We start from the raw sequence: 138993 nt of genomic DNA on the forward strand, positions 1-138993 counted from the left end.
TCTAGCTTTATAATGGTGTAGATGGGACTCTCATGGAATAATCTGAGTTTGCTGTAAAATTCTTCCGTGTGCACGTGAGTGTACCTTTTCATTATTAATTACATTATGATCCTGGTATATTTCTGCTGTGGTGAATGATTGTAACTAAAACTGGTTAGTCTCCGAGACCTCTATGAGTAATGGTGAGTAATGGCAACAACTACATAATATTTTATATTTGGCAGAAGGCAATTGTTACCACTGATGTTTAATACTGCCTTCATAACAGACTTGTTATTACTTTGTAAATAAATTAGAATGTGGTAAGAACTTCCTTATCTGAGATATATTAAAAGATATCTTAAGTGGCGAATAGTAGTTAGCACCTCTGCATGAAGCATTTAAAATCTCAGATATAACACACTGACAACACAGGCTAAACTGGCATTAAGAGTTGTGAGTTAAATATTATAAATTAAGAAAGACGTGGACAGCTTCATCTCTACACAAGTATGTTCAACATGCAACATGTACATCTCATATCCACAACCATTTTAAATATTGTGAATATTTGTGTTCTGTGTTTTCAAAAATATCTCTTTATTCCTTGCTTTTAATAAAGAGATGCATCTAATGTGTTTTGTAATATTAGAACCTTTTGCTATTGAGGCTGCAGTGCAATAAATGTGCAACATATACACTGCAAAAAATCCAAATCTCACCAAGCATATTTGTCTCTTTTCAAGTCAAAATATCTCTTTACACTTAATATAAGACACAGTCACCAAACAAGCAAAATTTCCTTGAGCTACAAGGACTTGTTTTTAGACGGTGCATCTTTAATATCTTGTTTGGTGAAACTGCCTTGAAAACATCTTACTTTTGAGTGGTATATCAAATTAAGCAAGCCTTTTTGACAAGTCAGAAGGTTTTTAAACTGCATGACACAAAAACACTTCCTAATACCAGTTAAAAATGGATCAAAATTAGTTTTTTTCCACCTAATTTTAAGATCCCTGTCAAGAAATCTTAACAAGTGTATTTCCACTAGTTCCATTGGCAGATTTTTTCACTTATTACTAGCAAAAAACACCTTGTATTAATTATTTTATTTCTTATTTTTGAAGGGCTATTTTTTGCAGTGTAGATTAATATGTATCAGTATACATGTAAGTTTTATGTAAGTTCACACATGAGCTGTGTGGTCAGGCTGAGTCCCTGAAGGGTGCACCCCAAACCATTGGACTCCTGTCTCTCCCTCTGACCTTGGTCCATCTTCCCACATGCAGTCAGGCTGCGCGCCGGAAGAAAATACAGAGGGGTGCACTTGCAATCCACGGGGGAGCACAAGATGTCACGTCTTAAAAAAAAACGTAATAAACACTATGTGGATATCGGGATATAAAGGAGACAACTGGGGGTGCAATGCACCCCCGTAGCACCAGCTCTCTATGCAGTCTTCCCGAACCTGCAGGGGAATATGAATGGGACAGACGTACCCTCCTTCCCACAGCTGCGACTTTATCTCTCATGGCCAATCAGTAACTCTTGTTAATTGTCAGGAGCCCTCCACCAATCTGATGTTTACCTCCATCCTCTTATCCCGTTCCTTGCATGTCCTGTGCTGCCAACAACAGGTGTTCCTTCGGATTCCTGGGTTCCCCACACCAGCACCCTAGAAAGGCCCCTTTGTGTCTTGGTCAGGGAGGGAGAAAGACCCATCTGTTACTAAATGATACATGCATGGGGTAGATGAAATAAATTATGGAAACATCCAAAAAATTATTAATAGTTACTATTGAGAAGTGGGGCCGCCCTTTGCCTTCAGAACAGCTCACTCACATATAAAAGCTGCTTTTACAAGCATCCTTTACCGCAGAAATATATTGGTAATTGGTATTGACATCAACGTGAAATGCGTGTCGACTGCTTTTTAGTTGTGATTTAGTTACTTCAAAACAGGAGTCATTTTTGTTTCCATTATTTTGTCCACCCCTGTACAGTGTACAGTATAACACAGATGGAATAAATTCCACTTAGATGGAATATGTATAAGAATGTGGATATGTGGGTAAATGAGTATATACCAGAATTTTAGCTCACCCCAGGTCTACATCCTGTTCCAGTGAGAGAGGAGGGGCACCTATCCAGACCACCTCATCTGCTTCCTCGTTAACCTAGGAAACGGCCTTACTCCATTATTGGTAAGAGACTGGGGCGATATCAGTTCTTCTGCAAGCGAGGTAGTGTTGGACTTTCTCACTTCACAGGGCCCACTCAATATTCCATGCAAAACGTTTGTGGTTCTCTGTAAGATACATGTGGATATCCACTTCAGCTACATTTATTTGCAAAAAATCCCAAGACCCTTCAGTATTTTTCAACAAAATATATTTATTGGGTATTTTCCCCCCTTCTTTTAACTTGTGTTAATGTTCACAAGTCCATAGTGAAGATAGATAACACTGATCCTACAAGGTGAGTGGGCTGTGCATCTCACAGACTCACAGTCCTCCTAATGTTAACAGTTTAACTTATCTCTTTAGCAGTGTACTATTACAAAGTTTGTAATTTTGAGGGAGCGGACTAAAACTCCACAAAAAATAATACATCATTGTAGTATTTATTCGGAATTGTGAATGAATATCGTTGAAAGTGACGGGTGGTACACTCCATGCCGCTAGAGGGAGCGTGTGGAATAAGACAGCGGATAATACATCACGCAACTAGTCCTTTCAGGATAGAATGAGGATAGACCGATGCAGAAAGAGTAAGGATGAAAAACGCCGTTTTTCAGTCATATACGTGTGGGACATCTAACAGTGTCGGTACATGCGTCTGTCTACCATTCGTATGCTAATTAATTAACATGCTCGCTCCACAGATTGCGAATCTGACATTGTTTGGTACCCAGCTATCTGTCTAGCTAGCCTGCGAGAAGATCTCTGCAGTGGGGATATCGTCGGTGGGTAGCACCGAAAGGAGGGAAAATACGTCATCTGCCGCTAGTCCGTTGACTCCGACGGATAATAGGTGCCTCATAGGCACAGATCCGAAACAACCCACAGCGTGATTTTTTGCCAAAGTAAGTAAATAGCTAGCAAGACAACTAGCATACCTGACAACCTTTTCGCTGGGTATTTGAATCTATTATCTGTGGCCCGACAGCGATTATCCGTTTACAGCCCAGCCTTTCCGCACTGCTTAATAAGAGGAATCGTTTCATAGCAGGCGCTGCCAGAATCCACAGATATATATTTCGTTTGGATGGGCTGAGAGTAGATTATTGGTAAAATCAATGCATCCATATAACGTAAAGATTAGATGTTCTGTGTAGCGTGTTTTAACCGTGAACAAAGCTTCTTGACTTAAGTTTCAAGAAACAAGATAACATTCCATTTATGCCATGCAGAATTTTTTGAAATTCAGTACAAGTATCAGTACTGAGAAAAGTGAGTTGTGTTATCAGCTCGTAAAGTTTGGGGTCTTAAGGTATAACTAGGATTTAATTGTCTTGTGTGTCTTCTGCAGATATTTCTGTTATCCTCTGGTCATATGGTGTATGTTATGTCCTGCCCTTAATGCAAGACTACATGCTAATATTTCACAAGGAGTTATTAAAAAGGGTTTCGTTTACGTAAAATGATAAAACTTTAATCAACTAAGAACAGTTACATTAGATTAGAATGTGTATGTTTGAGACCTGAAATAATAAATATCTATTACATAAATAAATATTAAGGAAGAGTGGACTAAGGTTTCTGCACCTTGTGCCTTCATTATGGTGTGATACTTGTGGAAGGGACTAGTATATCTGATGATGACAATTGTGAGAAATGGTTCAATATCAGAGCAAGTAATTGGTATTGCTAGGAGTATTTTATCTGTCAGGCATCAGTCATCTGACCGTCAGAACACTTGCTGAGTAAACATCAGTGTAAGGTAATTTAAATTAATCATCAAAGGTAAATCTATATTTACCCATTTCAATATGTTATCCCATGATTGTTTGAATCATGTAAAATATAAAAATATAAATTTTTTGATGGCTGTGAAGTGGAAAATACATAGACTTTTGCTTGCCCATAACCTAGTTATATCACGGAATTTGTACAAAGAAGCATAGTTAGGTGATTTAATACTTGCACAAAAATGTACAGCATTAATGTTGATTTTGCTAATTGAATTATAAAACGCTTGTCACTATTTCAGGACTTTAATATGTGACTGTTGAAGCCTTTGGGCTGGTTCAGGAGAACAAAGCATTATTCCCATACTCCGGAGGAGAGTCAAGACTTACACAAGCATAGTGTTTGCCAGCTCTGTCCTGTGCAGAAGACAGACAAAATATATAAAGCACTTGCTTACATTGAAACTGGTGTGCCCTGCTCAACTTTCTCTTATTAGTTCCTGCACAAAAGGCCAGAGACATGACCTAATCAAGTCTGGATTGCATATTTGTATGCCAGTTAAGCTGATGTCATCCCGCGCAAGGGAGGCAACTTGCAGTTTCAGCTTTTTGCACTTCTTCTCATGCTAATTATTATATACAACACATACACCGTGGCCCAGCATCTTCCACTGATGTTTGCAATTTATACAGTTCAGCCTAAGGTCACTCCCTTACACTTCTGCTATTCAAAATGTCAGTTTATTCTTAGGTCACTCTCTTCTAGTCAAAATACCAGTTCATTCTTAGGTCACCCTCTTAAAATGTCCTTTCATATATTTTTACTTCCTCAGTGACTTAATATATTAACCGATTACTTTTTTTTTGCTGTAGCACTCATGTTTTGCAGGCGGTTTTATATGAATCTGTTATGTTGCTAAAATCATGCACAAAATGACATTTTTCTGTGAGCAATCAGTACTGCTCAATTACTCGTTTTGGCTTTACTGATAAGCATGCTGAACAGTGCACTAACATAACATCTTTCTCTGCAGAAGCAGCAGAAGCTGAAGAAGAACTGCTCCAGACCTGAGACCTGCTTTGTGGCGTAAAGCACAGGAAATGGAGCAACGTGAATCACACTGTCCTGTATTTGGAGGAGTTGTTCATGAGGATGTGCTTTCAGTATGAATAACTAATACTCTCCTTGCTCGATCTCAGAAGATGCACGGTAGAGTAAGCATGCTTCAGTCAAAGCTTCAATGAAGGGTGAGACCCCTTCTGTCCAGAAAGAACCATAAATTCTCATGCATAGTGGACTTTATTGCTTTAGAGAGTGTCTTCATTGTAATCAGCACATAAATGTGGAATTGGTCTATTTCAGATACTCTGTTATGCGAAACCTAGATAAAAAACTGACCAGGCGAAGTTAACTTTGTCTTATATCAAGCACTTACTGAAAACAGAAGTAAATCATTATTTCAATGCATGTGTTTTGTCAGGAAAAAATAGGAAAATGGAGGTTAAATGAAAACATCAGAAAGGATTCAATTTTCCTGCAAGGACGCTATGCTAAACAAATTGCATGCCTGCTCTTATGGGCAGAAATTTCTCCTTCAAACAGAAGCTAGCTAACACATCAACTAAACATAAGAAGAAAAAAAGGGGTGGAAATGGATACTCAGAAATATGAAGGAGTTGTATACTTGCCTATATCCAGCTCAAAAACACACATATCCAATGGTGGGATCAACACCTATCCCAGGCCTGCTCCAGCTTGTCCAGTAACTCATAACTTTTTCATCTGTTGGGGCTGTAAAGGACAATTTAGAGACAGAATTTCACTTGAGGAGCATGCATGCACGTATGTCAGTTACATCTGTTCCTGTGGAATGGATTTTCCACAGTACCTTCAGATGACAGATCACCTTCAAGAGCACGGTGATGGAGACTTTAGCCCTTGGCGGAAAAGGCAGCCAGTGAAGCAGGCAGAACGCAGAAAAACATTAAAGAGCCTGGACTTAGCTGTTCAGACCAAGCCAATAAAACTGCCACAAGTTGCCGTTCCAGCTGCAGAACAGGTGTGTAGGATCATTGCAAGTCCCGCCCCCAGCACGGCTCCCCTCGAACCCGAGTGTCCCCGTGGAGTCACTGTCAATCTTCAACAGTGTTTTCTGCCTGTGGTGTGCATAGAGTCTCGTGAAAAGTTTGAGAAGGGTAAGCAGTTCAAGTGTGCAGTTTGCCACCTGACCTATCACAAATTGGATAAACTCATAGAGCATCACCGCATTCACACCCAGGAGGGTGTGTATGGATGCTCGCGTTGCGGGTTACTCCTGGTCAGCACTGCGTCCCTGCCCACCCTCCACCACTGTGGCACTTTCTTTGCAACCCGCAAGACCAGATACACCGTCGGAAAGGTGCTGTCTGAGAAGGCACCAGCTCAACAGAAGAGGGCATTCTTCCGCTGCCAGCATTGTCCTATAGCATGGCGGCTTGAGTCACAGCTGCGGAAGCATGAGATTTTCTGCAGGCTTGGGAAACATAAGCCAGTGAATGGACCGTGTACAAAGGAGAGGCTACGCTGCAATGTGTGCCAAGTACTGTACCACTCAGTTAAGAGCCTGCAGCAGCACCAGTGTCCAAGAAGGCCCTGCTGGGATGAGAGCCAGGCAAGTGGGAACGGGAAAGTCGGTAACAAGGCACAGACGTGTAAGGTAGCAAGAGAGTGGGCAAATCCATATTCAATGTCTCAGGGTCAACAGGTGGAAGAAGTGACATTTGGGTTCCACTCTTCCCGCCATGTGAAATTCTACAAGTACCAGCAGCTGGACAACAGCGGTGGCTGTGGGATTAGAGGGGAACTTTTTAAGCTGAGGGGTTTAGAGACATCACCGCTTTTAAATCCAGTAGCTGATGAGGACTGTTATGTGGTAGAGAGTGCTTCGACGAAAGCCAGTCAGCCTTCTCAACTACGGCCTGTTCACCGTCCTCCTGGCACCGAAGGCATGAATGCAAGGACACAAACAAGTCCATTTCAGTGTGTTTCCTGTGGTCAGTCATTCACCAACAAACATAGTCTGAAGAGGCACAATAAGAATTTTAAGGGAAATTGCCCACTTTTGAAAGCTGGAAAAATTGATCTACCCAGCCATGTATTGGGGTCCCAGCAACTGTTCAAGAATTAAATAATTGTGTTTGCTGTACATGAGGACAACTTTTTCTCACACGTGAACACAAAAATACATGTAAACATATTTACACAGTAGATGCACTGGAATACATGCACCACACATACATTAATTATTTAAAATGCTTGTTCTGATGCATTCCCAAATATGTGATCTTACACAAACTGAAATACTTTTTATAATTTGGGCCATTCTGGGTTTATATTTTGGAAATTTGCTCAGTTCTCCTTTTTAATGTATTTGATTGTGTTTTTCCATTGTTAGATCAATAAAGACTCTTACAAACTGCTCTACAGTTTTAGTGAGAATACTGTGTAAGTAGTATACAAAACTAAAGTATACATGTCAATGAAATCCCTTTCTTAACAGGTCACAGTCTTCCTGAATGTACCCAGGAGCTTGAAAATAGTGTTTTATAAGTCTTTACTGCTGTGATGTTTCATACAGTAAACAAAATGGACATAATATCTATATAGCCGTAAGAAAATCAAATTAGGGGCTTCTCTCATAATATCTAAGTAAGTGCATATAAACCAGGAGGCCACGTGGGTCAAAACATATCTTAATGTTACTTTGACATGTTGAGAAACATGGTCAAGGTGATACTGGTTTGTAATGGAACCCCCTTCAACACCATTGGAAATGACAGATTTTACAGGACTAAAGGTATGTAAGTTTCACATGCCTTCTCTGCTTGATCGAATTGGGTACAATTTAATTTGTCATGGTTGTGAATTCAGTATGAAACTATGTCATCTCCATCGGTAGTTTTCCAGACAGTAATTCATTCCAGTAAAATATTTACATTTTTCCAATTTTCTAAATATGCGGTGTACTGACAATATGCATGGCGCTAAATGATTACCTTTTCAAATTAATGCAATTATTACATTCTGAATATATAAAATATATTTTTCTGATCCATGATTGTTGTGACAAAACATAGGTGTCTCTCAACAGGTCATTTGTGACAATAAGGAGCAAATTTCACACAATATATACTGCCCTACATAGAGCAAACAGGAAAAATGGTCATGAAAAAGCTAGCTAGATTTTTATATGTGCATTTTTTCTCCAGTAGCACTCAGGCAATTTCGGTTACCAAAATCTCACTTCAGACATTTTGCACAGGTGGCCAACTTATAAGAGTAGAAGAATATGCTCACTGCTGTCGATGCGGAAGGATGGTTTGAATGAGGGCGAAAAAAAAATCGTACATATTCGGCTGTCTTCGCTAGTCACATGTTGTAGTCAGAATTGTCCCCTTGAAAGTTACGCCGTCTGTCCATTGTCGATGAAGTCAGATGCGAGTAGCCAAGCATAGTAGCGACTTCCGGTCGACCACGGATGTTGCATGAGAAACAATAGAAAACCGTAAAATATAATAGAAAGAAACTAGCAAATCAAGCACGTGCACATAGTGAAAGAATGTGTCATGTTTTGGAAAGAAAATAGACCATTACGGATTCATTCGTGTCTAGCCACATCTGGTTATAAATACAAACCATGATATCAGAGCCTGAGGCCGAGGACTCGGATTGCTGCAGCTAGCAAGCTAGCTGGCAAATTAAAAAAACTGGTGGCTACTGGTAAGTGGCTGTGATTTGGGGGGGATGGAGAGCAGCGCTGTCTAGCTGAATTGTTAGCATCCAGGGCGACAGATCAACGCAACAGACTTGCAGCGTTTGATTCCATAGCTTGCTAGTTGAACTACAGGCGAAAGAGGCATCGTAAACTAAGATACAGCTCGCCTTCAGCCAGTCGCACCTATTACAGTCTGATCAGTGGCTAGCTTGATAGTGTAGCTGAACGATTTCCCAGATTCTGTGAAAATAGCTGCCTAACATGAGCTAAATGTGAAAGCATGGCCTGACACGTCGTGGTATGAACAGCGTTTTGGGAACATGGTGCATTAGCCTAATAGCTAGCCAGGAATTTTACAGGACCAAATAGATCTGCATTGATTGGCCAGCTAGTGGTTTTTATTTCTCATTGCTATGTATCTACCTATCGATTGAAATAAAGTAAATCTGTGATGTTACAACTCTCTCTCTCCAGCTCACTTGGGGATTGTCCTTGAATTCCTTTTTCAAGCTTGTTTCACTACTAACCCTAGCAATGTCTGTGGTATCTTAGCAGCCTTTTCAAAATAATTGGCCGGTTAGCTAGCTGTTTAATTTCTCGAAGTAGCTAAGAGAGGCGATTGGGTCAGGACGAAGTTAAACTATGTATCTCACGTTAGATACCTACAGCTTTTGTGCTAATACAAACAGGTTAGCTAGCTGGAAAACAGGTTTCTTTAATGGAGTCTGTGGTTCAGCTAGATGGACTCTTAAGGTCCCCCCAGTAACCACACTAGCCAGATTACCTACGCAAGATATTACCATTGGAAACCGTAAAACGTCCCACCATAAAAAGCTAAATATTAACCTGTTTCTACTTCCTCTAAGTGGCTGTCATACCCGTCTTAAACTACCTGTGTAGCTACAGCAGCTAACGTAACGCTATCATGCGTTCGTTTTGATTAGTGCTTTTGTCGCACTTGTTGATTTATACAAATTAATGAAAGCTGGTTTATGCAGTGTAGTTGCGTCGCCTTATACTATTATGGTTTTGATTTGTCATGCCTTGAATACAGTATTACATTACAGTCGTCCTAGCTTCGTTGACCACGCCCCCTACACGTTAAGTAGTATAGATGCCACTGATATTTTCTTATAACCAGATATGGAGCTCCAGCGTTACTTATGTCTTCCACCTTTTGGGCTTCCTGTTGAGAACAGTAGGTTTCAGTGTTGTCTGCGGTCTTAAGTTGGGCATGTCTCAGACTGGAAGGATGCATCTTTCTGAGACAGAATTTTAGGCGTCCACCATTGTAAGCCACATCCCAACGGAAAGTTGCCTGGAGTGCGTCCTTTTGACATACCTTAATCACAGATGTTCTGTTATGACCAGCAAGAATGCTCATAATCAGCCAGCACATCAGGAGACTTGTGGCTTCAACAATGACAGTGAAAGTGACTGAATTTCCAAGGTGACGTGCAGAGAGTTGGCTGTCTGATCCATAAAGAACCTGTTATATAATGATGGTCAATTTGAAGCATACGATCCGTGTATATTCTCCATATAAGCAGAGCGTTTATTGTTGCCCTTGTTCTTTTTCAAGGAGTATGACTAGAAGTAAAAGCACAATTCGCATACCAGGGATGATTTATGTATTAATATGGTTGATTTAATTTAAACAGATGTATACCAGGTTGGTAGAATTTGCTGTTTTATCTATTTGTGTGTTATCTATTTTTATATGTTATGCCAATTTATGTAATCAAATTCCAAGCAAGGATAAAGGTGTTGCTATAGATTTAGATTGCTCAGTTAGTGATTAATTAGCACTATTAACAGCTAAAAAATCTGGCCAGTTAATTAGCTGTTTTAAATTTGCTGTTCACTGTTTTGCGTCAGCAGTCGTGCACCAGCCCTGACTGACTGATGCTGATCTGACTTGGGAGTGCATCCCAAATTGGGTTCATTTTAAACCTGTTGTCTATGTTGTGCTGCCATAATAGGATGCTGTCTATGAAGGCTGTAGGCAGCAGGGAGCATCTTTTGTTTGGAATAATGCTGGTGTCTATAGATGTTCTGTTTTAGACCATGCCACTTCAGGAAAGTTCATAAGCCATAAAATCAGAAAACTTGTAGCTTCAACAGTGGCAGATACAACATTTTCAATGTGATGAACACCAGGTTCACTAAAAATGTGTAGCAGTGGGTACTATGGAGAATGTAACCAAATGTCCATTGATTGGGAAAACAAAGTAAGATCCCTATCAGTGTTGAAGACAAAGCAATGTGGATGTGATTTGTGATTTTTATATTTGCGTTTTTTCGCTCGTCAAACACTACTTGTTAGTTTGCAGCTTGCTAGAATAGATAAATATTTGTTTGAACATTTGGATGTATAAATATTGTAAAATCTAAATGATGCACAAACATATCTTACTTTATTTTAATACATTATTTTGTGGGCAGTTTGCCATTCTATATTTCAAAAGACAGACTTGTTTGAATGTACTGGTAATTTGCATATGACAAGGATCTTAAACATCTTACCTAAGGAGATGTGTGTCAGTTGCCAGGTGAAAGATTAACATTGTTAGACAGTCAGCTACATTCTCAGTATAAGAACCAGATAGCTAGCTCCCTCTGACACACAGTAGATTGATAGCTAGTTAATGAACAATGAACACTTATTACTGTAATCAGGCACAGTTATTAGGTAGCTAGTAACTTTAGGACGTCAGGTTTGAAAAAATATTTTAGTGTTTTAGTGCTTGGGGGAACTTCCTTTGTTATACAGCTGATGGGTGGGGCCATGATGTTAAAACCCAAAGGTGTGCTCTTAACATTTATGAAGACATCTTTGTCTATACATCAGGTGTAGTTCCAGAATAATTTTAATTGTATTTTGTATTTTGTGTTCATGCCACACTGAGTCAGTGGCCACACATACATTGTTAAAAAGGCTTTATGTGAGAATTTAACAAATCATTTGATCGTCCTAGAATTGGCAGAAGATCCAGCTGCAACACTGCATCTCCAAAGCAGTGTTGGCTAGTGGTTTGTCCATCCCTTCAACTTCTTTTATGGAAAGTGGAGATGGCCTGGCAAACTGGCTTTGTAGTACTGGTTGAGTTGCACCTTCATTTAAGTACTTCTAACAAATTAGGCTACACGTAGTGAAGTGACATTTGTGCAGTCTTGTAAAATCTTGATTTAAATGAGTATTATTACTTTTGGCTTATTTGCACTGGAATAACTTCACACATTTTCAGGAAACAACAATTATTGTATCAGTTCTTTGAAGATGGTTTTGTTTCAAACAGATCCATATGGCATGAGTTATAGTTCATGTTTCCTGTATAATGTACCAAAATGTCAGCCAATATGAACACCCCTTATGTTATTTGTTAAAAGAATTTAATAGTGAACACTGTTTAGGCCTAACTTGTATTAAACTAACTGCAATACAATAAATTACAGTCATTTATATATTGGAGTAAGCTTCCCATAGCAGTCTGAATAGCAGAGTTGCTGACTGTCTTGCAGACTGAAGACCCACCTCTTTAGACTGCATTTTGGCTCCCCTCCCCAGCTCATCTTTCATATAGTTATGATGTAGTGTTACTGAAGGATATGTTGTGTTGCTGCATTGTACATTTGAATCTATGCGCCATTGTGTTGCAGTTTGGAATTTATTGTATCACATATGTAGTTACAGTAGTGAAAAGCAGTGAGTTTGGCGGTATTACAGTGTTTAGTAATCAGTCTGTTAATACACACCTGTAAGCAGTAATGAACAGTGGCTATTGGGGATATGAGGACTGGTTGGAAAATACAAATATCACTATTTGAATGATTAGCATACAGCAGTTTTGGGAGAAATCGGTAGCTGAGGGTAAAAACCCTGAGAATTTCAGAACATGGAAACCACCTTGTAAATCCTAATTTGTAATGCCATTTTAATTGGACAGAATCTGTGCACTGTGATTAGAATGCTTCTTCCCAAAGACAAGAAGCAAAAGGATGCACTCCTACAGTGGAAAAGGATTAAATAGACATGGCAGCTGAATTTGACCATCTAACTGAAAAAAAATTTAGGTGAGCATTCTCTTATCAGCAGTTTTAGGTTAAGCAAACCGTTGCATAATAGATCAATTCATAGTATATTCATAAACAAGATATTATTCAGAAAAAAATTCTGACAGTTACAACTACAGATTAGTGTATTCTCCTGTACTTTGAGTTTTTTGATCGATCTGACTGTGAATATATTATTATGACAAATATGAATACCACCCCCGTAACTGTGGCAAGGTCGACACAACCACCCTTGTGGTTAACAGTGTTACCACTGACTCCATGGATTAATTACAGGTGGAAGATATAAGTGTACACTGCTGAGTAGTCATGAATGTAGAAGCTTATGCTGGACATGCTGTGGCTTGTATTGCAATTATACTGTATGTGTATTTGCAGAAATTGTATTTAAGAACCCGTATATCGCTTCTGAACACACTCTTTCAAAGTCTTGCCAGAAAAAAACATGTAAAATTCCACTAGAATTTGACCTTAAAAAGTATAATGTATATATATATTATATAATGTATAATTTATTAACTGTAGTATTTTTTATTTAGCTTCATTGGTGTATTGTGCAGTGCTAAATTATACAATGCTTTTAAGCTTACATTGGGTTGGTATTATGCTAAAGAAATAATTAAACTAAGAGCATTTTTTTTCTTCTCTTTTGAAGGTTTGACTTGACACTGGTTCACGTGACAAAATCTTTGAAGGAGTATTTGAAAACTTACTGGAAGAGAACACTGCAGCAGACGGGTATTCATTTTCCCTATGATGCTTGAAGAAGACGACGAGAGTCACGGAACAAGTAATGAGACCCAAGGAGAAGATATGGATAATGGAGGGAGAAAAGGGAGAGAGATTGGAGGACTGTCTACTGCTGAGTTGACACCAGCAGAAGTTGTAGCAGCCCTGTCTGAGTACCTGCCTCACAATAAAGATAAATCTCCAAAGCATAGAAGGGGTCGCCCCAAAAAGCCTTTACAGCTGGAAAAGGTGGAGCAGAGGGCAAAGGATGTTCCAGAAGCAGGATCGTTACATCCTGAGTCAGGTATCCTTAAGACCTCTCCCAATTCAGCTCAGAGGAAGAGTACAGCCTCAGAAAGGGCTTTGGAGAATGGAAGTCTGAAGGGGGTTGCTGATGAAGAACAGGAGTTAACATCACCTGAGAGCGGTGGAACTGCACTCCTCATTCCAGATATTTGTCCCCCTTTTTCAGACACAAACTACCACACTAAGTCAAACACTGAAACTCACTCGCCAGAAAGAGCTGTAGCAGGGAACTGTAGAGGGAAAGATGGTTGCCCAAGAGAGGGGGAGGGAAATTGTTTAGTCCCACCTGTTCCTTGGGTGAGTAATCACACTGTAGAAGAGAACGTCAAGACTGAGAATGCTGCAGTGCTCAACCCAACTTCCAGGCAGTTACAGCAATCTTGGAAAAAGCCTTGGCAAAGGCAAAGCAAAGAGAGAGGCAAAGGAGAGAAGCAGCAAGAGGAGGTAATCAAAACTGCAGAGTCACAGACATTAACAGGGGGGACCTCTGTGTGGACCGTGCCTCCCAATGAAACGGGGATTGATATCAGCAACTCGGATATCCTACCAAAAGATAAGTCAAAGTTGCTAACCAGAGAAAGTGCAAAAGTTGGAGATTTGCTTGCTGTTAGCTCCCAGCCTTCTGAACCTAACTGCATTGATGCTGAGGTTGTCCTATCACAGTCAGAAGGTGAACCAGGTAAATTCAGAGACTCTCCGTCTTCATGTCTTATCCCAAAACATTCGCAAAATGAAATGTTGCCCGGTGGGAAAGAAATGAGAGACCATGTGGATGGAGCGATGTCACTTGTACCGAAGGTCAAACACGGACGGAAGGCTGGTCGTCCACCAAAAAAAAACAGAATCCTCAAAACACAGGAGAGAGTCAGTTGTCCTCAAGAGGTTGAAACTGTTCAGTCATTTCACCGCACACAGGAGAACTGTGCTACTGAGAAGAAGGTTTCAGTCACCTTTGAAAAGTCAAAAAAGAATTCAGAATCAGCCAACAAAAAAGGAAGACAATTTGATTCTAGTGCACGTCAGAGTCAACCATCTGCACACTTACCTTGTGCAGGATCTAAGCCTGTTATTCCATCTACTGTAAAGCCACAAAAGAAGGTGGGGCGTCCACGAAAGACTTTCACAAATATTGGAACCACAGAGACAGTGGGAGTTGGAGGACAAGACAGCAGTGCCTCTGTAAAAGAATCTGAAAAGAACCTGAAAGCATTAAGTGGCAAGAAGCTTTTAGAGACGACTGTTTGTGCTGAGAAACAGAAAAGAGGCAGGAGGCGACATGCTGGGAAATCTGTCTCTGTAATCCCACCTCAGGAACATGGTGTGGGAATGGTACTTGAAAAAAATGTTGTGCATGCAACAGAGATGGTTTCTTCACCCAAGAAACCAGGCCCAACACAGAAACTGCTTGGAGCCATGCAGATGACAGATGACAATGAAAGCAGTTCATTGTGGGATCTCAAAGCTACAGCACCAAGCCTGGTTATACCTCTTCCCCCCACACAAAAGAAACGTGGTCGTCAGAAGAAAATTAGTTTGACAGAAAATTCTTATGAACAAAAGAGCAGCAGCATTTCCCACCAAGTCCAGCAAGTTTTGCCATCTGCAATAAAAACAGAGCATGAAGGAACGTCTGGAACATCCAGCATATATGGTAATGTCAAAGAGGCACTTAAAGCAGTGGAGGAAATGGCAGTGTTTGGAGAACATAAGGATGCAGGGAAAGATCTTGTAGGACTCAAGACCAGTGCGGTTGGTTTAAAATTGAAACGAAAGATTGGTCGTCCGTTAAAGAAGAAGACACTAATTAAAATGGCCAAACAGTTAGCATTAGCACAAGTAGGTATAACAAATTCCACAGAAAATTATGTGGGGAAACACTCTGAAACATATACTTTCCGAGAAAATATTTCTCTTCACAAAAATTGCAAAGTAAAGAGAGAAAGAAAAAAGGAAGAACTATGGTCCCCTGTAACACAATTGAGAAGGTATAATCGAGCATGTAAAACAATTACAGATTACTCAGCGGAAAAGCTGGAACACCGTCCCACAGATAGCCATCATCGTCCTCTTTCACCCTCTCTCTCAGGTGTTGCTGATCCCCATCTGATTTCAGAAAACCAAGCTTCCATGTCCTCAGTAGTTCTCCCAGTTCCTAAAAAGGGAACAGAGACTACTGAACGAGATGATCATGATAGACAACTACCACAGAAAAAAAGGACGCCTCTGAAGAACAAAAGAAAACATCAAGAAGTGAATATCAAAGTTGAAGAAAAAACAGAATTCAGTGATTTCACAAAGATACAGAATCCCAGTGCCTTCGAGGAAATTCTACCTGTGCTTAAAAGAGAGACTGTGTCAGAGTCCTTCCACTCAAGTGGCAATAGCCAAATTTTGAAAAAGGAAAATAAAGCAAGGAAAGGAAATCGATTGAAGATTAAAGTGGAAACTGGGCAGTCATCGAGCGACCTAACGCTCCCTCAATTACATGGTGATGATGCAGCACCACAAGAAAAAATACCTTTACTAGTCCCTAAAGATGAGTTGGGGCGAACCGCCTCTGGCACAGTGAGGAGGAAGGTGTCCCACAAATGTGAGAGTTCAGATGTGTCTAGAATATCTAGGCATGCTGTCACATTGAAAAAGGTTCAAGAAAATGTTGAGACACCTCGGAAAAAGGCACGAGTCAGTGCACACATCAAATGTGAACCTACACAAGAGTTGTCATCAAAAAATGTCACTCCAAAAATTGGTGCTCTCAACAAATGCTTATCACCGTCTGCTGTTAAAGGACCTCGAAGGCGTGGGAGACCACGGAAGAATACTGTTGTGATTCAGCCTGTTAAGTCTGAGCATGATGAAGGAATTGTTCATTATGAGTCAGTGGCAGACCAGAATTACTCTGTATCCCACGAATGTCCCTTACAACCCCTAGAGAAAACTGTGTCCCATTTGAACGTCTCTGCAAACATTACAATAAAAAAGCCACGAAAAGTGGACAAACGACGGAAGAAGTTTCGGAATCTGAAGGCACAAGCACTTAAAGGGTTAACACAGGAAGTGGTTAAACACTCAGAATCAGTTGAACGATTTACCTCGCACATTGCAGACAGACAGGAGGTGAATAGATGCTCACAAAAACTGGAGACAAGTGTTCTGCAGAATTCCTCAGAAGAAAGTAAAGTACCTAAGGAAGCTCACATTTTCAACACATTGTTTCTCAAAGACACTGGAATGGCTCCATCGGTTCAGCAGATTGTAGAATGTAATGATGCTGACACATTGTCAGAGCAGCCTAAAAAAGTGATTAGCTCAAGGAAAAGACGCAGGAGAAAAAGGTCCTGGTGGGATGACAGAGGAAAAGCTAAGGGTATCCTCACAGGAACAGATGTGACTACACTGGAGACACCTCTGCTGTCCACTAAAGACAAAGCAGAAGTAAAAAAGAAAGCAAATGTGGGTAAGAAAATGACAGCTGAACAGCAGTCAGGTACTGCATATCAGTGTGCATTGCAGAACCCAGATGAAGTTCTTTCAGATACCAATGCACTGCCCCAAGGAACTGAGGAAGATAATAGTAAGATATTAGAAGCTGGGGAGTCTTCTGACAAAAGCAGCCTTTGCAGTGCCCTCTCAGGAGAGGAGACCAGCAGTGAAATTTTATGCGGACATCAAGGGAATGCAGAATTTCAGAAAGATCCTTGCCTTGATGAAATGGAAAGCAGGCAGTTCCCTGATCACATTTCAAAAAATCAAGGACAACTTGGCAATCCAGAAACTGGTAAAGAGAAACTTTTAGCAGTGAAGGTAGGCACACCGCTAGAATTGTGCAGAAAAATGAGTGACACAGAGTGTGCAGATGATCTTCAGGAAATTCAGATAAGCAAAGAAACAACCTCTGCACCTCTGTCTGCGCCAGATGTGGAGAAATTAGGGATGACACTGGATGCTGACAAACAGGAAGCAACCCAACAACTAATAGCAGATCCTCGCAGACGAAAGCCTGGGAGACCCAGAAAGGAGGGCCAGCACAAACAGACAGTTGCAAATGAGGGGAAAGTAATCGCAGAAAAAGACATAGTGATGCTGAAGCCCACAGACACAGAAATATCTGACACTAACGATGTAGACATTTTGGTGTCTACAGAATCTGAAACTCCAAATGCAACAAATATGAAGTCCACTGATGAGATTAGTGAGGAAGGTTGTTCTGAAGTATTGCCAAATTCCTCTGATGTGGAGATAACCCGAGAGGTTTCCTCACAGCACCAAGTTCCTAATGAAAAAGAATTTGGAAAGTATGGAGATGAATCAGAAGAAAGTGACCAGGAGGTCGAGGGAGCAGAAGGAAATCATATTGATGAGGATCTTGTGGAGGACATGAAAGAGGAACTGCCTGAGACCGTCTACTCCTCAAAACCCCGGGGTCCTGGACGCCCACCCAAATTTAAGGGGAAAAAGCCAGTGGAGTGCCATTTCTGTGGACGTTCCTTCCATCACATCTCTGCTTACATCATCCACCGTCGTATCCATACAGGAGAGAGGCCCTACAGTTGCCAGGAGTGTGGCAAGGCCTTTGCTCAACTCTCTAACCTGAACACTCATAGAAAAATCCACAAGATACCTGGAGATCTCCACTGCACATACTGCAGCAGTGTATTTTCCAACCAAGATGAACTCTTCGCCCATTGCCAGATGCACACCCAAGAAGCAAAACAACCTAGTTTGACAAAGCAAGCGGGAAGTAAAGAAGCAGGTACTGAGAACCAACCTCCTGTTGATCTTGCAAGCTCCTCCACCAATCTGAATGATGGGAAACCCCATAAATGCTTAGTGTGTGGGAAGGGATTCCGCTATGGCTCTATGCTGAAGATCCACATGCGTGTCCACAGTGGGGAGAAGCCTTACTCCTGTAAAGTTTGTGGCAAGGCCTTCAGCCAAGCTTGTAGTGTCCGTGTTCATGAAAAAATTCACTGGTCAGTAAAGCCTTATGTATGTGCTATGTGTGGAAAAGGGTTTTCTCAGCTTGGGACACTGAGAACTCATTTTCACACACACATGGGGGAATGTCAAGATGCAGTTAAGCAGGTAAATGCCACAGTTACATTCCAGTGCCGAATCTGCAACAAGAGTTTTGGTCATTGGCAGCAGTACAACCTTCACTTGCGAACACACATTGATATCCAGCATTATGTCTGTGATATTTGTGGCCAGAAATTTAGCCAAAGCTCTGATCTCAGCGTTCACCGTCAGTCCTGCAGGAAGCAGAGTTTAGAGGAGGTGGCAAGTAACACACCTGTGTCTCAAGCTTGGCAGAAACCTCACATACAGAAGGATGAACCTCAGCCACAACTTGTACAGCATTCACAGCTCCAGAGCCACCAGCAGTATCAGCCACAAGCCCGCCAAGAAACATTGCCTCTAAAATATCACCAATCTCAGCACCAAGTTTATGAGTTAACTCAACGTGACACCCGTCAGCTGTCTGTTAACCCTCACCAAGGAAATCCCTCAAACCAGGCTATACCAAAGAGGTACCAGTCCTCAACGAGTAATCCCAGACAGCTGGTTTCACCCACTGTCCAGCTCTCTGAAACAAATTTAAGGTCCCCTGTCCAGCATCACACTTCAAGGCGATGTTTCTCACAGTCTCTTCGTCTAAGCCGTAAATCTGACCCCAGGAAGTATTTGTGCCCACGCTGTGGTCGACTCTTTAGGCATCTGGGGAGGCTTCGAGCCCACATGATGACCCATGTTCGGGGTCGTAGCTACACATGTGGGCGCTGTGGCAAAACTTTGGAAAACTGGAACAAGTTTTGGCTGCATCAGCGTGTCCACAGACAGAAACGTGGACGCTTCTTTTGCCCTAAATGTGGTCAGGGCTTCCGATTTGCTGGAATGTACAAAGAGCACTTGCTGGAACATAAAGAGCAGAAATCATTTTCTTGTTCCTCCTGCCCCCTGACATATTGCAATTATGAATCTCTGAGGGCTCACCAGAGAGATGTGCACAAAGCTTGTAAACCCCATAAGTGTACTATTTGTGAGAAGAGTTTCTTCCAACAGGGAAATTTGGAGCAACACATTCTCAAACACCATCCTACCTGCCAAGAATATTGTCCTCACTGCAGTCTGTCCTTCCCCCACCTCAAAGCCCTACAGGAACACCTGAAGACTCATGCAAACCCAAAGAGCACTCTTCCAGAAGCTTCATCTCCGCCAGTATTGCCCTACCAATGTGGTGAATGTGACACCACTTTCAAAACCTTGGATATGCTCTTTCGTCATCAGCTTTGCCATTCCCCTCCCAGGGACAGGAAGCCCTGGCGCAATGGAGAGATTGTTGGCCAAGTTACAGATACAATTCAGCTAGAGCACCAGTTTCATCTAAAATCTAGATCTACACTTCCACCTATGGCTGTACTACCATTTCAGTCAGGATTTTCCCCTGCTCACAGCCCACAAAAGAAGAATCCATATGTCTTCTCCCCCACAACCCCAGTTCCCCAGGCCTCTCCTTCCCACACGAATCCAGCTGACCACCAAGACGGCCCTCGGGTCAACCATCCTGATGCTTCACAGCATGCAAATAACAAGCCAGGTCACCTTTGCAATCTCCAGTCCCTGGAAAACCATACACGTCTACCTCAGACACTGTCACCCTCTACAGCTGTGCCTTTTTCTGAACCTCAACCTGTCAATCTCCCATCACATCTTCAAACAAGCACATCCGTCCAGCTGCCTACCAGTACTTCGGTCCAGTCCTCTCCTGACCCTCAGATTGAAGAACAGCGACTCTCCCAAAAGCCACTCCGCACCTATGAGAAGTCCATGAGAGGTGTCCCTAAAGCCCCATCGTCCACCTATAACCCCCAGGATGAAGAGGACAGCAGAGACAGTTTAGAATGTGCAGAGTGCGGGGAACAATTTAGTTTTGTTCCAGAATTATATGAACATTACTTGCAGCATGCCAGAGGAGAGGTGTAAGGAACCAAAATAAGGAAATGTTTGCAAGAACATTAGTACATTGACTTTCATATGTACTTTGGGACATTTGTCCCTCTTTCATTTGAGGACTGCCTGTTTAAGGATGCTCGGTACATGTAAATATTCAGTCATTTTTTATTAATGGTTATCATACAAGGGAGGGGGTGATTACACAGTATACCTCAGTGGTTTCAAAAAAAGACTGGCAATGTGTGCTGGCCTTTTAGAGTACATTTCTGTCTATGGGAAGGAGGTAAAGTGCTAATGTTTGGCAGTTGCTCACATCCCAAAAATACTGCAGGTATCTTAGTATGCTTTTTAATGGTGCGGTTACATACTGATAAATCATCTGACGTCAAACATTCATTTTAGTGTCTCTGAGCACTAAAGCTTGTGTAATTTCCATGTTACCTTGAATGAAAAATCTCCTTTTGAGTTGCTTTTATCAGTACCAGTATCTTCACAAGCCCCTTTTATATTAACATCACTTCTCTTATTTGGATTAAAAAAAAAAAATTGTGAATTATTTCTACGTGTAAGTCTACTACAAAGACAGTGAAGTCAGTTACTGCTTTTAAATAAAAGCTTCCAGGGGTTGTGAAAGTTTTCTTTTGCAAATGGGAACTGTGATGTAATTTAAGTTAGTGAGCATTGTTTAAACTGTGAACGTAGTCAAAAAAAAAATGTGTGGAGTTTAGTAGTGCAGCATACAAATTGCCTCACTTGTGTCCTGGGACATTCTCATTGCATCAGATATAGACTGAAATATGTGTCCCAATGTCCTTGGAGAGAAGTGAAAGACAGAAGTGTCTTTGTAATATAGTCTATTACATAATGTTGTCATTTCTTTTACAGTGTTTACCAGTATCTTTTTTTAAAAGAAAAACTACACATTGTCTTGCAAAAAAATAAGTCACAAAAGTCAGCTCACATAGGTTTGCTGACTGAAGTGTTCACTCTTCTGTTTTTTTTTTTCTGCAAGATGTGTGGGGTAGATATCTGTACTTTTTTATTTACTTTTTGTTTTTAATTCACCTGCACCATATTAACCATGTGTGCAAATGCCTCCGTTAGATCTTTAAACAAAAAAGGTTTTTAGTTTTAAAGTGGGAACATTGCGAAGTAGAAGTTAAAGCAACAGATGTTTGTACAGTTTTCAAGAGGTTCCTTTTTTATCCCTTGTAAATGTCATTAAGAAAGTTGCAGACAAAGTAAAAAATAAAGTAAACATTTTTAATGTTTTTCTTCTGTGTTTACTTCAGTTAATATGTCGATGTTTTGCCTGGGAGTGGCTTAAAATGCCTATACAATTGTTAAGTTATGACACACTGAAAACGTGTGTATGTATCTTTTATAGCCAATGGGATACATGTAAAACGGAATAAGCGGACCGAGCTATTTTCCGGCTTTTAATTAAATATACGCTAGTGTTAAGATAAAGCCACATCATAGATACATGATCAGCTTTCGCATAGTGAAAAAGCATCATGTGATTAGACAGCCAAAGTTAAAACGCTTGAGGTGGTTATTATTGTAGGTGTACTACGGTGTGGGATTCTTAGAGGTAAGTAAGGGCGCGTGTATGTGGGTATTACGGTCACACTCGACGTAACGGGGCAGGAGAAACCAATCCATCTTTGAAGCGTATCATGAAGCGACAGTTGTATCCAGTCGGAGAGAATAAACACTGGAGCCTGTCTTGTAGTAGTGGGAGGGTGATGAACATGCGTTGACATTGTTTGTGATTTACTGTAAGCTGACGTTTGAGAATGGACGGGTATCTATTGAAGGGGGCACAACGACAGTTTGACAATGATTAGCTGACTTGTATATTCCTGAAGAATTTTGAACCACATAATACTGAACTGGACCAGGGACTCCTGTCCAGACTAGTGGAGTGAGTCAGGTAAGGTAATAACGAGTTTCTGCTTCTATGTTATATTATATGCATGTTTTTATTTCAGATTGTTTTAATCGACGAGGTTTAAAAAGCGTTCTCATTTAAAAGTACATCTTTGACTCCAACACAGACTATCTTGATGAAACGCATTTGTTGTCAGCTATATGGTAGAAAATACGCACACTGTGACAAAGAACTGAATGTATAGCCGTTAATGTATTATGAGTGATCAAAGTAGGTTTTCCTAATGAAATTTCCGACCTTACGTTATTTCCGTGCTGTTCACTGTAACAGAGCTGAGAGAAAGAAAACGCAACTGTACCTTTGCAAATAATATTGTCACCGTGTCTTCTAAGTCGTTACGATCGTGTTAATTGACTAACTGTTCGATATGAAAATTGAGGCGTTGTGGAGAAATGGTCAGAAACGAAACAATTGTGAGGGCGTGTGAATCTTGTCTAGTATGCAATGGCAAGAAACGAGCATAGCGCGCAACACCAGTTTCTTCAAGAGGCATCTTGTTGAGAACCTACACCCTGCACACCTTTTATGGATACAAACGAGTAACAGTTGCAAGGGATATCGTTCGTAAAACAACTCGTGCGCTAATAAGGATTATGAGAAAGATGTGCAATAACGTGGTTGTGAATAGTACAACCAGTTTTGCCTTAGTCAATCAAGCAAGAACACCATTAACATCGCAGATAAGCTAATATGCATAGAGCAAACACGGGACATTTTTATGTTTCGTATACTGTAGCGTGATTCGTATACTGCGGCAATGCATTTTACTATGAGCGGGCGCCTCAAAACGAATTTCCTCCTTGGAGCAATACCAGTACACCAATTTATTTTACTCTGTGTGCGTCAGCCCGAAAGTACGTATGGAAACCACGTATGGAAAGTGTTTACTTCATTCGTGAATGCACTTTTCATTCTGTTCGAAACATTTAAAAGTTTAGGGTTTTGTTGGGTATGCTATAGTATGAGCGATACACAGAAGAGTTCACGTTGTGTTGCTGCGGTACAGATAAAAGCTAACGGGTTGAATATTTGTTGTATGGTACAGTTTAAGAAGGAAAGCAACGGTGGTAAGCTTAGATAAAGTTTGCCTTTATGGCTTGGGTAATTAGGATATGTAATGCATCATAATGGTTAAAAAGCGGATATACTATGTCAATAATTAGTTGAGAAGGTTGGGTAAGGTAAAGTATGGTAACGATCTATGTTTTTTTTAATTAGCTTGACGCTTTTTATTATTGGAGCCGAACATTTCCGTTGCTAGAAAACTTGAAATTTGCTTGGAATTTGGGCTTACAGTGTTTGTTTCGGGGTAATTCATCAATGTTTTAACCTGAATGTTATCGGTTCATGCAACATGAATTTGGTAGAGATGATGAACGAATGTGACAGCGCGTTTTGCGCAAACGTCCGTTTCAAAAAAATCTTGTGCTGTTGCAGATGTTTAATGAAGAATATTTATGTTTTGTGAGCATGGATTGTGGTCTGAGCTTGTGGCTCTCTTTATTAAGTTGTTATGACGTGTTCAAGGCCACACACAATATGGAAACATTCTGCAGATTACGTATTCAATAAAATACGCGCAGTAATGTCGGAAAACCATATGTGCAACATCGAGAAATTTTCTTGCAAACATGCTATGGTTTTACGTTTTACCAAAACAAAAAACTAACTTTTAAGTTTGTAACGTCTCATTCTGACATATTTTGTATTTTGAGCTAACTCACTCGTTCCGTTCCAGACACTATCACTGAGGTTTTCTTGGATTGCCTTATTTAATGTTAATTCTTACTTTGATATTGATATACTTAACATTTATATTGCACATTTAAGGCCATTTGGGGAGACAATTGTGCTCAACTGGAAGTGCAGCTGCACAAATGTATGTTCATCAAACTACAGTTAAACTCAGACAACTTCACATGACTGTTGCTCTCCGTAATATAATAATAATAATAATAATAATAATGATAATGATAATGATAATGATAATGATGATGATGAAGATGATGGGAAATTCCAGTTGCTTTATTAAGAATCCAGACTACAGTTCTTACCCACTGCTCTGCATTGCGGCCCCTAATAATGATGTGCTAATACATGTAAAATATTGTATACAGGTTATTTCAGCAAAGCGCACATCTGGTCACATGAATCCTTTTCAGCCAGCACTCCTCTGCACACAGAACCTTCTGTGCATTACTGCATTACTATCACTATAACTATTATTACATCATTATTGGACTGTGCATTATCGCATCACTTTCTGTCCCTGCCAGTTTGCAATGGAGGCCGTTTGTGTAAAGGGAAGAACTCTGGACCTGGACACCCTGATGGTGATTGTAAAGCAGGAAGAGGAAGAGCGAGAGGAGCAGCTCTGTGGGCCTCAGGAGACATCACTGCTGCACATTAAACAGGAGCAGGATGAAGAGGGAGAAAGGGAGCCTTCAGGTTGGTATATCCCTGTTGGAGTGAAGAAGTTTCAGTTCTTATATCCAGTTACATCCACTATGTCAGTTTGATTGCTGTGCATCAGTTTTTGGTGTAAAAACTGTTGAATTCATGTTTGTGCATAGTGCAGCTGTTAATGCCAATACAGTATAATTCTTCTTGTTTTTGTAAGGCCATAGTGGCACTGTATGTGAGTTACTCCAAGTAACAGTAAACATTTGAAAGTTCATTCTGTTTCCCGGCTGTTTTGTTTGTGAGACAAACAAAAACAATAGTTCATATAAATCAGTTCAACCCGTTTCTTGTAAGTTCTGCACTATTGCAAATTGTATGTACACAGCTATGAAATTCATATCTAAATATGTCTCTCTCCCCAAGCACTCCACCCCCTAGGTCATTCCCCACCCTGTGCTGTTCCTGTCCAGGCCCCAAAGGAAGACCCCGATGATCTGGAAGAAGGAGAGAGAGAAGGAAAGAAAATGAAGAAGAGAAGGCGAGAGGAGAAGGAGTGGGCCCCGATGGCCGCGGCGGACGGCTCGGGTGCAGACTCTCTGTGGCGCTGCAGGCTGTGCCAGCGCTGCTTCAGCTCCTCCTGGGAGCTGACGGGACACTGCTGCACAGGCATCGCAGGGGCAGGGGGCACCGACGGGGACGGGGCCAAGCTGGAGTTCCGCTGCCCAGTGTGCGGCGACCGCTTCCTGCGGCCCACCGCCTTCATCATGCACAAGCGGAGCCACGTGGGCCAGTCACGCTACGTCTGCGGCGTCTGCGGCCGCACCCTGAAGACGCTCCGCAGGCTGGCCTCCCACCGGCGCTCGCACGCGCGCGGCCCCCTCCCGCGCCGCCCCTGCCGGGACTGCGGGCGCAGCTTCCGCAGCCCGGAGGCCCTGAGGAGCCACAGGGAGAGCCAGCATGGCGAGGAGAGGGAGGGGGAGGAGGACGGGAAGGAGGGGGAGGAGGAGGAAGGCTCCGCGGCGATGCTGTCCTGCGATTCCACAAGCCGCTTAGGTGTGAGGTGTTTCTCTCTGCTGGTGTTTTTATTGCATTTCCATTCACCAGCCCTTTCTACTCAACTGGAATGTAAATGAAAGGAAGCTGGAATGAACATAATGCATAATTTGAACATAATGCATCCGATAAAAGTATATCCCCATACAGTTCCACAAAAAGTTGCCAAATTTAGTGGACTTTTGTCTATTACAAAAATTAAATCATACATTTATATTTAAATACTTACAGTGCCAGTCAAAAGTTTGGACCCACCTGATTAATGTCATGGGAAACATACATTCAAAGGCATCTTGAGACTTAAGCCTGAATGCTTGAAGTGTGTTTCTTAGACAAATATAAATAGTGGAGTTATTGTATGAATTTCTTTCCAAAATAATTATTATAAAAAATAATAAAAAAAAAAATTTGAAAAATCTAAAATATAAGATAGTTGTGATTTACTTATAACATTTTTTTGGTCAATGCATAATTCCATTTGTGTTATTTCACAGTTTCTTTACTCTTATTCTAAAATGTGGAAAATAGTAAAAAACAAAGGAAAGTGTATCCAAACTTTTGACTGGTACTGCATTAAAAAATAGGGAAAAATCTCTGAAAAAGTCTGAAGTCTGAAGCCTTGTCCCTCTAAATGCTCACCGTGTTCCCTGCTGCCACACCCAGCCCAGCTGGCCCAGTCTCCTCAGTGCGTGCGCTGCTTCATGACGTTCCGGGACGCGGAGACGGCGGAGAGGCACCTACGCTTCAAGCACCCTGCCGAGTACGAGCGGCAGCTCCGGGGGCGGACCGTCTTCGCCTGCTGCGTGTGCGACCGCACCTTCCCCTCCTCCCGCCTGCTGTCCACGCACCAGCGCACGCACAGCAAGTGGAGCCTGATGCCTCCGGCCAATGAGGACTCGGCACAGGAGGAGAGGAGAGACGGCGGGGGAAGAGTGACGAGGCAGACGGGGGGCACAGCTGAGCAGTGCGCAGCTGACAGTAAGTCCGTCTCAGCTGTTGATAATCATTACATTACATTATCACCGTTACATTACATTATTGTCAATTAGCAGCTGCTCTTATCCAGAGCGACTTACATAGGTTATCATTTTTTACATGATACAATTTTTTACATGATATGATACATTTATACAGCTGGATATTTTACTGAGGCAATTGTGGGTTAAGTACCTTGCCCAAGGATGCAGTGGCAGTGCGCCGACGGGGAACTGAACCAGGAGCCTTTTGGTTATGAGCCCTGCTCCTTACCACTGTGCTACACTGCCGCCCCCAGTTGGTATTCGCCAACAGTTTATTCTTATTTCTGCTCAGTCTTTAATTCCAGGAGGAATCAAGCCATGTTAGTAATGTGGCCCGGCCTGTGCTGTCTCCATATTATAGGCCAGGAGAGTGACAGAGGCGGAGCCGGTTCGACACGCTGTCTCCACTGCCACATCATTTTCACAGACCCTCGCACATGGGGCCGTCACATGATCGCCAAGCACCCCCCCTCCCCGCTGCTGCCTCCGTCTAGCCAAGCTAACCCCGGGTGCTTTCCTCTGAGGCCACCCCGAGGCCAGCCGCGGCCCTACTGCTGCTCCACCTGTGGAGAGAGATTCATACAGGAGAGCACCCTGATGAAGCACTACACCGAGACGCACACAAGCTAAAAGAGAGGCTATGTGAGACTGAACGAGCAGAGATATAACGACCAAAGGGAGGTATATGAAGGTAACTGGGATAGGAGCAGCAGGCCAGCAAAATGAAATGCGATGGGCTGCATTTCCTGAAGACGTGTTGGTATGGAAAGGGTTTTTTTTTGATTGAGATTGTTATGGACTGGAATGTTTGTATTTCATTCGGTGTAAATAGAATGTATTATTAGCAATTTCAGTCATGCTGAATACAGATTATTCATGATAATCTGTGGTGCAGTTTCCTCCCACAATAATTCCAACAATTTCACACCCCCTTCTGTAAGAGGTTGGTTCATTATATCTTTTGTTCTTGGAGGCAACATGGAAAATCATTTGCAGCACACTTTCAAAATTGTTATTGATTACCTTAAAAGGAAACAAGAGCATGTGCAAATTTAGATTAGGTGTGTCTCCTAAAACTGAATAGCTCTGTCTTTTGGTGTATATATTATTTAATCTGTCTAGTTATTAAAAATGTTTGTCATCTTTAAGTGGATCGATCCTTTATTTGGTGCTGTAATGTACATATTGATAATTGTTTTTAATTGTTTTAACTTCTGTTAACTTTTCATAACGAATACCTTTTATATCAACTGTGTGGGGAAACCTCCATGGAATTTTCATTATTATTCACATGACACCCTGCAAATCCTGTAAGAGACTGTTATTGGTCTGTAAATTTTGTTAATGGTCTTCAATGTCTTAACACCCCGAAAAGTACACTCATAGATAACGCATTGATTGCATTAATGAGTAAATCACACCAATACAGCATTTCCAGTTATTTCAATACAGATGTTTATTTAGCTATTGACAGGTATTATCAAGAGCCTGCTGTCTGCCGGTGCATGTCAGGTCTTGTCTTAGTTGGAAGCAATGGTGCTCTGGATCCAGGAGTTGTAGTTGCAGACCTTGACGTAGACACCAGGCAGGTCCCTCAGGGCACAGCCATATCCCCAGGACACAACACCCTGCAGCTCACCGTCGCACACCACGGGGCCACCAGAGTCACCCTGAGAAAGAGGAGGAGGAGAGCCCTCTGTAAATTTACCTCAGTCTCAGAGCAGAAGAAACACGGGCACATCCAAAATTGCTACAGGTGTATAGAAAACATGAAACTGAGTAAAAAGATGTTAGCAGCATGGAAGAGCTGATCCCAAATGTTATTGAATATTTATTGTGCAAACCCCCCCCCCCAAAAAAATCAATTCACTTTACCTGGCAGGAGTCCTTGCCTCCCTGCAGGAAGCCGGCGCAGAACATGTTGGAGGTGATCTGTCCAGGGTAGGAGTTTCTGCAGCTACTGTCACTGAGGATGGGAACGTCCAGGCACCTCAGACGGTCGGGGTAGTAAGCTGGAGACAGGAGCAGAGAGACAGCTCATTCAGCTCTGTCCCCAGCAGTGTAAGCCTTTCTCCCAGGCAAGTATTGCCCTGACTGTCATTAGTATATTTGTCATTAGTTTGTAAATGATCCAAGATAGGGGTATTTTTATTATACGGCACTGTTTACTACATTGTAAATTTTAACCTTTTAGGCAGTCATACTTTGTACAGAAGGTATTTTCCAGGTCCAGAGATTCCAGGTACCAATTCATCACATGTTGCTCATCGCACAATACTTGGATATCGGCACTCAGTGACTCAAATTGCCCATTTGAGTCACCGAGCGCCTGGGTGCACCAGGTATCCTAGCCCGACAAGCAAAGCACGACTGGTGATTCGTAGACACCAGGTGCAAATTCACTCACTGCCGCTGCTGAGGGTGTTGCCCCAGCCGGAGACCAGGCAGCGGCTGCCGGAGGCGGCGCAGCTGCTGGGCAGGGACACGGTGCGCACGTAGCTGTTGAGGGTGGCGGGCCTGCTCAGCTTGATCAGCATGATGTCGTTGTCCATGTTGCGGCTGCTGTAGCGGGGGTGCTTGATGACCAGGGCAGAGTTGATGAACTGCTCGGTGCCCTCGTTGGTCTCGATGTTATGCTCACCGAGACGGACCTGGACGCGACTGTGAAGAGATGGAGGCCCAGGTGTGATTTTTCATCAGATAAGATTTCATTGTGTAGGAAATGGCTATAGTAATAGTAATAATAAAGTGATTTAGCTAGCTAATTACATTACATTACATTCATTTAGCAGATGCTCTTATCCAAAGCAATTTCCAGCACAGAAGAACAGAAGTGTATAGCTTTTGATGCTAATGATGAACTAATTACAGTAGCTAACAATATATCAGCATCTATACAGTATTATATTCCTAGTATAATTGATGAGCTTTTAAAATTATAGTTTTTATTCTCTCAAACAACAAGTGTAATCTAAGTAATTTTAGGTTTCAGGAAACCACTGCCTTGTGGAGAACAGAGAAAGACCCACCAATTTCTATTTAGCACAGTGGTTTCTATGACTTTGGTGTGTGGTGTTTTGATTTATATTATATTATATTATATTATGTTATATTATATTATATTATATGACCCTGATATCGCCCACTGGGGACAGGTATTAGTATATGGTATTAGCATGCAGGAAAAGTCGTATATATGCTAACAGAAAGTTTTGCACTTACTACTTGTAGCAGTGAGCTGCAGACACCACCCATTCGCTGGTGATGAGGGAGCCTCCACAGAAGTGATATCCAGAGTTCAGGGACACCTGGTAGGGCACAGAGTTCTTCCTGCACTCGTACCCTCCCACAATCTTGTCGTCGTCATCCTCCACAGGCGCGGCAACTGTGAGAAAGAGGAGTCCACTGTGTATTCCAGTGTAGTTTTGCTAGAAAGTTGTTGAGTTACATTATAAAGCTTCACGGCCACTCTACCCACCCTCAAGAGAAGTTGTTTTTGCAACATTGTCATTATAAATGAGAAATAAATTCCCACTTGAACTATCTGGCTAAATGAAGGTTAGAGAAAACAAATGGAAGTCAGTGTTAAAATCAATATTTTATCCTCTGTATTTGGCTATTAGATACTAATTTGAAATAAAAGTTTGAGAGTTTGTTTACACATTAAGTAAAGAAATGAGCGAATCAATGTTAAAAAAAGCCCACATCTATGTGGACATGTCTACAAAATAAGATTTTTGACATCAGAATCGGATGAGTTTCTCTTACATGCCACCCCAAACAAAGCCAGCAGGATGAGAAACTTCATGATTGCGTTGTTCGTCTGCTCCTTGGTACTGAGCAATCGTACAAGCCCTCTTTTATACTCATTCTGACCCTCTGCTATCTAATTTTCTCAAGGTTGTTCCACCTATACATTTTGTTTAAATAGTAACTTGTATGGGAATGTACAAATGGCGATTGAAATGGCCACATACTGTATATCACTCTTAATGGAGTTCATCTGTTTCATACGGTCTTTCAAAATCAAAAACTTCATCACTATAGACATAAGTATCATGACAAATATAGGGATATTTGTCCAGGAGTTTCCAAGACTTTAAGTAATTGTAGTTGCCCCAAGTACTGAAAGGCAGTTTCCCAAAAATGGATTAATTAGCAAAGTATCCTTAACTACAGAAGACACAGTGTTGCTTGAACTGAAATGCACATCTACTTAATAAGTTTACAGTGAACTAACATTAATTAAAATGCACAAGTACTCTTATTTCCCTCTGATTGTGTTACAATCACTGATGTAACACCAATTGTTGATTACTCAGTGGTAGGCATGCAGCACTGAAGTCTCTGCTGGATTTAAAATGACTTTCAGTGTTGACTGCGCTAACTCAGAGTCCATCAATTTTCATTGATTCTACCCTCCTTGTAATTTGCATTTTATTGCCCAAAGAATTCAAATAACGTTTTGTCCCAATTTACTGAATGAACCCTTTAGACTGCCATACTGGAGAAATGATTAAGAAAGAAGTGAGGTAATGTTTGTGCATTTGAAAAGCAAACTCGCAGATCTCTTCACTGGTTGACAGTGTAAGCACACAACATTTCGCTAGTTTTAAAAGGTAGATGCAAATGTGAATTTGGACAATTATAACCTTAGGGCCACTCTGAATGTTGGTTGTGGTATGGTAAATTTCACTTACAATACATTCATGTATTCCATTTAGTGTGCTGTTTTCTCCCTTCAGCTTAGTTCATCAAAGAAAGTCAGAACAATAGTGCAGAAGACATTGAACCAGATCTGTGTTTGTTATATGTTGGGGAGAAATTTGGCCTGCAAGTTTTTCCGGGAAATCAAATTTGACTGGAACTCATGTTCAACTATTATATAATGTGTGTATTTGTATGAAGTGCTACTTTCAGCGAGATGAAACTAGTGGACAACTATAAACAAAGAAAAGCAGTACACTGTTTGCAGGTAAACTGAGAATTGTTTATTCAAACATAACATTTGCTGTTGCCATTAGCTTCCAGTCAGTCTGAATACACCACTTCTTGTCTGTAAAACTCGTTAACTGGAAACACAAGCACAAAGCAGACACATACAGCATTTGCAAACCAATGCTAAACGTTATTTTCAAGATTCTGCCTGCCCGTATATGTCATGTCTTGTCTTAGTTGGAGGAAATGGTGCTCTGGATCCAGCGGTTGTAGTTGCAGACCTTTGCGTAGACACCAGGCTTGTTCCTCTGGGCACAGCCATATCCCCAGGACACAATACCCTGGAGCTGACCGTTGCACACCACGGGGCCACCAGAGTCACCCTGAGAGAGGGATGGAGAGAGAGAGAAAGATAGGGTTGGTGGGGGGGGGGGGGGGGGTGAATTAATATTCCACCATACAAAAAAAAAAAAACACAAGTTCAATCAAGTTCATCTTGAGTTGTAATGGAGTGGTAATGGAGTTATTGAAAATTCCAGTTGGCTGATCTGGGTTTTACCTGGCAGGAGTCCTTGCCTCCCTCCAGGAAGCCGGCGCAGAACATGTTGGAGGTGATCTGTCCAGGGTAGGAGTTTCTGCAGCTGCTGTCACTGAGGATGGGAGCGTTCAAGCACCTCAGACGGTCGGGGTAGCTGGCTGTGGAAGAGACCGGGTCGGGGGGGGGGGGGGGACTTTTCATTCTCCAGATGCTTTTGAATGAGTTTGGAATGAACTTCCACACTTCATCCATTCTGCTGAGTCCCTCATTATCTTCAAGAGCAATTTCTTATAAACTTTGTTTTCCATAAAAAAATTTAACTCTATGGTTTCATGCACTTTTAACTCTACTACCTAGCTTGTACCTTGTCTGACCCACTATTGAAATTTGGTCATGTTGCACTTCTAATATTCTTGACTCCTTATGTGGCTGTTTTGTTTGTGATGTACTCTGCCTCACTAGTAAATCTCATTGGATCTCATTGGATAAAAGCGTCGGCCAAATGAATAAATGCAAATGTAAATGAATGTCTGCACCCCACAAAAATGGGCAATGGGGTCGAGCATCACTCACTGCCGCTGCTGAGGGTGTTGCCCCAGCCGGAGATCAGGCAGCTTGTGCCGGCGCCGGCGCAGCTGCTGGGCAGGGACACGGTGCGAACGTAGCTGTTGAGGGCGGCGGCCCTGCTCAGCTTGATCAGCATGATGTCGTTGTCCAGGTTGCGGCTGTTGTAGCTGGGGTGCCTGATGACCAGGGCGGAGTCGATGAACTGCTCGGTGCCCTCGTTGGTGGCGATGTTGTGCTCACCGAGACGTACCTGGACGCGGCTGCAGACAGACGGTATCGCAGGTAGATTAGTTTTGCATCAGTGTGTTGGACAGGAAATGATGGGCTGATGGAAAAGGGCAGCACTGTGGCATAGTGGTAAGGAGCAGAGCCCATAACCCGGATGCTGGTGGTGTGATTCCCAGGTGGAGCACTACTACTGTGCCCTTGGGCGAGGCCCTTAATCTAAGCTGTAGGTGTAAATATTCAGCTGTATCAATGGATAACATGAAAAATGTAAGCTATGGAAGTTGCTGTTGGATTAGTCTGCTAAGGTAATGCAATTAAAAGGGTTATTTGTACACAGTGTTGATGCCAATGGTCTTTTCTATTCATCTGATGAACAGTTTTTAACAGAGGAAATGATTATCTTCTACTTGGGTGCAATACTCAAAAGAAAGTGTCTCGCCACACATTTAAGAGTCAAACTTAACTAACTCGGCATAAAAAACCTGAACGGTTTCCACTGTACAACGCTGCTGTTTGATACGATACATCTAAATACAGGCAAAACTGATAGTTAAAGTATTTTTTACTCATTAAGTTATGCAACACACATGCAATAATTTACTACGATTCTTAGTGGGAGCAGAGACCGACAGAGTGTTCAAGACCAGGTATGACACAGTGTTTAGTACACTCTACATTATAGCTGGAATGACTACACTAGTTTTGAACAGCCTGTTTTATCATTAAGCTTCTTAAGAACGTTGTAGATGCTCTGTGTTTTTAAAACCTATTTTGTTGACTAATAGACCCTTGCTAGGTTTATGACAAAGGCAGGCAAGTAAAGCAGTGAAAATGTATTAATAATAACATCATTTTTTATTTATGGGTGTACACTTACGACTTGTAGCAGTGAGCTGCAGACACCACCCACTGGCTGGTGATGAGAGAGCCTCCACAGAAGTGATATCCAGCGTTCAGGGACACCTGGTAGGGCACAGAGTTCTTCCCGCACTCGTACCCTCCCACAATCTTGTCATCGTCGTCCTCAACAGGGGCAGCGACTGGGAGAGAATAGATGAACGTGTCATCAACAATCTGTAGGTGTGTGGCTGCAATGTAGACTTACAAGGGAGAAACTGAAGAATGAGCGTCAAAGGCCTTTAAATATGTCCTCTAGCAAATCTAGTAACTGACCATGGCTTTGTTCCTCTGTTTCTCTGTGCTATTCCATAAACGTCTGTCAAGTACTCAGGAAATCAACAAGAACAACAAAAGATTAAATGTATCACTTATAATAAGTAACAATATAAAACCTCACACCACATCACACATTTCTCTTACATGCCACTCCAAACAAGGCCAGTAGAATAAGAAACTTCATCTTTGCTTCGTCGGTCTGCTCCTCAGTGCTCAAGCTTTGTGTGAGGTCTCTTTTATACTCACTGTATCACCATTATCTCTCTCCTCTGAAGGCTGTATATTCCCACTTATATCGTTTAATTAAAGAGTAACCCATCTGGGAACAGACATATGGCAATTGAAAAAAAAAAATTTGGCTTAAAGGTAGTCTTTACATATCTGTCAATTTTAATCAGTATGCAGGAACACTATGCCAAATTCTGGGTAAATGTATACATGGTACTTGAACATTGAAATTAGTCTAAAAGATGTCCATTTTGAATGATGGATGTTTGTTCATTTTACACATTAAGTATAAGGAGTTGTAACATTAGATTTCCCTTTTCATTGATTTACAGTATGTATTACATACATACTGTTGTAACACAGTACTGTACATGATTTTAATAAGAACTTGTCTTGTACACTACATATGGCATTCATCTTATGGTTTTTAATCTATTAAATTTTAATAAGATTTTTGCTGGATCAAGACAATCCATGACAATAATGCCAATTACCAACCATTTGAGCAACTAACAATAATCATAATTATGAAAAAAAAAGATCCAGCAAAGTTATTTGTATAAAAACCAACATAATACTTTACATTCCCAGACATTAGACCAAGACATTGCGCATTACAACTGTAATGTTAGATTATAGTGGAATATTTGCAGAAAGAGATGGTCTCAACTTATTGTTCATATTCTTAAAGTAATAAGGAAAGATATTCCCATTCCTTTGATTCTTCCTTGAGTAGGTTTTAACATTATTAACATTATTGGCTTTTAGCAGATGCTCTTATGCAGAGGGATTTACACAGGTTACAAATTTTACATGTTATCCATTTATACAGCTGGATATTCTGAGTTAAGTATCTGGCCCAAGGGTACTGCAGCAGGGCCCCAGCAGGGGATTGAACCAGCAACTTTTGGTTATGATCCCTGCTCCTTACCAATGCACTACACTTGATATTATCATTGTAGTAATGATAATATCCATTTTGAGAACTTGCTTGCAGTTGTTTTTTAAAACATCTCTCTCTCAGTAATGTCTGATTATGTGCTACCACAAAAGCACAATAAATTGATCAAAAGTGCAAAGGGATTTATTGCTGTTGTCCAGTAAGAAGTAGTCTTTCACCCTCTGTCAACACACAGAGGTGCCCATGATTGGCATAAGTGTTTAGTTTTAGTGAATCCCTGATTCACAAGTTAAAACATTTTCAGAGGAAACTTCTTTATGTTTACAAATGATATCTGGCTAGCACCAATGTATGAAAGTAATGTTTTTCTTGTGTCCTCCTCTACATTTCCTTTACATGGCAACATTGGAAATGTAGTGAGTGTGTACTTTTACAAGGCCAATATAGTTACCAGTGCTCTTATGTCTGGCATGACACATGTGTGGTAAATCACTACATTCCAGAAAACGTGGCTGCTCATTGCAGAGATGGACTGAAACTGAAATCCAGAGACTTTGTGTGAATCATGATGTTATTATACCCCCATGCTCAGCTGTGTTATGTTGTGGAGCATGGGTGAGATCATGACAAGAACAGACTGCTCTGTAATACATACATTTTTTTCTATTTTTTTTTATATCGACAGATATAAAAATCCCAAAACTGATTTCTTCCGTACAAAAATAGCATTCCAGTTTTCCAAAAAAATGTATCATGGCACATAGACCAAAGGGAACATACATTATCTTGTTAAACAATTGCTTCTTTATGATTCTTCCCTAATATCCATTTGATTGTTACTTTATCTTTGAAGATTTTTGCTTTCTTTCCTAACACTATTCAAAATTTTGGCATGAGTGACCCATTGCAAAAAGAACAAATGTATGGGCCCCACTGGGCTGAACCAAATACTTCATATATACTAATGAACATTATGGCCCACTTTTCAATATAAATATAGTACATAGATTACAGTAGATCGTAACTGTAGAGGGAAGGAGGGGTACATGACACAATAACAGAAAAGGAATATACTCATCATGTATTCTCATGCAAATGACTACTTGCACATTGGTCCTACCAAGTTTTGATTGCTATGTCCACACACATTCACCATGTCACTACAGCAGTGAAGTGCAATGATCAACCAGATTAAAACAGAGCCTTGTCAGCAAATTCAGCTGTGCATTTTGTACATTCAAGGACTGTCCTTTAAAGACTAACTTGGGAATGAACACCTGGCAATGGAAATCTGCAGTTGGTCTAAAATAGAAATGTGATAAGAAGCTGTTTTTTTTCTACCGATAGTAGGACTGTGGGATATGTTTCTTTAATAGAAAATCTCAATTCACAAGTAATTAATATAAACCACTGGTAATACACTGTACATACAACCACTGTGTCTAAACATGTTTATGCTTGCTGAATTCAACAAGATAAGTGTTTTACTGCCTTACAGAATATTACCTGGAAGCTTATTTATGAAAAAAAAAAACTTCTTTCATTTCTGATTATTTTCATCTTAGGTTTTTTGTTTTAAAATAATGGAAAAGGTGAAGTATTTCATTAATTAAACAAAGAAACCATTAAAATATTATTCATGCAGAAAACTGTCCTCTACTGGCAAAATTGAGGCGGGATTGTGCATTGACACATTTACATATTCCTTGTTAATAATGTACCGTTGAGAAAGTGAACAATCGATTTGTTTGAAGTTAAATATAATGCACTGAAAATGGGAGAAAATGTAGACAGAATTCCAGCTAAATTCCTTAAGCCACATACTGGCTGTGCTAGTGCTCCCTCCAGATGTAGCTAAATAAAACGAAAACTGCCAAAGATGTCTCTTGGCAAAAAAAAAAAAAAAAAAACTGCGAGGTAAAATAGCCTATGTTCTCAACTATAAAAAAGGGTTTTGATAGTTTTGATGTCCACCATCATAACGTTCTGCTTTGAGCTGTACATTGCAATACGGTGCATAAGAAAGGAAAATCAAAGGCAGTTTGCTTTTGTTTTGCAGAAGGAATTTGGGTTTACTGGTGGAATTTTGGACACTGTTGTTGTGTTTTATAGAAAGCTGCTCCATCTGCACAGTATCAGGTTATGAATAAATATATCTGTAAACATAAATCACGCTCGGAACGTTATCCTGTCACGTGACCTGAAAGACGTATGCCATTGTAGAAAGGTGTGTGTAGAGTGAAACACTCGTTACCACGTTTAGTACACGTTAATATATGTCTCAATTTCTAGACTTGGAGCTTTATTGGGTGCTCTGCCTTTGCATGCAATAGAATGTTAGAATTTGTATTTTACCACTAGTTGCTTTGGACGCAACCAACCTAGTGACAAAATTCAGTATTATTTATACTTCAGTTTATACCTGTTCTTACCTAAGTTTAAACAATTAATATACAATGACGTCACATTCAACGTCAATATATAAAAGTTTGAGTGTGTGAGAGTGTTCTTATATGGTTTTATTCTTATTATTAGCAGTAATAGTAGCAGTGGTTTGACACACACATGCTCTGAACAAAACTGCCTGGAAGACGATCATATGGACTATTATTTTTAATCAAATGCCTCATATACTCGAAGGGGCAATAATCACAAAATGGTAAAACTGATAAGTAAACATTACCAGAATAAATATTTTTGAAGTTGCTGGATTTACTGGACTTGCTAACTGGCTTCATCTGTATGTAACAAATGTAACATAATAAATGATCTCAAAAAAACCATTTCCCAAATCATGTTAAATCAAAGTTTTTAATTTACGCGACTACTTGTAAATCGTTCCACGTGTATCACAAAAATCTGTCTTGCTTAGCCCGCATAACAGTCCGCATCGTGTTCGGTGACGTATATATCCAGCGACGCGAGAGTGTGTACATTTTTGGGCTTTTAGAGGAGTCAGACGTAGCCTACGTAGCAAAGGGCCAGGGGGATTTTATTTTGTAATTTATTTTAATCATTATTTATTCGTTTGTCTGTTGACATTATAATAAGGTGAGTTGTGCTGTTTTACATCATTCAGTAACTTTCAACCTAATTATTTATTTCACTCTCAGATGTATTGACAAACGTTATAACATTTTAGCTTGCTAGCTAGCTAGCGAGCGTAATTTATGCGGAATGCGCAACCGTTGCGGATGTGGTGCAGAAAAATGCGCATTGATGCGACAGCCTATATTTTTTAATGACAACTCCACATTAGCTGAGGATTTGTTTCCTTCTTGAATATTTTTGTTTTTGTGCTTAAATGTTAAGAATTTTGGTGAGTTAATAATGTTTCTTCTATCGTTCCTTTTTCTGTAGGACTCCCCCCTTCGCTGTTTTGCTATCTGGTGTGACTGTGGCGTGCATGAACATGTCTGTACAGTTGCGGCGATCTCACTCATTCGGTGCCTTAGTGTTTTAATACTGTACATTTCTTTGCACATTTATGTCTTGTTTGTGCATATCTGTGTATATCAGTGCATTTGTGTGAGTTTCTAGAAATGCCTTAGCCCTCAGTACAGGTGTATGTATATGTGTGTCAACTACATGTAGTTGTTATCTTTCTTAGAAACTGTTATTTTTGTTTCAACTCATGAGTGACAATATATGCAAGTGGGTTGGCACATGGCAGTGTGAGAGTTGATACCAGTGCCTTTTGAGTGTTGTCTGTCAGCCTAGTCCACCGACCAGTGAAAGTGTGGTATGCATTCATGCATATGAATACTTCATCATTTTTGTCAGTCAGTCAGTGAGTGTCCAAAAAAATGGGACTGTGTGGGGAACAGTCAGCAGTTGAGTGAATGTGATCGCATGTCTGTTAGCCTGGTCCAGTCAGTGTGTCTGCAAACCGGGCCTGACCCATGACTGAGTACTATGAGGAGGGGGGGTTGCTGTATGAGCACTCGCCCCCTATGCACATTAAAGTGGAGTCTCCAGAAGGCCCCTTTGGGGGCGGCGTCTCCGAAGATGGCTTCGCAAGAGAGGACGAGGACTCGGAGGGGAGCTGCGACCACAATGGGGAGCTGCCTGGGACCCTCCCTTTCAACGTGGTGGTCGTGCACCCCAATATCGTGTCTCCGGGAATGTCTGCAGATGATCTCATGCCCCTTGAACAAAGTAAGCAGATCCACTCAAAAATGTGAAACATCAAAAAAAAAAAAAAAAACAGAACGAGAGCAAGAATTGCTCTCTATCAAAATAATATCTTCTAGGGAGACAGAAACCTAGCTGAGACATGACTTCACTTGTGTTTTATAGATAGCAGTGTGTCTGCTGTAATGGCAGCCGGGGGCGGGGGCAAACGAAAGAGCCGGTTCAGCGGGGCGGAGCTGGAGGTGCTGGTGTCGGAGGTGACTCGCTGCGAGGGTGAGCTCTTCGGCCCGGCAGGAAGGCTTCGGCGGCGGGAGAGGGAACGGATTTGGGGCGGGATCCTAGAGCGGGTCAACGCTGTGTCCCGTGTTCCCCGCACTCTCCGTGAAGTCAAGAAGCGCTGGGATGACCTGAAAAGACGTAATGGGGGCAGGCTGGCTGATGCTCGACACCGCAGCTGCTACCTGCCTCCTGGCAGAGGGGCTTCCATGCTGGGACGGTCTGTTCAGGCGAGCCCCAGGCCTCAGTCGGCCCGTCAAAGGCAAGGGAGCAGGGGGAAGACCAGTTACCCATGCTTCTCTGATGCTGATGTGGGTATGTCACATCTGGAGGTTAACTGTTACTGAAATGTTGAGTAGTGTGTCATAAAATATCGCTGACTTACTCTTGTTATTAACCATTGCCTACATCTTGAAAAGGCTCTTAGAATTGCCCTATGATTAAAAAAAAAAATACAGAGGAGGTGTTTGATTAGACTACCAAGCATGTTTGAATATGTTGTTAAAGGGCCAATTTATTACTAGGCCTAAACACTGTATCATATGTTTATATTGCTGTCTGTTTCTAGTAAACGTAAAGCCTCAGATAAATACAAATGTTGAAGTTAATCATAACTAGAACTGATCATTTGTAATAAAATGAACCTTTAAGACTAATTAAAAGTTGATGGGGCATAATTTACATGTTTACAGAAAATGAAAAAGGGGTTTTGTTGGGCTTGCAGTTGAGGTGAAAAGTAATGATTAACTGTGGTCTTATTCTACCTCATCTCATCCTCAAAATTTACATTTCGGATAAGAAAACCCCTCTGTTTCTGTTACCCTTTTTTTTTTAGTGGTAGCTGTGTCCGGTGATGGGATTGACAGAGATGGATTCGAGAAAGATGAAGATCACACGGGAAGAGGAGGGGAGGACAGAGATGGGGAAGGTGAGGTAGGTGAGAACAACATGGAAGACAAACTGGGATTAGGTTTAGGACTGGGATTGGGGCCGCCCCCGGCATCGGAACGCTGGCTTCCCCCGTCCCCCCTTTACAGTGCCCCGTTCTTAAACGGAACGCCGCAGCCAAGCCCCCAGCCCTCCCTCGGCGCCCAGCACGGCCCTCTGGAGGTTCCGTTACGCAGCTCCTGGTTGGAGGATGAACTCAGGGGCCTTGGGGAAGCAGCAGGGCATCTCGGGGACAGGGTGGAGCAGAGTTTGCGCGAATTCGGGGAAGGTTTTAGACGTGACATTCGGACACTGGTGGCCTCACAAGAGGCCCTCTCCATCAGCCTACAGCAGAACAACGTGCTTCTGCAAAGGCTGCTGGGAATTCTTGAAACACAGCAGCAACAACAACAGCAGCAGCAACAACAACAACAGCAGCAGCAGCAGCAGCAACAACAACAACCGCAAGCCCAACACCAAGGCATTCATCCACCTGTAGTTGTGCCACCCATACCGGCACCACCTGACATTCTGGATGGTACTGTCCAGCCAGATCCATCAGTACCAATGGCTGGTAGAACCCAGCGTCCACGACGGGGAAGGACTGGTGACCAGAGACGAAGGCGAAGGCGCTAAATACAAAAAGCTTAAAAGAAAAAAAAAAAGGCTTTAAATATTAGTAATATACTTCTTTAGAAATAAAGTTGAAATTAATTATTAGGTTACCCCAGAATTACCAAAGTTATGTCTTCTCAGCCCACGAATGCCTTGGAGCGGTGTAGATGGATCCACTTGAAAAGTAAATCCCATCTTTAAAGTACCAGTACTGACAAACAATGTCTATTCAAATCCATTAAGACCACAAGCTCGCAGTAATATTTTCCTTATTGTTGATAGACAATCAAAATTGTGTTGATTCACGATACAGAGATATTATGAAATTGGAAATATGTTTTCCCATTTTATATGCACTTGTGTAAAGGTCTGATTTAGAAACGCACTTTAGCCGCTGGTTTTCATAATCTTACTTTCATATCTTCAATTTCTGAAACAGAAATGTGCCAGTTACATTGTATGCGCTGTTATCTTGCATGCATGTTTCTGATTGGAGAAAATAAAATGCAAGGGATCTACAGATCAAGCTCAGCATTGTTGTACTATTTTGCACAATTTATATCTTGTAAATATTTAAAGGATGTGTTCTGTCAAAGTGTATTATATGATTATCTTAATGTAAATAAAGACAACCCGAGAGAGTATTCCTGTTGTTGTTTGGTGTGACCTGAATTTAATGTCCGTCCCCTGGATGCATGCTTGGAATATTTATTTCAATTAGTTCTAAATTTGAATATTCTGTGGCACCTAGGATTGAACATTGGAATAAACCATCCAAGCTCCTTTCTTCTGTGTTAATAACAACTATTGCAAAGAGAGCAGGATTCATTTATAAGCAAGAAAATTAATATTAATAAATTATTTATTTCATACTGGGTTCATAGACTTTTGTAACAATGAGAAAGAATAAAAATTGATGTTTTGTTCATATTTTCTTTTTGTTCAGAGGAATTCAAATAGTGTAATTATGTAGTGATCTGATGTGATAATATTGTAATAATTTGAATAATTATGTTGCGTCATACTTACTACTGGATGCTAGCCTATGTCTACTCCATGTCAATAGTTTGCACACCCAAAGAGATTACGTGAAAAATATACATTTTTGTGTTAAAGTACTAAAGCGTTATGCTGTTCCCGAAAGACGCATCATGGTTGAAACTGCGAAAGTTGCACGCCCAGGACTCCGTCACAGGTTACTGCTGAGGAGGTGAACCACGGTCCGAGTGATCGCCAGTGACGTCATCATAACCAGTCTCTTGCATTTTGAAGTGGGGATCGAGAGGGGGGGGTGTGCGGGATAAAAAAAAATGGCCGCTGTGCATTCACCAGAGCCCCAGAGACACCACGTCGAGCCGCTCAGCAGTTTGGAAGATGACCCAGGGGGTATGACAGAGAAACGCGACGATGGGTGCACATCTACTCCGCCTGGTTACATTGTGGCTAATGATGACAGCGGTAATGATAAGGAAAGCAACTGTGAAACTAAAGTCTCTGGTGATGGTGCGGCGGGGTTGTGCGCCAGTCCGACTGAAAGTGGCATTGTGCACCAGCCAAACAATGCTGCGATGGTACCCAGTCTGGTAATAGACTTAACGGCCCCCGAAGCGGAGGCCCTGATGCACCCCGGCGTTTCCTGCGACAGCCAGCGGGAATTTGAATGGTCCGAAGGGGAGGAAGTGTCGGAACTTCGTCGGGATGCAAAGCGGTCTGTCAGAAACAACGGTAAGTTAGATAGACGTTGAGCTTGTAAAACGAATTGTTATTAAACAACATTCTGTTAGTTACGGTAGCTAATTACCTGTATGTAGTTCCTTACAGTTGCGTGATTTTACGTAAATAAATAACAGTGCTGTCAGTTCTAACGCAACCTAGCTAGATAGCTGTTAGCTAGCGGGGTTAGATTTTTAAGAGTATAAGGGCCATCTCTGTGCTGTGAGGGCAAGCTATGCCTAGCTTGTTGCTTCTAATTAGGTGGGTAGTAGGGCATAATGTGTGCTGTTGTCAACAAAATAAGTATGGGAAAGTGTTAATATCCATATGTGTATTGAGCTAAGGAACTAAGATTAATATTTTGTCCAGATATACAGAACAAGATGACATCATCTAGTATGCAACAAACCAAGCCATTACAAGATGTAACTTGCAAATTTCCTGAATCCAATGAAATACAGGCTCAAAAGGTATCACACAGCCATAGAAAACCTTGAAGTCAACATAGTACAAATATCTACCTATGAAATAAAACCACTGAATGTAATATTACAGCCAGTGAAAAGTATGAAAAATGATCTATTTTCAAAAAATTATTAAATGATGGAGTAATAGAACATTGATATTTTTTATATATCTGCAATGAATATTAACACTCTCACATAAAAAAGTTTCAAGGAAATTAAAATAGTCCTTCTTGGGAAAATATACAGTCAAAATATCTTCAAAAAGTGGGTTTTTCAGCTCCGAAGCTATATTTAGCAAGATTTGTGGCACTCAATTTTTTATACAGGACCAAATAACTTCTAGATGTGATAGAACTATATTAATACTACACAGAATCAAAATTTGGTTGCAAGAAAGTGAAAACTAGTGGAGATATTAATTTTTGAAAATTAACGATTCTTTGGGTAAAAAATTATTTACTTTTATTCATTTTATTACTGTAAAACATTCCGCAACAACTATTTACATGAATACATGTTGCAAATTATCCTTAGGGTTTCTTGGATGTTCAGTACAAATTTCAACCCAATCCAGTGAAAAATATGCAATTGGTGAGGCTTATAATACAGGTACAAAGAATCACAAAAATTATGAAATTTAGTTCCAAGGGCCAAACTTCAAAAAATCATAACTAAAAATGTATTTGGAATTGGAGTAGAGCTATAGGATTATGCTGGGCCATCAGGCAGTGGAGGGCTTTGGAGGCGCGGGCAGGGAAAACGTGAATAACGCCGAGGGTCACGAACGGTCCCACAGCTGCCCTCTCTGTCCATTGACCTTGGCCGACCTGGCCAGCCTGAAGGCGCACATACTGATCCATGAGGTGGAGGAAGGTTTTGGAGGGATGGTCATGGAGAATGCGCACGAGAATGAAAATCACGACCACTCTCTCGCCTGCCCCCGCTGTTCCCTCACCTTACCCGACCTGACCAGCCTGCAGGCTCATATTTTACAGGACCAAATAACTTCTAGATGTGATAGAACTATATTAATACTACACAGAATCAAAATTTGGTTGCAAGAAAGTGAAAACTAGTGGAGATATTAATTTTTGAAAATTAACGATTCTTTGGGTAAAAAAATATTTACTTTTATTCATTTTATTACTGTAAAACATTCCGCAACAACTATTTACATGAATACATGTTGCAAATTATCCTTAGGGTTTCTTGGATGTTCAGTACAAATTTCAACCCAATCCAGTGAAAAATATGCAATTGATGAGGCTTATAATACAGATACAAAGAATCACAAAAATTATGAAATTTAGTTCCGAGGGCCAAACTTCAAAAAATCATAACTAAAAATGTATTTGGAAGTGGAGTAGAGCTACAGGATTTTGCAAGGTCCCATGAATTTAATAGAAGTTTTTACATGATTTTTTTTTTTTTTTTTTTGAGAAAATCCATGACAGGAACTGGGAAAAGTTCTGAATTCTGGGTGAGTTGGCATGGAATGACTTGTGTTCTTGTTGGTATTCTAGTTTGGCATTGCTTTGAAAATAACAGGTGTACTCTTTGCTGTCTCTGTGCAGTGACTGAGGTCCAGGTAGACCTTTCACCGAAAGTGATTGACAACGGAGTAGAATCAAGCCCTGGAGCGGAGGAGATGGAAGTGCTAAAGTCTTCACCATCCCAGGACATGGAGAAAATGGCAAGAGACACGAGGGAAGAACTGGGGGAGAAAGGGGTCGGAGAAAAAGCGGAGGTGCCGGTCAAACAGAGAAAGAGCCGTCTGATGTGCCAGGAGTGCGGCAAGCTCTTCACCCGCCGCGAGACCTTCAACCTGCACCGGCACTTCCACACGCACCAGGACGAGCTGGCCTCCCTGACCTGCAAGGAGTGCGGGCTCACATTCCAGCACCGCAGCAGCCTTATCAAGCACCGCAGCGAACACAAGGAGAAGACCGCGCCGGTGGGTGTGGACAGGAGGGCCCACAGCAGGGAGGGGAGGAGCCTGCAGTGCGAGCACTGCGGGGAAACCTTCCTCACCCTGGGCAAGCTGAGGTGCCACCCCTGCCAGCACGCCCCAGAGAAGCCCTACCGGTGCCCGCTGTGCCGCCGGGAGTTCCAGTACAGGGTGTCCGTCAATGCCCACATGCAGACCCACTCCCTGGACAGCCCCTACCGCTGCCTGGAGTGCAACAAGGGCTTCCAGTGCGGCCTGACCCTACGCATCCACCAGCGGTCCCACGCAGCCCTCAAGCCCTTCGAGTGCCCTGAGTGCGGCCTGGTTTTCCGCCACCGCTCCGTCATGGAGGACCACCGCCGCAGGCACTCCGAGGACCGGCCCCACCAGTGCGGCATCTGCAGCAAGCGCTTCAAGTACGGCAGCCTCCTGCACCAGCACCAGTTCCTGCACACGGGCCAGAAGCCGTTCCGCTGCCCGGACTGCGGCAAGAAGTTCGCCTTCGCCCAGAACATGCGGGCGCACTGGAGGCAGCACCGGAAGCTCTCCCACGCCTGTCCTCGCTGCCCTCTGACTTTCCTGGACCTGAACACTCTGCAGGCGCACATGCTGGGCCATCAGGCAGTGGAGGGCTTTGGAGGCGCGGGCAGGGAAAACGTGAATAACGCCGAGGATCACGAACGGTCCCACAACTGCCCTCTCTGTCCATTGACCTTGGCCGACCTGGCCAGCCTGAAGGCGCACATACTGATCCATGAGGCGGAGGAAGGTTTTGGAGGGATGGTCATGGAGAGTGCGCACGAGAATGAAAATCACGACCACTCTCTCGCCTGCCCCCGCTGTTCCCTCACCTTACCCGACCTGACCAGCCTGCAGGCTCATATTTTAACCCACGAGGCACCAGTGGAACAGGAGGTCGGTGGAGTAGAGAAGGCAAACGATAACAGCATGGAGGAATTACCCGGGGGCGGGTGGGGGGACCAGGTGAACCGGAAGCCCCTGAAGTGTAACGAGTGCGGCAAGACCTTCCGCCATCGCTCGGTCCTGGAACTGCACATGCGCATCCACTCCAGGGACAAGCCCTTTCAGTGCAAAGTGTGCGGCAAGGGCTTCAAGTTCAGCAGCTACTTGCAGCAGCACCTGATCATCCACACGGGCCAGAAGCCCTTCAAGTGCCCCGACTGCGGCAAGGACTTCGCCTTCCTCCAGAACATGAAGACCCACCAGAGGCTGCACCAGCAGAAGCCGTACCGCTGCACACAGTGCCGCAAGGGCTACAGCGAGGAGAGCGAGCTGCAGCGGCACATGGTCTCCCACACCGGCGACAAGCCCCACAAGTGTCAGCTGTGCGACAAGAGCTTTGGCCTGGCGTACCTGCTCCGCGACCACCTAAACACCCACACGGGGGAGAGGCCCCACCGCTGCCAGGAGTGCAACAAGTCCTTCCCCTGGCTGAGCAGCCTGCTGGTGCACCAGAAGATCCACGCCCGCAAGCGGCAGGGACTCAGCCAGCCCCTCTCCCTCCCCATCGCACCCCAGAGGGCGAGAGGGAGGGGCAGGGGCAGTAGGGGCAGGAGAGGGAGCAGGTGGGTGTCGGGCTGGCCCAGGTGGGCTGGAGGAGAGGGCGTGCCGGCACTGCCTCCACCGCCACCGTATCCTGTTCCTATTGCAAGAAGGCCAGAGTGGCACGAAAGGCTAGGTCAGCAGCAGCCTCCCCTCTATGCCCCCCAGTTTAACTTCCATGAGCAGTGGCAGCAGCAGCAGCAGCAGTGGCGTTCGGATGGACCAGTTCTCCAGCAGCAGCAGCAGCCTGTGGGCTGGGCCGACACAGCTGCATCAACGCAGGTGGGACCAGCCGCCGTTCAGTACGGGTCGCCCCATCCACCACGTACCGACGGGGCAACTGTGTGGGGCTTCCAGACACCTCCAGCTGCGCCCCACACCCTAAGCTCTCCAAAAAAACCTGGGGAGGGGCAAGAGCAGCAGCAGCAGCAACAGCAGCAGCTGGGCTGGTCTGATGCAGCAGCTTCAGCACAAATGGGGTCACCTTTAGCTCAGCAAGAGTCCCCCCGTCCTGCTAGCGGTAACGGATCCGCTGTGTGGGGTTTCCAAGCACCTGTGTCAATGCCTCAGACCCTGAGCTCACCCAAAAAAACTGGGGATGTGCAAGATCATCCGCAGTCTCTGGGCTGGAACAACGCACTTGCGTCAGCAAAGATTGGCCCAACCACAGTTCAGTATGAAGAGTCCCATTCTCGACGTGGAAACGGAGGTGCCGTGTTCAGCTTCCAGTCACCTCCAGCAGGGCCACAGACATTGCACAGCTCTCCAAGCAAACCTGCGGAGGGTCAAGAGCAACAGCAACATCAGCCACAAAAGCAACAGAAACCGCCGCAGCCGATGATGATGGACCCTCAAGTCCATCCAGATCGGACCAGCTCTGTCCTCTCTCTGCCTCCTGCTCCTCCCCCTCCACCTCCCCGTACTTCATCATTGCCTATACCTCCCCCTCCTCCACTTGGTTTACCCCCAATCTCTTTGCCCCACCCTCCGCTCGCCATACCCCCACCTACTTCACTTGCTTTGCCCCAAAATCAGCCCCACCATCCGGATGTAGCCGGGTCCATTCCGCCACCAGCCCAAAACAACTACCTCACGCAACAGCGCATCATGTCTGAGAGACTGCCCTGCACCCAGGCCTTACCCCTCCTGCAGCCAGCGCAGCTGGCCAAGACCCATCAGCTGGACTCTGGTCGCCCTCTGCCTTTCGCCCGGAACCCCCTTCTCCAGTGCATGATCTGCGGATGCTCTCTACCTCGGGAGCTGGACCTACACTTACACTACATGCGCCATGCACAGGGAGAGATCTGACGCTGAGCCACTGCGGAACAGAGGTCCTTCCCCAACTGTACTCAATGCCATACTTTGATATTTATTTCCTCCTCCTTCCTCATTACTGGCCTTTCAGCTGCCTGATTATTTTAGCTTCTTTTTTTTTTTTTCCTGCCAAATAAATAACAGCTACAGATAATTCAGTGTCATACAGATATGAGCTGCTAGTGAGTATGGAATTAAGTTCAAAATCCACTTCATGGTTTTATAAATGTATATAAATAAGATAGATATTGTTGAAACATCATTGTCAGGGAGTTGTACAATGCAAAGAATAGTCATCTGTGCTGGAATTTTTGTAACTAATCAATATAACAATGACTGAGCTGTACAGTATGTAGGCTGTGTACCTACGCCCTTAATTTAAAATACTCGTGCAGTATATACAATTATGTGACTTTGATTCCGTCAAGTTTGATTGGACTGGAAAGATTGGAAAGATGCTTGATTCTGTAATGTTTAACCAATTATTACATCCATAAGAATTATTGAAATTCTTTTGGCGATAAGTCTTTTAAATTAGGTTTGATACTACAGAATGTTGTGCCTGTGTTTTGTCTGTATAGCTACAGATCTGCATGGTCCATTTTCTTGTCCTCTTTCCGGATAATAATGCCTTCATTGTCGCTTTTTTAAAATGTCATATATTTTTAAATGAACTGTGTCATTTAAAGATGTTACATTCATTGCTTGAAAACATTTTGTCTTATTTCCAAGGTAAAATGTGTGTCATCAGAGAACATTAGCAAGAACTTGCATGCACAAGATCACATAGTAACAATAGCACTTGAAGAAAAAAGGTAGTTGTGTATGCTGTGTTAAATTACACAAACAATGCACAGTCATGCAAGGAGACTAATTTTAAGTTTTAATGCCAGTGACTGGAGGAATTGATTAGTGCTTAACATCTCGCACATATCGCCACAATATGATGGTATTTCAAGGGGTGTGTCCCTTTCTGCAGTGTCTACACTGATCTTTTCCCAGTTTTTATTCCAGGAACCCACTGCAGAAACAAAATTCTGTTATATATTTAAAGTGAACAGAAGTGTATACTGTCAATATCCCTAAATAGTTTAAAACCTAAAAATGTGTGTGTAGAAGTGTATATGTGTATATGCAGTATATTTTAAATGTATTATATGCACTCTTTCACTTTTCGACTGTCTGGATTAAGGATAGTGTCAGATGAAATAACATTCACACAATGGATAATTCCCCAGGAATCCAATTAAATAAAGCAAAATGATTCTGTACTTGGCTGTAAAATATGAAGAAACATATATTTAGCTTTTAATAGCATTTAAGTTTTAATCAGAAATGAGGGACCTCACACTATATATACACTATATATATAAAAATATATATTTCAGCTATTTCAGACTTTCTTTGATTTCACCCTAAACAAATGAAAGCTACTGAATGAGAGTTTATCAGTGTCACTCTTCTCATACCAGCTTGTGGTCATTTTAAGTCAGTGCCCCTTTGAACAGCCATAAAAGAATATAAGGTGCTTTCCAAAGGAATTGATGTTGTAACATTAAATCTTGATTTGCCCTGTCCTTGACCGTCTCAGTTACATTACCAGAAGAGAAGAATATAACCTTTTAGAAAGGGCATTTGATCAGCTTAAAGTTTTAGGGTGGGTAGGTTGGTAATGTTGTGCTTCATAAGGACATGCCACCTGTGTTGTTTTACTTAACAATGATAACTATTGTTATAACAATTTACTTAACTTTGATAACTATTCTGGATAAATTGTGTTTCTGGCCGCACAGTGTTACACAGGCTGTTTTCGTTCTGAGAAAGGTTCCCGTAGCAGTGTGCAGTGTGATTTCTTCCATTTCAATCAAGCTGATGGCTTTTAAATAGTAGGTAAGGGCCAGGTAAAGTAACGTATCTGTAGCAACCAAGATGATACACTATAATTTTCATTGAAAGCTCTGTCACAGCCTCACTGAATGCTCTGAAGGTTGTCTTAAAAACCAGAAGGGAACCACTTTGGCTACATTTATTTAAATATCATCCAGAAATAATTGGTCAGAACAAGAAAAAAACACAGCTTTTATTTTGTTGGAATGTAGCATCAGAAGTATTTTATATAAATGTTATTACCCTAATTTGTATGAGTTTAATATTCACAAATTGCATGAATTAGTAGATACTAGTGATCTGCAAGGCTGTTCGATCACTGAAACCTGGGTAAGAGTGTATCTGGTCGCACCTCTATGAAAGTTGTTTCTGGAGCATGCCTGACATTGCATGGCATCTTAAATTACAGATTCAGATTCAGAGATATTCATTTTATGTGTATTGTCTGATATTGGGGATATGATAAATAAAGGTGAGTCATACAGTTTAGAGAAAAGATCTACAGAATTGCCACTGCTGTCATAGGATTGTGAGGGCTCAGAGCGGTAGCTGCGTATGTTTATGGGGTGATATACAGCAAGCAGCCGTGAGACATCTGGCTGTCGAGCAAGCTCGGTGAGTTTTTAATTTCGTGTCCAGGCGCTACAAATACAAATGTGTAAGCACGTAAGCAAGAAATGAGGATGATGAGGGTGACGGGAGAAATAGAGGAGGAGCAGGAAAACTTTGGGGGGAAAAAAGGCCTTCTGGAATGGGCAGATGGATGAGGAGGATCACTCCTGTGGAGCAGCAGTGGAGGCACATACGGACGGAGAGACAGAGAGAGATGAAGGAGAGGAAAAGGAGAGGTGCAGGAAGAAGGCATGGCAGATTTGGGAGAAAATTGTACAAATTTGTACTTGTACAACTTGTACAAACTTGTACAAATCTAATAGTACTGAGTCCTCAAACAGACCTTGCTCTCAGCTGAGAACTGTCTCATTGTGGAACTGTACACATCCTGTCCCCGTACTGTCGCTATACTTGCTGTATGCACTTTTGTAAGTCGCTTTGGGTAAAAGCGTCTGCTAAATAAATAAATGTAAATGTAAATGTAAAATAGAAAAAGGCTGGAGAAAAAGATGAAGATGTTATGAATCAGTTTGAACCTCTGGCACAAAGCTTCATCTGCTCCATGTGTGGACTGACTGTCAGCTGGCTTACTTTGACAGCTAGAGACCCAACACCCAAAGCAGGTGGCCGGCGTGGAGCTGCAAAGACCAGATATGAATGCATATAGGAGACTGCCAGGGGTGACAGGGTTCAGTGTTCCGTGGCTGCAGTGTGGACGCAACATCTGCTGCCGGTCCAATCAGAAAAAGCACATGGTGATACAATCAGGGAGCCGCCCACACAACTGCCCTGACTGTGGACAGACCTTCAACCAGTCTGGTAATGTCTTGAGGCACCAGCACTCCCATCACCATGTTGGAGTCAGAGGAGGATCAGGAAAGGGTCACAGAATGTGTGGGTGAGAGGTAGGTTAGGGGCAGCCAGGCAGTTCTGTTTTTCTGTATGTTTTGTTACATAATAGTACATAATCTACATTTACAGTACAGTCAAATAGTGTTTTTCAAAGCTAAACATACTTTGGCTAAAACTAAATTTAAAAAGGCAAAATAATGATAATAAAAATATATTCTAATGTCCATACATGTGTGTTTTCTGCTTAATTAGCTATATAATAATGTAGCTTCTGTAAGAAATGTAAGGGCAAAAAGAGGTTTGGAGAGGTTTTCTTTTTTTCTAGTTAGAGTCAAATGTGTGTGTGGCTTGTTTGACTGAGTCTTTTTGATTGAGTTTTCTTTGTATCCTGTGCAGTCAGAAAATGGTTGCGTGTCAGGACAGTGAGGCAGCTCAGCCATGTGTGGACGTTAAGGAACAGGGAAATGTAAACGCAGAGCCTGACCACGCAGTCCCCCAACACTGAGAGTCAGCCTCACCAGCTGGAGCCTCTCAAACACAGGCCAAACAAGACTTGAAAATTCAGGTAGAGAAATCACATAGAGCTGAGTGCCTTCTCAGAAAGAAAAAAAAACTCTAGTGTCTGTATGTCCATATGACTATGTGATATTACAACCCTGCTAAATTTGTCTTGCACATATTGTCAATTTATTTTGCGGTTTTAAAGACAAAATATATTTTATGAGGGTTCTACTTGTAAAGCTGTAACTTTTAACAGTTTACTTTTGTATATGGCTATGAGAACTACAAAGCAGGTTATTTACTTCATGGCAGTAGTACCATGCAAGTGCCTCACTGTCCTGTACAAAGACTGTTCATTAAAGAGATACTCTGATGAAACATGAACAATTTATTAAACTTTTTCTTACCTTGACTATAAATAATATGGTAAGGATGTTAGCTCACTTTTTCTTTTTCTCAGTTTTGTGTTGGTTGCTGAATTATTATTGCAAATGACAAGTTGTCAGGACAACAGTTCCAGGCACATGTCCCCACTTGTATTCTTTCTGGTAAAGCCCTTAATCACCATATCAACCTAAATAATTAGTACTTTGCTTGTCTTGTGTATTTATTTTTCCATATCTTAATCAATCCTGAAGACAGTTTCCTATGTGTATGTGCACAAAAATAATTTAGAAGAAGACTAAAAAATGGGAGTGAAATATTGATGAAGTGTCAATACTCTTAAATTTTCAGAGGGTTTTTGTTATTGATTCACTGTTGTCTTGTTTCAGTTTACATTACATTCATTTAGCAGATGCTCTTATCCAGAGTGGCTTCCGGCACAACAGAATATAAATGTATCCATTCAAGTTGAATGAGCATTTTTGAGTTATAGATAGTAGAGCTGATGTTCACTTAAGCCACATTTACCCAAAGCTTAGAACAGCCATCACTGTTTCTCAAAGTGATGAGTGCACAGCAAGGACCCTGTTGCCCTATACAAGTTGGCTCCTGCCTGATGGTCAACTCCACAGGGCGTACACATGATGTGTTATCAAACTTGCCATTTTGTTGTTAGTTTGCTCACGGGTAAATAACATAACCCCAGGCCAGGGCATACAAATTTGTGTTTCTTCAAGACAACCAGCTGTTTCTTCCCACTGTGGTTACATTGGTTGTTGTCATGTGTCTCTGCAGAAGGATCAAATAAACACTCATGCCTTCATCACAGCTCAATCAGTTCCTTATTTTCCACTTCTGTTCAACCTCCATTTTTGTCAGCTGCTTCTGTCTTCACGCAATTTTGATTTTTTTTTCTCCTGTTCACAGCTCATTTGTGCTTCTGTTGGTGGGGTTCTGCTGGAAAAGCTGCTGGAGCATTATGTGGTAATTTTTTGCTGGCTGTTGGCTATTCTTGTCAAAATCAAGTTGTAAAACCTGGCAGTGAACATTCTGACTAAAATATTCTTACTTGCCATGGGTGCCCCCAAAACCAGTTATTGTAGCTTTAAAGAATCTAAACAGATCTATGCCTTTAAGAGAGTGTACAGTCTGAGCATCGTACACTAGCTTAATGAAAATTTTCATCTTGGCAGAAGCAGTAAGAAGTAGTTCCAGTAATCCAAAGGTTGCTGGTTCAGTTCCCTGGTGGAGCACTGCTGTTGTACCCTTGGGTGACCTGTGTAACCTGAACTGCCTCAGGAAATATCCAGTTGCATATAGATTGTAGCCATATAAATTATAGGCTCTGTAAATCATTCTACATATGTAACTAATTTAACTAGGAGACTTTTAGGGTCAATTGCAATGAATTATGCTTACCTAATATATAGCTGTGAATTTGATGCATAATTCCTTACTAGCGCAAGGTCACCCACAGCTATAATAATTGCCAACTTAATCCTCACGGCAGTGAGACCATCTGTATATCACAGACGGTTTACTTCATTTGTACTGCTTATGTGTTTATACAGGTGTTAGACCATAGTTACATTTAATATGTGCTATTGCCATGCCAGAGGACTACAGTTACAGTTGCTGTGCTCACATTAAGCTTTCAGTAATTTAATCATGTGTTACCAATCCTCTCCATTGTGTAAATACATTGGCTGTTATATGCTGTGTGGAACACATGATTTTACGTTTCATTTAATTGACAATATTACCATATGCTTGTTATAGGCTTGAAAATGTTTATGCTTTAAGGATAGGCCGACATTGTTTTTTTTTTCATTGTCATTACATTATTTGCTCCTGTATATTCTACTGTCTTCCACTGAGTGTCTAGGTTGCAAAAATTGCTCTATAATGTTTAAAATACTTTGTTGAACCATTTAGATGTTAATTATCATTCGTGTCAGTTTTTGTATATCGACAATTTTACATAAACACAACGTTAGTAAAGTAAAACCTACAGTGATATGTAGATTGCGTATTTTTATTCCTGTAGGGAAACCTCTTGATTTTCGTTCGTAACATTTTAGGTAACAATACATTTAAAGGCTGTGGTATAAAGTTAGGGCGCTATGCAATTTGTTCGTGACGACCATTTTGGTTAATTCCTTTTGGTTTGGATAGGCTTCTCTCAGGGACTATAGCTTTTGCAGTTTGTAAAATCATCTAAATAGCTACAGGATTTTATTTTCACATACAAATTATTTCTTCTTGTTTACTTGCATTTACTGGACAGGTAGTTTCAACACTTGAACAGAAAGGCTGGGCGCCATCTTGAATACAAACGTGGCTATATAAGCAGCTACGTCATCACATTTAATAAAATAGATGTTCTACAAAGATTTCCGTGTTTGTAGTTTGTACAATTTTTATTTTATTATCTCAGACACAAAATTAACTGCATTGATATGACGATATAGGCATGTGTGTAAATGGTCTTCAGTTCCCATGTGAGGGCTGCAGTGTGCAAGGTGATTGTGCTTTTGTGACAAAGAACAACACTTATAACATTTGTGAATTTAGATTCTCAAACAAACACTACATTCAAGTCATTTATTTCTCGGTCCGAATTTTTTTTTCTATGTTTGTGCATCATTTTGAACTTAAATATCTTAAATATCTTTATGCAAATGGAAGCGCGATCTCTTCGTAGTCCCTGTTGGCGAATTCCTCAAAGGTTATACAGTAATCTTGGGGAGGTAGTTATGTAATGCTCATGACAGCGGTGGCATTGTTTTTATTTTTATTATTATTATTTTTTGGTTCGAAAATGGATGGATTACCTGATAATGCATGCGTTAGGCGTTACCTACATTAATATGAATCGGGCTGAGTTCAGCCCTGGTGGAGTGTTTTTATAGAGGTTTTTCAGTGACAGAGATGTAACAATGTGCATTAATCGTTGGATAAAATATGTGATTATCTAAAAATGAAATCCGCCTAAAGCCAGACAATAAAGCCACGGCTAAATGTTACTGTATTGTATACAATGTAATTTTAGTTCGAGCAAAACAAATCCATCTCTGTGCCAAAGAATAAATTGGTAAAGACGGAGGGTGGGGCATTGTTCTTCCGAGACATTGTCGTACAAATAAAAATAATATTGCGAATGTACATGTTAATGTCATTTCAACCATTACATAATTGTATAATGTATCTCATTTATTTTATGTCTCAGGAAGTGCTTTTCTCCCGTGTACATGTAGGTTGCATGTCTACTTATTTATGGTTAAATTGTTAATGTAGATGACGATATGGATGACAATTTATTAACGCTTGAACTGTGACATTAATAATAGTCGCTCCAATCAAAATTATTAGGCTAATATAAAAGAAGTTTCAATTAAGTTACCTGTATCTTAAATATACGATGGATTGTCTGTGCAATAGCATAATAATGTTGGCAAATCAACATGGGATTAAGGTCGGGGGGAATAAATTCAACAGATTAAACCCAATGGTAGATTATTTCACAAAAACCATAACTCTATACAGTTCTATTGGTAGTTATCGCAAAATTTGTGTTGTTTACGGACTTGTGGGTGTAAACGGTCATTGTATCGTCAGAGAGAGAACTCTAGATCGCCATCTTGAACAAAAACGCTCATGCGACTGGAACATTTGTATTTCAGTATTATGAGGATACAGTTTAAATGAGGGCATACTTGTCAAGAGTATCTATTTTGTTAATTTTCGAAAATGTTTAATTTATTATGGAAATATAACATGACGCCTGCAGGTCAAAGGCAAGACATATATTGATCTTCATACAGTTGCTGGGTGTGTAATTTGACCGAAAAAATGACGTAGATAATATAATTGTGGTCATTTTTTGTGACTTGTTAAATAAAGTTGCGCTATTTGTTTTTACCTAATCATATTGAGTATTTCCACGAAATATTAGACAGAAAACCAGTTGGGGAAGAAGTGGAAGGAAATAGTACAGACAGTAGTCAAAATTTAACCCGCTTGCTGTGTGTGCTGTTTTGTGAAACAGCAATGCATCCAAGCGAGACCACGCAAACAAAAATAAGGCGAATGAACTTCGAGTTGATCCTGTACCTTTTCGATGTCCCCTATTGCATTATATTGCCGAATTTACTTGCATTCATGGGGAATAGGTCAATAAATCGTATATAGGCAGCGACCAAGTATATTCCACTGTATACAGTTGAATTCATTAGGCTATATGGTATTTATTCCACTGAATTTTGCTTTTAAGTACTTGCGGTCACCCCTATTGTTCTGTGGCTCAATGACTAATATCGCGCCACTAATAGGGCGTCATCGAACTGCGTATACAGACAGGCCACTAGCCAAAGGAATCTGAACTCCACAAATGAAGAAAAAGCGTAAATATAACAACCTTGCAAATACACAAGAGTAACAGATCATAATTGGGTTATTCTGCTTGGCTATAGCAGTGTAACCATGCAAGACAGCTGAATGAACATCGATGTTATTTTAAATCAGCTAATCTATTTGGTAGTGGTAGGGGGTTGCCGTTTGTGTGACACATTTCATTTTGTCCACCAAGGTGACATAATCAAAGTTGAATGCTGAAATGAAGTTTTCAAAATTTTATAATAGCCCAAGCGTATTATTTCTAGAAAATTTTCCTGAAACAAGGTTAGCTTTAATAGACCTATAGCTCATTCTTAACTAGTAGATCCGTATCTAGCGACGTTTTTTCTGCTATAATGTAACTTAAAAGAAAGAACCAACAAGTTTTTGCACTTTTTTCTTAAAAAATAACCCCTGCTGCTGAAACGTCTTTACTCGCACAGCTTCGCTTCAAAGGAAGTTGTCAGCGCTGCTGCGTAATTTCCTGGAGCTGCACAGCCGCGCTTTCACTGTTACCTCTGCAAGACACTCGTATGTGTGCATTGTAGAGAGACGTAGAGTTTTGCGTGCAAAAACAGGGTGAGCCATCATGGCTGCCGTTTACATAGCAAGAGGAGGCCGCGAGGAGAGCAATGATGAAGGATTATCCTCTGAAAATAATCAGGCGGGCACCAAGCGCGTTGTTGCACCGGCAGTGACTCACGCCAAAAAGATTAAAGTGGAAGAGTCCGGCTGGAACGAGGACCATAGCAACACTGAGCAAACACCACCGAGACATCACCCTGAAGCTTCAGCGATGGACGCAGCCCCAGCCATAACAATCAAAGAGGAGCGCATCGAGGACGACGAATACATCCAGATAAAGTTAGGCAGCGTCGGCGAGAGTTTGGAAGAAAGTACCGAAAACAACGAATCTGAAAGAGACAACGAAAGCGCCGACGGTAGGTTATTTTATCGTACGCTAGCTAACGTTGAAATGCATTGTATAGACGGCTAAGTAAAGCATATGCGTAGAGAATCGTGTAGCTCACTGATCAGCTAACCACGTAGTTAGCTGTCGAAGCGTTGAAGGGGTTTCAGCAATTGCTTTAACAAACATTTGTTAGCCAAGTATTTAAAATCACAATATGAAGTCGCCAAGACTAAACCCTTTCGTGGCAGATGTAGCCAGGTTGTTTACTTGGCTCGTTTGCTAGTTTGTTACTGAGCTAGCCAGCGAGCTAGCTCACTTTGTTAACGACAATAATAAGAGGCATACATCTCAAACTTAAAAGCAACTGCGTTCTTACATTATTTCTCAAACTGATATACAAATGCAATTGGGCTTGATGTTGGGCATTGCCTATTTTAATCAAAGGACACCGCAAGCAGCGAGAATGTGCAGATACCTAGCGTGCCATCGAGGTTTTATTGTTGGTCTCGCGAGAGTTGCGAAGGGCGCCCAGTCTGTAGGATTTGAGTGGACTGCTATGTTTTGATGTGATCGCTTCGTCTTAACAAACGCGACTGGACTCGCAAAATTCATTGAATATTGACGGAAGCTATATGCGGTTGTTACTCGTATAAAGAACAAAGTTAGCTTTTATGCAGATTGTTTTCATGCTGAAAGAATGGAGACTTTCTGCTCATTGACGGGGCATGCTTATAGATAATTCGGAACAAGACTGTTCTGAATAATAGACAGCTCAGAAACGCGTCGTAAATGTCTGTCATATCAAGCCGTAGTATGGATGCTTAGTAGAGGATGCGTGCGACTGCTTGCAAAACGAGATGAAAAATTTGTGATTTAGGCAGTGATACGCAAACCTTTTGGGACCCGGGACTCCAGTTAAAGGTCACTTGTCTCGCGACCCGTAGTCCACTGATAACGAGTAACACATATGTCAGAAATAAAGTTGTTTAAAGTTAAGGAATATCTGGAATCCGGAAATCCCAAAGAAAATGGATATCTACTCACATACCCTGCATGATCTGTTGAATGTTGGCTGATTACTTTTGATATATACAACATTCGGATCAGAAAAATCAACCCATAATTTAAGGACCTGCAGAGTATCGGCCGTATAAATTCCAGGTCTGTACATTGTACATATTTTGGGTGCATGTGAAATTTGATTTATGCATGTCAGTGGGCCTACCACCCATGCTCAAAAGTGTTTGTCTAAATTGGTTTTCAGGAATTTCTGCATAAGGCTGGTTAAAATATAAATGTCTGTGAATACTGCCAAATATCCACTGTAATAGTGGCAGCACTGTAGGGACTTGGTAGGAAGGGGGCTTAGTAACCAAAAGGTTGCTGTTCAGTTAAGTACCTTGCGCTCCTACACTTACCTCTGTAAATATCTAGCTGCACAAATGGATGAAATTGTAACCTATGTAAGTTGCTCTGGGCTAGAGCATCTGTTAAGTGACAATGTAACACCATGTTTTGTAACTGGATCCCATTGCTGTCAGTTGACTATCGATCATTGTGCTCTACACAGTTGCCATTCTCTTTTTTTTCCAAACTGACAAAGAAACTGACAACTGAAGGTGATACTTAAATGCATTCTGGGATACACTTCATTTAAAGCTATAAATCCATATATGCATGGCATATTGTGTGTTAGTGTTAGGTCAATGTGGTACTGTGAATTTGAAATATAGATGCAGAGTGAATCACCCTATACCACTAATTCCAAGTGCTCTAAATTTGGTGTACAGAAAATAACTGAAACTGAACTGAAAAAAATTTAGTCACTATAATACAATATTATGCATATACCTTAAGTCAGTCCTACAGGTTGTGCAGTCTGTGACCATCTTGAGTCCATAACCAAACCAATTCAGTGTCAAAGAGTCTGCCCTAGCAGCAGCCTCACACCTGTATTTAATGAGCCCCTGATTAGGCAGGTGTGGCCCATTAACCAGTGGCTGATTTTGTTCAATTAGACACCTGCCCCACCAAACACACACACAAATAGACGATAATAAATAACAACTGAACGATTAACCTGTTGAGATGCATTTGATGTGAAACGAGCCCAATTATTGACAAGGCTGAAACTTGACAGGCAATGTACCTTTAACAAACATTTAGGTTAACAATTTGACAAACAATTAACAGTTTGTGGGGAAGAGGTGAAGGCTCTCCTTCACAAAGCTGTTTGTATTTAGTTGACTTATTGCTTAGCATATTCCTAATGACATTTACAATGTTTTATTCATGTATGTTCATGCCGTCTCCTTTGTACATGGGAAGTGTGAGGTGTTTGACGTGCTAATGCACACATACAGAGAGAAGAACAAAGTCTTCAACCAAGAACACGATGAATTGTTAAAGGTCGCGATATTAATTTACCAGAGAACTTAAGGTTGTCAGCCATTCCTAAACTGCGGGTATACATTTTAAAATACATGCTTATCCCTACCTGAATTCCTTGTATCTGGAAACCACTTCAAACACTGCTGTTTTGACTGTCTACAGGTTACTGTAATGTTGGCTGACTTTATTGGTCTTGTCGTTATTACAAAATTGAATTGAATGTGCAATTCTTTCACTGTTTTTATTGAAATGAAATATGAGCCTACTGTGTACATATGAAAAATTATCCATTGTCATATTTTTTTCCTTTACTTGAAAACTTGCAGCACAGCAGTTTACATTAGGATGGCACACAGAATGAATCAAATATTAGCTGACAATATGTTTAATCAATTGTATGATGATGTATCTGATGTGTTTGTCAGGTCTAATACGTAGTCTACTGGATAACCATATGTTACCTGTCTACGGCAGTACTTCAGAATGGCCTTCCATTTCTTTTGCCAGCTTGGTTACTGTGTGCTCTGTTTTATTGGATATGCTATATATTCCTCACTGAGTGATATGTCACAACTACATGCTGAATTGGATTTTTGAAAATGGAAAAAATGAATGACTTAAGGTAAAAATGTAAAAAGGCATGTTATAACGAATGGGCTATGACTGAGTAAATTTTTCAACAGCAGCCGACTTGTAAACTCAGAGTAGCACGTGAGCACACACGTCAGTCATATTTGACTGACATTTATCTAATTGAATATGAGTGTTAAGTTTGTTTTTATTTAATTTTTTCATGTTTTTTTTTCCTTTCTTTTTTTTAAAATTCTGTACCATCAAAAAATAAGTTGTACTCCTTATTAAAGGTGAATGTTGCTTTGTTTTAGTGGGGCTTGAATGTGTCATTTTTTGATATTTATTTATGGCTTTCTGTTACTGTTTTTTTTTTCTTTTTTTGAGAACAGGAGTCGCCCTGACCTCCCATTTTCCCCTTTCTATTTTTAGGGGATTGGCTTTTCCGCTGTGTGGATTGCGGTGAAGCCTTTGGTCAGGAGGAGGCCTACCTGGAGCATCAACGTGAGCATGTCCATGACGGCCCTATAGTCTGCCTGGACTCAGACTCGCAATGGGATGACCTGCTGGTCTCTGAAGATGGGGGCCGTCGAACCTTATGCTGTGCACTTTGTGGGCGTAAATTCTCCAGTTCAAGGGGTTTTTTCACTCACCAACTCAAGCACCGTAATGAAGCTCTCAAACGGGAGCAAGGGGCTCCAGTGGGGGTACCCAAGCAACGCATTTTTGAATGTGAAGACTGTGGTAAAACCTTTTCCTCTGTGGGCCTCTGCCTCAACCATCAGCGCTCACACAAGCAGGCCTCCAAGTCCGTTTTTCATGAGCTCGCTCACCTCAAAAAGAAGTCGTTTCAGTGCCCCACCTGCGGCCGCTGTTACTCTCGCGCTTCGGCCCTAGATGCCCACCGACTCTGCCATGAGGTCAAACTGGTTAAATCCTGCAGCAGTGGCATGGAGAAGCCAGTCTCCACACAGGATCATCCAGCGGAAAATGGAGACTCTGCTGTCAGGGAGGACAAGACCCACAAACCGCTTTATGAGTGTTCTGAATGTGGGCGGGCATTCCGCACCTTGTCTGGCCTGAGCACGCACCAGAGATGCAGCTCTCAAACCAAGTGTTCAGGGAAGCCAAAGGAAGATGCAAAGAGGTCATTTAAATGTCCCGAGTGCGAGAAGAGCTTTCACAGCATCACTGCGCTCGCGGTCCATCAGCGCTGGCACACCAGACGGGCCCAGATGAGCAGCAGTGGACAGTCCTTATCATGTGAGGAATGTGGCAAGGTCCTCTTTTCACTCACGTTGTATCACAAGCACCAGCGGATAGTGCACAGTGGAGAGACTGCGGCAAAGTCCTTCCTACATCAGGTGTGCCAGCTCCAGAAGAAGGCCTTTGAGTGTCAAGACTGTGGACGGCGTTTCTCCAGAGCCACAGCACTCCAGTCTCATCAGCTTTGTCACGCTAATCCTTTTGGCGATGTTGTTGAGACAGTATCCCAGAAGCCAACCCCCACTCCAGCCTCTGCACTTCCATCACAGAAGCTGTACTTGTGTGACAAGGCAAAGCCTGAACGCTATGCTATTGGGACCTTGGTTTATTCCCAGGACACTCCCCAGGCTAATGAGAATCAGGAAGACCTGCACTGCAGCGAAACTAATGATACCGCAGTGGTGGACGAGAATGAAAATGTCGATTTCCTTGTGGAGGTTGTAAGTATGAGTGGATCAGAAGACTCCCTAACAGAAGAAAATGAGCCACTGCAGGAATCAAGCACTGGAACTACAGAAGTGAGTAACTCAGAAAGGGAAGAAAATAAGGAAAAGAGCGCCCCTCTGACCCCATCTGGGGAGTCACCCCATCGAGTAAAATCAAAAGCAGAGGTTGATATAGAAGTTAACTTTGGGCAAAAAGTTGTTGACAGGGAAAAAATTCCACAGCAAAAGAAGTGGAAGTGGAATAAGAGTTTTCAGTGTCCTGAGTGTGACCGAAAGTTCATCAGTGCTAATGCCGTACGGTGTCACAGGTTGTGGCATAGAGGACCTATGGGGCGAGCTGCAAGTAACAAAGTCCGGGACAGAAATGTTCCCACTGAGAACTGTTTGAAAAGGCGTGTTTTCACATGTTCAGAATGTGGTAAGGAGAGTAGCACACTCTCCGCACACCACCACCACCTGCGGAAGCATGAAGATCGAAAGCCCTACAAATCTCTGCTGTACCAACTGGCAGGGTTACAGAAGAACTCCTTCAAATGTGAAGAGTGTGGCATGCGGTTTTCCAGAGCGTCTGCTTTGCAGTCTCACCAGCAGCACCACAAAAAGAAAGAAAGACCTCATAACTGCCCACTGTGTGACAAATCTTATTCCAGTCATGGGGCTCTTTACAACCACCACAAAGCCTGCCATTCTCGTGGGTACAGTCAAGATGTAACAGCTAGCACAAAAAAGGAAACATTCAACCCAAGAAAGACTCTTCTTGGCCCAAAGGTTTACCACTGTGAGAAGTGTGGGAAAGGTTTTTGGTCATCAGGAGCATTTTCTCAGCATAAGCAGCAGCACTGCGGCGAGGTCAAGGAGAAGAGTGACCTTCCTGAAACCCATGGCACTGTCAATGGACGTACTCGTTCCCTTACTAAGAAGGGCATCTGCCCCATTTGTAGGAGAAGATTCCGGCACAGGGGGATTCTGGCATGTCACATGAAGCAGCATCGCTACGTGCCGAAAGACAACCACATATGCTTGGAGTGTGGCAAGTCATACCGCTTGCTTGCCTGTTTCCTTAAGCATCAGCAAGTACACAACTCTCAAGGCAGCCCACCCCCAGTCAAGTCTTTCCAGCATCAGGTGGAACAACTAGAGAAAAATACTTACGGTTGCCCAGATTGCGGAAAAAGATTCTCCCGTGCTATGGCCCTCCAGTTCCATATGAGGTGCCATGGCTTTGAGACAGGCTACCCATTTTCACCTTTGTCTGAATCCCCGTCTAAGGCAGATGTATTTCAGTGTTCACACTGTCCTGCACATTTCTCCAGTGAAACAGAATTACAGGGTCACCTGAGTGAAAAACATGTTTGCAACCAGAGTGAAGTGAACGAGGGCAACTTGGATGGCAAAGAGCAAAGAGGTTATGGGGACCTTTCGCAGTTCCCCAGCCAAGGGCAGGCTAGTGTGTTTGCAGAGAGTGAGGTCACATCCTCACTGATGTCTTTGCCTCATACTGCAGTCAAGTCTGTCAATTGTGGGAAATACCAGTGCAATGAGTGTGGGAGGAGCTTTTCAGTTGTTGGAGCTCTGAATTTCCATAAGAGAATTCATCTTAAGGAACAGACTGCTACAGCTGACTCCAAACCTCCAGTGCCTGAAGTTCAGGAGCCCAAGAGTAAAGAGGAAGGCAGTGAAAATAAAGGCCCATACATTTGTCCAGAGTGTGGAAGGACTTTTGGTACTAATTCGGCTCTTGGTACACACAGACGGTGGCACACAGACAAAAAGTTTGCAAGCAGTTTATCAACTGATAAGCCTACCTCCAGGAGGGACAGGACTGTGAATGAGGGGCCCTTCCGCTGCAACCAATGTGGAAAAGGATTCTTCTACTTTTGCGTCCTTCGACGACACCAAATGCATCACCCATCAGCTGAAGCTGAGACACAGTCAGAATTTACACCTGATTCCACTCAGGTGGTAGATGGCAAACCGTCAACAAGCAAGCTGTCTTGTCCAAAATGTGACAAGACTTTCTCTCGTGCCTCCTTCTTAGCTGCACATTATCAGAGTCACCATGCCAAAGCGTCTGACTGTGTGCAGTGCAGCCTGAGCTTCTCTTCAGAGCGGGATCTGTTGAAACATCGTCACAAGGTTCATTCCAGTGAAGAATCTGACCAACCTGGCCAGCCTGACTCTGAGAAGCCTACTGCCATAACTTCAAAGAAACATAAACTCAAGCCTCATGGTTGCCCTGACTGTGGTAAACGCTTCTTCAAGGTTAGAGGTCTGCGGGCACACAGATGGCAGGCACACCGCAAGACTCAAAAGACTGCGGGTTCCTTGAAGCCATTGCTGAAACCCTTTACATGCACTGGGTGTGAGAAGCGATATAGTTCTCAGGGGGCACTCTATAATCACAGGAAGATCTGTGTAGTGTCAAAGAGGAAATTTAAAGGTCCAAAGACAGTGGAGGAGGATGATCTACTACCGTATAGAACTTCAGAGCATACTAGAAAATTCCTCTTTAAGTGTCATAAGTGCGGCAAAGATTTTCCCAGCATTGACAGACTAGAGGCCCATAAGGACATAGCCAAAAGCAGGCCGTATTGCTGTGCGCTCTGCTGCCGTGGTTACTGGAGCGAGACACAGCTGCAGCAGCACCTTGTTTGGCATGATGAGGTACGGCGACGTTTGCCAGCGGATCTACGATACAGACTGAGCACATACTCCTCACCCGCTGGGGCTGTTTCTAACTCTGTGGGTCATGTTACCCAGAATCATCTAGACATAATTCCGGCTCCATTTAAGCCCCCCTCAGTACCCACTGCCGCTACTCATTCACCACCATGTCACAAGTGCCCACACTGTGGAGAGGCATTTCAGACATTCCTTGCCTTACAGGAGCATCAGACACTGCACGGTAGTAATGAACGCTTCCACTGCTCTCTGTGTCCACGGACCTTCAGTCAGATCCACGAGCTCATCGATCATCACCAGGAATGTATGAGTGATGACAGAGAGCAGAACGAGAGTGGAAAGGACCCAGCCTTGGTAGCTCCACCAAAAGGCATCGATGGCCTAACATGCATTGAATGTGGACTCCCTTTTAGCAATGAGATGGAACTGCACCAGCACTATATTGAGCATGCTCGTGGAGAATACTGAGTTGTGTGACTCAGCACTAGCACTTGGCAGAAAAAAAACCTGTTCTGGAGAAATACTGTGAGGGCATGGTCTTGGCATTTACCGTTGTAAATTTGAGATGCCTGAACATTAGACTTCCCACTTGTAATGTGTTTTCGCTTGAGCCTTAGTTCTTATTAAACCCTAAATACAGTGTGGGCCAAATGGTGTCCTCCCTGTCTTCACATATTCTCATATTTTATCTTGCAAAAGTGTATCAAGAGACATTTTGAAATACTGGGAATGGACCTGTTAAATGGACTCCAGTTAGTAATGGAGTAGTTTGCATACTTGTCATGATGGAATTCCAATTAAGATGTGAAATGGGACAGTTCTTCTTAAATACACTCTTCAGGTCATAGAAAAATATCTTCTATATTGCTCTTCTCTCAGGCTCCCTTTAGAACTGGATGTATGCGTAAACTCAACTACTAAAAGAAATGTAACAATTCTCGCTGTAGTTTAATGTTTGTTTGGTGTAAAAGTGCCCTGCAGAAAGTTAGCTGCAAATATAAATACTAATGTTTTAAGATGATTTAGCTGTTTGATTAATATGAAATTGGTGCTCTAGTTTTTTTTTTTTTTTTTTGATTTGTTAATAAATTATCATAGTCCTGCATTAAGTAGCTGTGGTTTTGTTAAGCACACAATAAATCTGAAGATGTCATGTTTTGTTTTCTTGAATCAAAGATGGAAAGGAGTCGAGATGTACTAAGCTACCTGATGTGAAACATAAGGCCCTGTTAAAATAGGATGCTCTTGTGTATTTTTCCTTGTTTTGTAATTCACATGTTGACATGAAGTGAGACTGTAATTCTCAAAAAATAAAGTGTGTTTCAGAGGAAATGATAATTGATTTTGGCTTACAGTCATCCTCTGCTAGCCAGCATTCAGTGCGTTTACTGCATTTGAACAGATATTCAGTGATGCGTGTATTCTGTTCCGTTCATGCAGTCAAAGGTCACTGGCATGAGCAAATTACTGTCCCTCTTTTCCTGCGATTATGGCTGGCCGTTAATTTTTAAGATCACTCCACTGTTTGTACTGCTGACTCTTATGTTTAAAATTGCACTTACTGCAACATTGTGTTTTAAATCATGTTATTAAGTTATGTTATTAAGAGAGAAACTTGAACATCATCAGTAAAGGTAATGCCAAAGTTCATAGAGCATCTTAATCAGTTTTCAGTCTCGGGTATGTTGTGAATAAAAGTATCAGTGTGTTGTGGTTTGTGGTCTAAAAGCAGCAGAGACAGTTCTTAGACCCTTGAAGTACATTTCCAACCCCACACCCATTCTTAAGTTCCTGCCTCTGCTCCCTGTCACATTTGTCTAACAAGCTGTTCATTTGATGAGTTCCGTAAGTCTCCCACGTTAGTCTGCAGTAAAGGATTCTGAAAATTAAGAATGTTGATATTTTTTCTTACAAATCAACGTTAAAATTAATTTTAGCCAGTGTAAGTACAGAAAAGAATATAGTTTTCAAAATCAGGAAATGTTTTAATGCAAAGATTTTTTTGAATTTTTTGATCTAGATGCCTAAACCATTTGCCAGTGTGGTCTTCTCTTATGACAATTCATGTATTTATGTTGTTATAGGGGAATGCATGCTGGTTGTAGCCCTTTTATTCTAGAAGTTAAATCTGTTGTGAGTAAAGTGCAGTTGCTCCAAGGTTTAGCATGTCTAGTCCTGTTTCTTTCATTGTTAGATTAAGCAAATGATGAGAAAGTGAAGGCTACAGTGTTGTTGGTTTTCAGATCTGCTCCGTAGATTGATAGCTGTAACATTCATGTTAAAGGCATGAACACCGCAGTGTTTTGGAGGTGAAAGTCCTTTGCTCTAATTTAAAACATAGTCCTTATGTCATGACTGCGGTCCCTGTGCTGTATAGGTCTGTGCTCATTTCTAACCTGCATTGGTTACTAGAATATGTTGAGAGCTGTTTATGAGACAGATGGTTAGCAATTGTTTAAGAATTCACAATTTGCTATAAAAATATTTACGGTTTTTTTATATATACTTGCACAGAAATTAAAAAACAGCAGAAAGTATGCAGAAATTCCTGATGGCCAATGTTTAAGTAAGCACACGGTTTTATGATGAAGCACTTGGACATGCAATTAACTGTGGGTCAAAAGACAAGCTGTTTAGAGAGCAACAGAACTTGCTTTGCAGACTAGATGTGGATTAAGCTGTTACATTGTAACCCACCGCATACAACAACAAAAAGACAGCATAAAGCCAAGGGAAATGTACAGCATAAATCTTGTGCTGATATAAATCTTGATGTTAAGATGGTTATTGGATTTGCCTTAATCTACCATTTGAACATTAACCTGTATCACTTTGGTCTGCGATTTTGTGTTGCTGGACACAAACTTTCTCTGTTGTAGGTAGTTGTATGATGCAAGTAACGCTGTACCCACTTAATTGCCATTTGTTCTCTTTCCTGTATTTTGTGTTTCTCTGAGTCGTCCCAATAATATTGCTTCTTCAGATTCAAGAGTATGCAGTAGCTTTGTATTATCAACACTAGAATTTCAGTGCGCATACAGAATTGTTTACAGATAGGGGGTGCTGTTTACATTAGAGCCAGAGTCTGAAAGTTAAAAAAAAAAAAAAATCCTGCACACTAGTCTGCAGTTTACATGCCTTGCACTTATCAGCTTCAAATTAGTGAATTTTTCAGAAAGGGCTTGTGTTAAACACTTTCGGCCTCAATTTGACAGGTGATTTGCAAAGAAAAAATATGAATGGGTTGTATTGAAATGTATGAATAAATATTCTCAATCTGATTATTTTGTGCTGTTTTTTTTTTTTTTAATAAAATGCAGATTCCAACTAATAGGTATTGTTTTTAATCATAAAAAGTTTAAAATTGTAAATGGCTTTGTTGTTGTTGCCATTTTTTCAGCTGGTTCAGTTTTTTTTTTTTTTTGATCAATTTTTTTTTTTCTTCCTCTTCAGCGAGGCTGCGTAGCATGAGGTGCCAGGATTGTGGCCAGCAGTTCGTACGATGGGAGGCCTTCAAGATCCATCTACGTCAGCATGAGAGTATGGAGCAGAGCAAAAAAGAAAAGGGGAAGAAGAGACCACTAAGCCATGGAAGAAATAAAAACAAGGAAGGACCCAGAAATGAAAAAGGCGATGGGAGAGGTGACGATAACGATAATGATGATGAGGTCTGTTTTGCCAGTGCCTGGGAGGTCAAAGCCTCCGATGTCTTCAAAGTTCGCCCACGAGTTGCCATGCTCTCTGAAGAGGAAAAGGCCGTCTATAGCCGCTCGCACAGGGTCTATGCCTGCTCGGTGTGTGGCAAAGTCTATTCTTACTTAGAGTCCTTGAGGAGTCATCAGAAAATGCATGATGACAAACAGACGGAGCCTCCGGTATTCCCCTGCTTAGATTGTGGCAAAGTCTTCAGTCACCAGTCAAACTTCTGTGTCCATCTGAAGTTGCACAAGACTATGGAGGTCTCCAGCAATTTCAAATGTGAGCAGTGCAACAAGACCTTCAATTCTTTCCAGACCTGGGTAGCCCACCGGGAGATCCACAAGCGGAAACCATACTGGTGCCTTTCGTGTGCCAAGGGCTTCAAGGACGCTAAAGGGCTCGACAGGCACTTGCTTGGACACAACCTCAAACGTCATAAGTGTGACCTTTGCCCTAAGACCTTCCGTGTGCCCGCTGAGCTTCGCTACCACCGCAACACCCATACCGGTGCCAAGCCGTACACATGTCAGCTGTGCATGAAGACCTTCTCCCAGCTTGGCAACCTCATTACCCACCGGAAAAAACATGTGGGTGTCTACAGGGAGGGTAGCGAGATTCCAATAAGGAAGTACTCTGGGAGGAGAAGAGTAACCGAATTGAAGAAGCTGATTGTCATGGCGATGAATGTGGAAGAGGCCAAGGACAAAGAGGGAGTGAATGCAGTGGGGGACATGGTGGATGAAGAGGAGTCCGAAGGAGAGGCTGGGGAGAAAGAAGCAGTAGAAATGAGAGAACGAGTAGAAAAGCCCATTGAGGAGGAGGAGGAGAAGGATGAGGACGAGGGGGAGCTGTTGTGTTTTGAATGTGGCAGTTGCTTCAGTCAGGAGTCGGAGTTGCATCTACATTACATGAAGCATGCAAGTGGTGAACTGTAAGTGGATGGGAGAGGGGGTAGCATGGACTGATATTAGCTAGCTAACCTCTCTGATTTTGTGGGGTTATTTTCCAGGAAAGCTTCCAATATCTATGATGCAGGAATCAATTTCAAGTAACACTACATTGTTAGAGTCACTCCAAATGTGCCTGTAAATTTGTACACAGAAAACACTGTAGTGTGTCTGAGTTAACCTCTTCCGAGGACAGGATTGTATGAAATACTTGATTTTCAGTGTTTGCAGGATATTGGTTGGGGCAGATTAATTTAAATATGTTCAAATGAATTCAGCACATGGTAATGCTGCTTTTGACATAGATGAATGCCATAAACACAAGAATGTGAAAAAATGGCCACTTAAAGAAGATTTTTATTGTTCAGTCAAGGAAGCATTGTTTGCAAAAGGACACTTGGGAAATGAATTCCAGCTCCCTGAAGCACCTGGTAACTGTGGTGCTGTGTCCATTCCAGACACATACACAAAAAACAATGGACTGAAATTGTTTTTCTCCTTAAAAGTTCATTAGGTTCATTAGTTCAAAAGGTCAGTAGTTGCAAAGTAGTTTATGTCAAATAAGCTATGAATTAAATAGGTATTTATATATAGTCATCATTCATATAGTCATTATTCAATAGGTGTGTGTAGATATAGGTTCCAAACATTTCAAAGAGCTCTCAGGGATCTGTTTACCATGTTAGTAACTGTGACTGACCTTCTACTGTGCTTGAGACTTAGTCCTTTATTCTTGCCTCTGTAAATCTTGTGCATATGGTCTGCTCCTGTGGGCGAATGCCAGAACTCACAAGACCTTGTTCTTCACAACCAAATACTGATTAGTTTCAGGATTGACTTTTCCTCATGATTGTTGTGTGTTTGCATAGTTGTCTGTTTTGGATAGTCGTAATATTATATTCAGCGGTGGCGAGATAGTATCATTAAGTGGTTAATCAGACAGGCTAGGAATAATGGGAAGTTCAGACGTGTTAGAGTATGTGGGATTATGTGAGTGTTGATGTGGTATTATTGGTTTAAATATGAAAAGGGTTTTTAACTGATCAGACCAATTTTAAGTTCACCACTTCCTGTCTCTCTCCTGTGAAAGCCATTTGTTTTAAGCATTATGATTATGATCTTATGAGGAACTGTGACTGTGAATCAGTTAAAGTAACCCTAAAACAAATTGGCCTCATTTTTGTAACGCATTCACATTTAAATAATTTGGCAATAAACTACTTGCAGAGATCCCCACCGCAAAATTTTAGAAAATGTTCCACTCATATAAGAATGCCCAGTGGTTGGTATTAAAAGCAAAATCGTTAATGCTGGATTTATTGTACTTCTACAAAAATCTGAAAAGAACTACTAATGTAAGATGAGGAAATTGTGTAGAAGACAGGTGCATATGGTGTGCCCATGAATTGTGCCTTGGATTTGCAAGTCCTGGCAAATTTGAACGCATTTAAAGTTATGAACTAAATTTGATCTTTGTTTACAGTTCTGTGCTTCACGGTGCTCTTGTAAATATTACTCATAGAAGAGACCTTAGTAACTGAAAGAAACAGGTGGCAGCTTCTGTACCCGTCAGAAACATTTTTTTAATTGGGTGGGAATGATGCAACTACATTTATTTACAGTGGGGAAAGAGAAAATAAGCTTGTATCCAAAGATTTGAATGAGTTGCATGTTTATGATTTTGAAAACTATATTTAGACTTCAGTCTTTATTTTAGGCTAAATATAAATATCCAAAAACTAATGTAGAGTGCCTTTTTTACTACTGCTGAGTACAAGACACGACATAGTAAAAATCACTAACATTTTTTTTTTTTTTTTTTTTTTACAAGAGACAGCTCTGGAAAAGCTGTTTTCAGAAGCGTTTCTTGATTAGATGTTTGCTGTCAGCTTTGCTCACAAAAATATCCAGATTTTTATTATAATTATTGGAAAGTTCTCACAGTTGCAAGTTAATGAGGTATTTAAGGGAGAACATTTGCAACCCTGAATGTGAATAAAATGTAATACGTTATCAGCTGGTTTACCTCTGTTTTGCATTTTTTGCTGTTAAGCGATATTGTAATATGTTTGTATTCTTTTGGATTTTTTTCCTTTGTATCACAGACATAATAAAACCGTGAAAAACACAAAAGGCATGATTTTGATAATGTTATGTATGAATGTCTGTATGATGCTGGTGTTAGCTGTTAAGTCAAAACCATTAATGCCTTTGCATAAATTTCTGTGTTGCCTGATTTGATACATATGTTTTGCTTTTATAAAGATGGTACAGATGCTATGTCCCATAACAAAAAAAATTTCGAGTGTGAGGGTTTTATAAACTGCATGTTCAGAGAGGTTCAGATCTACAAAATTGCTTGCTTGGTGGTGGTTTAGCAAGCTGGATTTGTATGCTGTCAGTGCAGTAATATCGGTTTCAGGGCCTTCATCCCTCCCATTTTTAATGTTGTCCTGGTAGTTTGCTTACTGCTGGCTGCATGTGTGCCGTATCTTATTATTGCACGTCATGGAAGAACTGGATAAGAAAGTTTCGTACAGATGGAATATTTCACAACAAAACTCTTGCCTGTTTGGCATTTTATCTTTCCAATAATTTGATAGGTTCTATCTTTAGCTGTTTATCTCATCCAGCTCATATTGTAGTGAATGTGTGGGGTCAGGTGCTGCTTGGGAGGAGGATCTGTGCTACACCTTGCACATATATACACCCAGGTTTGATTTCGCATACCTCTACATTTGAGACCGCTTGATCAAGCCGAGATGAGGATGATTGCTGCAATAGCTTTGGTAATTTTGGCTGTCGGTGAGTAAGCCAGACTGGGACCATACAATTTTGCTCGCACACAAACGCACCAAGTAGAATCTATTTGTTGGTTTAACACAATTTCTAATATGTGAGTACTCCACCCTCAGTGTGTTAAAGATTTGTCAGAGATGTCAAGCATGTGTGGGTGGATCATATTTTGACTGCAGAATAGAGGGTACTGTAGTATCCTTTTTAGTATATTGACATTTGTTACCAACTAGGCTGGAAAACAGCCTTCAATCAGTAATATTGATCTTGATGTGTGGCAGTTGGGAGCAGTTGGGGCGAGGATAAGATCATCGGGGGGAATGAATGTCGCCCCCACTCCCAGCCATGGCAGGCGTACCTCACATATGACAACGGGGTGCGTTGGTGTGGGGCGTCTCTGATCAACGAGTGGTGGGTTGTGTCGGCAGCCCACTGCTACATCCCGTGAGTATATAACATTTTTATGGTCACTCAATGTGTCCAGTCTGCCAGGAACTCTGGATACGTGTGTGTCCTTTGTGGGTGGTGTTTGATTTATTCTGTTTTGTCATGTAAGAAAACACACTCAAACCTTGTAATTGCACCTTGTAAGTTGCTCTTAATAAGTCTACTAAATGATATTGTACTGTAAAAAAAAAAATTTTTATAGGGAGTATTATACATCTATGTATATATGGCAATGTCCTTGATCCCCTCACAAACCCTTGTATAAACCCCTGAGCAATTTGAAATCCATGCACATTTGTGTAGATGTTCGCCTTTACCTGACTGTCCCATCCCGACGAGGTCGCTCCTCTCACACATGATCCCAGTCTGTACTCATCCCTCAGTGGCGGCACGGAGGTTAGGACAGCGGTATCGCTGGCCATCTTCCGTCGCAGACTGGACCCACTTCTTCAGACTGCATCTTGGTTCCACCTCAGTCCCCACCCCCTAACACCTGCTGCCTCTAGGATATGATGTTTATTTTATGTGTAGTATTGTGATGTTGTGCACTTGGCTTCTGTAGTTAACTTGTGGTAGGGCTTGAATGGTGTTATGCTCACACACGCTAGTCTGTGAGTGTTGCTTGCCTTATCAAGTTTATCATTTTAACTTGAATGGATACACATTCTATTGTGCTGGAAGTTGCTTTGGATAAGAACGTCTGCTAAATGCACGTAATGTAATGTAATGATGAGAATGTGAAACAATTGCTGCCACACACCCAACCCTCAGCCCTCCTCGCTTGGCGGTCCACCTCGGAGAGCACAACATACAGAGGGAGGAGGGGACAGAGCAGAGAATCTGGGCTGCAAGGGTCATTCCTCACCCTGGCTATGATGCAAACACCTACGACAACGACTTCATGCTCATTAAGCTGAGTGAGCCAGCTACGTTCAACCAGTACGTGCAACCCATCACCCTGGCAACCAGCTGTGCTCGGACTGGCGAGCAGTGCCTGGTGTCTGGCTGGGGCAATCAGATCAACACTGGAGGTGAGAAGGGGAGGGGGGCACTATCCATTCATTACATTACATTACATTATTGGCATTTAGCATCCAGAGCAACTTACATCAATTACAGGTTTTTACAATGTTATCCATTTATACAGCTGGATATACACAATACAGTTTCTTGCCCAATGGTACAGCAGCAGTGCCCCTGCGGGGAATCAAATGGGCAACTTCTCGGTTACAAGTCCTGCTCCTTAACCAATGTGCTACACTGCTACCCCACATGATTTGCTGTGGAAATTACCCTTCTGAATAAATTTTGCTAGTTGGTATGTGTGGGCATAATGGTAAGGAGCAGGTCTTCTACCCCACATGATTTGCTGTGGAAATTACCCTTCTGAATAAATTTTGCTAGTTGGTATGTGTGGGCATAATGGTAAGGAGCAGGTCTTCTACTGTACCCTTAAGCAAGATAGGTTAACATCTATTGCTTCAATAAGTATCTAGCTGAATAAATGGGTGATATAACCAATGTAGTGTGCTCAGGATAAGGGCGTCTGCTAAACCAATAACAAATGTAATGATTTAGTTCTTGGCAGTCTGACACATAACTAACTGTGAAGTCAACAGCCTTCACACTTGGTTGTCACTTTCATCTACTTGAAAAAAATTCAGCTGATTTTGATTGGCCAGAACTGAAGTGGCATGACATTAAAAATTCTGTTCCACATTGTACTGTAATTTGTAACTGCATTTCCCTGTGGGTGTGGCTTTAATGATGAGCATGATGAGACGCAACTTTGTCTTCTAGTGAACTATGCGTCAGTGTTGCAGTGCTTGGATCTGCCCATCCTGTCTGAATCTCAGTGCAAGAACGCCTATGGCAGCCTCATTACTGACAACATGTTCTGTGCTGGATTCTTGGAGGGAGGCAAAGACTCTTGTCAGGTTTGTGTGCACATACATTCCTTCCATAGATGCAAATTTGAATGGATAATGGTGTCCAACCATACATTTTTGGTTGTAACCCTCTGTTGCAGGTGCTGGGGTTATGTCGATGGTGTTCTCACATTCTTGTCATGTTTTTCAGTCTCTTGCAACTTGAAGGTTAAAATCAAATTGGTGCATGCTTTCATTGAATGTCCCCTGTCAAATCACTATGCCTGTGTTAACTTTCCTCTCAGTACAGTTTTGTCATTCACACCCTTGCACCTCTTACTTTCTCTCCTACAGGGTGACTCTGGTGGCCCATTGGTGTGCAATGGCAAGCTGCAGGGTGTTGTGTCTTGGGGATACGGTTGTGCAGAAAGTGGTTACCCTGGGGTGTATGCCAATGTCTGCCGCTATATTGACTGGGTCAAAGCTATCATGACCGACTAAGACTAGAAGGGGAGAGACCCACACAATTTGATTCCTGTTTCTCTTTTTTAAAGTTACAGAACCACAGACAACAGAACTCACGTTCAAATGGCTCAATGTAGCACTTTGATGATGCCAAGAACAAGACAATATTTCTGATGTTGGAAAAACAAGCAACTGAATGTGGAATAAAAGTATCAAAATGTGCTCTGCTATCCATGTTCATTTTTATAGTTGCCTTTGCTATTTAATACTGACGTGGTTAGTACATCCTCTGTTTTGGTATTTTATAAGATGTGTTTTCTTTATATTTATGTGTATGTTTATATATATGTATGTTGCAAAAGGGACAGATTGACGTTTTCTGTATAAAGCCATGGTTTCATCTGAATTTATAAAGAATGCATAGCATCATACTGCAATCAAACCAGTTTACAGGATACAGTTATATTACACATCTCCTAGATAAGCTTTTATATTTTGTTATAGTCTTTTAGAGAAAATTGTGTGTGCCCGCGTTTTTATGCAAAGCTGGCCATTCCAAGCATTACGAAGTCCTTTAAGAGCAAAGCCGCTTATATTAAGAAACTACTGTTTACCTCAGAACAGATGCGGTTAATGTATCATCAGTTACTTTTATTTATTTATTTATTTTTGGAGGTGATTAAACAGCGTTTAAAACACGACTGTACAAGCAAGCCAGGCTGCATCATCAAATTCCGCCCCGTTCTTACTAGTGCCAGTTAATTTAACCCTCCAGTCCAGCGGCACAGTCAAGCGCCCTAAAGTCCAAAGAGTTCTTTGTACTCATCTACTGGGCTGCTGCAGGACCCTACCTAACGTCATCTTCCCGCGACTATGTTGAGTGTATATTCGGGGTTCTATCAAATTATCCACCCAGCTGTCCGTAAAACACGTTAGCTTTCTACTGTGTTTACAACGATAAAGCGTCATTCACTGAACAAAATGCGGACTGTATTCCACAGACAAACACCAAGTTAGCCGAGTAAAGAAATAACAGCTAGCCAACAATATATCCTAATTAGAACTCATATCTGCCTAGCTGTGTAGCTATGATCAGAATATACTACGATTTGGTTTACTGGCCAGATTAGTATTAGTGTTAGTGTTAATCGTAAAATACGAACTATTTATTTACCCGCTGGGCAAACCAGAATAACTTTATATGTATTTTTACATGTCATTTAAGATGTAAGTTAAGTGCAGTGGTTGGCCGATTAGCGAGCACAGTAGTTAGCTTCATTGCTCAAAAACTTAAGCTATAGCAACGCGCATTCAGTTCCGCCTGCTTATTGTCGGATTTTATGAGTTGAATTAAAGTTGTGGTCTCTCAAGACGCTGCAAGTTATGGGGAAAAAAAACCGTATGCTCATTTCACTGCAGGAATATGAAAGTGCTTGTGGCTGTCTTCTCTCTGTTGTAATGTGTTAAAAATTTGGGAAGTGGAATGCAAAAATATGATGGAGGACGAATACAATCGTGAAACGAAAAAGATGTACTAACATCCACCAGAACCTGGCTGCGTGCTTAGTTTATGACTCTCCATGGGTTCTGAAACACTTTGTAGTAGCCAGGGATAGATCACAGTCACTCACCTCTTCCTGTGGCAGCGACCAGAGATGGAGGTGTGTCAGGTATCAGTCAAAATAGAAGGAGATGAACCAGACAAGCGTGGTGGACTAATGGTGGGCGTGAAGGAGGAGGAAGAGCGGGAGTCGGACGTCAGTGGAGCTGAGGTCCCTAAAAGTGGTAAGTATGGTGTGGGTGCTGATGAACTTCTTCTTGTCTATTAGCTGTAGTTGTACATCCCACCTCGCTCTAGCATATAAGATAAAATAAGATAACACTTTATTGATCCCCAGGCGGAGAAATTTGGGAGGATGTATATACAGGATGTAGTAACCGCAGTTTATTCCCTGTTTTTTTTTTTTCCACTCAGTCAACACTGTAACGATTCCAAGATGATATGCATTACAGTATTGTCTTTTAGCAGATGTTCATATCCAGAGTGCCTTACATGGGTTACACTTTTAGCGTTATCCATTTATACAGCTGGATATTTACTAGTGTACATTTGCCCATGGGTACAGCAGCAGTGCCCCAAAAGGGAATTGAACCAGCCCTGTTCCTTAGTACTATGCTAACCTGCCATCCCATACTTTTCTGCAGTATATGGTATTGTCGTTAATTTCTTTATCTGACTGGCTTTTAAACAGCGACTTTACTGGGTCTGGGTCAATTTGTTTGCAAGTGGTCTGCATACGGTATCTGCAGATGATGTCGCTGTCTGATCGGGTGACTCACTCTCTGCCTCAGTTTGGCTGCTGTGCAGGCAGTGTGGGGCAGCTTTCGGTGACGGACGGGCCAGGCGGCGCCACATGCGCCTCTCCCACCCGGAGGAGTACCAGGAGCAGGTGCTGGCACGCTCTCGCCTCAGGTGCCACCTCTGCGGCCTGCCCTGCTCGTCGTCACGGCAACTCATTGAGCACCAGCGTTCTCAGCACCCCCTGGTGAGTTGCGGGGGCGTCACTGCGGAACTTCTGCATGGCACCAGAGATGACAGTGTATGTTCTGATGAAGGTATAAGTAAAGATCATCCGGTGTGCAGTGCCTGTGCCATGCTATGCACAGTGCACTTTTAATAAAGTTTGAGTAAAACTCACGTGCTTTCATGGAAGTGGTTCACAGTTGTAAGTAGGTTATGCTTCCGACAATTTAAAACACCTCAAAAAGTGGGCTTCACAGTATCGTTGAATGCTCTTTTTGTGTTAGAACAGTGCTTTAGTAATTTAAAACAGACTAGATGGCACCTATGATAGATAACACAGGTCAGTCAAAGTGATTTTACAACATCCACACAGCAGCAAACCAGGGTATTTGTTACTGCAGCCTGTGAGTATGTTATAGCCTCCTGTGTAACCTTAGTATGTCAGCCACCCGCACACAGCATAAACCAAATGCTGTTTGTAGTACCCAGTCTTGACATTACAGTACATTGGATTACATTATTGTCATTTAGCAGATGCTCTCATCCAGAGCGAATGACATAGTTTACAGTTTTACATGCTACCCATTTTAATCTGTGAGTATTTACTGAGGCAATTCTGGGTGAAGTACCTTCCCCAAGGCTGCAGCAGCAGTGCCCCAGCGGGGAATTGAACCAGCAACCTTTCCGGTTGCGAGCCCTGCACTGATGATGACTAATGATAACATGCTCGTTCCCAGGGCCGACCGTTCCAGTGCCCTGTCTGCGGGGACAGCTTCATCCAGTCCCACGCCCTTATCAACCATCAGCGTCGGCACGTACGCCAGTCCCGCTACGCCTGCCGCGACTGCCCCCACACCTCCCGCTCGCTGGCCCAGCTCCTGGCCCACCGCCGCGCCCACGCGCTCCCTCGCCCTCCGCTGCCAGCGCCTCCAGCGGCCACACCCGCAGCTGCGGAGGAACCTCAACAGACGCGTGAGTGAGGGGAGGTGTTAAAAGCAGATATCTGAACAGGGAATTAATTCATGCTGCTCACGCATGTATCGGAAATCTTGAGCTGCTGTATCAGGCTAGCAAACAGTATTTTTAGAAAAATGGGTTGAAACATTACATTACATTGCATGCATTTCGCAGATGCTCTTATCCAGAGCGATTTACTGCACAGTGGAACGTAAGTGTATCCATTTAAGTTAAATGAGCAACAGTGTCAGACGAGGCTAACAACACTCCCAGACCAGTGAATGTGAGAATAGCACCATTCAAACCCTACCACAAGTTAAATTGTGCAACGGAAACCAAGCATACTACGATACGTCAGACCCTCATTTCCAACCTGCTGTAGGCTTTACCCTTTGCATTGTTCCCATTCAACTTCATCCACTGTCAATTGTACCTATTAACCCTGTCCAATCATCTTTATTAATCCGCCCATCTCTCCGCCCCCCCAGCCGCCTCATCCCTGCAGTGTCCTCAGTGCTTCATCACCTTCCAAGACCTGCAGACCAGCCAGCAGCACATGCGGCTGCAGCACCCCGCGCTGTACTGGCAGCAGCTGAGGGGCCGCACCGTCTTCGCCTGCCGCCGCTGCGACCGCACCTTCCCCTCCTCCCGCCAGCTCTCTGCCCACCAGCGAGCCCACCTCCAGGGCCAGGAGGCGGAGGACGAAGAGCGGGAGGCGGAGCTGAGGAAGAGCGCCCCGGATGGTAGGCGGTTTTCAGGGAGGATGTTGTTTCCATTTCTTGAGCTCACGTATGAAGGAGGGTGAGAGCAAATTTGGCACAAAGGAAGGGTGGTCTTCAGTAGCTGTGTTATTTTTAGTTGGACCAGCAGGCCAAGCTACCAAATAATCCCCTCTAAAAAAATGGAAAACATGATGAAATCTGCTAAAAGGACGGTCAGTAAAGTCCTTTTTTTTTGTTTATCCCCACCTTTCAGCCCAGCCTCCGTCCCCCTGCCCCCGAGTCCTTTCCGAGCAGCACAAGTGCCCCTACTGCAACTTCCTTTTCAGAGACGCCAAGACCAAATTGCGCCACATGAATGCCAAGCACCCTCCGGGCTGCCCCCCGCCCCCTCCACTGCTCCTCACGGCCACAGACTCAGGGGGTGAGGGAGAGGGGGAAGAGAAAGCGGTGATGGCAGTGCAGATTAAAAAAGAAGAGGAAGAAGAGCTGGAGAAATGTGAGGAAGGTGAGAGATGGCACAGACCAACCTAGTTTCGCACCACAGTCCCACAGGCTGCATGACTCCTGCACTTGTGCACGTTTCAGTCACTCCTCATTACATGGGTGCTCTTCATGTCTCAAGACAATCCCTGCGCAGCTCCAGGCCCCACCCTCGACGGCCATTCACGGCTCCTGAATGGGGGGACAGAAGGAGATGAGGATGAAGGGGGTGTGGTCAAAGTGAGGATCAAGGTGGATCCAGGAGAAGAGGAGGGGGAAGAGAGAGGTGCGAGGAGAGTGTGCATGCACCTCCGTGCTCACATGCAGAAGTTCAAAAGTTAAAACTTAAAATGGTTAACTACTGTGTGGTTGACTTTTCATAAGGTCTCACCTCCAGTGTTTTGTATTTCTCTCACTGTATGTGGTCAGAGTAAAGCATGCTGTCTCTCCCACCACGGTTTCAGTTCCCTCCCCTTCACCCCCTCCGGCTTGCGAGTGTGCCCTGTGCGGGAAGGGGTTTGAGCAGATGGTGGCGGTAGCGAGGCAGAGGCGTCGTGGCCGGCGCAGGGACCACCCCACCCTCCTGGGCCCCCGGGGCCACGTCTGCAGGCACTGTGGCCAGCTCTGTCACAGCCGGGAGGAGCTGCAGCAGCACCAGAGGCTGCACACGGATGAGAGGCCCTACCACTGCCAGGTGCTGCTCTCTCCGCTGGGGCTGAGCGTAGCTACTAGCTTTGGAGGGATTGTGTGTGTATGTTGTGTCTGAACCTGCTGCCATTATGCTCTGGCCTTTGCTATTCTATTTGAGTTTCTGTCAAATCTCAGTCCACAGGTCCAGTTTGTGGTATATATTGAGGGAGCCTGCAGGGTAGGAATTACTGGTTTTCGTCTCTATCTTTGTTGGGGTTCCCGATACAGAAAACCTCTGTATGGTATATGATATGGTATATGGAACCCCAACAAAGATAGAGACCAAAACCAGTAATTCCTACCCTGCAGGCTCCCTCAATATATACCACAAACTGGACCTGTGGACTGAGATTTGACAGAAACTCAAATTCTACATTAAAATAAGCAACAACGTACAAAACGATTTTAACCCAGAGAAAGGAAATTTTGAAGTAGCATCTTATGCAAGTAAATGTAAAAGCTGTAATTTTTGATTAGGAGTAATGTCTAGTTTCTTTTCTTTTTTTTGTAAATGCAATTATTTTACATGGATGTAAAATGGGAAAAAAAGAGGTTTAAGACCTTGTTTTCTCTCTGTATATCTGACTGTGCAGAACAGGCCTTTTGGCACTGGGTATCTAACACAGTGCTGCCTGCAGTCCATGGTTGTGCCTAACTCTAACAGGGCATCTGCTGGTATAAAAATATTCCATGATCAGTTTAGGCCAGGGGTCATCCTGTTGCCTTTCAAAGAGTAAATTTGCTCCACAGTTCAGTGACAGCTGAGGCACAGGTACAATGATCGACACATATTAACATCTGAGAGAAACAGAGAAAAAAAAAATCTTACATTGAAAGTTCAGCAATGTATGGACACATATAATTACTGGTCTTGCATCATTAGTGTTGGACATCAGTTTGATGGCCCTTGGAATCAAGCACAGGCTCAACTCTTTTACAGTCATCTGAACACAGCATGAACAGTGTAGGACTCTGAGAAGCCCTGTTTTTCATGATGATGACAGTGACAGCAGCCTGTCAGTTTAAACAACATTGTAAATACAGCTGTTAAGCCATTTTGTTAGAACTAGTGGGGTATTCAGCCATTGAAATGTCTTATGTCATGATATGCATTGGGTTGTGTTGAAAAAGGCTGAGCTGAAAACTGCCTGTAAAATTATTACATAGTAGTTTGGTGCTACAAGCTACAAGCTGTAGTGACATCTGTATTTTGGTTTGTTGATGTTGAATGTCGATGTTCAAGGACTCATGTTTAAAAGCATTTCACTGAAGAAGTGAAAACATGTGGTCTGTGCTGGTTATGTGTTGGTGAATTTTTTTTTTTTAGGGACCTCCTTCTCACCTCCTTCTGTTTTTTTTTTTTTTTTGTACTGTGTGTGGAGGGAGCGTTTAGCACTGGGCTTATGTGTGTACGTCTCGCTTTCTTTCACACACAGCACTGCGGAAACACTTTTAAAAAGGCCTCTGGACTGCAAAGGCACAAGAGCGTTCACTCTCAACTCCTCCACACTGTGACCGCCCCTACCCCAGCGGCTCCCTCCCTCCAGCGCAGAGTGACAACTTCCACCTCACAAACAGACTGTGAGTGTGACTGATACTCAGCTTGGTATGTACCACCGGACAGGCTTCATAAATTCAATATGGTCCCCACAAAGAGAGTGAAGATGAGGCTATAGTCAGTTTCTCTTTGAGGGCTTTCCTTGTCGGGTTGTCTTCTGTGGTCTGGTGTTGTGTTTGCATTCTGCTTACTGCACATGCAAATTTTTTGGTAGGTAGGTCAGTAGGTGTTTATCTCTGTTAATTGCTACGTGACTGCTGTGCCACTGCATCGACATGCCCCTGTTTCTTCTCTCTCCCTCACTCTTTCTTTCTCTCTCTCTCTCCCTCTTTTTAGGGGACTGTACCATTCAGTCAGTCATATCGTATCAACTTCAACAGTGAGAGGAGCTGGGAGAAGGTCAGGAACTCAGTTTCTCCTAATGTCCCTCCACAAGTTGTCCTTGACCACCTTACACAATCAATCTGAAACACTAACACACTGTGATCCACCTGTGTCTCACGAGAGGCAAGGCAAACACATGCTTCCCCCTTCAATGACTCCTTCCATGATTTCTGAGAGGTTATTTGACTCATGTTCGTTGTACATGTTCGTTGTACATTTTTTCTGAATAAATGAATAATGATAATCTGTTTAAGTGCCAACACAAGTGAACAGGTTGTTCATAAGACAAAACATCGAAAATGATGACAGTATTTACTAGGGATGGGACAATAAATCAGAATTCGGTAAATTGCGATTCAAATATATTATGATCCATTTTGTAAGTCAGAAAATGATACCGCGATATTTGCTACTTTGTATTGTACCCTATTCTTGCCCAATGATGTGCTAGTAACTAGTTAGTGCAAGTAGAGCTTTACCTACATATATGAAGTTCACTTGTGTCTCATTGCCCATTCACAACCAAGAAATATCTTTTCATTGTTGCTTTTGGTCCGAGCTAGCCAAAGATAGTCTTTGCGTTACCTATCATACTGGACCGTATCTCCACCACGTCCTTGGCAACATATTTATGAGCAGCTAATGAAGTTGTGTAGAAGACACTCATTGTACATGTCCCTGCAACGCCTTGACTAGTAGGCCGAGGTAGCTAATGTTTATTTCTGTCGCCGATTTGCATATTGCACAGATACTGTATGCTGTACTTCTAGCCATAAACGAACTTTAGGTTGACACGTGATTGAGTTAAACAAAACTAATTTAATCTCGTTAATGCAAAAACAAATAGAGTACATAGTAGAAACCGATATAATAAATTTATACTTTGTTACATGTTTCTTCCTTAAACTTGTAATTCGACAGGGTAAGAAAACCATGCAGCTCCACTGTAAACAAAACAGAAAATACCGCCAAATTTGCTTCATTGCATTACCACATCAACCAATATCCGCGTCTTTCTCTTAAAGTGACAATCATGTAAACAGTCAAAATATAAGGGTTTTGCAATAAGCACTGTTACTTAGGAACACTAGATTCAAATTACATGTAAGTATTTATTTTAATAAATGTGTATATTCTGATATCAAACATGAATTTGGTGCTTACAGAGACTGATCGCAAGGGTGCGAGTGGATTAATATTTAATTTCACACGCAATAATTTTTATTTGCAAATGCGAGCAAAACTGTTCCACTGTACAGCCCTGATATGCATGCACATACAGTGTGTGAGTGTGAGCTTCCAATTGAACATAAAAAATTCAGGCTCTGTGGGACTGCTGGACCCCTAGTGTGAATTCTAACCTTAGGCTTCTTCAGCTCTTGCATCTCCTCTCCTGTCTGTTGCCTTTTCTCTGCTGTTTTCTGTATTTTGTCACATTTCCATATTTTTTAAACATTATGAAACAACCAAAGCTGCCAAGTGTGTTATAGCAGAGGTCTTTGCAAGCTTATATTTGTCAGGACAATTTTTTTTTCTTTGTGGATAGATAGGAGATACTGGTTTCCATCCACTGGATCAGCCTAAATGTAGACAACTATTGTTGAATGTTTATTTTACTTGTAACTTTTATTTTATTTGTTGTATTTATGACACTTTTGTTGTATTTCTGATCTTTAAAAGAATGTCTGTTGTTGCTTTGATCTCTTTATGTTTTATCTAATAGAGAACTTAATTCAAATGAGAATTTATTTTGTATTTTGTATGGCTAAAAATTAGGTATCAATTCTGAATAGTCATACTTTGTCACTGAACTGTTATTAGGCTCTATCGAATCGTGGTGATATCGAATCGCGAACCTCATATCGTGTATTGAACCGAATCGTGAGGTAAATATATTGTCCCATCCCTAGTATTTACATAGTATTGTTACGGCAGTTGAATTTACATTGCAGTCTGTAAGGGACTGGCTGTTGTGGTAGGTGTGTATTTTTTTTTGGGGGGGTGGGGGGGCCGGGGAAGCACCACCTGGTCCTTCTGACACAGAACAGAATTTTATCAGTTGTCCTTAAAGTTGACAATGTGTGGTTGTGAGCCACGACAAAAGTTTTTTTATCAGTATTATAAAGAAGGATGAGTGTTTTTGCTGGAGTTTTATTTCTGTTAGGTACAGAGGCATGACCTGTTTTTTTTTTTTTTTTTTTTTTTAAAAACCAGCTTTAATTCAGTCAAAATTAGTTCAAATTATCTTTTGAAATTGATAGTCCAGCTCACCTTAGCTGTGAATAACCACATTTATTTAAGTTTAATGTCATTAACTCAAGCAGGGCTCGTCAATTTAAGCTAAGTGTGTGTGCATGTGAAATCTTAAAGTGGGCATGTGCTCGATCACTTACAGAAATGGGAAAATGGGGAAGAAAAAGTGGAGCATTCTCAGTCTATCTAAGAAGAAAATATTAACAGAAGATTGAGTTCAGACTATGTGGAAAAAATGTGGAAAAAAATGGAAAAAAATGTGCCTGCCAAAGTCAGCCTCATATAAATTTGCGCATATGATGCATAAATGAGCACTCTTTTAAAATCTTAAAATACATGTAATCTAATAACCTGTTTGGGTTATGAAGATAAAGTTAACCAATCAATTCTTTACACCCATTATGTATTTGTAAAATATAATATTAAGTTTATTGTAACTGAATTAATAATGTCATTCATGCACTTTCAACGTTTAAGTCATATAAATGTAATTTAATACTGTAAAGCTGACAGATATTTGTCATGGAGCGTATTATATCTCATCATATTAAGGTTTGTCTCATTCTTACAGTTCATTTTTAAAGCAACTTGTTCATTTGCTGTGCACTGAATTATTTGTCACTGATCATTTAATACACATTTTGGTTCTATACCCTGTGTAATACTTTCTAATTAATATGTTTAGTTATTTATTTTGAATACTCTTTCAAAACCAAAATGCAGAGCTGCCAGGAGGCAAGGTTCCGAGTGAATGGGGTCTCTCGTTAATAGACTTTACTGTTTTTTCAATATTGGCAATGTCTGATCTGATTGGTTTGGAAGAGGTGGATTTATACCTCCAATTCAGGCTTTGAGTTGCCTGGTTTTTGGCAGGTTTATTTCTCCTGGTTGAGTTTTCATGGTAAAAAGTCTGGTTGAGTTTACTTTGTGAAACTTAAATGCCCCAATATTTTCATAATAATTACAGAAGTTAAGATTGCGAAGTCATTTATCCTGCTTTGGCCTCTGGTCTCTTTAAAGTCATGTCAACACAGTTGCGTTGAGGAACCTGTTAACCAGGTTTGTTGTAGTGTCGTAATTGTCTGATTAAAACTGAAAGCGGTACTTACAAGGACACATTTGCAAAATAACAGAAAGGATATCAACTTTTTTTATTGATAAGAAACGGCTTATGAATTGCTGAATTGTCTGAGTGTTCGTTTAAATTTCAGACACTTCTGCAGTGCTGTTTTCACATTTAAAATCAGTCATTATTAGAAGGAGAATTTGAGCCATGTCCATGCTAGCTTGACACCTTGGAGGGCTATGATTTCCTGTCTCCAGTAAGACTTGTGAATTCTTGTTCAGCTCACATACTTCCTCTGGATCACAGGACTTTTGTCAGATACACCTCTTTTACAGATCATTCTTTTAATTTAAGCTTTTGGCATCAGGCAGGATTTCTGTCCACTGGTCTCCACATCATGAATTTATATTGAAGTGCTGATCGTGATCTTAGGAGATTTTGTTAGCTTTTGATAGTATAGCAGTTTTTAGCAGTGCTCTTAAGCACAGCAGATAAGCAGACATACAAACACTCAGCTCTTGTGAATGTTGCATAGGATTTGGTAACGCATGGTGAAAACAAGTGTAATTCACACATTGGATCATATCATGTCTAAATTTAAATTACTGCATGCTTTGATGGGTTGTTTGCACTGCCACGTAAGGGTGTGTTTACATGCATTTATAAACATTGTAGCATAAAAGTATTTGTAAAGTAGTAGTGTTAAATGGCAGTACAAGAATTCATTACTGCCACGGTATAAACCACAGCTAATGTAAGAACCTGTTACCCACAAGCTGAGCCTCCTGCTCTCTGGTACACTATAAAAGCGTGTTCATTGCAGGATATTTATGTTGCAACACACACTTCTCATATGCTCTGTTGTCATATTTAATGTCTCCTGTCACTGACCTGCTGTCTGTGCAGTGTGTGTGTGCATGGAGCTGTCACAACCAAATCCTCATTTTCTGACTTGCCGAATATCTCTACCCCTTTTCTTCTGTAAGTTAAATTAGTTGAGATCATTTGCTGTGAAAGTGTACCCAGCCCTCTCTCATCTCAAGGCCTGACTGAATTTAAAAAAAAAAAATGATCAAACACCAAGCAGTCACTGAGATGTTCATTCAGTATGACCCTGAATGTTTTAATTCAGTAAGTGTAGAGTGCCTTCAAGTAAGGTATAAAGCAACTGCCTATGTTGTGTGAAAATGTTTTGACATGCTCAGAATTGAGCAACCGTGTAAAAAAAAAAAATGCGTCTTCTCAACTTCATGAGTTGTGTATTGGTTACTAAGAATTTGTGGTTCCACTGAAATGCTGAAACCGTCTGTCTGCTTTGTAGTTTTATTTAACACAGATGACAAGAGAAGTCATGCGTACTCGTGTGTAAGTCAGGAGTATCGGAATTGATGTATCCACTCGAAAACATTTATCTTGACCGTTATCTCTGCCAGACGGCAAACATGATACTGGAAACACAGCACCGCTGGAGAATATGGCGCAGAGTGGGGGGTTTGGGGGTTGCGGCTGATTAAAAGCACGTGTTCTGCGTAGTGCTCATAATTTCACCACCATCGTCAGCCTTATACTGCTGTCACCAAAGCTGGTGGTTGGTCAGCCAGTGAGGTTAGAAGGTAGGTTGGCTGTCGTGGGTGAAATGACTTGTGCATGTGGCTATTGCTGATCTGCAAACCCCCCGGGCTTTCCCCAGCATTACCTGTCCCACACTTGGGACCTTTAAATGTTACTCCCCATCCTCCAGTTCACCAGGGAAAGCACTGCAATAGTTAACAATGACAGCTCTGTAATCACACAGGACTCAGACCTCAGGATTTCATCTGTTTATTTTACACATCATGCAAAGGCAACACACACACACACACACACACACATGCACACACACCATCAACTGACAACAACAACATTTCCAGTCCTGAAATTCAGGTAAAGGCAAATATATGCTGCGTTTAGTCATTGTCTTTATTTCATGGCTTCTGCTTTGTTTTTCTAGACCTGCCATGGTCTCCATGGTCTACATACACACACACACAGCGAAGGTCCTACTTGTATTTGATCAGACTTTATTTGATAAACCACCCTGAATAAAAGGTCATTTTACATTTAACAGAGCATAGTACGTGGCTTTTATAGCCCACTTCTACCAAATGATAACAAGCATGGCCTGTACTGTTCTGTGCATTAATGTGAATTTTAAAAACTTCACATCAAATCATTTTAAGGATGACAGAGACATCAGGATGCATGTAATAATTTGACTATTAAGTCGATGGGAGATTGTTTTTTCCATTTACAACAATTTTTTTTGTTGGTTGAAGCAGTCAGAAATGAGCACCATCATGACTCACATTGCTTAATCTACATATTTTGCTGGGTAAAAACGCCATACCCTTGGCCTATTGCACTGCTTTCTGTCAGGGATAATAATAAAAAATAAAGGACGTATGGCCTTCATTTTACTGAATTTTGCACCCTGAGAGCATGAGCAAAATACACTGCCTTCCGGACTCCGATGCCATGATCACCACTCCACCGTAGCTCTGCCCTCACTCTCACGCCTTCCTCCATGGATACCTGCTTGAAGGTCCTCTGTGGTCTAAGCCCTCACTGTGCTGTAGATGATGGCGACATCTTCTGGACGTTCTTGTCGGAGAGATGACCTGCCGAGACACCCGGATGGCCGTCATTATAGCCAGCAGCCCATCAGTTACATCTTAATTACATTAGTTTGTGCAAACACTGCCTCTGCACTTGCATTTGATTGTGGAATGCTTCGCACCTCTTTGATCTTTGCCTTTTGAAGTTAACAGCGGCATAACTGATCTCCTCCTCCTGGGATGAGAAGTTCTGCTCGCAGTGCTCTGTGTAAGGGAGGTCGAACTCTGCAGTGCTGGCATAAATGTTGTCCATAGCAGCCTTTGCATGGAAGATAAAGACATACAATTGAAAGATATAGAATATATCTTGAAAGATATGCATATATATGCATATGTGATGTGTATGTGTGTGTATTCATACAAAGGCATACTTATTTCTCAGTAAAGTGATGAAGAATTACTTGCATTGCAGAGGTTGAAAAGAAAATCTTTTGACATTTTAGCTCCTAATGTTTATAGGTAATGGGGCCAGGATATTCTGCTCACAGTACGTGCGAAATCGCAATATAACCCCTGATCTCACCTTAGGTCCCACACCTCTACATCCCTCTTCTCTGTGGGCTCCTGCTTTCCTTCTTTAGGGGAAAGAGAAACACAACATCAGTGTAACAGTGGACATGAGGCTAATTTGGTCTTGCACTGAATCTGTGTGGACCAAACACACCACTTGATTATTATGGCAGGGAGCAATGAAAGAAAAATGTTTCTAGTTTGTCTCACCTCACGGCAAAAATGATGATGATCAAAATAAGAGCCAGGGCAGCCAGTACAGTTCCTACTACAATAATGACGGGCGGTCCGTAGTACTTGGCCTTGGCTGGAAATAAATAAATAACATGAAGCACTTGCAGAATATTTCATCTGTGGCGATGAACTGTTAATCAGACTCATTAAATATGCACATACCTGCTACATTTAAAGTCACAACAGTAGAGTTTTCGGCTCCATGCGTATTGAGAACCTTACAGTGGTACTGTCCGCTGTCCTCAGATGTGATGTTAGTGATAGAATAACTCTGCCCTGACCCTCTCTCTGAGGTTACAGATCTGTTATTCTTAAACCAGGTGTATGTCTGCACCGGTGGGTTGGCATTGCTGCTGCAGGTCAGAGTCACTGAACTGCCCTCCAATATTTCACCATAGGGACTGGCTGACACTGACGTGTTCCTTGGGGGATCTGAAGAAGAAGGAAAAAAAAAAAAACTAACATTACTTTGAAAACATTTTTCACTTTTGCTGCAATGTTGTTGAATGGAAAAGAAAGATTTACTCACATTGAACATCTAAAATGACCTGAGGAGATGAGGTGTTTATGTTGTCTTTGAGAGCACAGGAGTAGTTTCCAGAGTGAAGGTACGACACATTATTGAACTGAAGAGCGGCATTTGTCCCTGGGAGGGGCATGCTGTTTTTATACCATGTGATTTCTGGTTGGGTAAGAGAGCAGCTCTTTGTCTTACAGTTTAGACTCACAAAATGTCCTTCTCTTAGCTCATTTCCTTTTGATGAGGTCATCAGCACTTGTAATTCTAGTGAAAGAATTGAATTTGGAAGAATAAATGACTTTTAATCACCTTTTCTGAAGAAATATTTTACTGACTATCTGTCACAATGCAATAATTCACCCCATTTCTGGCAATGTGTGAAACTGTAAATACATTTGGGAAATAAATCAATATGTCTAGTGAAAAGAAAGGAAATCTTACCAGAGACCTGTAGATCCACTCCAGGTTGACCAGTCCATATTTGCTCAGGTTTATTGGTTTCAAACCTGAATTTGTAATTCCCTGAGTCCTTGTCTCTGATGTCTTTAATCTTTAAAGTGCAGTTCTTCTTTTCTTTCACCAAGCACTCTGCTCTGTCTTTAAACTCAGGACTGATATTTGTATTATTACTACGACAGACATATTTGGTGTCTATACAGTTTTCGTGCTTATGACACCACATCATCGTCTGCGCTTTCAGAGTGTTGCCATAATATTTGTCAGGATGATTATATGAACAGGGGATGATCACAGTGGATCTTCTCACTGCACAGATAGGTTTCTCTGGATACCATACTGCCCATTCGCCACCAAGGACACCTGGAATACATTTATGGAGACGTGCACAGACTCATACACTTGCAAATGCTGTTGCGTACAAGTCAGAGGGAAAAGGCAAGTGCCTTTCAACATGGATCATGATCCTGCATTTCCCAAAATTAAAAATACTGAGTTACGGTTGTAAGGAGGATTTAATGCAAATGCTGCAAGTTAACTGAAGACAATTGGAGATGTATAGTGTTCACCTATATTATGAACCTAATGAAATATGGTCTTGCAAATATTTTCTGCAAGGTTTTGAGAAATTTGGCTTATTTCACAGAAGTCCACAGCCATTCATCAGTTTTATCATCATAACATGTTGAAACCAATTATTGTTAGCCATTAGTGGTAAAACAACGAAGGGGCTGGTTGGCACGCAACTGCACATGATGTTTGACAAGATGAGCCTGGAAGATGAAAATGATGAATTTCGCTTGGTCAGAGGCTGCCAGTACCGAATGGACTCACAACCATTTGCACTTGCAGCAGAAGTGGAGCAACAGACAGATCACACTCGGAGGTTACTCTGTTGTGGAGAGAGCTTTGCGGTGATGGATACAGAGAATGCAAAGCAAGAGACTGGAGAATTTGGAAAGCTAGGTCTAGTTATTATTAACTGGTTTGGAAAGCTAGGTCTAGTTATTATGAACTGTAACTGCAATGTTATCACAACAATATTGCCATAAGCTGATACTTGTAAATTAATTTGTGTGCTAAAACAGGAACATATTGTAAATGTGTGGCAGTATGACCACAGCTCTTACCAGGCAGGATTACCAGAGTCAGACCCCAGAAGTGCAGTGTGTCCCTGGCCTCCATTTCTGCTATTCCTCAGTAAAGAGTCAGATCCTCCTTGTCACTCTCTGACCCCTGCAGACACTCAGCACTCTCTGAAAGTCACTCCACAGAAGAGCCGTGTCCAGCTGTGTAACTTGCAGGACAATGACGCTGTCTTACAGGAGGAGAGAACAGAGTGACGTAGGGAGACCAGGAAATGTGAGGGGGGAAGTTGAGATGACAGTTCACTTTAGGTTCTAAGTTCTTCTTTTCTCTGGGTTGATTTTAGGAAGTGTTTGAAAGTAACTGTCAGGCCCCACATGTTGAAGATGTGGATGTGATATGATCTGACCAACAGTAAGTGACATTAAACAGAAATGCTCCTTCTCGCTATCGAGCGCCACTTTCTCCGCAGCAGTGCAGCAAATTGCAAAACATTCAGGAGAAATAGCAGACAGCATATAAAACGAGAACATACAGAATATCCAATTATTTGTTATTATTGTAAGTAGTATTATCAGAGTTGCTTGTTGTGATATTTTAACCATAGCAGCTCCTTCTCAGGCTTGGCCACCCTGGTGATGGAATGAGCTAACAGCAAAGATAAGGATAGGGAAAGGGATAGGAGAGTTGCTCTACTCTTTCCTGCTCCTTCTGTCTTCACCTAGATACATCCTATTCAGATTTGCCCTGATGAGTCAACTGAGCAGAAGTCCTGAGGCACATTTGTCTGGTATCCTTGCTAATATTATGAATTTCTTGTATCTGTATATGATGTAGCTGTGATTAACCCCCCCCCCCCCCCCACACACACACACACACACAAAGGGGAGAAATTTTTGTTTGTCACAACACATAATGTGGCTCTAGCTGCCTCTCATCCCAGCAGAAATATGAACCCCATGACACATTTTCTATGCATATTCCCCTTTATGAAATCCTCGTTGGACTCGTTGGCTCCTTTCACCATGACAACTTGTGACCTTGTTCAGTAGCGCTGAGGAGAGAAGAAAACCATCTTCCGAGGTACTGCCTGCAAACAATGTTTTGTTTCTCCACAACACCAAGTCCCCCAGTGTGCTACAGTGAATTGGGCACTCATCAGAGGGTAGGTGCTGCTCAGCTGACTTTATCTGAACAACTTGCATGCACCTGACAAGCTGTAGGGTGCCTGTGAGCATTGTGACAAGGAAGCCCTGGCAGACCTACCTTGCCGTATCCCCACTGGCACAAAACCAGCCTCTGCCACTGTGGTCCTTGCTGGTAAACGACACATCTAGTTTCTAAATTGAGCTGTAGTGCTCGGCCTGCACTCAAGTCGAGCATCTAGTTGACTGACCCACTTTGGACTCCATGACACATTTTTAAATGCTTTGCACTGCATAGCATTGTTGTCATTTAGCAGATGCTCTTATATACAGAGGCTTGAAAAGTGCATCTAATAACGTGGCATGATGAGTTGCCCAAACAGGGCATCACAAATTGCATATGACTAAGCATCAGTGCGAAACGCAGTGCTGAAATTGCAAGTGTTTGCCTAGATTAGCATGTAAGTGCAACAAAAATATATGCAATGTAAGGAAAATACCATTCCCAATACAATACTAACACATGCACTGAAGCAAACCTCCCCATGTATAATTACATACATCCCTGAAGTACACATCCTCATGTATAATTACACATAAAGGGAACAAAAGTTCACATTTGGAGAGTAGGAATGAGGTATATCCTGAAGAGGAAGGTTTTTAGTCTGCAATGACAGTTGATTTCAGTGTCTTTGCTCCTTTGACCACAACGGGAAGCTTGTTCTACCACACAGTGGCCAAAGCAGACAGAGGAGGTGACCAGAGTGCAAGCTTACGGGGGGGTAGGGTGGGGGGAGGGGTAGGGTGCTGCTATTTTTCACACTGGGAGCCGCCCAGCACACCACAGTGAGCTAAGCACCATTTCAAGGAAGGGGACTTCACTGACTTTGTTGAGCATAGTTTGAACATAGAAAAGGACCACAAATAAGCATTTTATATAGATTTTAGTAAAAAGGACCAAGCACGCAGAAAAACTGGATAGATGTACAGGCCTGACATGGCAGTACAAATGAATGATAGTTACAGCAGTAACACTGATCTTTGTGATCTCCTGACACAGCTGACAATGGCAAACAATTTTTTTGGGAGACCAGATTTTTAAATTTTATTACAAGAGATAGGTTATTGTAAAATGCAAAATAGAAAAATAAACTAAATGCACTGAGGAGCCTCAATTGAAAACATATGTGTAAAAACACAACAAAGAAAACTATAACTTCCTATAATCTCCTTTTCTCCCACATCCAACCCAAACTCCCCCTCCTGACCCCGAATGACCCCAAGGGAAACCACAGCCAACAGAACATGCATCACAGCGATTATGTTAGCTCACCAACATTACTACTTCATATCATAATAAATGGCAGGCAGTCTTAAAGAGCTCAGCACCGTACATCATTCCCTTTGAGGTCATGTACATATTATGCAAACATGCAACGTCAATGAAAACCTTACATACACAGAAGGTATCATAAGCGTATTTGATTTCATAATGTGAATTCATTTCAGACTGAACTTCCACAGCATCCCAAACTCCATTCAGTTCTCTCTCTCTGTAGATTTTCTCCTTTGTATATTTTCATATATTGAGGACTGAGTCGTGCTCTGAAGGACAGTTTCTGTGCAGCTGGCTGCATCTCTCACACTCTGAAGGAGGCAAAACAAGAAACACAGAACACTATTAAGCATCAAAACAACTCAGAGCCACATAGTAATCGTTTTTAAACTTCAAGCAACATGACTAAATAACAAGTTCATGGGTATTTCTTCACCTGATTTTCAGATGTATCCTTATCTTTTGCCATTAATTGCATATTCCAAGGTTAATATGGTTCTTTCAGGATTGAAAAATGGAGAGCAGAGACAGCAGATGGAGTTAGACATATAGTAAATATATACACTGCTAGTCCAACCGTATAACCAGCACAGTGATCATGGTTAGAGATTATGGAGATTTACCATTAGTGTGTCATATTCGGGGGACCTGTTCTTTGTGTCAAGAGCAGTGTACAAGTCATTGTGGGGGTCAGAGTGGGCACCCTGTGGAGAGAGGGGGTTAAACTATGTTGGTTGTTGTTTGTGGTTAAATATTATACATTTACATTTACATTTACATCTATTCATTTGGCAGACGCCTTTATCCAAAGCCACTTACAAGTTAGGTACCCTGAGAAACACTCACAGGGTTAAAAGAGTTACTGTATATGTGTTTATAAAGTAAAAAGAGATCAAAATTGAAGACTGTCAAAAATGTCAAAAAAGAAGACTGGTAAGCACAATATGTTAAGTAACAAATGTTATCAGGTGATAGTGTGTATCACTGGTTAGACCATTGTGTTACCTGTAATCTATTTGCTCTCTCGGTCACCTCTCTTGGTCCTTTATTCCTAAAGAGAAACACAGAGCAAGTATGTGTATTCCCTGTAATCAAAGTACATAAAGACATCATTTTGCATTTTCGATGAAAGGGTTATAGCCTGAATACAGTTGATTGCCAAGGCATTAATACATATATTAATAACCAATTGGAAACTAATAGGTAAAAACCTGCCTCTTAATCTTAATGATAACGGCAGGTGAGACAGGATTATAAGAGTTATACAAGTTATCATAAGAAGCTAATTTGGTCTTGCACTGAATCTGTGTGGACTACACAGACCAATGGGAGCAATGAAAGACAAATGTTTCTAGTTTGTCTCACCTCACAGCAAAAATGACGATGATCAAAATAAGAGCCAGGACAGCCAGTACAGCTCCTACTACAATAATGACGGGCGGTCCGTAGTACTTGGCCTTGGCTGGAAATAAATAAGCTGTATGGCGCTGAGCTCTTTAAGACTGCCTTCCATTCATTATGATATGAAGTGATAATCCTGCTGAGCTAAGATGGTTGTTGTGATGGGTGGGGGTGGAGGGTGGAGGTGGTTGTGGGAGAGAAGGAGGGTGTTATATTTTTCATTGTGTTTTTTGTGTTTTCAACTAATGCTCCTCAATATATCTATTTCATTTTTCTACTTTACATTTTACAATAACCTATCTCTTGTAATAAAAAAAGAATCTGGTCGAATAAAAAAAAGGATCAGCTGTTCCATGAGATCACAGACATCAGTGTTGCTGCTGTAGCTACCATCCGTGTGTGCAGCCATGTCAAGGTACTCAGATCTCTTCATGTCTATGCAGACTTATTCTCAGAATTAAGACACATGATTTTGTTATGTAATTTCTATATGGTCCATAATATTTAATTGTACAAGCACTTATACTGTATTTAATTTAAATAGAGCCCTCAGATCCGTTTGCAAAAATAAGTTGATAAAGAGGAATCTTTGTGAAAGCATGCGTACAGTATGCAGTGAGGCCCCCTGGATCTGGAGGCCCCCGGAGTGTTTGTTGAGGACAGATTGTGTGCATCTTGCTGAAATAAATTTGCCTCATATGTACTTTTGGAAAGTTTCATGTATAAAACTCTGTTCCAATGTCTCATGCAGGTTGTGATTTGCTCTGCATTGGTGCATTTGCTAAATCACTCAGTGTCAATCCAAATAAACATGAACGCATATCAACAGGACTTCATCATTGTGATCATTAAACTGCAGCCTAATGTTAATACGGGGCACAATTGCACTGTGCATGAGAAATAGAAAAACTCTTAAGAATGTAGCTGAAAAAACAGTAACCTGAGTAAAACTGAAATGAATTTATTGATTTTTTTGCTGTATTGAGGTTAATACTCCTCTATCAGATATTGTCTATTTCACAGTATGCACATCAGAATTCTGTGCATGTAGTATGACTATAATTGTGTAGCATTAATTCTACCTTGCTTGGTGAAATTGAATCACCTGAAGGCATGGAAAAATTAAATGTAACATTTAATGTTATACACTTTTTTTTCCCCAGTCCTGATGTCATAAATTCTCATAGCTGTTTTAACATTGCACAGCCTTTCCGAATGTAACAGTCTACACAACTTGTGTCCATTAACTGATGTTTATATCTTTTGCAGTATTGTAGATTATACATGTTATGTTTATTGTTGCTGATATGCAGCTCTATTATTGCAGGTGCTGATAGGCAGGTGTCTCCACCTGATAGGTGACCTAACCTGACCTACTGATAGGAGAATGTAAAGTACACAGCAGAGCTGAAGTTATTTGAACCTCTTCACTGTCCCCTAGTGGCAAAAAAGAGATGTACACAAATTAGTGACTTGGTACCTGTACAAGACAAGTTTAAAGCACATTACATGTAATTCACCAAATCATGCCAAAGTGGCCATGTATTATATTATATTATATATTATGCATACATACAATGTCCCTTGCCCAGGGGTAAAGCAACAGCGCCACAGCAGGGAATCGAAACAGCAACCTCTTATAACCACAATAACACATCACAGACAAAGAAAGAATCATAAGCAGGTTTGATTTAATGCTGTGGATTAAAATTAGCAAGAGAGAACTTCCACAGCACCCCAAGCCTCCATTCAGTTCTCTCTCTCTGTAGAGCCTCTCCTTTGCATATTTTCATATATTGAGATCTGAGTTGCGCTCTGAGAGATGGTTTCTGTGCAGCTGGCTGCGTCTCTTAAACTCTGAAAGAGGCAAAACAGGAAACACAAAACAGTGTTAAGCATAAAGACAGAGTTGTGTACTAAAAATCTCTACGCTTGACTATAAATAACAAGTAAATGAGTATTTCTCCAGCTGATGTTTTTGTTATCCTTGTCTTTTGCCAATAAGTGCAAGTTCCAAGGTTTTAATATGGCTCTTTCAGGCCTGAAATTTGAAGAGTAGGGACAGCAGACAGAGTCTAACACCCACACGGCCCGTAAATCACTGATAAGAATTGTGTGTAGAGATTATAGAGATTCACCATCAGTGTCTCGTATTCAGAAGTCCTGTTCTCCATGTCGAGGGCTGTGTACAAGTCATTGTGGGGGTCAGGGTGGGCATTCTGTGGAGAGAGAGAAAGACCCACCCTCTGTACTGGCTGTTGTCTGGAGTGAAATAGCATCCCCTAAGAAACACTCGCAGAATTACTGGAAATTGTGTAAAAATTGGTAAAATAGTGTAAAAATTGGAGACTGGGAAGCACAATACATTAATAAACAAATATTTTCAGGTGACATCTTGTATTATGAATCATTGTGTTACCTGTATTCTATTTGCCCACTTTGTCACTTCTTTTAGTAGTTTTCCCCTAAAGAGAGAAACAGAGTAGGGTTATGGCCTGAATCCAGTTGATTGCCAAGGCATTAATACATAAATTAATAAAATAACCAACTGGAAACTAATTGATAAAAACTCACCTGTTAACATAAATGATAATGACAAGCATGACCAACAGGACAGGTAGTACTATCCAAGTTATCATGAGAACTGTTGATGTATTTGATCTGGCTGAAAAAGGTAACAAACATCAGTCCATTTCAGAAATAATTTTCTGCTTTCCGATAGCATTCATTTGTTGGGAAGTTATGCAATCTCATATACCTGTTACAGTTAGAGCCACGATAATGGAATTCTCAGCTCCATACTTATTATGAACCTCATCATCCTCAGCATCCTCAGGCATGATGTTAAATACTCACATTTAACGTCCAGAGTAGTCTGTGGAGATGTGACATTACCACTGTCCCTGTAAGCACAGGAGTAGCTTCCTGACTGTTGGTGGGAAACAGGACTGAAGTGAAGGGTGGCATTTGAATCTGGGAGCAATTTGTTGTTTTTAAACCAGGCAAACTTTGACTGTGTGAGGGAGCAGCTGGCTGAACAGGTCAGAGTCACAGAGTTTCCTTCAGTCACTGCTCCATCTCCTCTGGATGGGGTTACCACAACCTTTAAATCTGGGGATAATGAAGTACATATAATGGTTGTTTTGTTTTAATGCTTAAAGAATAAATTGAGGCAGACCTGTTTTATTTTTTAGTTTAGGCAACACTTAAACACAACATATCAACATGCCTATGTCTGGAAAGGTTCATACTTTTAATGTTTGGCCTTCTGGACCCTGCACCTCTTTGTTACATGAGATGCCTGATTGGTTCTTCTCAGTCACACATGTCTCTGGACCAGCAGGGCAGAGAAAGGTAGAAAAGGATGTGCACTTTTTTTTTTTTTTTTCTTGTAGGCACATGTAATTGTTATCCTATTGTGGGTGTATAGGTAGGCTATGCTTTTATGCTGAACAATAAATATTTTTCATATATGATGTAATTGATAAAACCAAAAGAGGGTGACATTTTCCGTACCGAGAGGAAGTATCCTACACCACAAATCTGTCTAGAGGGCAGGCTAGCAATTGCAAAGCAATGCTGGTTTCTTGGTCATTTATGGAATCGGACTACTAGATTATTTATTAAATGTACTTGTACTGTGCAGATGATGATGTTGCTAGAAAACATGGCATATATATGTTTATTCACACTTGGAGCATTTATGAAAAGTTGCCTTTTTTCCTCCTCTTGCTAAGGCAATGTCTTAAACAGAATGATGTCACTGTTACTTTCTTCTCTGCTTATTCTTTCGTAGGGTTATGTTAGACAGTACAGCTCATCGTTCATGTTTAAATCTGGTATGGGCCATTGCTATTCAGATTCAAACAATGGGATGATGCAGATTTTTTTCAGTGTACTGCAGAACACTATTGTTAACAATATTATTAAATCAAACTAATGACTAAAATGAGTCCTCCAGCTTTGTTGTCTGCCCTTCCATGAATATATTTCAGAAAGAATTACTTTTCCCTTACACATCTCTTTGAGCATCGTGTTTTCTACAAAGAGGAAGTGATCTTGTTCAGAAGTAATTCTCCATTACTGTAAAACAGAGAAAGAAAGAGAAAACCAATCTTACCAGCAACCATGAGTTTCACCCCAGGGCCAAGAGGCTGTGTTGCAACAGGAAAATTGGTTTCAGGTTGGAATACGTATGTCCCAGAATCTGTGCTCGTAACATTTTTTATCATTAATGTGCAAATGTTAGTTGTGCAATTCAAACACTCTGCTCTGTCTTCATATTCTGGGTCAATATTTGTATTCTCACTGTTGTAAACATAAGGGCCAAATGAGCATGTATCTTTGTTGTAACACCACATCTTCCTTGCAGATTTAGGACAATGATATGAACAGGAGATGGTTACAGTAGATCCTTTCACTGTGCAGATGTTTCTCTGTGGATACCACACAGAGCATTGACTTAGGACACCTGGAAAACAACATATAAACTGTTTATATTGTGTTATTGATAATACTCAAGTTACACTGACAAACATTACAAAGCACTCAGGCATACAGAATGATGTAGAATGCTTAATGTAAAAGAATATGACTGTCCATGTTAAGGACATTCATTTACATTTACATTTACATTTACATTAACATTTACATTTATTCATTTAGCAGATGCTTTTACCCAAAATGACACACAGAAGTGCATTTAGTGGCCGAACAACAGGTACAAGGGCAAGATGCGTACAGGTCATACAACGCAGATAGTCAGTGTAGCGAGACAGGGCTAATCTGATCTAAGGATACATATATCAAATACAGTCACTGGGACAATGAATTGCTGCTATACCACTAGGCAAAATGTGCTACAAATACAACATAAGAGATAGTGCTACAAGTACGAGCCAAGAATCTAGATTTACAAGGTCAAATGGCAAGGGTGTCAGTCCAGGTCCACATTCACAATAACACAATACCAAATGAATATTCTGAAACAAAATATTAATCAGTGTCATCAGATCTCATGCACAGCAACAGAAAATAATAGCAAAACAGGTGGTATTTATAAGAAATAATTTTATTTATTCATTCAGTTTTTGGCCATGACCCTTACATTTCAAAGTTTTAATGGTACTATAGGGTGGATTTTACATACTCGCTTAGAAGAGCTCCTTTTCTTTAAAACTGAATGAATTAAACACTTACATGTGTAAAATATGAATATGTAAAATATGAATAAGTAATGTTATTGTAATAATCGTACACTGTTCTTATGATGCCTGTAAACAACAGTAGTTGTTACCAGGCATGATAAATGGGTGCAATATTTCCTAATTATATATACATTGGTACATTTTTGTAAATGACTGCTGTTCTTACCAGGCAGGATGACCAGTGTCAGACCCCAGAAGATCAGTTTGTCTGTGACCCCCATTTCTGCTGCTCCACTGCTGTTCCTCTGATCTCTAAGCTCCTCTGAGTGAGACCCTCTTTCCCAATCTCTGACAACACTCTCAGAAAACTGCTCAGAACAAACAGTCATGTTCAAATGTACAAGTCTCCAGGGTTGGTGAGGTCCAGTGTATCAGTCTGTGCACTAATAAGGTAACTGACTGAAAACAGAAAAAAACAGCTTGGTTTATTCAGAACATTTTGCAATGTTGTATTTCATCACTTTTTCCTGCACCCAGTCTTTAGTGATGTGTGTGGTCCAGGATGACAGCTCAAAAGGCAGAACTTGCAGAGAGCAGAGCAATTATGTGACACTTTGTTTTATACAATTGAAGATGTAAGGTTAACGCTAATGACTGTACTTTTCCAAAGGGGAAGCATAAATCCATGGGGTGGAGAGTGGTTTAAAATCACTGGTTTTTCATCAGATGATCATTAGATACAATAATTATTTTTATTATTTTATCAAGGGCAACAGAAACCAATGGTCTGTAATTTAATGCTCTGATTAATATGAAAAACCCACAAAGGGCTTTTCCACCATTGATGGCTGCATACCACTAATGTCACAATACATGTACTCCCCACTATGTAACAAACTGGTTCCTCACAAACTGTTTGTGCAATTGACTGTTTAACAAAATCCTGATGTGCTAGACACCATTAATGAGGAAGTTTGCATTCAGTGGGGTTGGCTTCATTTTGACCTTGGTGTCGTGTAGCCTGTAGTATGTTTTCTTGGCTGAAGTCAATTGTTATGTTTAGTTATTTTTTGTTTGTAAGACTTTTGTCCAATGAATTTACCGCACTAGAGACAAGGGAATGGCAGTGGAGTGATAATAAGAACAAGCAAAATAGTAGTGAGTTACTATACTTTGTACAGGATTAAGACAAAAATATGCAGCACATATTTATTTATCTTTTTTTTTTTCATCAAGGGAACCAGGAGTGGGAGAGATTTATTTGTTTGATCCTTTGACTCTTAATCCTCTGTCTTCTTGTGTCCTGTGGATGCTGAAACATGGGAATAAACCAGGGTCCCAAGGCTGTTATTTCATGCAATGAGTTAGTGATTATACTGCACTTAATATATAAGTATATTTAAATGTACAAACATTCAAGTAGCATGAATATAAGTGTTTCACTACATCCAATGTTTATCTTGCCTTTTTGAGAGGTTTCATTTCCAGACTGGTCTGGTTTCTGATGAAGTTTCATAAAAGCTAGGATTGTCTGTATGAAATATTACTGGAAACAATACATGGATACTTTTTTTTTTGCTTTAATTAATGATTCACTTGCCTTTTAAGGAGCCATTTACTGTCTGTTAAAGTACACAGAAAAACAGATTATTTTCATACTCTATAAACGATAAGAAGTTGCGAACTGTTCATTCATATGAAGCATTAACGACGCAGCTGTAACAGTTACTGCTTTATTAGCACAGACAATGTGAAATAAAACCCAGAAAGTTACAACAGTGTATGCTGGTTAATTATTAAATTGCAGCCACTCCAGACTGTACAGGATATGGAAATTATTTTGATTTTGATATTTAAATTGTGTATTTAAAAACCATTTTATTTAGTGATTTAACAGTCACGTCTGCAGGAAGTAACATCAGGTGTTCGTTCCAGGATTTAGATAAATTTACTAGCTGAGCAGAGTAGACGACAGAACTCCGATTCCCAGAATGCACAGCGAACGAATCTGTCGTTCGTTGGGTGATCCGCTTGATATGACGTCATCAACACCGTCTACTGCTGTCGGACTGGCTTTGTGTGTATAATGCGACGCGAAGAAGAGGTCTGGGCGGAAAAAAGCAAGATAGGTAGGTAAGTATACGTGCATCACCAGATTTAATGCTGTATTATAATTGTGTATATGTTGAAACGGGTGTTTCTTAGTGCAATTTTTACACTGTTAAATTTTTTCCAGGATGCATAAGTGGAAGCTTGCCAGCTGTAAAGAAAAACTGTAACGTATTAAAAGCAATATATAGACTGCATAATAGTGTAGACTCGCATATATTCTTAAAGTCATAGCTGATTTATTTAGAACGTAAGAACTGCGTTGTTTGTATTAGTGAGATGTGGTGATTGTCGCGTGATCTGCAAAACCAGCAAATGAGTGTTTGAATCGTTTTCTTTTGTGTCTGTCTTTGAAAGATAATTTGCTGTGTGACTGCCTGTGTTCTTTGGTTTGCGATCTCATTGGCAAAACAGATGTATTAGATGGCAAGTCGATTCTTTAAACAAACCAGTTTCTTTTACTGGAATGTCGCGAGGTTGTTTGCTCCCAGTCCTACCAATTTTTAAGAATGAGAGATGCTACCCTTGGCACGCACGCACCACCCTTGTACAATGCCTTGTATTTCATTCCGGGGCATGACCTTACTGAAATATAAATTTTATCTGAAAAGGAAACGGAGCACGTTGAGTATGGAAATGTACATAATGTTTTTGTTTTAGCGTGGTTTTGTGTGGTCCGTTCGTCTTAGATTTTATTTCTACATACTGTAAGGAACGTAATGGTTATTCACCGCAACAATCGCTTGAACTTTTGGTCTATTGTAATGTCGGCTAGTGGATTCGGTATATTATCAGGAAGTTACACGCTGGGGAAATACCGTGTGAAATGGGCCAAACTTGGGCGCGACCCTCTCCTAAATTCTTAAAAGTTGCAAAAGTTGTTTACGTGTGGAAATGTCTACAGAGGTATGTTAGCCATTTGAGGTTTGGTTCTGCCGCTTTTGTTTGCACCCATTCAAAAAGGATCATATTATGAAAAATCAAAAGTGTCGTAGAATATAAACTGTTGTATAGCATTGCATATCGCGCATAATGTGGTAATACTTTGCCTTCTGCTGTGATGATTTGGTGAGATTGTGTTGAGGGGTGCATTTATGCAGAGTGGTCTAAGAGGTAAAGTTGTTACATATTAACTCTTGCAAGTTTGTACCTTATGTATTGGCATGTTATGTGACTTTTCACAATGTGATGGTTAAATCTTTGGTGGGCCAAAAAAGTTTCTTAGTGTCCTGTTGTTTGGGGTCTCACATCAAGCTCCTCCCTTTAATGTAGTGTTGGATGGAGGGAGGAGCCATGGAGACAGCAACCAGGCCAATCAGTGAGCAGAAGTCTGCAGAGGGAGGTGTGTTCATGACAAAGCAGCCAGAGCTCAGCACCCCCCAGAAGACTGCACCTGGCTCAGCACCACAGGGTGTGGAAGGAGAGATAAAGATGGGAGAAATGCGTGAAAGTCCGTCTGTCAGAAAGGAGATTGCAGCAAAGAAAGACAGACTGGAGCCACTGAAGATAGATATGACCAAGCTTGTCCCAGTTCCTCCCACCTGTACGTATTGCATCAGTTCCTTTATTAGGCCTTTATGTCATTTCCATTTTCTTGTACACTTTTGCCATTTAGCAGAGCCTCTTATGCAGAGCAACTTCCATTTAACTGCTGTATACTAATAAAATTTTCTCACACAATGTTCATTAATACCACCAACCATCAAACAACTTGTTTGTCAGAAATAAAACATATACAAGATGTGTACAAAAATGTGTACCTTAACTTTTTAAGCACAAAGTGCATTGCTTTTAAAATGAATGGGTATTTTACAACTGGTTTTTCAGCTTATTTTATTAATTGGCACTTTTATTGAAACATTGTGCTTCCAGCTCTGTAGTTGGTCCAGATTGTGTTTCTTTCACATCAGTCCAGTAAAATAACAGCAAACTCACTCCTCTTTGTATACCTCTCCTTCCAGCAGCCCAGCTCTCCCTGCAGTGTCTGGAATGCCACATCATCTTCAGCGACCACAAGAGCAAGGAGCGTCACCTCAAGCTGAGCCACCCGGCTGAGTACGAGCAGTGCATGCTGGGAGATGCCCTTTTCGCCTGCTATGTCTGCGACCGCCACTTCACCTGCTCCAGCGAGCTCATGGTGCACCAGCGGGCCCACACCGAGAAGCGGCCCTTCAAGTGCCCCATTTGCGGCGAGGCCTTTCGCAGGTCGTCTGAGCTGACCCTCCACAAGAAGGTCCACTTCGGCGCGCACGGGTACACCTGCTCAGACTGCGGGAAGCCCTGCAAGACCCTGACCTTGCTGAAGTATCACCGGCGCACGCACACCGGGGAGAGGCCCTACGTGTGCAAAGAATGCGGCAAGAGGTTCAGCATGTCCAAGGCCCTCCAGAAGCACCTGCTCACGCACTCACAGGGAGAAACGGAGGGGGTCAGCGGAGGGACTGTGCTCCTGAGCGCCGCCGCTGGCACCGCCCACGTTGATAAGCTCCTCTCTCACCCTGCCGCTGCACAGGGTGAGTCCTTCGGCATCATCTTTGAATTGTTTTATGTATCCGTCGCAGACCGAAGACTTCTTCAGACTTCCACCTTAATCCCCACCCCCTATCACCTGCTACCTCTAGGATTTTATGTTTATTTTATGTGTAGTATTGTGATGTGTTTTGGAATGTGTTCTAGTGACTGATGTTTCGTAGAGTACTTGGCTTCTGTTGCCTGGTCTGGTTGCAGTAGTGCTTGAATGCTGTTGTGCTCACACTCACCGGCCTGGGAGTGTTGTTAGCGTGCTCTGGCACTGTTGCTCATTTAACTTGAATGGAAACACTTATGTTTTGTTGTGCTGGAAATCGCTCTGGATAAGAGCATCTGCTAAATGCATGTAATGTAATGTATCCAAATCATCTGTCGCCAGCACACACGTCTCCTTATCCATGCTTTAACCAGACTTTAAAAAAAGGTTTTTAATATCATTGAGTAATTAAGAAAACCTTTAAGTAATAACCTGGGAACTGGGAAATATCTAACAAGCTAATACTGAAGGCTTAAATTGGATCAAAAGTGGTCACATTTGGTTCTGGATTTCTGTTGGCCAATCCAGTTTCTTATGAGACCAGGTCATCCGTCAATAGCCTGCATCTATCATTTGGTTTTTATCTAATGATATGCTGTCATGATCATTACGATATTTTATATTGAGTGTTAGTTATCAGCATGAATAGTACAGCATAACCTGCAGGTGACAATAAATGTGGTTAGTGGAGATATGAGTCCATTTAATATTTAAACTGATGGTAAGTGGCACATGATTTTGAAAGAAAAACGTGACATTAAGAAGGTTGTGACATCAAGCAAGGTGATATTAACATGGTTCGTCTGTATTTGCAGGTAAACCTGAGGTAACCTTCTCATGCTCCCTGTGCAATGTGACCTTCAAGACTGCGAAGACGCGGCAGCAGCACATGAAACTGAAGCATTCGCCGGGCAGAGACACGACACACAACAGCCTCGCAGCGAAAGTGAATCAAAACGTGGGTCAGCCGGTGGAAACCAAGACAGAGGCGCATGAACCAGCACAGCACACGGAGACATTTGGACCAGGGCAGGCATTACAGCAGATAGAAACACTGGGGCAGGAACAAATGCAGGAACTAATTGACACCCTCGGGCAAGAACAGCTGGGGGACAGTATAGCTAAAATGGGGCATGAACCGTTACAGCTACAGACAGAAACAACTGCCCGAGAAAAGACTGAAACACAGACAACAGAGACAGAAGAGACACAGGGTCAAATTGAAACTTTGGAACTAGAGCAGATACCGGAACAGGTGAAAACGTTGGGACCAGGACAGACACAGGGAGACGTCAAAACGTTGGAATCGGTACAGACAGAAGGTCAGAGTAAGACGGGTGATGTGGAGCAGACACAGTTGCAGATAGAAACACTGACATTAGAACTGACCCAAGGGCAGATGGGGACTATGGTTCTCCAGCAGACGCAAGGACATGTGCAGATGCAGCTGGAGCAATCGAATGAACAGTTAAAGGCAATTGAACTTGGAGAGACACATTTACATGTGAATACATTGGTTCTAGAACAGACACATCCAGAGATGGGAACGGTTGAATTAGAACTGACACCGGTGCAGATGGAAACTTTGGAACTAGAGCAGACACAGGTCCACGTGGAAACAGTAGCATTAGAACTGACACCGGTTCAGATGGAAACATTGGGACTAGATCAGACACAGGCACAGATTGAAACAATGCAGTTAGAGCAAACACAAAACCAGACAGAGACACTGGAGCAAGTGGAGAAACGGTCACTAAAAGAGAGGAAAGCAGAGGAGGAGAGGCCACAACAAATAGAGGCAGAAGAGCATGGAGAAACCTGTCATAAACTTGAACCTATGCAACAAGTATCAGACAAGAGTCTTGGACAGAAAGAGCAAACATCAACACAAACACAACAAATGAATAAGCCAATCAGTCTGTCTTCAATTCAAGCAAAGGGACCAGAGCAGAATGCATCTCATCACCATGAAAGCCAGCCGCACAGAGTACAATTCCCGCATTTACCCAAGCATCCAGAAGATGCACATATACAACAGTTGCATCAAGAGAAGCAGATGCCCATGCGTTCTGTGGCAGAATTTGTGAAAGGAGGTCATCGAACACAATCAAAGAAAAAAATGGAAGGGCAGTTAACTAAGCATTCCCAACCAACAGAGCGTGAGAGAGAATTCCTCGGACTTAGACGACAGGAAAAAGAGCCAACGCAACACCCTGAGACTCGGCTGAAAGCGAAACACACAAAGCATTCACGGGTGAAGAAGGACCGCCTCATTGTGCGGTTTGTACCACCAGAGAAAGTAAAACACTCCTCGAAACAGAAGCCTCTGCCGACAAACCAGGTGCAGCAAAAAGATGGACAAGGCCACAAACTACAAAAAATGCAAGTCGCACCACAAAAACTGCAGTTGCAGCAAAAAGCTGCGAAGGAAAAGAAGGTAAAGAAACAAGAAAATCTCAGAAAAATAGTCAAGACTCAGACTTTACTGCAGGAGAAGATGTTGCATCGTGAAGTTCAACAAATGCCAAAATTCAAAGAACAAAAACAAACGCCGCTACAAAGGAAGAAAGAGCAAACGCCGAAAGGTGCGACGGGTCAGAGGCAGCCTGAGCCAGCGTCACCACAGATTCAAAAACAGAAAAAGCAAGCGCAGATGTCGCGAAAAGTGCAGCTGAAGAAAAAGGAGGAGGAAATGCCACCTAAAAAGAAGCTAAAGAGGAAACAAGAGAAAGCGAAGGGATACAATAAGCTCCAGAGTTGCATCCCAGAAGATAAAGAGCAGCAATCTCTGCTGTTGCTGAAGGGACATAAACAGCCGCAGCTCAAGGTTCACAAATTGGATCCCAGTAAGACCCAAGGGCAGCCACAACAGCCACTGCCTGGCCAGTCTCAAATGGGCAAACCCCAGAAAAAACAACAGAAGGTCATAAAAGGTCAACAGCAGAAGACGAGAACAAATCGGAAACAGCAAAAGCTTGCAAGGCAGCCAAAAACAAACAAACAGCAGGTTGCACCACCTCTTCCTGCCCAGGTGTCCCCCTCTTCTACATCTGTCGTACAGATTAAGTCCAAGACCAGTCGCAAGCGTAAGGCCCCTTCGAATGGCGTGGCTGAAACAGCCTTGGGGTCCCCACATGCTCGGCGAGCACTTGGGTGTGAACACTGTGGGGAGAGGTTTTCTGAGGTCGCAGCCTTAGAGGAGCATTTGACAGCCGCACACCCTTTTGGGATCAGGCGCGGTGAATGTGATTCAAATGGAAATGTATGTAGCGATAGCTCAAGGATAGAAGGGGAAACGGCTCTGGGTCTTTGTGCAAGAATGTTGAGCCAGCAAACATCGGATGAACAGCTGGATTTAACAAGTTTGCGTGAACCTGAAGTGGGGAAAACACTTGCTCTGCCAAGTCCAGGAGTAAGCTGCTTACAAAACCGAGAAGGGGAGGGGGTAAAAGTCATTGGGGTGGCTGCTTTGGGTTCAGAGCTTAGTCTGACATTAGATCCCATCCAGACACAAAAGTCAAGTGATGTAGTGCTGGGAAGCACAATACACCCAGATCATTTTGGAATGCGAGCTGCAACAGATTGGGATATGGAGGTAGAAATGGGGGAGATTGGATTAGGAGATAGGGTGGAGCGAGTGTCTTTCCCAGCTCTGAACCCTTCCCCTTCTTTGTCTCTTGGTCCTGCGTGCTTGGAAAGTGAAGGTAAAGAAGGAGGAGAAATCAATGGGGAGAGCCTTACAGAAACTACGCCAAAGGTTACTTCAGGCTTGCGTCCAAAAAGTGGACATTTACAGGAATCAAAAGCACAGCAAGGGGAGGAGCTGAATGAATTCATGAAGAGCTCAAAGAATTGTGTGGAAGAGATTAGTCGAGAAAGAGTACTGAGTGGAACAGAGCATAGAGAAAGTTGTGTGCCACTGGATGGATCTCCATTGCCTCTCCCTTCTGCACACAGCACCTCTCTGAATAAATCTAAATCTAGCCAAGCGAAACCACCAGGTATCCAAAATCAGAACCGCTCACCATATCCCTCACCCACAAGACAACTCCAAAACGTTCAGCAATTGGAAACCACTACAAAAGAGGGACGAGTGGAGGGAAGGAGATTTGAAGAGAAAAACAAGTCTGATGGCAAGACATCATCAACGGAGACCTCCGGTGGTCTCCAGCTTCTTACGTCTGGTCCTGAACTCCAAAGAGTCACAGAGGAGGAGATCAAAGAGGAGCTGCTTCTTGACGTGGACATAGTCACTGTTGGAGACCAAAATGTGGAGGACAACACAGAGGCCGATAGTCTTGCATTTGACAGCATTTCACAAGCTAGTCATACTGCTTCCTGCCAATTGCAAGTAGAAACAACCCAGTCAAGTCAACATAAAAGTGGAGAGACCCCTACTTTTCCTGCTCAAGCTGAGAATCAAGACTTCAGAGCATCTGTAAATATAGAAGTAATACCCTCTGAAATCAAGCAAGAAGAGGAAGAGGTGGAAGTGGAGAGAAGAGAAGGAGGAAGACGGAGGGACAGTGCAGGGAGGAGCAGAAGAGGGAGGGGTGGACACCAGAGAGGAGGGAAAAGGAGGTTGGAGGTAGACCTTGTGAATGAAACAGAATCAGAGGTTGGAACAGAAGGGTGTCAAGTGATCTTACATCTGCAACCGCCTGCTGATGATTCTCAGATCAAGGAAGAGGAAGGAGTGGAGTTCTACCACCGGTCCAAATCTCCTTCCCTTAAAGCCCAGGAGGATGGAGGTCCCAGGCGTGAGCAGGGAAGGCTGCTCATGGATGCAGGTATCCCTGAATCGTGTCTCCCAGCATCATTAGAAGAGTCTTCCGATGAGCAGATTGTTTTTGAGCTGGAATCTGTTACCACAAGCGTGGAGCTGTTGAAAACGGAGGAGGGGATGGAAGAGGAAGGATCTGGAGAACAAGGAAGGGGGTCCCGCCGTTGCCGCTCTCCCTCGGTCCTGCTAGAGAGGTTCCTTACGGGAAGAGAGAGGGAAGTGGAAGACACGGCGCAGTGCCAGACTGAGCTGAGAAATAACAACAGGCTGGTGAGTGTGCTAGTTATCTGTCTACTCATTTTTACAAATGAGGCTCTGATGCTGTGATATTGTATTATATTGTTTCAGATTGTGTTTTCTATACTGAAAATAGCAAGATGAATAATAATGGTCTAAAGAGATTCCCTAGTCAGTATCAATAAGATACTAGTTTCACAGCCTTCTTTTAACCTCTGTAAGGTTAGTCTTGTTCTTCAGAAACTTGAACTTATATGAGGTGGTTGAATGTTTGGAGTGGTTCTTTTTAAGAGTACATTTTGTGCCAAAGTATTTATGACCCTTCTGTGTGTGCAGATGGATCACACTCCCCTGGGACTTGGGGTAGAGGGGGATCTCCAAAGTGGTGCCGATGGGATGACGCTAATGGGGGCTCTGAGGGGTCAGGTGATTAAGGTAGAGGAGTACTCCTCAGATTTGATTCCTTGCCAGAACACTCCACGCGCCACTGCCACCGGGGAGAGAGGAGCTGTGGTTGGTCAGCTGGACCCCTGCGGGCAGCAACCGAGTGAAGTCCGGGTGTTTTTAGTGAAGGAAGAAGATCCTCTTATTTTGGACGAACCCCAGGCTTTCCCAGGACATGGGCACACGCAGTTAGCAGTAGAGGAAATGGGGCCTGTGAGCAACTCTCACGCAGGTATGTACATAAAATTTTGTTTTTATAATAAATATTGATCCTGCTAGTGTAGCATGTACACCAGTAAAGAAATCAGTAAATATATCAGTGGGCTCCTCAGTCATCCAGCTGAGTCTGAGAAAATCTATCATGTTAAAGGCAAGGCCTGTCAGTTAATTTCAGATCCTTTTCAGTCATGAATCAATAAATTCCTCCTCATCCATCACAGACCGTGAGGCTACGTCGCTTGAAGACAGAGAGGGGAGAGGAGACGGGGACAGAGAAGAAGCAGCTAGCGTGTCCCCTCTGGTGCTGGAGGCTGGGGTTAGCGGGGAGAGATGCATCGTCCTGCGGGTGAAGGAGGAGGAGAGAGAGATGGCCTTGGAGCCACCACAGAGGGAACACGGTCTCTCGGTCTTGCTGGTATCAAGGGCGCCGGGACTGGATCAGCAAGAAGACGCAAGTCAAACCGAAGAAGTGTCGCTGGTATCAGACCTCCATCCAGGTCCATTTGCAGACGGTGGTGGATTCTGTAAGGAACGACTTCACTGTGTCAAAAACCTATGTTTAATCAAACAAAATTCACAAACTTCTGTTAACATAAACATGGTGCTGATGTACTGTATAATGTACTGAAATGACATTTGTTGATTTTATACTTTTTTTAACTTGTCTGTATCCAGGGGTGCCTATGTCCTCTGGGTGTGAGACAGAGGTGGGTGTCACAACAATCCAGGAATGTGAAGAGCATGTGGAGGAGTCCGTGCAGATAGGGAGACAACAGAATGAGCATGTCCGTACTGCCGAAGGTACATACTGACTTCGCTTTTTATGGACGTATTAGTATATTCCAATAGTCTGTTTTAACTCCGCCATTATCACCAGGTGAAAAAGGCACCTAGAAGGGTGGGCTTGTGAGGGGAAACTGGGACAGTTTAAATCTTGTTTTACAAAGACGATAGGTTTGCTCAGTAGTAAGCTTAAAGACAAGAACCTTGCCCAAAAACTAAAGTAGTATTACAATGTTCAGTGCCACTTGATACTTCTGGTTCAGCTTCTCATAATTGTCGCTTTTCATAGTGATGGATATGACCTGATTAATCAAATCTCAGTTCGCTGTGAGTTACAAATACGTCTTGCAAAGTTATGAAGCACCGGCAGAGTGCAGAGTTCTGAAAGAAATGAAAATTAAACACTCACAATGTAGGACAGAGCACATAACAGCAAAAGTGAATGTGGTCCGCTCGTATCGGTGAAGGTAATTTTACATTATGCTGATCTTCCTTCAGGTGAATTGGACACAGAACAGCGGAACACTCGGGAACTTCTAGAATTCCTACAGCAGGCATCTGATGCGGAATACTCGGACAGTTCTGATTCTGAGCCAGAGGGGGAGGCCATCGCCATGGCTTGTTGCTATGAAAGCAGGAACAGATGCATCATTGCCCCAGATGAAATGTCCGGTCAAAAACAGGATCATGCAAAATCGAAGTGAGTCTGCCTTAAAGTTTGCACATACATTCGTACCATGGTACCTCCTTCTTCTGTTTTAGATTTTTAAATTGGTTCTGTTTTGTTGGTGTAAGATACAATTTATTAGGTGCTACAGTATTTTGTTTGTTATTTGTAACATCTGTGCTGTGCTGTTCTGATTGCAGTTAGGCCTGGATTCAGTTAACATTTATCTTTTAACACTGGCTGACTAAAATGTCACTTTTTAGTGAGGGCAAGTAAGGAATGCTTGCATTTATTTGTGAGTCAAAAATGTGGATTGTGAGTCAAAAATGTTGATTGAATCCAGGCCTTCATAATAATTCCAGTTACTCTTTCAGCCCAGAGAATGTTAAATTTGATCGGTGGGAGGCACATAATTCTTATTTCATCAATACTGAGTTTTTTCATTAGTCTGTGATAATGCACTATAATTCACATTTTTTACACAATAAGTAATGTAATGCAAAGATGGCCTTTTGTTACTTAGCAGACTAATAACTCTCTCTGAAGAAGTGATTAAGGTTTTTATTTGGTCTATATTTTTCATAAATATGTTTATGCATTTGAACCTTACTTTTCACTGGCAATCCAGGGAAATGTTACTTGTCATATAAAAACATACAAATCAGTTTACCATTTTTAGATGAGTCCTACTCAACGCATACTCACAGTAGGTTCCATAAATTACAGTGCAGTGCAATTTTTTGTTTAGCAGACAAAACAACCAACAGGACACAGTCATAATTCTCAGCAAGACAAGCAAACATATTTTTACATTATACTTTACCACCATTTTGAAATTAAACAAGTGCGTTGTGTTTCATTTGTACTTCTCACCTTTATGATTTATATTTAGAGTTTTCAAGATTTTGGGGGGATTTCTCAAATTTAATGGGATCTGTGACCTCCAACCTCTGTGACAGAACTGTGGCTTGAATTGTAATGTGCGTATACCCCTGTCAGGCCATGTTTGCTTATACACTTTGAGGTTGCATTTGACATTCAAACTACGTTGTAGCACCTCAGTGGGATTCTTCTGATGACATACACCTCAGAGTTCATACATGATGAGAGATCAACTGAAGTTCCATTGAAGCATATGCGAACATGATCTACGTCACATTAAAATATCACGACAAACAAATACGTAATGTTGATGTTTATGGATTTTCTGTTTGCTCAGTTCATTTCCTGCTTGCTCTCACAGTATTTCAGCCCAGAGGAGGCCAGCTGACTCTATGACTGAAGAACATGGGGGAGGAGAAGTTCAACAGAAGCAGACCCCCATTGAATATTTCTGCCAGTATCTGGACTGGGAAACGTGGGATGAGATTGCCCGTTGCAACTCTACCTTATCTGATACCCTCCACTCAGTCACAGCAAAAGAGGTGGCCCAGTTCGTAGGAATCCACATTGCAATGGGAACATTGAAGGTTAGTATTTCCATGTACAACTTTGCGGTATTGGGTTGTTTATACATCTGTTCAATTACTGTAATAGTATTTGCTTCCAGTCCTCTCTGCACGAATGTCCAACCTGATGAATCGTACATATTTATAAATGTGTATATATGTTATAATGCATCAACACATACATGATACACCATATGTTGTATCATTGTATCATTCAGAGCCAAATGTTTCTCTTTCCTAACCTCTTCCTTTCCGTATCCGTTCTTCTCTCTTCTCAAGTTCCCTGACACGAAGCTGTACTGGCAGGACCTCACCAAAGTGCCGCTGATTGCAGATGCCATGCCTTCCTCCCGGTTCACCCTGTTGGCACGCAAGCTGAGGCTGGCACACCAAGCTGGGAGCACTGAAACTCCAAGGGACATGGGCCACAGGGCTGTAACCCAGGACCCAGGCGATGGATGTGGAGACAGGGCTATTGACAATACAGAGGGGCCCAGGAGCCAGCTCAACACAAGAAACTCCCACACAGGGCCGTCTGGGTCTGCAGTAACTGCAGACAGGTCAGACATTGCAAGTAGTGTGAGCAAAATTGACTCACTTGCTCACCACAATGTACCCATGCACAGATTTAAGGATGTCAATGAGCAGCAGCCTAGAGACTCACATCGTAGCTCACACAGTCACAGTCATTACTCAGGAAGGTGGGTGCAGTCACTAAGTGACACGCAGACTTTGGGGGACACAAGTGAAGCGCGCAGTTTCTCAAGTGCATACAGCAATGCACAGAGACACGAGGACTTGCACAACAGCAAGAATTGCTCCCCAGTCAATACCGACCTCCTCTGGAAGGTTAGAACTCTTATAGACAGAGTTCGGGCAGGCTGTCTAGGACTGAATCGGGAAGGGAACTGTGGAGTTGACCAGTACCCTCTCCCTCTGGGACATTGCCGAAGGAGTAAGTCCCTCAAAAACACCTGCCCAGCATTGCAATGTACTGTCCTGGTCGGTGCTGGTGGTGTTGTCCTTGATTTTAATTTGAATGGGGATGAATCCAACAGCGAGAACACACTACAGAGAATTATCCCCAGAAATGAAGAAAATTGTGAGAGAATGGTATTTATCTGCAAGGAAGAACTCTGTACACCTTCAATATTGGAGCGCCTCCTGGTGGCTGGAGTGAGAAGTGCAGGGAAGGTTGGGGGTGTGAGAGGAGCATTTGGTGATGAATTTTTAAGCTCTGACGGGAGACTGACTCTGCTCCGATGTCATCAAGGCTTCATACTCTCCACTCTGAGAAAGAGGCAAGCGCGCCCATTCTCTCTCATCAGGGCCGTTGAGAGAGTTCAGAAGGAAGTCCAGCTCAACAGAAATCTCCAAAATCTTTACCATACGCCACTTACATCCTCCTTTCCAGCAAAATGGCCATATTCTGTCCTGTGGCACCTGACTGATTTGGCTCTAGTGAACTCGTGGTTGCAGTTCAAACAAGACAACAGTAATTCACGCGAGTCTCTGAGTCTAATGGCATTTCGGTTGGAGGTGGCCAAAGCTTTGATCCTCTCAAATGACTCTGTCATGCCCCAGTCCGCACCTCCACACCCTCCTGCTCCGAAACTACCCAGTCGGGATGAAGCCGCGCCCCCAGCCCCCGTCTCTGCAGCCCCTCTCCCCGATGCCACCATCAGGTATGATGGCCTCGGGCACTGGCCAGAGCAGCTGGCTGAGGGGGAGGGGGCCCGGTGTCGGTTCGGAGGCTGTGAACGCACATCACGGGTACGATGTCTCAAGTGCTGTGTTTTTCTTTGCATTTCCCGGAACCACAACTGCTTCCTCAAGTTCCATAGTCAAGGGGGCATTTGAGTCTGGCCCAGCTGTCAATCTCCATTTATTTAAAAAAAAAATCCCCTAGTATTCACTTTATCCTGATAATGTTGATCTTCTGTATCCCCCGAGAAGATGTCCCACCTGCTCATCTCTTGCACATTCCAGTCTCTGTAGCTAACTGTTTTTCATGAACTGTCTAAAGAAACCTTTTTAGCTGCTCCCTTTTGTTTTACTCCTTCTGTAGTAATTGCATCGTTTTTTAAATTTGTTATTTTGTGTCTGTCATTCTATGTTTCTTGCATTGAATCTGCTATAACTGGGTACACGATCAGATTATTGGATGTAATTGTCATTATCTGTAATCCATGGTGCTGAAACCTATCAATTTCGTGTATGAAATACATTATCTGGAAAGGCATGAATAAAACCACAACAAAGGAACGTGTAAACATGTTTTTAAAGATGTAAGTCTTTGTTATTGAATGTACAGTGTTGTTGGTGGGGGTAACAGTTATCCCTCTGGACAAAACCTGAATAAAACTATTTACATTTATATAGTCTTGTCTTTCCTACTTCATACATGGTTTACACCTGATAAATTACTTCAGACTTCAGCGGTAGCTCTTTCCAATACATGTTAGATTTCATTTCATTACCTTACCACAAACTGAGATTAGTCCTCATTTGTTGATGCTATGAGAGAGACAGCCATCAAGGTTCTTCACAGCAGGGCTTCTAGATACATAGATTCCTTTATTGTCATTGCACAGAGTACAACGAAACTCAGTAGCAATCCTGACGGTGCATTCACACAAACAGAAATTAAATATAGAAAAGAGTTCAAGCTAAACTAATTTAAAAAATGCTAGATATATACATTTTATATTTTATTTATATATTTGCTGTAACGTATAAAACAATAAGACATAAAACAATACAATATAACTATTATCAGCTGAGATATTGTACTTCGGGATATTGCACATTTACTGAACTGCAGTGGCCCTATGTACAAGTAGTGCAATTATGAATATATACATACAAAGGTGCAGTTGAAATGTAAACATCTGTGAAGTGTTCTATAAATGTAACTGCCAGTATTATAGTCACACAGGTCCCAAATAGTCAGTGTCAGTGTTTAGCAGTATTCAGTTCTCGTATGGCTCTGGGGTAGAAGCTGTTCTTAAGTCTGTTTGTCTGTGATATGATGGACCTGAAGCATCTGCCAGAGGGCAGAAGGTCAAACAGATGATGTCCAGGGTGGGATGGGTCTTTCAGTATGTTGACTGCTCTACTGAGGCAGCAAAAGCAGAACAAGTCCTCCAAAGAGGGTAGTGAGCAGCAGATGATATTCCAGGCGATATTGATGGCCCTCTGAAGGGCTCTCCTGTCTACTGCTGAGCAGCTGGCATACCACGCAGAGATACAGCACGTCAACACACTCACGATGGAGCAGCAGTAGTAGGACACCAGTAAAGCCACTCCATCCAGTACACAGATTTACTCTTAGACCATATGAGGTCCTTCATTACATTACATTACATTCATTGAGCAGACTAATCCAGAGTGACTTCCAGCACAAAAGAACAGAAATCTGTCTATTCAAGTTGGATGAGAGACAGCATCAGACCAGGCTAACAACACTCCCAGACCAGTGAGCATGAGCATAACACCATTCAAACTCTACCACAAGTTAACTTGTGCAACCTGACTGGACAGCCGAGAAGCTAAGGGAAACCAAGTATACACACTATCTTCAATGACCTGCCATGCGGCTTCCTTGGGTACTTGCTGTTTAGCTTTCACAAAGTCCAAGAAATTTCAAAATGAATATCTGTTATAATTTTACAATGTTAATGGGTAAGTGAATCGTTTTCCTAGAGGGTTTGTCTTTCCCATATATGCTTCAAATGTTAGTGTCACTGTTAACAGTTAACTGAAAGTGATTTCCACTGTTGGGTAAGAGACAGTTGGTGGCAACAGCAATAGGTTTTAATCATTACATATTTTCAAAGAGCCAGGAAAGAGTGCAGGAAAAAGTGTCAGTTTCCACAGACAGTCTGTTGCTAACTAGCCTGGCCTGCTGGTGTCAAAGGTGAAGACATCTCCTGTACAGTACAATGTATCCTTATTCCAGCGTTTCTCAAACCTCTCCTGGAGGACCACTTGTCCTGCATGTTTTAGATCTCTCCCTGCTCCAACACAGCAGATTCAAATGATCAACTCGTTATGAACTCCTGAAGCTGCTTAATAACAAACTGATCATTTCAATCAGTTGTGTTGGAGCAGGGAGAGATCTACAACATGCAGGACAAGAGGTCCTCCAGGAGAGGTTTGGGAAACACTGCCTTATCCTATAACATGTGTTAAGGTATACTAAATATTCTAATATAGTAAATATCAGTAAATATCCAGTTGTATAAATGGATAACATGTCAAAAAACTGTAACCTATGTAAGCCGCTCTGGCTAAATGACAATAATGTAATGTACTGTGTTTGCCGAGCCAAACATTGACTGACATTCTTCTGACTACGAGGATAAATTAAGCACATAAATTTCCAAATGGAGATCTTTTTGTATTGAACTGTTTTGATAATATATTTTTTAAAAATATGCATCAAAAGTAATTGGACTAAAACTAATGAACTGCACACTCTGCCCAAGTGTTTGCTGAATGTGACATTTATCAGTAAATAAAAGATTATAAAATCGACACATTAAAAAAAAGATTTCCCACAACTTTCAATTTCAATATGCAAATATATATAACTGTTTTGTGTGAGTAGTGGACAAAATACATTCATCTATTAATAGTTGGCGCAGAGTTGCATCTTCTGGCAATGCGGGAAATACACTATTCAGCCATTTCCAGCGTTGCAAAATATTCCCTTGACTGCTGTGAAGTAAACGACTGTGTGCAAGTTTATTCGAAGTTTAGCTTTGTGTTAAAAAAGATTTTCTGATAATCGGGGATGTATACGTTAATATGGGGTAATGTTTCCTCTCGTATTTATCGCATAAAGGTAACATTAAGGAATAATAATAATCATGGTATACCAGAATTTAAAAAATGTGTTGCATTAAAGACAAAGGTTATTGTTTCTTATTACAAAGGCAATACTGCTTGCACCAAATTTTTTAGAAATCAGTGATTTTCTTTGTGTGTCTAATTGTAGATTTGCAGCTATATTTTATATATAGCGAGCTAGTCACATTTTCTGTGATTTAAAAAGCGAGAAAAACGTCTGCAATGTCCTTAGCCGCGTTTTAAATCTTAGATTAAATATTTACTGAGGATAGGCAACTACTTTGTAAGACCGCTAGCCGGATGGATTTGCCGAAAATACAAAATTTACCCTTGACATGTGACAGGGGTCAACCCGCAAGCTCGACTTCACTGCGCTGGATGCACTGGGTAAGCTAAGCCGCGGTCACCAATTAGCTAATTTCACTTGCCTTCTTGCTGTTTGTGTTTAGCCGTATTCTCTTTCAAACTCGCTTAAGATAACATGTCGTGGGGCAATATCAGTGTTTTGAAACGGACACAAACGGTCGTTTCTTCGTTCATTTTTACTTGAAAATACTCCCCCGCACGGACTTCCCTCTTTTGTGAAGCTGCTTGCTTTGCTCCCTAAGTTTCACTCCGAACTTGACTACTGCTCGCTAGCCGCTACATTCATATAGTTGGGCATTAGCCGCTAGGTAGCGAGCAGGGTTTACTTAGCAAAACTGTTTCAAGACAAGAGATAATCATGCTTATTGTTTCAGGTCGCAGGCATACACACACACACACGAGTGATATTGTTCCACAATTTTGTGTTGAAATAAACAGATATTGTGAGTTAGCAACCCTTTCGTGCCCATGAAAGGGGGAGGCCTAGCTGGAGTTTAGGGCCTGCCAACTAGCAGTTAGCTTATCCTGAAAGTTTGCTCATGTTAACTACTTAGCCAGCTAACTGGTAGCTAGTAACTATGCATGCTGAAGTGCTGGCAGTAATTGCTGCATGGGATGGAATAGATTGCAAAAGTGTTTGTTCTTATATCGGTAGCCAGGCGGGTTGCTAATTAGCTGGCTAACTGGATCGGTATAGTCTGTTGAATTTCCTCCAGAAAAGAGCGCCGAAAATGTATCAGTTTGTTTGGTACATCTTTTCCTGATTTATGTAACCAGTTAACGATAATCGTTTTAGTTGGAAGTCAAATCATGATGCAACTGTAATTATGTAGCAGGCGGTAATTATTTTTGACCTGTTCCATTGTGGTTTTGTGCTTGCCTAGCCAAGTTGTGTCAAATGAAATGTGATTTCAGTGCTGTAAAGACAAATTTTGCAGTTTTGGACAATGCCCAATATTAGAGGTCGAGTATTATCAAAGTAACCAAGTAGATAGAAGGTTAGCAACAAACTGGAAATCAATGCTGAAATGTGGCTCAACAATTTGGGGGAAACTTGAGTACGCATCCTACAGAATGATATGATTTTAACCTTAATTTATTGTGTTTCATTTTTACTACTGCAAGCTAGTCACACTAAATTGAATGAGTTGGAGCGTGCTGTGATACAACTCGCTCACAATGGACTCGGACGGTATGAAGGTTGGGGAGCTGTCTATGGGGGAAGGGACAACAGCGTCCTCCGAGGAGGTGGCCCCCGACGGCCCTGGAGAACCCTACACCACTATCATTATCCAGGATCCTCCGGCGTCCTCCATCGTTCAACCCTGTGAGTCCAGATCTTTTAATGTAACGTATCTCACTGTCTTTTTCTCCGTATCAGTAATGCACACACGCGGTAATAGAGGTTTCTGTCACCCGACATAAGATAGATGACACTTCAGTTGATTGTTTCATTTTACTTACCCCAAGTGTCTATTCGTGTGTGTTTTATAGTTCTGTTTGCGAATTTCCATCTCTTGTATATTAAAGTGAGAAGGTATGATTTGATACTCCATATTTTGAAAAACAGTAATGCATATGCGAAAGTTAGTTATGATTAAATTACCTGTATTTTAACATCTGCATTCAGTAACCTACTGACACTTGAAAATTTCAGTTTAAACATACTTACTGGTCATTCACAGCACATCCTCTGAATCCATCTAGTTTGAATTCATAGAAAGCTTTTGGGAAAAGTGAAAATAAATGGGATTAGCAGTTTCATGATGTATAACCCAAAATTCACATGGGAAACAAATTTATTTGTAGAACTCTAGTACTGACTCCCAAGATGACTTTTAGTTAGTTTTGTTTAAACAAAATCGCTTAGTAAACTTTCTCTATTAAAAGCATCTTGAAAACCTGCAGGATCCTCAAAGCTGTGTTCTGCATATCACACGACATGCAATACGGTCATCCTTGTCAGTTCTCGATGCTCATGCCTATTCCCATATTCGCTTGCGTTGGACCCACAAGGGAACATGCACCTTCACCTAACTTGCAAGTCTCCGCCTGCCTCTGTTCCCAGATCAGCACGACAACCTGCAGTGTTTCCAGTGCTTCATCACCTTCTGTAACTCGAAAGCCAAGGAGAGGCACATGAAGAAGAGTCACCGTGAGGAGTACAAGCAGCAGCTGCAGCAGGTACCTCAACCTAAACAAACCCATGGAGGCCGAGCATGTAGCAGCACAGCAGACCGCTGAATACTGGAGCTACATGACTCGGTTGCTTCTGTTGATACTGCAGCCGCATATCGGCAGCTCTGCAGCTTTCTACATTCAATACCCCAATGCCAGTAGTTTTGTGATGGATGTGAAATATCTGAAATATCAGGAAATATGGCGTATTTAATGGCATTCAAAGGTTAATAAAAAGGTCCAACAACGTTTGTAATGATTCACTATGAACGCTGTAAAGAAATCACAAACATTATCCAGAATATGCTGTAATTGGCAAAAAAAAAGTTTCAAATCATAACAATAACAAATTGTTATTGGGGAAATGAATGGAAAGAATGAAGAGCTGTGGAACCAGAAGTGTAGTTGGCAAAAAGTTATACCTCACTGCTGTATATAGACTCACTCATGTATGAGATCTGCATGCTGCTAAAATTGCTCTTTGACAGTATTATGGTTCTTTGTTGATCCTCTGAGTCCCTCAGACAATAGAGCAGCCCTGTGTTTGTCTTAATCAAAAGAAAACAATCAAAAATACTCCAGTTCATGTAATTTCTTCTCATCTGATGGTGGTTGCTTTTGTATTCATTTGTGCGTGAGAGTAATCTACAGTGAAGAATAAAACGTAGAGTTTCAGTTGTGTTCGGTCCCTGAACTTTTGGACTTGGCTTTGCAGTAATTATGCTGTGCAGACCCGGCGAACATGACCACGTCTGTGTGCATTTTGCAGTGTGATACACTCTTTACCTGCTACGTGTGTGATCGCACCTTCCCGTCATCTGAGGAGCTCACACAGCACCAGGCCTCCCACAATAAGGAAGACAAGCCCTTTAAGTGCCCCCACTGCCAGGAGAGCTTTCGCACCTTCTCTGAGGTGAGCAGGGGGTTTGGGGAAGGCGTAGGAATAGGGGAAGCTGTACTAAAAATGGGAAAAAAAGTATAGTTTATAGTATACAGAGATATGTATAGTGTAACATAGTGGTAAGGAGCAGGGCTCATAACTGAAAGGTTGTTGGTTTGATTCTCCACTGAGGCACTGCTACTGTACCCTTGGGCAAGGTGCTTCACCTGGAATTGTCTCAGTAAATGTCCAGCTGAATAAATGGATCATGTAAAAATTGTAACCTATGTAAGTTGCTCTGGATAAGTGTCTGCTAAATGACAATAATGTAATGAAAACTGGCACAGAAAATTAGGTAAATGAAGTGGCAGAAAGCTGAACAGTACCAGCATTATTAAGAATTGAGCAATCAGTGTTGACTTCTAACAGTAATGTTGACAGTATAAGACATTACTTTCAAAATTTTAAAAATAAAAACAATTTTCATGTTTAAAATTTGACATGCAGTTAATGTCTGTAGTGTATACCAGTTGACATGCAATTCATGTTTCATGTATATCCGCATTGCTGTATACCAGTGTCAATAATATACTGGCCGCCCCTGACTTCTGGTTATGTTTCTCCTGCCACCTCTCAGCTCACGTCCCATAGACGGCAGATATGTCCGGAGAGGCAGTTTGTGTGCAGGGACTGCGGGGAAACCTTCAGGGGCCCGGTCCTGCTGCGAAACCATCGGCTCACCCAGCACCCCCCACGCCCCGACGCGGACCAAGAGGACGGAGACGACGGAACCAAGACGCACCGCTGCGGAAAGTGCGGCAGAGGGTTCGAGACGGAGGCAGAGCTTCTGCAGCACCAGGAGAACCACGCCGGCGACCAGCACTGCAACGGCAGCGCCCCGCCCAAGAGGCGAGGGCGACCCCCTAAAACGGGGGAGACCGCGGACGGGGAGAAGAAAGGGAAGCGGAGGAAGAAGGGGGAAGGAGCGGAGGAGTCCGGGGCGAGCAACCACATGGAGCAGGCCGCGCCAGCAGCAGCAGCTGCAGCAGCTGAGGTGAAGCCTAAAGGCAAACGGGGACGGCCTCCTAAATCAGCACAGGATGCCCAGGCGGAGCCGAGCCAAGACCAAGCAGAGGAAAAGAAACCCAAGGCAGGTGCTCCGTTGGCTCGCCAGCACCCCTGCCCTGACTGTGAGCTCTCGTTCCCAGCTGCAGCCCAGCTCCGAGCCCATAAAAAAGAGAAGCACGGCAAACCGCCGCCGCCGCGCAAGGCCCACGCATGTGGGGAGTGTGAGGAGAGCTTCGCCCGGCCGGAGCAGCTGGAGGCCCACACTGCCCGGGCCCACTGCGCAGGGCGCCATGCCTGCCCCACGTGTGGCAAGAGCTTCAGCAGGGAGAGCAACCTGAAGGCACACCGGCAGACACATGCCGAGGAGGAAGAGGCAGCTGAGGGGGGCAAGAGATAATTTAGGCGAGGGGCTGTTTCTGTAATGGACAGGGAAAAGAATATGTGAATTGGTTTGGGTTTAGAAAAAAACTGGTTTAGGTAAGGCTTTCAAAAGTGGTGGGGTAGGCTGTGTAAAAGTTGCGCTGCGAACCAGAATATTGATGGGCTTCATTTGATTTAGGTCAGGTGGGACTGATTATGTCTGGCTGTGATAGCTGAACGTTAATGAAAGGGCTGTTAGACTTTGTGAGCTGGTTGATAATTTTGAAATGTTCCACTGGAAAGGAATGGTTGGTTAGACTGTGCCATTGGCCCACAATTGTGCCATTTTTAAGTGTGGGAGTGGGGTGTGCTTTTTAAAATGGAAGAAAAAAAATAGATGAGTAGAGCAACTTTCTATCTAACCATTTAATTGGAGATGTAAATAAACACCAAGACACTCATTATATCCAAGCCTGTTATTGGCTTTGGAGGGAGTGAGTTTGACATTGTTTCATATTTTAATTGATTTGTATTTTTATTTTACGCTCATGATTATTGTGTGTTGTGGTATTGTTTTTATATTCTTTTTAGAAGTGTATATGTGGGTGGGGGGTAAATAGCTTCCAGGTTATCTAATACTTGGAGCATTTAATTTTTCTTTGCTGTTAAGTTAAAGAATTATACATCACCATGGTCTGTAGTAGCACATCACAGGGCCCCTAAATGATTTCAGTAAATTTTAAGTGAGAGGTAGAGAACTAATATGTAAAACGCAGATTGTATTGGTTTTGAGGAAGGCTTATCATGTGTATCTGAGAAAATGTTTATCTGTTAAGTGTCTCACTTTGATTATTGGGGTTTAATGTGAAGCAAAATTGGTTCAACTATCAATTACAAACTTTTTATAAGCATTTTAATGTTTTGAGATTATTTAAATGAATCATATTAATGATTTTGTTTGAAGATGGATTCTTGATTTGTTTTGGAAAGGTTCAATGGTCATTTATTTGGGGTGGGGAAAAGAACCCGCCTCTATTTTTACTGTATCTTTTTTTTTCCCAAGGACTTGGACATGTATTTTCTCATTATTCCTTGTACTTCTGGTTAAAACTGGACCACTTTGAACAAAATGGTATTCTGTTATTAATTGCTCAACCAAAACCCATGATTAACGACTCCCATTCACACCCTTTCCTCTCAGAACTTGCTCCCATCATTCCTGTACACTAACTTTTTAAATGCTTGAATGTTTTAAACAACCATGTCAATGGGAATACGCAAATTGTCGTTTTTTTTCTCTCATTTTGGAAAAAGCTTGAAGTATTTTGTTAGAGGAAAGGGAGGACAGTAGAACTGTAAATTTAAATTCAGCAAGCAAGTGTTCTTAATTTTCTTTGATTTTTAACACACAATACTGTATGCAAAATTGATCCCCTGCCACTGTCAACATGTTGTAATTAAAGAAACCGGGCCCCAGGGGCTACTGCAGAATTAAAGATTTGTTTCCTCTGATTTCATTGCACGGAAACTGGTCTTAGTTTGTAGGCATACCTCCAATTACATTGCGTTTAATTCGATTAGACGTGCAACAGTCGTAGCTGTAAGCGATACGTCTCACCGTTTTACTGAAAATATTGAGAGAGAGCTAAGAACAATTTAGATTCGCCTCAGAAACGAAATTAGTGTATCGGGTAATGCACGGTCCTTTATGTGAGTAATCGAACATCGCTTGGCAACCGTTGGTAGACAAATTAACTTTAAAAAACATTATAAAATCCCTGGTGGACATGCGATGATTCGGAACAATTTGTTTCCAGCTCACCGATGGCCGGCGTAAGAGTGGATACCTCAAGAGGGCACTGGCTATTTTACCCCTCACTAGACAGCAGTGGCTTACCTGGTAAAGGTATGACTTTCAGAACAGAACACTACTGGCGAGGAGGATGTTTACAGGCGAAGCTTTTTTCCCTTAGAAAATACATCGCACCAGTTGAGGTTGCAACTGTAACGTTAGTTCTTGAACTGGCGGTATACTTTGAAGATAGCCATCTTGATTAAAACAATAAAGTAAAACATTTCAAAGTAAAAAAAAAATTGACTAAAGCCGTGCGATTTAATTCAACAGAAGTCTGTAGTAAGGGGGTATACGTGATGGCATCTGCTTTTACTAAGTTCACTTAAGACATTAAACGTTAACGATCGACATAATTAAAATCAAAACTACATGCGTGTTTACCTGCTCCCCATTACAAAATGTGCCAGTGCTGTGTTTTGACCTTGTATTTAGATGTAACAGTTATAATTTATTTCCAGTACTGGACAGTCTAGTTCACCACGGTCCATACACCGATTATGCGGTTTTTTAATACATAATCAAACGCAAGTATATCCAATATCTATGCTTAACCAATGTTTTTTCATCTTACCATCAGGGGAGAATGAAGACTTTCAATCTTCGTGCCGCATCGAATGTGGAAAAATAACACCAAGATCAAGTATAGTCATGTTTTATATTAAATGTATCTAGATAAACTACATTAGTGACACACATAAAGCCTATATAAGAATTGCATAATGGCTGCATTTATAATTCTTGCTACATTGTGCAGGACACATGACACACTTATCAAATGAATGTCACACCCCACTCCACGAATAGTCTCGGATAACACAGCTCCTGGGTGAGGTGTCCCGATGAAGTCCTTCAGTATCATATCAATCGGAAAAATTGATGATACTAAGCTTTAAATATAATGATAATAATATATATTATATATAATGATAAAAAGAGTGTACATACTTCAGTAAGTGTGGTCCCTTGTGACGAGAGCAGGCAGCACACTGCTATGTATAAGCTTGCTCACTAATAACGTAAGCATACACTATATCTGTTACCTGTAACAACAGTCCATAGACCAGTCCTGGTGCCTGTTCATTACCCTAAGCATGAGGGGATGTTAATAGCTTAATTAACTCAGGAATTACACCTGTGTGGAAGCACCTTCATTTGATATAGTTTGCATCCCTCATTTACTCAGGTGTTTCCAGTATTTTGGCGTTTACCTGTACCTCTTCTGTTGTCACAGAGACTATAGGATTGGAACTGAAGGATCCGTGTTTGGAGTGGTGCCAGCTCTGTGGATGGAGAGGGAGACATCAAACACCTTGCTGTAGCCAGTGCCCAGTGCAACAGGGTAGAGCCTCTCCACAGAGCCACTCTGAGCTGGCTGCAAAATTCTGCAAAAATACCACATGGGAACTGACTAGACTTCCTGGCTTGCAGGGATATGAGTGTAGAGGTATTTAATGACTGAAATTATGCAATAAGAAATGGAAAAAATATCTGATTTCATCTTCAAACTGACCAGAATCCAAAAGGTATTATGCGCACAGATATTATGTGAAATAGACTCCTGTCGTCCACATACTCCTGGTCTCCTTTTAATCCAATTCACCTATCACTCCACCTGTACGTCCTCTGCTTTTCCAGAGACTGCAGGATTGGAGCTGAAGGATCCAGGTTTGCTGTGGTGCCAGCTCTGTGGATGGAGAGGGAGACATCAAACACTGTGCTGTAGCCAGTGCCCAGTGCAACAGGGTACAGCCTCTCCACAGAGCCACTCTGAGCTCCAGGTTGCTCCCCACTCTTCTTCCCTCATACAGCACACCCATGTGAGCCAGTTCTGCTATTCCCAATTTCCCTCTGTCCTCTCTAATCCCTCTCTGGTCGTTCAGTGCTGATACTTAATGTTTATACTACTCCTTCTCCTGTGAATCTTTCTCACAAGCTTTCACAGTTGCCCACTCTCATGTTACCACTCTTTCTCCTCTTCTCTACCCCCTGATCGCTTCATCTTATTTGCCAAATCGTTGTCCATCCCAAAATCCCACTTATCACCAAGGGCGTAGGTTTAAGGGGGAGATGGGAAGCCTTTGACCAGTTCCAAGGCTGTGTCATCTGTTCCATGGATGGTACTGCATTCTCCCATGGAGCTGACTGCTGGGACCCTAAACTGATGTCAGAGATGTCGGTCTTCTTGCAAAGTACCATAAGGGATTTGAGTAAAGTTCCTGGGTTTTATGGTTATGAGTCTACAGGTATTTAATGGTTGAAATTTTGATGAAACTATGAATGAAATAAATGTCTTCAAATCTAATACCAGCACAAGTACAATGCTGGATCATCACCCAATGCTTTTATGCAGTCACTGTTACACATAACAGTCACTGTTACATACATTTACACTGTTATAGTGTGTGTAAATGGTAATGCAAAATGGTTATATTCCTATGACTCCTGTTCTCCTCCCTCTGCCTGGTATATTTGTGGGTGATTCGTCTGCTCATCATCACTCCACATCTACCTCTTCTGATGGCACAGTGACTGTGGGATCCAAGCTGAAGGGCCCAAGTCTGCAGTGTTGCCAGCTCTGTGGATGGAGAGGGAAACACCAGACACCTTGCTGTAGCCAGTGCCCACTACAACAGGGTACGACCCCTCAACAGAACCGCTCTGAGCTCCAAGTTGCCCCATAGTCTCCGCTCCACACAGCAGACTCTTGTGAGGTCTGGTCTTCCCAGACTCCCTCTGAGCTCTTTGATCCCTCTGTGCCGGCTTGATCTTTGCTTTTTTTTTTTTTTTTTTCCATTTTCAAAAAATGAAAAATCTTTGCTTTTCTCCCTCTTTTTTTAATTGTGTCCCTCACCCTATCCAATGTCCTTCTCAGAAGGTATTTTCATGTATGAAAATGCATTTATAGGTTAGATTTGGTGTGGCTTTGAATCTTGGATTATGAACAATTTACGTGCATCTAGAGACCAATAACTATGGAATCTGAGTCCAGTCTAACAATCTGTAACAACTAGGGCAAAAATCATGTTTAACCATCATACTGGGCCTGGCTGGGCATGGCCAAGGACCAAGAGCCGTGACCACAGATGTGGGCAGATCTAGAGACCATGCCTGATAAGTGTGCCAAATATGAGATGAATGAGTGAAAAACCTGGCGGCAGCCATATTAACCTGGCTTTGGACCTTGGGCAGTGGAAAGTACTGAATCTATCTGCAGACTATGAACAATAACAGTGCTTTATTGTGACAGGTGCAATCCTCTGATACACAGCCACAGCCAAGGGCTATGTTTTGCTACTATGTCCCGCAACGTATTAGAGGAGAGAAAATAATGATTAGAGGACAGGTGCATCTTTCACTGACGACAACCTAGCAACTTATAGGCGACTGAAAAGTTGTGAGAGGGCCCTCTTCTACTGTGTCTAGGAACGTTAGTATGAAATGGTTGCTCTGCTTTTCCTGTGACTCCTGTTCTCCTGCTTCCTCTACCTGCCTGCTTTTCAGGTAGTTCTGCTGCTCACCATCACTCCACACTTGCCTCCTCTGCTCTCCCAGAGACTGGAGGTTTGGAGCTGAAGGACCCAGGTTTACTGTGGTGCCAGCTCTGTGGCTGCAGAAGCAGACACCAGACGCCAGGCTGTGGCCAGTGTGCAGTGCAGTCAGTACCCTGCTCCTTGCCCTCTAGGTGGTTCCAACTCGGCCACCTTCTCTCAAAGCCCATTTTCTTCAACCAAACATTGTAAAGCAGCAGCTCGCTGTCCTGCAGTGTAGCCTCCAGGCACTGTATGCAGTCACTTATCATGTCACAGCAACTCAGAAACACAAAATTAATGTCGAGGAAAGAAGAGTTGTCTTTTTGGATACTGGAATTATAACTTTTTAAATATCCCCTTAAACTCCCCAACCTTTATAATAACCAGTACAGCACTGATGATTTATGCCTCATAACAGAAAGTGTAAAATCTCATCTCATGTCTTCTGTAAGCATGCCAAAATAAAGTTTTGTTCATATACATATTGGCATGTACTTTTGTCAGTGTCTTCAATAAAATTAAATCAATAATACTTTAAGATAATCTCAGTGTGTTGCTTTTTATTTTATAATATTGTTGTGAGAATTGCATCAAATCCATGTTTTTATTGTTCCATTTTCAAGCTTAAGTCCCACACTACATATTCTCTCTCAATTCAGGTGGCCTTGGGGAGAGCTTAGTTTAATCGTTAAAAGCAACTAGAAGCTGCAAGCAACCACAAAGTCCTAAGGCCAGATGACAGGTAACTTTGAGCTATCATGGTCAAGAATACAAGAAAGTATTTGAGAGTTTAATGAACGATTGCTCATGAAATTACCCAAGAATCTGGGGTCAGCCTTTCAGCTCTGGGTCCTTCATCCCATACTCATGCTAAATGTCATCCATATCGATAATGGTTGCGATATAGTTTTGATAAATATCCAAGAAAGGACCAAGAGGATCCAACATAGTAACGTAAAGGTTTGATTGTATAGACGGTACTACGTATTGCCAACAAATCCTCTATTCACCTTCTTCCACAAAAAAGGTCATTTTCCTTTTGCACTAAGTACTCCAGTGCCGTGGGTGGCAGTACCAGGTAACTAGGGAGAAAATGAGTATTTCGCGTCATGCTTGTGCGAAGTGCGGAAGCCGAATTTGTCGAGAGAGGCTCCGAGTTATTCGTGCCTCCTCAAATGACCCAGGTTCAGCTTACTCCCACCTGATTGTAATGCCAACCATTATGTGAAAAAGTTGAAGCTGAGCCAGGATCAGTGCTTGGCAGCGGGTTATTTACACTTGCTGGGGAACAGAAACAGCTACCTGAGTTGCTCGAGACGAGTGGAGAATGAACCAATTTGCTTGTTTACTAGATAACAATAAAGAGATAAAGCTACCCTACTATCATGCAATATGGCTTACTAGCTATGTCGATACCTTGCCAGTCACTTGAGAATCAGCGGGAAGCCTTTGCATTTCTTGTCTTTCAACAAGAAACGTTAGAGCATTTTGAATTGGGGATCTACGTTGCCATTGACCGAATAACAACTTAGCTCGCTAGCTGCATAGCTGGCTTGATAAGGTTCCGTCAACAAAGGTAACGTACTATCACGGATGTACTTTGAAGGCATCACTAAATTGGCTTGCTACGATTTTTTGTGTTATGTAGCTGGCTAGCTAACACTGCATCATCCACCGTATCGATTGCTTTCTGGCTAGTTTTCTGCTTACAAAACTTGATTTCTCTTTATTTCATTTTAATGTATTTGTTCTTTGAAAAGATTGTGATGGAGCAATTGTCTAGCTCTACGCTTAATTGCTTTTGAGTCCTACCGTATAGAAGTGTAGCAAACCTATGGTATACATACTACAAATATGTGCACATGTTTCTTTTGTAGCTACGATCCACCTAGCTAGATATGACAGTTTGTTAGTGTTATCTTATAATTATAATATATATAATATATATATATTTTTGCCACATCAGCAATGCCTTTATTTATACTACATTTATCGAGCTCATTGCGACAGGCCAGCAGTTCTTAAGAATCGGTTTTAGTGGGGGATGGAGGTAGGAGAGTTGGTAAACTAGTCACTTATTTTTTTCCCCTAACTGGGTATACCACGTGAAGTGCTGTCTATTAATAATTGTATCTAAAACGAGCTACCCAGGAGGTTATATCCCCGGCCAGGGTCACAGTTTGCACAGCTGTGATTTAACTGTGAAAGTGATTACATCACCTTTCACAGCTTTCTGTGAGCAAGCTGTAGTAGATCTGGAGTAATATTTGGGTGGATGGTTGTATTTCTGACTCATGTCTGACTGTTCAATTCCTGCTGTTTGTGATTCAGATTATTGTATTTTACCTCTCCTATCCTCATGATTCAGATTGTGGACTTATATCTCTGCTTTGTCTTATAGAGCCCATGTCCTCAGAGTTTACGATAGATATTCAGCTGACGGAGCTTGGCTTTCCGGAAATCTTCCAAGATGGGGCAGTGGCTAAAGAGATACCACCCCTTCCTGTCTCTGCTGATTCAACACGTACCCCCGTGACATCTCGAAACTCTCAGACTGGCTCTCCTCCTTCTCCAGACATACATGCCAACAGTGTGTCACAAGGCCGTGTTCCTCCCATTGCCAGGAATTCGACCGAGAAATGCGTCAACAGTCCCACACAACAGATCACCTCAGAAAGCACTCAAAATGCAGACCAGTCACACCCCAGGCCTAATGCAGACGTTAGGCCCAGTACTGAAAAGCAGTCAAACGCAGCTGAGTTTAACAGTGTCGCACATAAAGTTAACTCTGTGGTCAGCCAAATGCCAGAAGCGGCAACTGTTCTCATCCATTCTCCTAACCCTAATCCTAAACCGAACACAGAGACTGCCAAGACAATCGCTGGAAGAAGGGGAGACAGGAGAAGCAGTAAAGGTGTTGGAGGAAGTGGCAGTACTGGGAAGCAACAGGGACGTGGAGTGAAAGACAGCACGAATGAAGCAGAGGAGGACTCAGAGGAGACTGAAGACAGTGATGTCTCTGAAGAGGAAGAAGAGGAGGAGGAGGAAGAAGATGAGGAGGGGGAAGGAGAGGACATTGTCTCAGGTGAGACACTTAGTGTTTACCTTTCAGCTCTGTCCTCGTGGCTTTTGCATACTGCCCTGTCATTAACTTCACAGATCATTCCAGTACTGCATTGGGCTGGATGACCATAGAATCTGCCGTGATGTGTTCCGCCACTAAGTGTAAATGTTGAACTGCGGGGCGGCATTGGAGCACAGTGTTAAGGAGCAGGGCTGGCAACCGAAAGGTTGCTGGTTCGATTGCCAGCTGGGAAGCTGCTGCTGTACCCTTGGGCACGGTACTTACCTCATTAAATATCCAGCTGTATAAATGGATAACATGGAAAAATTGTAACCTATGTAAGTCACTCTAGATAAGAGCATCTGCTAAATGACACAAATGTAACATAATGGAACTGTGCTGTCAACTACCAGCTGTTTTGAAGTGGCACTGCAGTTACTAAAGTCTTCCTCACTCTCCTTGCAGATACCTCTGTGGATGGCTCAGCCGAGCATCGGTGCAAGGTGTGCGACATCGCCTTGCCCTCCTTATTCCGGCTGCAGGAGCACATGCGCCTGCACAGCGGGACGCGTCCCCACCGCTGTGCCGAGTGCGGCAAGCAGTTCTGCCACCTGGCCAACTACCGCGCCCACCTGCGCGGCCACGCCCAGGCCGCCTCCGTCCGCTGCCGGGTCTGCGAGGCCAGCTTCGACTCGACGGAGAAACTGCGGCTCCACCTGGAGGGCTCGCACCCGGAGAAGGAGTTCTACCAGTGCGACTACTGCAAGCGCGTCTTCACCTGCCTGAGCGAGTGCCAGCGGCACGTAGACCAGCACCGGCGCGAGCCGCCGCGGCACCAGTGCCCGCACTGCGAGTCCAACTTCCGCCGGCGCAAGTACCTGCTCCGCCACATGGAGCGGCACACCCGCCGGCGCTCCTACCTCTGCACCGACTGCGGCCAGGCCTTTGCCCGCAAGAACGTCCTCTTCCGCCACAGCTTCTCGCACCTGGGGCTGCTGCCCTACACATGCGTCCGCTGCCGCCGCCACTTCCGCCTGGCCTCGCTCTACCGCCGGCACGTGTGCGAGCCCGAGAGGATCCAGTGCGTGGCCTGCCTGGGCTTCTTCCGCAGCCAGGAGGACTTCCAGAGGCACAAGGAGGAGACGGGCTGCTGGGGCCACCAGGGAGCGCGGGGGGACGAGATCCGCTGCATGGAGTGCGGGCAGGCCTTCCAGAGCACCGAGGAGCTGAAGAAGCACGCGGGCGCGCACCAGCGGGTGCTGACGTGCTCCGAGTGCGGCAAGGGCTTCCGCTCGGCCCTGCTCCTGATGTCGCACATGGGCGGCCATGCCGGACAGAGGCCCTGTCTGTGCCAGCACTGCGGCCTGGGCTTCCCGCACCAGCAAGCCTACGACAGCCACCGCAAGGACTGCGGCCGCGTGCCCCCTGCCCCGGTTAGTGAAACTATTATTATTATTATTCTTATTGTCATTTAGCAGAGTGGTTCTCAACTCCGGTCCTGGGGACCCACTGCCCAGCATGTTTTAGATGCCTCCGTGCTCCAACACACCTGATTCAAATGATCAGCTTGTTATCAAGCAGCTGCAGCAGTTAATACCCAGTTGATCATTTGAATCAGGTGTGCTGGAGCAGGGAGGCATCTAAAACAGTGCAGTGGGTCCCCAGGACCGGAGTTGAGAAACACTGATTTAGCAGATGCTCTTATCCAGATTGACTCACATAGGTTACAGTTTGTACATGTTATCCATTTATACAACTGGATATTTAATGAGGCGATTGTGGGTTAGATACCTTGCCCAAGGGTACAGCAGCAGTGCCCCAGCGGGGAATTGAACCATTAACCTTTTGGTTAAGAGCCCTGCTCCTTACCAGTGTGCTACATTGCTGGCCTCAAACTGAGCAGTGATGTCTTTTAACCACTGTTTCAGTAAGGGAGTGCCATTTTCAGCAAATGCTCCAAGCCATGATGATGTCACAGTATAAGTCTTGTTGGCATCCTGTTTGAGGTGTTAATATGCAGACACCATTACCTAGGCTCACTGGCTGATTGCCACGGTAGTGCTTACTGGAGTGTTTGCCCTCGCCAAGAATGTCGACCTGCTGTGTCTCTCTCTCTCTGCAGGTGGCAGCAAAGAAGCAAAAGGATACCCCCAGTAAAGCCCCTGTGACGACAACTCGGACACAGATTGCCCCGAAAGATGTGTGGAAACTCACGCTAGATAAACCTCCCCCACCTGGCGCAACCCTTGTTATGCTCTTCCCCACCCCTGGCAGCTCCTCATCTCCCGGCCTGCCAGGGTGGACGTCCACTGACGCCCTCAGCTCCTCACAGACAGGGGACCTGCAGGTGCAAGCACCCATGTTGCAGACGGTGGGGGGGACCGCATCGCCACCACGGACGGGAACGCCGGGGGCGTCTCCTGACTCCCAGGAAACGCTCTCGGGCGCTGTGCTTCCTGGTTCCTTGCGTGTGCCGGGGACGACGCTCGAGCTGCAGATTTCCAAGGCCACGTTCGTGCAAGGGCCCGAACATTCCGTGCTCCCGTTGTCTTCAGCGGTGGAAGATGGCACACAGCCATCAGGCGCTCTGCTACCTCTCAGTACAGCCGTGGGATCCACACTTTCCCAGGTTACTGGGCGGATTTTAGAAGCCGCCAGTGTTCCATCTGTTGCAGATAAGGCAAGAGTCCCAACTGCAGCAAAAGACACGGAAAGTACCAGGGAAGAGGCAAACATCAAACGTGAGCAGGGTCCAGAATATGATGTAAACATGGGGACGGTGAAGGAGGAGAGAGTGGAAGAGGATGACATGAAAAAAAAGGGAGAGATAGAGGTCAGGGCAAACAACATGCTGCCGGGAGATGTCCTTTCAAGACTAACAGTAGAGAGTAAGCCAGTGGTGAACCAGATGGAGAGCAGGACAATGCTGGATCTGAAGGAGAGAGGAGAAACGGGTACGCCGATCCATTTAAAAATTGAATTGCCTGCTCACCTGCGTTCTGAAATTGCATCAAGTTTAGGCCTGTTACAGGCCAAAAAGCAAGCAGGTTCTTCCAGCTCCGGCTGGCCAGGGCTGGGAGATCTAGATAAGGTAGCTTCGGGTCCAAATACCTTGATACCCATGGAGTGTGAAACGAGAGTGGATGAAGGGATGAACGTTGATGAGGGAGGAGTGGTGCAGGGGGGTCTGGCCATGGGAGAAATGAAAGAAGATGAAGGTGGAGCTTTTAATAGCGTGGAGGTGGAGATTCAGGATGAAGACGTGCAGGGAGAGCAGGAGATGGACGGAGAACCCCATGAGTGTCTGAGCTGTGGTCAGATCATTCTGGAAGGGGATCTTGTCCAACACTACATGCAACATGCTATAGAATGTGACTCCTCTCCTGATGACTCTATACCTCAGACCACCTCTCAGCCCCTGTCTTCCCCCTCCCCTCCCGGCACCCCTCCAAGGAGGAAACTAAGGTCCCGTAAAACGTCTTGATAGTGTTTTAACAGGGAAACTCCAGGTTGAATCCATACCTGGGCTTCCAGATTTGAAAGTCTCTTTACAATATGTTCTGTGAGACAATGTGCAGTACAGTCACCAATGCTGTACTGTTGTCAGAGAAACAGGGTTGACAGACTTTGTGTAGCTACCAGCAGAGGCACAGTGCATAGGTGTATTGCTGAAAGCTTCCATTTTGCCTGTTGTAGTTGACAAATGTAGTGGTACTTTGGTGTTCAGACTTGCAAAGGTGCTCCCAATGTATTATGATTGAGGCATGTGTAATGCAGTATAATGAGACAACCATTCAGGTTTCACTATTACAGAGACTGTCATGTCTGTGGTATAGTTGAAAGTAGTGTCTTGTTCAATCAGGTTTCAGACTTTCCATGGTTCAGAAGTGGCTTTCCCATATCATCCCATGGTCATAGTCATCCTGTGCTGAGATGACTTGAACGCTCTGTATGTGATGATATTTGGACGTGTATTTGTTCTTTTAAAAGCTTTTTGTGAATTTTGTTACTGTTTGTGTTCTCCAAAACTGTAAAACATACTCAGAGTTTTTCTTGGCCAGCTGGTGGTGGTAACATCAGTCACAGAAGGTCACAGGTATTACTCTTCCTTCATTTAGGCCACTTGTTTCCGGATCAAATGTGTCTCCATCCGTGCCTGTGTAAGTGTGTGTGTGCATATGCGTGTGTGTGTGCGCGTGCGTGCATATGCGTCTGTGTGTGTGTGTGTGTGTGTTTCTCTCAACACTATTTTCAGAAAAGGGGTGACAGGGTAGAGTTAAACCGATGTGCTGATTGTGGCAGAGCGCAACTCTTCACAGCTTTTGGCATTTGGAGGTATTCACCTGTGATTCCATGGTCCTCTTGTGTTTTTCTTCTGGGGATGATGAATCCGTGTCCAGGTGCTGAAAGACTTAAAGGTGGGGGAATAGCTGGCAGAAAGCACAGCACACCCTTGTGGTGTTCTCAGAGAGAAAATACATTCTTTATACATACACCTGCCTCAGTAAATCCAGTGGGGTGAAAAGGGTGATTGGTAAAAATTAAGGTAACTACTTCCATGACATTTTATCCATGAAGCTGAAAAGACTGTTGGATCTGCAATAAATGTGTTACTTCTTTGTTTTTTCTCCATTGTTCTTCCATTTCCTGTTCAGTTTGGGAGTGGCAAACTGTGAAATGATATTGATAACTTATTTCTCTTGCATGTTTAGTTTACCTTACATTGACATTTTTCAGTTCTTTTCACAACTTTTTCACCAGTTATTCCGCTGATTCATTTAATTTATTTTCAGTGGCAACACTATTCTGTGTACAGAATTTAAAGGCTGTATCAACTGAAAAATGGTTGAGGTAACAAGGCTTTTTGAATTACCGAATTTGATTTTTGAATCCAAATTGCTGGTATTTCATGAATTAATATAGTCATAACAAAAGTAAATTGGTGATATTTACTTTAAAATGATGACTGTTCCCTCTTTTGACCCCTTTATGTGGAATGATTTCAAAAACTTCATCTGACCTGATATGTGATTCTAAATTTTGGAATTGTCAATGCATAAGTAAATGTTTTTTTTCTATTTTTTTTTCTTGCTTCCTGAGCTTGCCATAGTTTAAAATAAAACATTAACACTAAAGTTCAGTTGTACTTGCTGATAAGAAAAAGTAAAGCGGTACATTGTGTAAGAACATTGGTTTCAGTAAAATATGTTTGAAATGGTGCTTTACAACAAGACTTTTCTGTTTATGCTTTTCCTACTGCTGTTTGAACACCTCTGTTAGGAAGACCCAGGGGGCCTTACCGTGCAATTGGAGTCAACATCTTCTATTTCTTTTTGCTTACGTGTTTTGTCCTCTTTTACCCCTGCTGTTAAAGGAATTAGTTACGTGTTTGCTATTTTGTCTTTCACCATACCTTTCATGTGCTGTTTTTTGTGCTCTGTCAGGATAGACTTTGTGCTTTTCTAATACAAATAAATATCTGGACACAAAGAAGTTGTATTTAGTTGTGTCGGATTTTCTGTTTTAAAAGCGTGTTTAGAAATGACAGTTCCATTAAAAATACACATGATACATGGATACCAAATGTGCATGCATGTTATCAGACCTATTACAGAGGACTGAGGAAAATGATTGATATGAAGAAAGGATGTGCTCTAATTGTACAGCTAAAGTCAAGGTGTATACACGTGTCTATAACAAATTGTAGATTTGCTTGGGTTTAATGATCTACATACTGGTAACTCATCATATCCCAGTTGTATTGTCATTTAGCAGATGCTCTTACAAGCCAGAACAACTTATATAGGTTACCGTTTTGACATGGTTATTCATTTATAGAGTTGGATATTTACTGAGGCAGTTGGGGGCTAAGTACAAAGGCAGTACCCCAGTGGAGAATTGAACCAGTAACCTCTCGGCTAGGAGCCCTGCTCCTTACCACAATGCTACACTTCCACTTGTTACACTTAGGTACCTAAATTACAAGCTTATGATTGACTTCTTTATTCGAAATAGTCTGAATAAAATCAAATGGCATTTGCAATTAAAACACATGACCAAACGGGATGTTTTTGGATGAGATACTGCCTGTCACACTCCATAGCCATCCAGTTAACTCCCCATTCCAGCTGAGCAAAATATGTAACACATGTATTTGCATTCTCTCTTTATAGCTTTTCCTGTGGGTCATGTTTCTTTTTACAGAGCATTATAAATACTCCCATCCTGCCTTGCAATATATATGGTCCAAGCTGAGTGTCTCACAAGGTCCCTGTTCATCCAGATTTGTTTTCCTTCTTTCTTTTATTGTTTGGTGTAAAGTGGGTAATGGACAGGTCCAACCCTTGGGCAGAGAGCCAGTTCATCTCAGAACCTTATTTTTGGCAGCTGGGTGTACAAACTCTTGAATGGAGAATCTTCCATGATTGCATGAAAAAACATTTTTTTTTTCAAATGCTGTCCTCTCTGGCAACACTTTATCAATTATAACTGGATGAAAGGACGCAGTTAAGAGACAATTCTGAAATATACAGATGAGAAACAACGGATCCTTGGCGTAAAACCTTGTCACTGACACCTCCATCCCCTAGTGACTAATGACAATGAACACTTGTTTATAGTCTTTGCAAGGGGCGGAGCGGCTGGAAACACGTAATATGGACTACAAGTG

General features: G+C 42.2%; 15 protein-coding genes and 1 long non-coding RNA gene across 19 annotated transcripts; 11 read left to right on the top strand and 5 right to left on the bottom strand.

Moving 5' to 3' along the window:
* The first annotated feature begins 22392 nt into the window (after nucleotides 1-22392).
* LOC118784385 (zinc finger protein 672-like) lies at nucleotides 22393-25999 on the top strand. The gene is made up of 4 exons (XM_036538616.1): nucleotides 22393-22642; nucleotides 24937-25108; nucleotides 25487-25900; nucleotides 25977-25999. Exons 2-4 carry the CDS (start codon nucleotides 24943-24945, stop codon nucleotides 25997-25999), a joined length of 603 nt encoding a protein of 200 aa, XP_036394509.1. The 5' UTR covers nucleotides 22393-22642; nucleotides 24937-24942.
* A 61-nt stretch (nucleotides 26000-26060) lies between these two features.
* LOC118784071 (zinc finger protein 48-like) lies at nucleotides 26061-28124 on the top strand. Its single transcript, XM_036538063.1, has 3 exons — nucleotides 26061-26116; nucleotides 26780-27094; nucleotides 27497-28124. Exons 1-3 carry the CDS (start codon nucleotides 26086-26088, stop codon nucleotides 27763-27765), a joined length of 615 nt encoding a protein of 204 aa, XP_036393956.1. The 5' UTR covers nucleotides 26061-26085; the 3' UTR covers nucleotides 27766-28124.
* A 531-nt stretch (nucleotides 28125-28655) lies between these two features.
* Nucleotides 28656-30943, bottom strand: LOC118784068 (trypsin-3-like). 2 transcript variants are annotated; one of them, XM_036538060.1, is made up of 5 exons: nucleotides 30904-30943; nucleotides 30358-30520; nucleotides 29546-29796; nucleotides 29011-29147; nucleotides 28656-28805 (listed from the first exon to the last, which is right to left on the bottom strand). In XM_036538060.1, the coding sequence occupies exons 1-5, from the start codon at nucleotides 30941-30943 to the stop codon at nucleotides 28656-28658; spliced, it is 741 nt and encodes a 246-aa protein (XP_036393953.1). The 2 variants fall into 2 exon arrangements, with proteins under 2 accessions (XP_036393953.1, XP_036393952.1); XM_036538059.1 differs by having other exon boundaries at nucleotides 29543-29796.
* Nucleotides 30944-32306: 1363 nt separating this feature from the next.
* On the bottom strand, nucleotides 32307-34776 carry LOC118784067 (trypsin-3-like). Its single transcript, XM_036538058.1, has 5 exons — nucleotides 34727-34776; nucleotides 34284-34446; nucleotides 33181-33438; nucleotides 32633-32765; nucleotides 32307-32456 (listed from the first exon to the last, which is right to left on the bottom strand). Exons 1-5 carry the CDS (start codon nucleotides 34764-34766, stop codon nucleotides 32307-32309), a joined length of 744 nt encoding a protein of 247 aa, XP_036393951.1. The 5' UTR covers nucleotides 34767-34776.
* A 3907-nt stretch (nucleotides 34777-38683) lies between these two features.
* si:ch211-261d7.3 (myb-related transcription factor, partner of profilin) lies at nucleotides 38684-42295 on the top strand. The gene is made up of 4 exons (XM_036538048.1): nucleotides 38684-38762; nucleotides 39072-39869; nucleotides 40011-40436; nucleotides 40957-42295. Exons 2-4 carry the CDS (start codon nucleotides 39614-39616, stop codon nucleotides 41682-41684), a joined length of 1410 nt encoding a protein of 469 aa, XP_036393941.1. The 5' UTR covers nucleotides 38684-38762; nucleotides 39072-39613; the 3' UTR covers nucleotides 41685-42295.
* Nucleotides 42296-42973: 678 nt separating this feature from the next.
* zgc:66448 (uncharacterized protein LOC327401 homolog) lies at nucleotides 42974-48827 on the top strand. The gene is made up of 2 exons (XM_036538027.1): nucleotides 42974-43388; nucleotides 45418-48827. Exons 1-2 carry the CDS (start codon nucleotides 42974-42976, stop codon nucleotides 48660-48662), a joined length of 3660 nt encoding a protein of 1219 aa, XP_036393920.1. The 3' UTR covers nucleotides 48663-48827.
* Nucleotides 48828-57835: 9008 nt separating this feature from the next.
* On the top strand, nucleotides 57836-66035 carry si:ch211-261d7.6 (zinc finger protein 850). The gene is made up of 2 exons (XM_036538617.1): nucleotides 57836-58240; nucleotides 61606-66035. The coding sequence occupies exons 1-2, from the start codon at nucleotides 57889-57891 to the stop codon at nucleotides 66033-66035; spliced, it is 4782 nt and encodes a 1593-aa protein (XP_036394510.1). The 5' UTR covers nucleotides 57836-57888.
* Nucleotides 66036-72975: 6940 nt separating this feature from the next.
* zgc:92590 (uncharacterized protein LOC474322 homolog) lies at nucleotides 72976-75825 on the top strand. Its single transcript, XM_036537956.1, has 5 exons — nucleotides 72976-73022; nucleotides 73301-73453; nucleotides 74228-74487; nucleotides 75257-75393; nucleotides 75679-75825. Exons 1-5 carry the CDS (start codon nucleotides 72976-72978, stop codon nucleotides 75823-75825), a joined length of 744 nt encoding a protein of 247 aa, XP_036393849.1.
* A 2347-nt stretch (nucleotides 75826-78172) lies between these two features.
* LOC118783978 (zinc finger protein 497-like) lies at nucleotides 78173-83245 on the top strand. The gene is made up of 8 exons (XM_036537932.1): nucleotides 78173-78335; nucleotides 79051-79285; nucleotides 79759-80013; nucleotides 80246-80497; nucleotides 80615-80758; nucleotides 80937-81166; nucleotides 82599-82768; nucleotides 83057-83245. Exons 1-7 carry the CDS (start codon nucleotides 78204-78206, stop codon nucleotides 82755-82757), a joined length of 1407 nt encoding a protein of 468 aa, XP_036393825.1. The 5' UTR covers nucleotides 78173-78203; the 3' UTR covers nucleotides 82758-82768; nucleotides 83057-83245.
* A 6046-nt stretch (nucleotides 83246-89291) lies between these two features.
* On the bottom strand, nucleotides 89292-90517 carry LOC118783994 (B-cell receptor CD22-like; the record flags this gene model as incomplete). The annotated part of the gene is made up of 5 exons (XM_036537959.1): nucleotides 90351-90517; nucleotides 89984-90253; nucleotides 89798-89894; nucleotides 89601-89652; nucleotides 89292-89336 (listed from the first exon to the last, which is right to left on the bottom strand). Coding segments are annotated over exons 1-5 (594 nt in total), but the record flags the coding sequence as incomplete, so codon positions are not given.
* Nucleotides 90518-90668: 151 nt separating this feature from the next.
* Nucleotides 90669-91990, bottom strand: LOC118784387 (sialic acid-binding Ig-like lectin 14). The gene is made up of 3 exons (XM_036538618.1): nucleotides 91928-91990; nucleotides 90783-91160; nucleotides 90669-90679 (listed from the first exon to the last, which is right to left on the bottom strand). Exons 1-3 carry the CDS (start codon nucleotides 91980-91982, stop codon nucleotides 90669-90671), a joined length of 444 nt encoding a protein of 147 aa, XP_036394511.1. The 5' UTR covers nucleotides 91983-91990.
* Nucleotides 91991-97910: 5920 nt separating this feature from the next.
* LOC118784002 lies at nucleotides 97911-98468 on the bottom strand. The gene is made up of 3 exons (XR_005005215.1): nucleotides 98340-98468; nucleotides 98185-98230; nucleotides 97911-97984 (listed from the first exon to the last, which is right to left on the bottom strand). It is a non-coding gene; the product is annotated as an uncharacterized LOC118784002 (long non-coding RNA).
* Nucleotides 98469-103006: 4538 nt separating this feature from the next.
* Nucleotides 103007-110351, top strand: LOC118784388. Its single transcript, XM_036538619.1, has 5 exons — nucleotides 103007-103041; nucleotides 104294-104564; nucleotides 104983-105534; nucleotides 106403-110168; nucleotides 110324-110351. The coding sequence occupies exons 2-5, from the start codon at nucleotides 104300-104302 to the stop codon at nucleotides 110349-110351; spliced, it is 4611 nt and encodes a 1536-aa protein (XP_036394512.1). The 5' UTR covers nucleotides 103007-103041; nucleotides 104294-104299.
* Nucleotides 110118-116149, top strand: LOC118783972. Its single transcript, XM_036537918.1, has 7 exons — nucleotides 110118-110640; nucleotides 110944-111283; nucleotides 111492-111794; nucleotides 111946-112071; nucleotides 112552-112753; nucleotides 113964-114189; nucleotides 114448-116149. Exons 1-7 carry the CDS (start codon nucleotides 110368-110370, stop codon nucleotides 116026-116028), a joined length of 3051 nt encoding a protein of 1016 aa, XP_036393811.1. The 5' UTR covers nucleotides 110118-110367; the 3' UTR covers nucleotides 116029-116149.
* Nucleotides 116150-119363: 3214 nt separating this feature from the next.
* On the top strand, nucleotides 119364-124667 carry LOC118783980 (zinc finger protein 696-like). Of its 3 annotated transcripts, none has more exons than XM_036537936.1 (5): nucleotides 119364-119409; nucleotides 120514-120715; nucleotides 121457-121572; nucleotides 122336-122479; nucleotides 123084-124667. In XM_036537936.1, the coding sequence occupies exons 2-5, from the start codon at nucleotides 120568-120570 to the stop codon at nucleotides 123909-123911; spliced, it is 1236 nt and encodes a 411-aa protein (XP_036393829.1). In that variant the 5' UTR covers nucleotides 119364-119409; nucleotides 120514-120567; the 3' UTR covers nucleotides 123912-124667. The 3 variants fall into 3 exon arrangements, with proteins under 3 accessions (XP_036393829.1, XP_036393831.1, XP_036393830.1); XM_036537938.1 differs by having other exon boundaries at nucleotides 119381-119409; nucleotides 120518-120715; XM_036537937.1 differs by lacking the exon at nucleotides 119364-119409 and having other exon boundaries at nucleotides 119903-120715.
* Nucleotides 124668-130548: 5881 nt separating this feature from the next.
* wu:fe05a04 (zinc finger protein 236) lies at nucleotides 130549-135807 on the top strand. The gene is made up of 4 exons (XM_036538620.1): nucleotides 130549-130835; nucleotides 131661-132344; nucleotides 132789-133756; nucleotides 134446-135807. Exons 2-4 carry the CDS (start codon nucleotides 131666-131668, stop codon nucleotides 135805-135807), a joined length of 3009 nt encoding a protein of 1002 aa, XP_036394513.1. The 5' UTR covers nucleotides 130549-130835; nucleotides 131661-131665.
* Nucleotides 135808-138993: the final 3186 nt, after the last annotated feature.

The sequence above is a fragment of the Megalops cyprinoides genome, chromosome 10, assembly GCF_013368585.1.
Source record: "Megalops cyprinoides isolate fMegCyp1 chromosome 10, fMegCyp1.pri, whole genome shotgun sequence".
Lineage (NCBI taxonomy): Eukaryota > Metazoa > Chordata > Actinopteri > Elopiformes > Megalopidae > Megalops > Megalops cyprinoides.

Excerpts from the sequence above, each read along its gene's own strand:
- LOC118784385 (XM_036538616.1), top strand. The coding sequence starts at position 24,943 with ATGGAGGCCGTTTGTGTAAAGGGAAGAACTCTGGACCTGGACACCCTG. Across the intron at positions 25,109-25,486 it reads GGGAGAAAGGGAGCCTTCAG|CACTCCACCCCCTAGGTCAT; the intron begins GTTGGTATATCC and ends TCTCTCCCCAAG. Across the intron at positions 25,901-25,976 it reads CCGCACCCTGAAGACGCTCC|CTTCCGCAGCCCGGAGGCCC; the intron begins GCAGGCTGGCCT and ends CTGCGGGCGCAG.
- LOC118784071 (XM_036538063.1), top strand. The coding sequence starts at position 26,086 with ATGCTGTCCTGCGATTCCACAAGCCGCTTAG. Across the intron at positions 26,117-26,779 it reads CGATTCCACAAGCCGCTTAG|CCCAGCTGGCCCAGTCTCCT; the intron begins GTGTGAGGTGTT and ends TGCCACACCCAG. Across the intron at positions 27,095-27,496 it reads TGAGCAGTGCGCAGCTGACA|GCCAGGAGAGTGACAGAGGC; the intron begins GTAAGTCCGTCT and ends TCCATATTATAG.
- LOC118784068 (XM_036538059.1), bottom strand. The coding sequence starts at position 30,943 with ATGAAGTTTCTCATCCTGCTGGCTTTGTTTGGGGTGGCAT. Across the intron at positions 29,797-30,357 it reads GCAGCTCACTGCTACAAGTA|TCGCGTCCAGGTCCGTCTCG; the intron begins GTAAGTGCAAAA and ends ATCTCTTCACAG. Across the intron at positions 28,806-29,010 it reads GAGGCAAGGACTCCTGCCAG|GGTGACTCTGGTGGCCCCGT; the intron begins GTAAAGTGAATT and ends CCTCTTTCTCAG.
- LOC118784067 (XM_036538058.1), bottom strand. The coding sequence starts at position 34,766 with ATGAAGTTTCTTATTCTACTGGCCTTGTTTGGAGTGGCAT. Across the intron at positions 33,439-34,283 it reads GCAGCTCACTGCTACAAGTC|CCGCGTCCAGGTACGTCTCG; the intron begins GTAAGTGTACAC and ends GTCTGTCTGCAG. Across the intron at positions 32,457-32,632 it reads GAGGCAAGGACTCCTGCCAG|GGTGACTCTGGTGGCCCCGT; the intron begins GTAAAACCCAGA and ends TCCCTCTCTCAG.
- si:ch211-261d7.3 (XM_036538048.1), top strand. The coding sequence starts at position 39,614 with ATGACTGAGTACTATGAGGAGGGGGGGTTGCTGTATGAGCACTCGCCC. Across the intron at positions 39,870-40,010 it reads TCTCATGCCCCTTGAACAAA|ATAGCAGTGTGTCTGCTGTA; the intron begins GTAAGCAGATCC and ends TGTGTTTTATAG. Across the intron at positions 40,437-40,956 it reads CTTCTCTGATGCTGATGTGG|TGGTAGCTGTGTCCGGTGAT; the intron begins GTATGTCACATC and ends TTTTTTTTTTAG.
- zgc:66448 (XM_036538027.1), top strand. The coding sequence starts at position 42,974 with ATGGCCGCTGTGCATTCACCAGAGCCCCAGAGACACCACGTCGAGCCG. Across the intron at positions 43,389-45,417 it reads GCGGTCTGTCAGAAACAACG|TGACTGAGGTCCAGGTAGAC; the intron begins GTAAGTTAGATA and ends GTCTCTGTGCAG.
- si:ch211-261d7.6 (XM_036538617.1), top strand. The coding sequence starts at position 57,889 with ATGGCTGCCGTTTACATAGCAAGAGGAGGCCGCGAGGAGAGCAATGAT. Across the intron at positions 58,241-61,605 it reads AGACAACGAAAGCGCCGACG|GGGATTGGCTTTTCCGCTGT; the intron begins GTAGGTTATTTT and ends TTCTATTTTTAG.
- zgc:92590 (XM_036537956.1), top strand. The coding sequence starts at position 72,976 with ATGAGGATGATTGCTGCAATAGCTTTGGTAATTTTGGCTGTCGGTGA. Across the intron at positions 73,023-73,300 it reads GTAATTTTGGCTGTCGGTGA|TTGGGGCGAGGATAAGATCA; the intron begins GTAAGCCAGACT and ends AGTTGGGAGCAG. Across the intron at positions 73,454-74,227 it reads GCAGCCCACTGCTACATCCC|CCCTCCTCGCTTGGCGGTCC; the intron begins GTGAGTATATAA and ends CCCAACCCTCAG.
- LOC118783978 (XM_036537932.1), top strand. The coding sequence starts at position 78,204 with ATGCGCCTCTCCCACCCGGAGGAGTACCAGGAGCAGGTGCTGGCACGC. Across the intron at positions 79,286-79,758 it reads GGAGGAACCTCAACAGACGC|CCGCCTCATCCCTGCAGTGT; the intron begins GTGAGTGAGGGG and ends CCGCCCCCCCAG. Across the intron at positions 81,167-82,598 it reads AGAGGCCCTACCACTGCCAG|CACTGCGGAAACACTTTTAA; the intron begins GTGCTGCTCTCT and ends TTTCACACACAG.
- LOC118784387 (XM_036538618.1), bottom strand. The coding sequence starts at position 91,982 with ATGGAGGCCAGGGACACACTGCACTTCTGGGGTCTGACTCTGGTAATC. Across the intron at positions 91,161-91,927 it reads GACTCTGGTAATCCTGCCTG|GTGTCCTTGGTGGCGAATGG; the intron begins GTAAGAGCTGTG and ends AATGTATTCCAG.
- LOC118784388 (XM_036538619.1), top strand. The coding sequence starts at position 104,300 with ATGGAGGGAGGAGCCATGGAGACAGCAACCAGGCCAATCAGTGAGCAG. Across the intron at positions 104,565-104,982 it reads TGTCCCAGTTCCTCCCACCT|CAGCCCAGCTCTCCCTGCAG; the intron begins GTACGTATTGCA and ends CTCTCCTTCCAG. Across the intron at positions 110,169-110,323 it reads CAGAGAGGAGGGAAAAGGAG|CCCAGGAGGATGGAGGTCCC; the intron begins GTTGGAGGTAGA and ends CTTCCCTTAAAG.
- LOC118783972 (XM_036537918.1), top strand. The coding sequence starts at position 110,368 with ATGGATGCAGGTATCCCTGAATCGTGTCTCCCAGCATCATTAGAAGAG. Across the intron at positions 110,641-110,943 it reads TGAGAAATAACAACAGGCTG|ATGGATCACACTCCCCTGGG; the intron begins GTGAGTGTGCTA and ends CTGTGTGTGCAG. Across the intron at positions 112,754-113,963 it reads CAGGATCATGCAAAATCGAA|TATTTCAGCCCAGAGGAGGC; the intron begins GTGAGTCTGCCT and ends TTGCTCTCACAG.
- LOC118783980 (XM_036537936.1), top strand. The coding sequence starts at position 120,568 with ATGGACTCGGACGGTATGAAGGTTGGGGAGCTGTCTATGGGGGAAGGG. Across the intron at positions 120,716-121,456 it reads GTCCTCCATCGTTCAACCCT|ATCAGCACGACAACCTGCAG; the intron begins GTGAGTCCAGAT and ends CTCTGTTCCCAG. Across the intron at positions 122,480-123,083 it reads GCTTTCGCACCTTCTCTGAG|CTCACGTCCCATAGACGGCA; the intron begins GTGAGCAGGGGG and ends GCCACCTCTCAG.
- wu:fe05a04 (XM_036538620.1), top strand. The coding sequence starts at position 131,666 with ATGTCCTCAGAGTTTACGATAGATATTCAGCTGACGGAGCTTGGCTTT. Across the intron at positions 132,345-132,788 it reads AGGAGAGGACATTGTCTCAG|ATACCTCTGTGGATGGCTCA; the intron begins GTGAGACACTTA and ends CTCTCCTTGCAG. Across the intron at positions 133,757-134,445 it reads GCCGCGTGCCCCCTGCCCCG|GTGGCAGCAAAGAAGCAAAA; the intron begins GTTAGTGAAACT and ends CTCTCTCTGCAG.